Here is a 113,584-nt window from a genome sequence, read left to right on the forward strand (position 1 = left end):
GGAACCAGAGGGCGCGACGGGAAGCTGGAGGGTGTGGCGCGGCAGGCGGTAACACCGAACTCGCACTCCACTGGGCTGTGCCTCGCCTCCGCCCGCCGGCAGCGCCGCACTCGCCCAGTTCACCTGGGCTCCGTAGCCCTGCCCACGTTCCCACTTTGTGGCCCCTCCCCTCCCGTGCATTGGCCCCGCCCCTTCCCCCTAGTTTTGATCCTGGTTACGCCCCTGCCTGAGCACGAGATCCCTCTCCCTTCCTGTAGCTTCCGGCAACTGGTTTTCAGATGCATGCTCGCTCCATTGAGGCTAGTGCCCCATTACCCTCCAGCGTTCCTCAGATGAAAATAGGGACATTTCTCACGCCTCGCAACTGACCCTCCTCAATCCCCCATTTTTGGTGCCCCCCCCCGTTGAGCATTTCCTATCAAAAAGGGCAAGTGCCATTGCCGTTACGCCATTGAGACACAGTAGCCACTACAAGCTGCCCAAGGGAGGAGGCTGGCAGCAAAGGAGAGGCAATGGGATGGCTCCATTGCAGCTGCCACAACTGCCCTCGCTCAGGACAAGTGCCAGCTCATCCTTCTCCTTGTGCTCTGGTGGGGGTAATAAGGACATTCCGGGATCAAATCAGAATCTGGGGTGGCTTTCGTAATTCCAGGATGGTCCCTGGAAAAAAGGGACACTTGGGACGCATTCATGGCCTTATGAGCCTCCATAAATTTCTCTAGTCCTTTAGAGCTTGTCCAAGTTGGTGGCCATCACTACCATCTTCAAACTGTTTGAGATGCTTACATCCAACGGGAGTCAGCTCCGAATCTTGCGGGGTGGGGCATTCCACCCCAACCTTTTTCAAAAAGCAGCTTTCGTATTTCTCAGCTGCATACATTGGAAGCACGTTGAAAGCTCATATACCCAACGGCGGAAACAATGTGCTTTTAAATGTATTTGGTGTATGCAACCCTCATTGTATTCAAGAGTCAGCTGTTCCTTGCCGTACAGTTCGTGGTAACCGCCTGGGAATGTTCTTCTGGACCCTCCTTTCTTGTCATTTGAACCTGTTGGTTTGGCTCCCACCCTCTAGAACAGGCATCCCCAAACTGCGGCCCTCCAGATGTTTGGGCCTATAACTCCCATGATCCCTAGCTAACAGGACCAGTGGTTGGGGAAGATGGGAATTGTAGTCCAAAACATCTGGAGGGCCGAAGTTTGGGGATGCCTGGTATAGAAGAGTATTTGCAGCTGACAGTTTGGGTAGCAACTGCATATATAGTGCCCTGTGTAGGGTTGCCATATATCTGGAAGAACCTGGACATGTTCTCTTTTGGGGAGCCAACCTTTCCCATCTAGGCAGATTTTTACATTTTAAAGAAAATGTTCGAGGGTCTTTTTCTTTCGGCTTGGGAGCGGCTCTGGCTCTGCACGCTGTTGCTGCTGCCAGACCAAGCTGGGGAAAGAGGCTCTCGGGTGCAAAAGCTCCTGAGTCAACCTGGTTTCCTTGAAGAAAGAGCTCACTTCACTGGTGTGATTTATTGCTCACCTGTTCCCAACTCCCGCTCCTGACAGATGGCCATCTCCCAGGGCTTCTTTCGGCTGCGGTTCGTGCATTGCAGGGGTTGGACTAGATGACTCTTGGGGTCCCTTCCAGCTCTACAATTCTATGATTCCAAATATAGGTATGTTTTAAGTGATTTAAAAATAAATAACCGTCAGCCAGCGCTGCTCCCTCAGGGAGGATGTTACGCAGTGGCGTCACAATGGCGCGGCGGGGGGAGCGGGGCGCCCCGTGAGCCATGTCTGGGGGGGTGACAAGAAGGCACCCCACGGGGACTTGTGGGGGTGCGAACCGCCATCACGCTGCCGCAGCCGCATGTGGACAATCCTCCGTTCGCGGCCGCAGCTGCCAGCAGAGTATCCCAGCGCTGACGGCAAACCGCTATGTACAGCGCATGTGCAACGGCGCACGCATGCGTTGCACGTAACGCTGCTGCACATGCGCTGCACATAGCGGTTTTGCACTGCTCCAGCCCCGTACGGACGGCGGTGGGATCCCTCTGTTGCCGCAAGGGTGTCACAGCGCCTTCGTTCGCCCCTGGTGTTACGTGCTCAAGATCTGCTGCTACAGTCCAGCAACTGGGGGAGGCAAGCTTAGAATCATAGAATCATAGAGTCGGAAGAGACCGCAAGGGCCATCCAGTCCAACCCCCTGCCAAGCAGGAAACACCATCAAAGCATTCTTGACAGATGGCTGTCAAGCCTCTGCTTAAAGACCTCCAAAGAAGGAGACTCCACCACACTCCTTGGCAGCAAATTCCACTGTTGAACAGCTCTTACTGTCAGGAAGTTCTTCCTAATGTTTAGGTGGAATCTTCTTTCTTGTAGTTTGAATCCATTGCTCCGTGTCCGTTTGAGGGAGGGCGCTTGCCCCCCCAGCCCCCCACCTGGGGCCAACCATAGCCGCAGCTTCCAAACCAAGGGCAGCCCCGTGCAGAGAGCATTGCAGTAATCCAGTCTCATGGTAGCCGATGCCTGCATAGTATACTGCGGCTAAGCTAAGAGCAGGAACCGCAATATGTTCCTAGCCGTAAAAGAAACTAAAAGTTGTCCCTATCACCGCATTGGCAGGATTGGAAAACCGACACCTGTAGGTTCTCCACCACCACCACCGAAAATGTGCAAAGTGCAGGAGCCTTCCTGGGGGTGGGGGGGTGGGGTGGGGAGATGGTAGTCATTCCTTCCCCTGTTTTCTAAAGGATGCTCTCAGAAAGGATGTGAGGATTTCTCAGCAGCCGTTTAACTCCAAGCCTGACAGCAAGCAGAGGCACAAGCCAGCAGACAACTATTACGGCCAATTCCAGCCTTTTCCTGGCATTCTTTGAAAAAGCGCCTCTGTTGCTTTAAATGAGGAGAGGACCTCATCTTCAGGTGGAGTCAATTCTTGCTGGGTTATAAATTTGCTGGGAGCAGAGAAAGCAGCTGGTTGTTGGTTTTTTGCTGGAATCTTAGCAAGCATATAGGACCATTATGGTAAGCCGATGCATTGTAGTTTCTCGTTTGGATTTGAAACTGTAGCTTGGGTGCTGTGTGTATTGATTTTAATCTGGGCTGTAGATCTTTTCGATAACTTTCAGTTAACTTTTCTGGAAGGGTTATTGATGAATACTTCAGCTCATTTGGACTGGTGTTTTACTCCTTATAAGGTAAAAGCTAGGCTGTAGCAAAAGGGCAGTTTAGAGGGAGGGGGGTCTTTTCCACACACCCCTCCCCTTAGTTTTTCTCTGTTCAGTGGTTTAGCCGATCTTCTTGCAAAGTTGTGGCTCTCATTTCTGACAGCTGAGATCGCTTTTCCCTCTGGATCTTTAGAGGCATAAAATGTGTTCTTCTGCTGTGCAAAAGTCCTGCTCTCATTTTTCCACCTCCCCTTTTCTCCTGCCCTTTGCCCTACATTATTTCACACTTCAGTTATGAGCATGGTTTAGGTAGGAGATTACTGTACTTTTGCAGATTTCTTTCCCCTTATTCCCCCTCCCCTGTATAAGAGGAAACTGCCATATTGCCTTTGTCTACTGTAATCCCAAAGGCTGATATGCTAAAAGAATAGAGCAAGAGTTGTTCCCCCTTCCCAGGAAAAAAAATTACATATATTTGTGAATGTTTCAAAACTATAGACTCTCGGACAACCTCAAAAAAAGTTTAACTGAAACTTCTGGGAAGCTCTTCCAAAGGACTGCTGCTTGCATTTCATTTATTTATGCTAATCTTAATGGATTTTAATTAAGATAGCTACTTGGGGTGTGGGGGGGGGGGGAGTCCAAAAATCTAGAGTGCTTTATCCCGACATGGAGATCCATTGTTGGTCTTTACTCATGAGTAGGCCCAGGTCCATTGACAGGGCAGTTCTGGAAGTCTATATTGCATGAACTGAATTTCTGAGCTATGACTTCACTCCTTCCCTAGCAAAAATTTTGGATTCAAAGACCTATTGTTCTATTGTTATCAAGTTGCCCAGTTGAGTACAGTATTTGCATGGAAGTTTAACTAGGAAAACCTGCCGGTCCAATAGCGTTTAGTCGGATTTCCTGGAGGAGGGGTGGAAGCCCTGTACAATTTTGATCTTGTATGGTCCTGGAGCAGAAATGGATTACGCTTTAAAAAATAATAATATTTTTTTTAGTTGGGGGGTGGTTGGGGTGGGGGTGTATGCTTTAACAGTTGCACGTGGAAGCCAAGAGACGGCTGTCTCAGGCTGAGGATATCTTCTGCAATTCCAGACTGGCTTCCTTGCTCTGTTGTGAAATACCAGCATCGTCGGGTAGCAGGTGGTACCACTTGGCAAACTGTTGAGAGAGAGAGAGAGAAAGGGGAGTGGGGACTTCTCTTCTTTGCTCGCCGCAAGGAATGTCCTCCGAGTGACTCCAGCAAATTGGGACAGAAGAGCCACAATTAGAACTACCATCATACATAGATGGACGGGGACTGTGGCATGTTGCGGAGGGAGGCGTGAAAAGCAGCTGCCGGGATCGGATGAGCAGATGCTGGTGTGGTCATCTCGCCTGTAGGCTTCCCGGGGCTGACCACTGTAGGATACGGGAGGGGAGGGCGAAGGACTGGATGAACTCTCTTCTGATCCTTCGCAGGCTGGCGTTGTGTTCTTGGCACACGACTCACTGTGTATGCATAATCTCGCTGTGTTTGGAAGAACGCGGATCGTAGTCATTTCACTGGGATAAAGCTTTTTTTAAAATAATAATAATAATAATAATAATAATAATAAATTAATTCTGCTTCTGCTTCATTTCTCCGCCCAAAAAGCATGCATGTGTCATGGCCGTGGTATCTCAGATATGTTGAACAGATTTCTCTGGGTTTTACACCTGTTATCGAGGCGCTCTTGTCTCTCGGGCCATTTCTGGGCTCTGAACCAAAGTCTTGCCACAACTCCCTCTTAAAAAAAACAAAAAGGGAAGGCACTATGTGGAGTCATCGAAAGTAACTGCGTGAGTTCAGGACAGCTGAATGGAAGCGGTACTGCTTTTATTGTCAACCAGGCTGATCGGCCTGCTTCCATCAGTTTGGGGAGCTTCCAGGATGTTCCTAACTTGGGGTCGGATTCCATTGCATTCCGGCCAATCCAGGTGGTACAATGATAGTCGATCGAGAGCTCGAACCGTAAACCTGCTTTGCCAAAAAGCCTGGGGTTTTTGCAAGAGGAAAAATGTCAGTAAGATGCACTGGCTTTGATGCAACATCACCTCGCCTCCTTGCAAACAAGCCAGGATGAGTGCACACCAACTAGTCAATGTTATCCAATCTCTGCAAACAAATCGGAATGAATGCTCAATATAACAGGGCATCTGTATGTGAAGTGGCCTTGGTTTGAAAAACACAGAGCTCGTCAGCCAAATGTTTATTATCTGCCCTTCACCCTGAGGCCCCGGGGTGGGTTCCAACAATTTAAAATACATATTTTAACAACGATTTCAAGCAAATGGTTAATGTTGCTAGCTATGAAATGACCTAGATCCTGTGATCCTCTGAGGCCCTTCCAGGACCACCTTAAGCGCCCCTGGCGCCGTGGTGCGCCGGATCTCTCCGGCACCCTCCCGCCCTGTTTCCCAGCACGGCGGGCGGGTGGGTGCAGCGCGGCGGGCGGGCGGGAAGGCACAGCGCGATCTCTCCGGTGCCCTCCCGCCCCATTTCCCAGCGTGGTGGGCGGGTGGGCGCAGCGCGCAGCTGCGCGGTGGACCAGCTGGCCAGCGGGCGGGCACAGCTCGTGGCGCCCTCCTGGCGGGCCGGCGCCGTGGTGCCCTGCGCCACCCAGCCTGCACGTAGGGCCGGCCCTGGGCCCTTCTTTGTGTGGTTCCTCTATGGGGGGTCTGGAGGGTGGCAACATGATAATGGGACTTTTCTACGATGGCTCTCCTTTGTGGAATGCTCTCCCCAGTGAGGCTTGCCTGGCGCCTTCCTTAAATATCTTTAGGCACCAGGCAAAAATGTTTCTCTATAACCAAGCCTTGTGGCTGATTAACATTCTATGGCATCCGTCTGTATTGGGAGACAATGAAGCAGTGCACCTCTGAGGAGTGAGGTCAAGATATAGGAAGGTTGCAACACCTGCTGTGGCTGCGGAGACGGATGTGGGAGAGATTACTGGTTTGTTTTTTGTTTTATTACGCATTTTGTGTCGTTTTGTATTTTTCTGTTGTGACCCACCCAATGATCTTTGGATGAAGGGCAGTATACAGATTTAAGAAATACCCTACTTTTCCATGTATAAGACTATGTTTTTTTCTGTAATAAAACTGCAATAAAAATCTATGCTGCAGGGAATCCGCCCGCCACGCTGTGCCATCTCCCCCCATTTTCTTAAATTTGAGCCCCCCAAAATAGGGATTGCCTTATACATGGGGGTATGTTATAGATGGAAAAGTATGGTAATAATATTTGAAAGTGGTATGTAAACCTGAATTTTGCTCAGCTATGCCTGATTCCACTTGCGTGTGTCTGTCTGTCTGTGTTTCTCCCTCTGGCCATCTTCTCTCCTCCTCCTCCTCTGGATTATGTTGTCTTTTGGACACATTGGACACTTTTTGGACACATTATACCTGAAGGAGCGTCTCTACCTCCATCGTTCTGCCTGGACACTGAGGTCCAGTACCAAGGGCCTTCTGGCGGTTCCCTCGTTGCGAGAAGCCAAGTTGCAGGGAACCAGGCAGAGGGCCTTCTCGGTAGTGGCACCCACCCTGTGGAATGCCCTTCCCACCAGATGTCAAAGAGAAAAACAAATACAGTACCAGACTTTTAGAAGACATCTGAAGGTAGCCCTGTTTAGGGAAGCTTTTAATGTTTAATAGATTATTGTATTTTAATATTCTGTTGGAAGCCACCCAGTGTGGCTGGGGAAACCCAGCCAGATTAGCGGGGTATAAATAAATTAAATAATAATAATAATAATAATAATAATAATCTACAGTATATATATAAATGTAAAAATCGTGAAAGCGTGTGTTCCGCTTTTCTCTGTAACTGCTTGACCGATCGTTCTGAAATTTTGACACAACGATCCAGGCCACTCCCCGAGCGTTGTTAGAAAAAAAAATCCCACGAATTTCACACCTGGGCAGGTAGAAACCTGCTTTTCCACAAAGTAAAACAGCGCCCTCAAGTGGAATTCCTCCCACAGTACACCCCCTCCCTTCCTGTGAAATCTACACCACTCCCACAAACCAAATAATGACATCATCAACCAAGCAACTGAAACCACCAAGGTGGCCATTATCAGACTTCTAGGCCCCTGCCAGGCTGCTAGGCCCCCAACGGGTCCGGGGGGGGGGGGAGAGAGGGCGAGCGCCCAGATCACAGGTTGCAGCATGGCCTTTGTTTTACGTAGGCCCCTGCCAGGCCGCCAGGCCCCCACTAGGCCCGGGGGGGAGAGAGAGGGAGTGCCCGGGTCGCAGAACGCAGCACGGCCTTTGTTTTATGTAGGCCCCTGCCAGGCCGCCAGGCCCCCATTAGGCCTGGGGGGGAGAGGACAAGCGCATGGATCACAGTCCGCAGCACGGCCTTTGTTTTATGTAGGCCCCTGCCAGGCCGCCAGGCCCCCATTAGGCCTGGGGGGGAGAGGACAAGCGCATGGATCACAGTCCGCAGCACGGCCTTTGTTTTATGTAGGCCCCTGCCAGGCCCACACTAGGCCCAGGGGGGGATAACCCGCAGCAACGCACTTGGGGGCACGGCAAGGGGTTCTTACTTTACAATTTAGCACCACTACCCCCCCCAAATCCCCCACCAAATAACCACAAGACAAAAATAAATACCATCCTTCAAAACGTCATGAGATACACCGGTCACGGAGAGGGGGGAACAAACAGAATAGATCATGGAACGGGACACGTGGGGGCAGTCACAGGAATTAGCCACAACAACGCGCCACACCCAGAAACCTCGTCTCCACCACGAGATCCTGTAAAACAGGGGGACTCTGAGGCTCAGGGGGATCTGAAGGGGGGCTATTACCCTCCATTTGACAGACTAATGCACAGCAACGCGTGCAGGGCCAGCTAGTATATATATATATATATATATATATATATATATATATATATATATATGTAGAGGGTGCATGTTTGTTCCAATGAACCTTTCTCCACAACTGCTTACCCGATCGTCCTCCAATTTGCCCACAATATCGGGATTGCATGTGAGAGTGTCTCTATCCACTTACATTGTCCATACACACACCTAGGACAGGTAGAAACCTGGATTTGTATACAGAAAAATGTGGACATCCAACAAACAACATCCAACATACTGTCAAAATCCCGCCCACTCCCCATCCACCCCACCAAACAAAATCAAACATACACCCAAAATCCCGCCCACTGGCAAAATAACTGCCACTCTCCATCCACTCCACCACCCCAGGACACAGCCCACCCCGGAGAACAGACCTCTACCAGGGACCAGGCCACCCCGACAGTAGCCCGCTCCCCAAGGACCCCCTCCTGCCACGGAGGTACCTACCCCAGAGATCCCCCCCATAGGTCTCGGCCTTCACCATCCTACCCGATCCACAATGCATGCCCTCCGCTCATATGTTGCCCGATCCACGATCCCCGCCCTCCGCGGAGATCTCCCCACCAACACGAAACAGCCCAGTGGGGCCTACAGGGGAGTCTGAAGCGGGACTCTGAGGGCCCATTTCACAGACTAAGCCAAAGTGGGGCCTACAGGGGAGTCTGAAGGGGGACTTTGAGAGCCCATTTCACAGACTAAGCCAAAGTGCAGCCTACAGGGGAGTCTGAAGGGGGACTCTGAGGGCCCATTTAGGGCCTACAGGGGAGTCAGAAGGGGGACTCTGAGGGCCCATTTCACAGACTAAACCACAGTGGGGACTACATGGGAGTCAGAAGGGGGACTCTGAGGGCCCATTTAGGGCCTACAGGGGAGTCTGAAGGGGGACTCTGAGGACCCATTTCACAGACTAAACCACAGGGGGGCTACAGGGGGGTCTGAAGGAGGACTCTGAGGGACCGTTTAGGGCCTACAGGGGAGTCAGAAGGGGGACTCTTGAGGGCCCATTTCACATCCTAAACCACAGCAACGTGTTGCAGGGCCAGCTAGTAGTAGTAGTAGTAATAATAATAATAATAATAATAGTAATAATATAGCATTAACAATGGAAGTGTGCACTCATTTTTGCCCAAATGAAGCCTCCTGGTGTATCTTTTGCTCTAGGATACACCTGAATATGATTATTTACAGGTGAAGGAGACCTTAAGGGTCTTGTGTGGAAGGCCGAACGGGGTTATTGTTGATTGTAATTAAACTTGAGCCATTTATAATTAAACTTGAGCCATTTGTGTACACCAGGGTGAGGAACCTGTGCCACCCCCCACCCCCCAAGCTGCTGCTGATGTACAGTGCTCATCACCCCTGTCAAGTGGCCATGGGCTGATGGGAGTTGGCCATGATAACACCATGCATTAGAATCATAGAACTGTAGAGTTGGAAGGGACCACTAGGGTCATCTAGTCCAACCCCCTACGAAGCAGGAATCTTTTGCCCAATGTGGGGCTTGAACCCACAACCCTGAGATTAGGTCAGGACATGGTGGGACCATTCACAGGGATGAGCCGGGGGTGGGGGGAAGAGGGAGCGTGATACGTCATGGGTCGGGACAGGGTGGGGGAAAAAATCACACGGATGAGCCACAGCAACGCGTGGCAGGGCCAGCTAGTGTTATAACAAAATATAACTTTAAACTAAGCAACCTACATCAAATAAAGTAACATTCAACAATCATTAGAATAGTATAGAATGATATTAAATATCAGCATATAAAAATTAAACAGAAATCCACTCTTAACAATTACAATAAATAATTTAAAAACTTCGTTGTTGTTCAGTCGTTTAGTCGTGTCCGACTCTTTGTGACCCCATGGGCCAGAGCACACCAGGCACTCCTGTCTTCCACTGCCTCCCGCAGTTTAGTCAGACTCATGTTGGTAGCTTCGAGAACACTGTCCAACCATCTCGTCCTCTGTTGTCCCCTTCTCCTTGTGCCCTCCATCTTTCCCAACATCAGGGTCTTTTTCAGGGAGTCTTCTCTTCTCATGATGTGGCCAAAGTATTGGAGCCTCAGTTTCACGATCAATAAAACAACAGCAAGCCACATCTTTATAGCCAGTGCAGCATAATGGCTAGAATAGAGCATCGGATTAGGAGTAGGGAGAAGCTGCTTCAAATCCCCACTTGGCCATAAAGCTCACCAAATGACCTTGGGCTAATCATGTCCCCCTGTCAGGCTTTTGTGGGGATAAAATGGGGTGCCCCCCATCTGCGCACTCTTCCCTGAGCTCACTGGGATTTCCCTCTCTATTAAATAAGAGAGAATCGGTGTTGTCTTTCTGCCAAGAATTCGCCCCAAGGTGATGCTTTGCTGGTGAAGCATGTTAAAGCATCTTTCTTACTTTCTTTTTTTAAATAATTTTTATTCATTTTCCATTAACTTCATGTCTGAAAGTACATCATGATCAAATTACATTCATACATAGAGCGATAAAACAAAAAGACAAAAACAAGCCAAAAAAAGACCTAAAAAAGGCCAAAAAAAGAAAAAGAGAATAAAAATAAAAGAAAAGAAAAAAAGAAAAAGAAAAATACTGAACAAGAAAAAAAAACTTCTTAATTCATATCATTATCATAACAATTACAATTTGGACTTCCCCGACTCCCCCCACTCTGGGTTCCTTGTTAATTATCAGTTAGGCAGTTTCCACAATAATAATATAATCCTTTTTAATACTCAAAATTAAATTTTCTATGTTGCAAATGATCTTCATATTTATATATCTATATATTCATTTTCATACTTCCAATTCCCAAACTCAGATCAACTCTATTTCAATTCTTCTACCTTTTATTTCCAGGAAAGAGGATAGATTAATTGATTTAAAATTGAAATATATATATTCCTGGTAAAAAACAATAAGTTAAGGGAAGAAATAAAAGGAAAGTTAAAGCATCTTTCTCTCTGTCCCCTTCTATTCCAGAGGGAGTGCCTGTCAATCCACATTGGCCAAGCTGGAGTTCAAATGGGCAATGCCTGCTGGGAGCTCTACTGCCTGGAGCATGGGATTCAGACTGATGGCACCATCGCCGGGAACCAGGCAGCTCCAAAAATCCTGCCAGAGACGGAGCAGGTGGACGCTTCTTTCGAGACTTTCTTCTGCGAGACTGCGTCAGGGAAGCACGTGCCCAGGGCAGTCTTCATTGACTTGGAACCGACCGTCATAGGTAATATACTCTGCAGAGATCCATTGGGATGAAAATGACCTCTGGGACGTTTTGTTTAAGTCCAGTCGTGGCGGGTATTGCCAACTCCACCTAGGCGCAAGATACAGAGAGCTGCCTTTGTTTCCAATAACAGTGCTTTAAAGCACTGTGTCCACGCACTCCCTGAAGCCTGGCACTCTCCCTGGGAAAACACACTCTTTACCATAGCAAATGGAGCAAACAGCAATCCACAGAAAACCCAAATTGCTGTTTCTTCCACGTCAGCGTTAAAGAGTGGGTTTTCAGGCAGGAGTATTTTCCAGGTCTACCAGTACATGCAGGGGCTAGATCCAGGAACCTTTTGCATGGGAAGTATGTACAGGGCCACGACTAGGCTACTCCCGTCCTTGCCCCTTTTTGCTGGCAAGGCTGCTGTGCCTTTAAAATCTGTATATGGGTGGAAATGTGAGTTGTCCAGCCATTTTTATTTTTGGAGACTTCAAGTACAGTTGTACCTTGGATCCCGAAAGCCTTGCTTTGGCTCCCGTACGCTGCAAACCTGGAAGTGAGTGTTCCACTTTGCGAACGTTCTTTGGAACCTGAATGTCCGATGGGGCTTCTGTGGCTTCCGATTGGCTGCAGGAGCTCCTTGCAGCCAATCGGAAGCCGCGCTTTGGTTTCCGAACATTTTGGAAGTCGAATGGACTTCCGGAACAGATTCTGTTCGACTTCCAAGGTACGACTGTAAACTACTTTCATTGCATTGTGTTCCCTCGCCCCTTGCTGTGATTTGACAACGTCACAGCATGTGAGGAAATAAAGCAATGCTGCAGCTATGGGAGGCTATGTGGGGGTTTTGCATTGGGGGGGGGGGGGAAACCTCCAGAAGGGCTGCTATTGAGGCTCCCAGCTTGTGTGTGTGTACACGAATGCGCTGGGGAGTGGAGTGCCAAACTGGGTCTTTGACCTGGGTGAAGTAAAGTCCTGAAATAAAGGGTTGCAATTCTGGGGGTGGGGGGATTGGTCTAATGTAGAAGCAAACTAAATCGCTTCTTTTGGATTTTCATGAAAGTAGGCAAACTATTTGAAATATACTCGGAGTCCTGTAGTGACGTCATGCTCTTTATTGCAGCTTGTAAAACAGTGAATGAAATGCCCCCCCCCAAACCTCAGGCTTTTATATACATTATTTACACAGTGAGTCCTGTCTGATTGGCTGATTCTGCTTCCCTCCTGGAGCCTGATTGGTCTTTTCCTGCAGGCCAATCAGTTGTTGCATTCTACGATCCTACTTGCCTATTGTTCTAGGATCCAAGCTTAGTAAAAGGAAAAGGTAAAGGTACCCCTGACCGTTAGGTCCAGTCGTGACCGACTCTGGGGTTGCGGCGCTTATCTCGTGTTATTGGCCGAGGGAGCCCCAGCGTACAGCTTCCAGGTCATGTGGCCAGCATGACTAAGCCGCTTGTGGCAAACCAGAGCAGCACACGGAAACGCCGTTTACCTTCCCGCAGGCAGGAGTGGTACCTATTTATCTACTTGCACTTTGACGTGCTTTCGAACTGCTAGGTTGGCAGGATCAGGGACCGAGCAATGGGAGCTCACCCCGTCGCGGGGATTCGAACCGCCGACCTTCTGATCGGCAAGCCCTAGGCTAAGTGGTTTAGACCAAAGTGCCACCCGCGTCCCTCCAAGCTTAGTACATAACACTATTAGAGGCAGGACAGACATTGTGACCTGCAGATGACATTGGACTCCAACTCCCAACAACCCCACCCAACAGGGCCAATGGCAACAGATGATGGGAGTTGTAGTCTGGAGGGGACTCCATATTGGAGCAACAAAGGGCATTTTCCTGTTTATTGTGCTTGCGGACTCCCTCTTATCTCTCTCCCTACAGATGAAATCCGCACAGGGCCTTATCACTCCCTCTTCCATCCTGAACAGCTGATCAGCGGCAAGGAAGATGCGGCCAACAACTATGCCCGAGGCCACTACACCATCGGGAAGGAGATCATTGACACAGTCCTCGGCAGGATTCGCAAAATGGTTAAGTTCCCCTCCCCAACACACACACACACGCCCATGCCACAGGATGGCATAAAAGCTTAATTCACAAATGTTCATAGCCAGGCTAGAGCCAAACACAGGAAACACAGGAGGGAGAAAGATTGTTTTCTGCTGCTCCAGAGAAGCGGACACGGAGCAATGGACTCAAACTACAAGAAAGAAGATTCCACCTAAACATTAGGAAGAACTTCCTGGCAGTAAGAGCTGTTCAACAGTGGAATTTGCTGCCAAGGAGTGTGGTGGAGTCTCCTTCTTTGGAGGTCTTTAAGCAGAGGCTTGACAGCCATCTGTCAAGAATGCTTTGATGGTGTTTCCTGCTTGGCAGGGGGTTGGACTGGATGGCCCTTGTGGTCTCTTCCAACTCTATGATTCTATGAAAGTAAACATGAGATGTGTGATATAACAATCACACATCAGCAACAGAGGAGTGAAATGCTAACATCTTTATCTTCAGCAGTCAGCTCTGGGTCCTGACCCAGACCCTGCTCCACATCTTGTGCCCTGCACCTTCTGACTCTGTGTCCAGGTCACTGCTATGTGTCATGACACACAGTCTTTGCATTTCACCACTCTGGGCTCCTTCCAATGTCCAGAAGATCAGTGATTATGTACCTAGAGGATATCCCACTTCCAGTGTTTCTAACATCTCAAATGGCTTACTTTTAGGAGTATTGGTTAAATGGAGCTCTGACTTAGAAGAGGTCCTCCTTGACTCTTGGGATCACTGAGTTGTTATTGTTTAGTCGTTTAGTCGTGTCCGACTCTTCGTGACCCCACGGACCAGAGCACGCCAGGCACTCCTGTCTTGCACTGCCTCCCGCAGTTTGGTCAAACTCATGTTCGTAGCTGCAAGAACACTGTCCAACCATCTCGTCCTCTGTCGTCCCCTTCTCCTTGTGCCCTCAATCTTTCCCAACATCAGGGTCTTTTCCAGGGAGTCTTCTCTTCTCATGAGGTGGCCAAAGTCTTGGAGCCTCAGCTTCACGATCTGTCCTTCCAGTGAGCACTCAGGGCTGATTTCCTTCAGAATGGATAGGTTTGATCATCTTGCAGTCCATGGGACTCTCAAGAGTCTCCTCCAGCACCATAATTCAAAAGCATTAATTCTTCGGCAATCAGCCTTCTTCATGGTTCAGCTCTCACTTCCATACATCACTACTGGGAAAACCATAGCTTTAACTATACGGACCTTTGTAGGCAAGGTGATGTCTCTGCTTGGTGTTTTCTCTCAAATTCCCTACTGCTTTAAGGTGGGCTACGTTCAGGTGCCACAAACCCAGTCCTTCAAACCACGGTTGGCAACTTGGGAATGTGCTGTGGGTTCCCTCTTCCTCCACTTCCTGGTTTTCTCCCATCACAGTTTGCTGTGATACCCCAATCGGGCAAACCATGGTTAGCACCTAAACCTGGTCCTGCTTATTTCCTCTGGCGATAGGTAGAGCTTTGTGCATATGTACATGATTGCATAGCTGTTGTCTGTAAGGCCTTGAGTGCACAGCTTCAGGAAAAGACGAGCAACGTTCTTACTAATCGTGCTGTTATATTGCCAACAGCCATCGCTAATAACCAAATTTCTCTTGCTGATTCAGGCTGACCAATGCAGTGGCCTCCAAGGTTTCTTGGTCTTCCACAGCTTCGGCGGAGGAACCGGGTCAGGCTTCACTTCGCTTCTGATGGAGCGACTCTCGGTGGAGTACAGCAAGAAGTCAAAACTGGAGTTCTCTGTGTATCCTGCCCCACAGGTCTCCACGGCCGTCGTGGAGCCCTACAACTCCATCCTGACCACCCACACCACCCTGGAGCACTCCGACTGCTCGTTCATGGTGGACAACGAAGCGATCTATGACATCTGCAACCGCAACCTTGACATCGAACGCCCCACCTACACCAACCTCAACAGGTTGATCGGGCAGATCGTCTCATCCGTGACGGCTTCCTTGAGGTTCAACGGCGCCTTGAACGTCGACCTGATAGAATTCCAGACCAATCTGGTACCTTACCCCAGGATCCACTTTCCCTTGACCACCTACGCCCCCATCATCTCCGCCGAGAAGGCCTACCACGAGCAGCTCTCCGTGCCGGAGATCACCAACGCCTGCTTTGAGTTCTCCAACCAGATGGTGAAGTGTGACCCGCGCAGGGGCAAGTACATGGCTTGCTGCCTGCTGTACCGGGGGGACGTGGTGCCAAAGGATGTCAACGCGGCCATCGCGGCCATCAAGACCAGGAGGTCCATCCAGTTTGTGGACTGGTGCCCCACGGGCTTCAAGGTGGGCATCAACTACCAGCCGCCCACGGTGGTGCCCGGGGGGGACCTGGCAAAGGTGCAGCGGGCTGTCTGCATGCTGAGCAACACCACCGCCATCGCTGAAGCCTGGGCCCGGCTGGACCACAAGTTCGACCTGATGTACGCCAAGAGGGCTTTTGTGCACTGGTATGTTGGGGAGGGCATGGAGGAGGGGGAGTTCTCCGAAGCCCGGGAGGACCTGGCTGCCCTGGAGAAGGATTACGAGGAAGTCGGGAGGGATTCTGCGGACGGGGAGGAAGAGGATGCTGAGGAAGAATATTAAACCCAAGGCCAAACCTGCATGTAACTGGGCTAAGATGGGGAGATGAACCAAAACTGTTGACTCTTTTTTTAAAGAAAATAAAAAAACCAACACCCCATAATAAACATTACTGTATCTCTTACAAGACTTGTGTAGTGTAAGGACTCTTTTAACACATTGTACTTTGTTTAGAAGGCACTTCCTTGTAGCTTTTTGAATCTTTACTTCCTATCTTAGAATTATGTGAAATTAACTCTTTTGAGTGTGGATCTTTGGAGGGGGTGGGGGCAGGAGAGGCTAATGTGCTTGGCTGTCCTGTATCACTTCTGTGCACTCAAGAATGTGTATGGGGGTGGGGGTGGGGAGTACCTTTTATTATTAGAAGACGATGCGATCTGGTTCTTTGTACTTTAATAATAAAAAAGTGGAACAACTCTAGTATGGGAGCTTCCTTTCCAATGCAAACAGCGGGCATGAGGACCCTAATCTGGTTTGGGATTGAGGACCCTAATCTGGTATGGGATTGAAGACCCTAATCTGGTATGGGATTGAAGACCCTAATCTGGTTTGGGATTGAGGACCCTAATCTGGTATGGGATTGAGGACCCTAATCTGGTTTGGGATTGAGGACCTTAATCTGGTTTGGGATTGAAGACCCTAATCTGGTTTGGGATTGAGGACCCTAATCGGGGGGGGGGGGGGTAGGGAGTGTTAAAACCCCTTAACCTGCCCCCTCCGCAACACCAGGGTCCAAATTGAGGCTCCTGTGTTTGATATTTTTTTTAAAAAAACCAATTTGTGCTGTTGTGTCTAGTTTGGCCCTTATACTGCTTTTCATTAAAACAGTGTTCCCCAAATTTACAGTAATTGCTTACTCCTTTTGAGAGTTTAGTACCCCTTCTTGAATGATGATGATCTGGGAGTAGTTCTAATAATACTATTTTGTCTCGACTAGTTCAAATACAATATACACCCCCTCCACACACACTATAAATTATGCTATGATAAAGTAAACAAATTCTGCAAATGTACCCATTGAAATCCTTTCGCATGCTTGCAGGGATGTGTGCAGCACACTTTGGAAAACACTGCATTAGTGTACTGCACTTCCCTGCATTTCTGTGCAATCCTAAGGACTAGGAACTTGTAATGAAAGCCAGATTCTGTGTTGGAATGGCACACTTGGCGCATGCCACTCATCGCCCCAAGTGGTGACAAACTGTAAAAGTATCACTCCTGCTTTTCAGACCTACCTTGTGTCTTTTCACGTCACATAAGGAATTCAAGTTGATCTCTCACTCTTGCACCCAGTGCCCTAAGGAGCCATATGTGGAAGAAAGCTGTCTTACTCTGCATCCCCTCCTTAGCTGGGTATTGCCACTCACTGTGAGTTTAGCGTGTCCGAGAACCTTTAGGCTGCCACTGATGCTGAAACTCAGAAATTGTCACTACCCTGCCTCTCTTTCTATTCAAAAGCCATTTCTGGTTTTTTTTTTTTATAAAAAAAAACCCACAAAAATGCACTTGGTGCAGACTGTGCACGAGGTTAACCAAGCAGGTTAACCTGTAAATCCTGTTGTGTTCAATGGGATTTACTGCTTAGTAAGGATGCCTAGAATTTGTTAATTTTTCATTTGCATGGAAACCTTCTAAAAACATTACCTTGGGGCTTGGCTTTTTCTAGCCGTTTCTAGCACTGTTTTCATTTAGATGGCTTGATGGCAGGAACCCTCAATTGCGACAAGAGGAGACAGACCATTGGTCAATTTTCCATGGTGATTCCTGGGATTCTTGGAAAGAGTACTGGATCTCTGCCTGGCCCAGCAAGACATATCTACATGCTTAAAGAAAAGTACTTGCCCTGTATCACTTAACCTAGAATAATTATGCCTTTCAAGCAATGTATTCAGTGTCTCTAGATGGGAGGTGTGCCAAAATCCTTGTTAGCTGCAATTTATCTGGAGAGGGGTCTTAAGAAAAGAGGGAGTAGAGGGCATACAAAGCACTATGACTTTTTATGCTCTATATTATTAAAGGTTACAGGTAGGTAGCCGTGTTGGTCTGAGTCGAAGCAAAATAAAAAAAATCCTTCAGTAGCACCTTAAAGACCAACTACGGTAAGTTTTTATTTTGGTATGAGCTTTCGTGTGCATGCACACTTCGTCGGATACACTGAAACCTGGACATTGTACCTAAGGGTCTTAGAATTAAGAACCCTCTTCAATCAACTTATCCCACAGAATATGCTAGGAAACTTTGCCACACTTTATCCAACTGTTTCAGTGTATCTGACGAAGTGTGCATGCACACGAAAGCTCATACCAAAATAAAAACTTAGTTGGTCTTTAAGGTGCTACTGAAGGAATTTTTTTATTTTGTTTCGACTCAGACCAACACGACTACCTACCTGTAACTAGAACTATGGAAGGCACCACATTGAGCCGCATGAAATGGAAGTCAATCAACCTCACCAAGAAACTTGCACAGGTACAAACTGACATCTTCTTTCTGACTAAATGCAAGAACCTGGACATTTTACCTAAGGGTCTTAGAATTAAGAACCCTCTTCAATCAACTTATCCCACAGAATATGCTAGGAAACTTTGCCACACTTTATCCACATAAGGGTTTGGTGGATTCTGTTTCAGTGTATCTGATGAAGTGTGCATGCACACGAAAGCTCATACCAAAATAAAAACTTAGTTGGTCTTTAAGGTATTATTAAAGGTGTATTTAATAGGGAAAGGTTTCTGGAGGACATTCTTTTGTTCCTAAATCTTGATGTAGGCAGGGAAATAATGGTTTGAGGCCCCGCAACAGGGTGAGCTCCCATTGTTCAGTCCGAGCTCCTGCCAACCTAGCAGTTCGAAAGCATGCAGTGCAAGTAGATAAATAGGTACTGCTCCGGCAGGAATGTAAATGGCATTTCCATGTGCTGCTCTGGTTTTGCCAGAAGCAGCTTAGCCATGCTGGCCACATGACCCGGGAAAACTGTCTGCAGACAAACGCTGGCTCCCTTGGCCTGTAAAGCAAGATGAGCGCCGCAACCCCAGAGTCGTTCACGGCTGGACTTAACTGTCAGGGGTCCCTTTGCCTTTTACAGTAGGGAAAAGGAGTTGGTTACCACCCATCTTATGCTTTTTCCCTGGCCAATTCAGGAATAAAAACCAATGCAGTGCTTACTGTAACGTATGAGACGGATGAAACATTTTACAAGGTGGGGTAAATTCTACTGCTGAACATTTATGGCAAGCTGTACAAATACAGTCATACCTCAGGTTACAGGCACTTCAGGTTGTGTGTTTTCGGGTTGCGCACCGCACCAAACCCAGAAGTACCGGAACAGGTTACTTCCGGGTTTCGGTGTCTGTGCAGAAGTGCTGAATTGCGACCAGCGCGTGCGCAGATGTCGCCCCGCGGGTTGCAAATGCTGCGGGTTGCGAACATGCCTCCCACACGGATCACGTTCACGTTCACAACCCGAACATCTAGGTTTGGTCTTATGCTGTGTACAAAATGAGTTTTTATTCCCATGCATGCATGCATTGGTGGTTTTTAGCAAATAGTTCCTTATATCTTAGTTAAAAGTTTTTGATATGCAACTCGTGTTACAATGCAGTGATGGGCCATGGGAAATCTAGTTTCGGGGGGGGGGATGTAAATCCCAAAGGTTCCAAAGGAATCCCTATGTACACTGGCTTTAGTATAATTCCTCGTGGGACTTATTCTCAAACGCTCACACAGTGGGTGTACTCTGTTGTGCTGTCAATTCTGCAGCTTTTCTAATTGCTAAAATCCACAGGTGTCTTTATTAGGGTCGACCAACCAAAGCATTCCTAAAATGACGAGTAAGTTTGTGAGTTCTTTAAAACTCTGCAGTAGGCTGCCTGTTAGAGAGAGGGAGGGAGGAATAAAGCTGGCATGGTATGAAAGCAGGAGTCACCAACACTTTTAGGGTTGTGAGCACATTTGCAAGCAAACATGGGCACGACACCTAAGCACACACTGCAACCTATTCAATTGCCCTGAAGCATCTAGTCTCCCCCCCCCACACATACATTTTAACATGCCTTGAGCAAAGGACAGGTCCCACCTGTCAATTATGTTATGGCAGAGTGATGTCATGTGGTGGTCCTGTTCACCTGTCAAATTTGGCCCACAGTGAACAAAGAAGGTTCTCTGCCCCTGAACTTAGTAGGTCAGGACCCAGTACTGTGCTGTGGTCTAAGGTCTAAGTCACAGCTGCACTGCTACTGTCATATGTAGTAAAGAGAGAGAGAGAAAGAGAGAGAGAGAGAGAAAAGTGTCCCCAAATGAGCACTTGAGTTAAAAGTGGCTCCCATGTCTGAGAAATCTAAATGCTTATTTTGAGTCTAATTTCAGAAAGAGGTGGGGATCCCTGGGGGCTGCTGAAGAACTTTTGTGGGCAGATGCATACCTGTGGGTACCACATGGCAAACCAGATGGGCGGGGTATAATTAAATATAATATTATTTTTAATTGTTTTTTAAAAAAACAGGACACCAGCAGCCCCACAAGGTCTGTCTCCAGCCGAATTTGAATGTAAAAAAAGAAAAAGGAGCACAGCCTTATGAGCAAAGTTTTAAGTAAAGAGCCACTGGAAGCCAAAGGGTTTAATATTACCTAGTGACTGGAGAGTATGACGTCACCCCCAATTGAAATCCCACCTGCAGCTGCAAAAAGCCACTTCCCTCCTATTAGGGCCGCTGTCGCTTTAAGCTGCGTGCGGCTCGCTCGCTCCCCCTCCCATCAGCTGCGTAAGGGGCGTGGCTACGGATGCGCGAGCTGGGCGTGCCCTATGCAAATGAGACCAGTACTTCCTCCTCTCGACGGTCGGAGTCACCCGTCAGCTGTTTGAGGGAAAAGTATGGGCGTGGCTCCACTCGCCCTGATGGGCGGCCCCGCGAGCCAATGGCGTCCGCAGAGAAGTAGGCCTAGCGGGCGGGACTTCCTCCCCGGGCCGCGAGCGTGTAGGCTGAGGTAAGCGGGAGGAGAGCAGCTTACCCGGCCGCCGCCGCCGCCGCCACTGCCATGATCAAGAAGTTCGACAAGAAGGATGAGGAGTCGGGTAAGAGAGCTTGGCGGAGGGGGGAGTCAGGCGCCGAGCCTCAAGCTAGGCCCCGTTGCTAGGCAGGGAGGGCTGCCCTTTCCACGGGTGGGCCGGAAGCCCCGTAGCGGCGCCGGAGGGCGCTTGCCCCGCCCACTGCCTTGGGACGGTTTAAAAGTGGGGGGTGGGGTGTTCGGGCGCTACCACTTCAGAAAGAGGGAGGGGGGAGATGGTAGTGTGAAGAAGAGGTAGTGTGTACCAAAGGCCTCTTTCGGGGGTGGGCAGCCTGCGCCCCCTCCAGATTTTTCCACTGGCACCCCCCTTCGAGGTGGCACCCATGGTTCCCCCCGTGCCCCATTTTATCCTCACAACAGCCCCGCGAGGTAGGTGAGGGGGCCTGAGGGGAAGGTTGCCATTAGGCTGCGACCCTCGGATGAAGGGCGCCCTGTGGAAAGTTATTGACAACAAAACAAATAATTGTCTCCCAGCCCCGTGTCCAATACACAAGCGGCTATTTCTTCCAATACTGAAATAACAACAAAACAACAATGGGTTTATTGATTCTTATGTGTTTGTTTGTTGTTATTATGTTTATTACAGTGATAACTTACAGTGTCTTTAAAAAAGTATCTGAAGAAGTGTGCATGCACACGAAAGCTCATACCAATGTCAAACTTAGTTGGTCTCTAAGGTGCTACTGGAAGGATTTTTTAAAATTTTGCTTCTACTACGGCAGACCAACATGGCTACCTACCTGTAACTAGTGGTAACTTGGTTCTCAAACTTATCCGTTCTGGAATTCCGTTCCAAAACCAAAGCGTTCCAAAACCAAGGTACGCTTTCCCATAGAAAGTAATGCAAAACGGATTAATCCGACTTTTAAAAACACCCCTTTGTTGTTGTTGTTTAGTCGTTTAGTCGTGTCCAACTCTTCGTGAGCCCATGGACCAGAGCACGCCAGGCACTCCTGCCTTGCACTGCCTCCCGCAGTTTGGTCAGACTCATGTTGGTGGCTTCGAGAACACTGTCCAACCATCTCATCCTCTGTCGTCCCCTTCTCCCGTCGTCCCCTTCTCCCTAAACACCCCTAAAACACCCATTTAACATTAAATTTACTAATGAGGCCATTGATCCATAAAATGAAAGCAAGAATATACTGTACTGTACTATAAAATAAATAAGACGGTATTGTAGGTGATAAAAATAAAAATTATTATTTTCTTACCTGCACTGATAATAATCATTGTTTGGATGGGGGGCTTTTATCCATTTCCACAGTCACACAATCAATCAATCAGCAGCTGAACTGCGTTTCACACAGTGATAAAAACAAATTAACCGAAAAAGTCTCAAAAATAAAAACGCAAAATGAATAGCAAAAACAAAAGTGCCAAACTTAAATCGATTCCAGAAGTCCATTTGACTTACAAAATGTTCGAAAACCAAGGCACAGTTTCTGATTGGTGCAGGTGTCCTGTAAACAATAGCCGACAGCTGCATCGGACATACGGCTTCCGAATAACGTTCGAAAACCGGAACACTTACTTCCGGGTTTTCAGAGTTTGAGAACCAAAGCGTTTGAGAACCAAGGTACCACTGTATATTATATCACAGCGGTTTGCAGACAGCCTTGCCCAAGGGTCAACCCAGCGGGGGCTGCATGAGAGGTTTGCCATTACATTGTGCGTTTTTGTGGTTTTTGTACTGTGAACCCCACATGATGTGTGCTATGTAAATATTTATTTAAATAAAACAAGTAACAGTCTCCCAGGGCTCCAAGCCTAACGCATAAGCAGCTGATTTTAAAATAATAACAAAATAATACTAGTAAATTGTTGTTTGTTGGTTTGTTTAATTTTGCCACCTCAGTGTCCATAAAGATGTATCACAACAGTTAACAAACAGTATTGGAAACGTTAAAACCAAACAGGGAAGCCCCGAGTTCCTCTGAACACAATTTAAAAACGATCTGCAGAATTGTCATAAAGGTATTTTGTGGCTAACATCTGGTGCCCTGCCAACATTGTGTTTTGTTTTTCAGGTAGCGGCTCCAACCCCTTCCAGCATTTGGAAAAGAGTTCTGTCCTCCAGGAGGTATGACTACACCTTTCTATACATCCCTCATTCCAGGATTTCCCAAATTTGGGTCTCCAGCTGTTTTTGGACTACAGTTCCCATCATCCCTGACCACTGGTCCTTCTAGCTAGGCATGATGGGAATTGTAGTCCAAAAACAGCTGGAGATTCAAGTTTGAGAAAACCAGCCCTATAAGATCTCTTTTTTTGAAATCAAGTTTGGAATTTGCAGGCTAGAGTCTGTGGCTGTCTAGGGCTCTGATTCTCTTGGGGGCCACTGTAGGTCCACTGAGTCTCTGCAACCTCTCTTTTTGTGGCTGCCAAAGATGTGGTTGCACCTTCCTTTGGAGTGTCTGGAAGCAGCTGGCATCTCAACCCCTTAAAGAAAGATGGCAGCCTGAGCTGGAATGGGTACATGGGATGGATAAGAGGGGCAGATCTATTCAGCGTGAACTGATTTACATGAATCTCAGGCTTGGACATGTGAAGCACAACAATGGGTATGCCATGGGGTGCTAAATGGTGTCAGAGAGCCTAGCCTTGTCTTATTGCACCTTGGGCATCTCTGTACAATTGGGATGTTGCCTCCCTGCAGAGTTTCTAAAATATCTTGTAACAGGGATAAGTGATGTGTGGTGCAAGAAACCTCCCCTTTCTTGGAGGCTCTAGAACAGGCACCCCCAGACTTCGGCCCTCCAGATATTTTGGACTACAATTCCCATGATCCCCAGGTAAGAGGACCAGTGGTCAGGGATGATGGGAATTGTAGTCCAAAACATCTGGAGGGCCGAAGTTTGGGGGTGCCTGGTCTAAGTGGTGTGCCATATAAAAAACAAAGAAACGATATCCTTGAAATATAAATATAGCCCAGAACCAATAGAACAGCAATATAAATTATAATTGCATTCTATTATTATTGTTGTTGTTGTTGTTGTTATTGTTATTATTATAATATTTATTTGTTTGTACCCCGCCCATCTGACTGGGTTTGCCCAGCCACTCTGGGAGGCTTCCAACAAAAATTTGAAATACATTAAAATGTCACACATTAAAAAACTTCCCTGAACAGGGCTGCCTTCAGATGTCTTCTAAATGTCAGGTAGTTATTTATCTCTTTGACATCTGATGGGAGGGCGTTCCACAGGGTGGGTGCCACTACCGAGAAGGCCCTCTGCCTGGTTCCCTGTAACTTGGCTTCTCGCAGTGGTAGAATACCCCCGGCTTGTGAGCAAACATCATTGGGGAGTCTTATGAAAAACGACCCCTCTTTGTCCTTAAGGTACGCTTCATGTCTGTGCATTGAAACGCCACGGGGGGGGGGGGCTGTGCGCGAATACTGCCTCCCAAGGTCTGAGGTTGGCTGCTGTATACCTTCCGATATTTTGACAGGAGGGATTAAACACGTTGATTTCATGTTAACTACTACATCAGGCATCCCCAAACTTCGGCCCTCCAGATGTTTTGGACTACAATCCCCATCTTCCCCGACCACTGGTCCTGTTAGCTAGGGTTCATGGGAGTTGTAGGCCAAAACATCTGGAGGGCCGCAGTTTGGGGATGCCTGCTCTAGAAACTGCATCCTTAATGCAAAAGGATACACTTGTGTGCAGATACCTTGGGTCTTGGGTTATAACCTTGCATTGGCTGCTGGGCAGTAGAAGCATGCCACAAACTCTGGTGCTTCTTGTCCTTGCATCCAGGGCAGAGGCTTGTGCTTCCTGTGAGCCTGGCTCTGCACCAGCATTGACTCCCATCAGGGACCCGAGTTCATGCCAGCACCTTGCCTAATGAAGCTTTCTGGGTTTATTGTGAATAGAGCTGCCTTCAGATCCAGAAGGAAACAGTGGGCCATATTCAACAAAATCATACCATTAGTACAAGAGTTTCTCTTGGTGCAATTTCCCTTCCCTCTCCTCTTGCTCCAAATCTGCTCCAGAGGATTGGGGGAACCCCCAGAACAGATTCAGGGAAAGTAAAAGAGGGAGAAGTTATTTTGTGCAGCAGCCCGAGGTCTTTGCTGCATATTGGTTCCCCCCCCCCATTTTGTTGAAAAGGAATTTTAAGGAACTTCAGAATGAAAATTCCTAATATCCGTCTTTGTTGACTGCACAATTCCTGTTACTTTTGAATAGGCGCGGATCTTTAACGAGACCCCCATAAATCCAAGAAGATGCCTGCATATACTTACCAAGATCCTTTACTTGCTGAACCAGGTAAGTGCAGCTGCTTTTGTGCAATTGAGTTGCAGCCTTTGGCTAATGAGGAAACATGAGTAGAGGCGGGACTATAAGTTAGTGTTAGGCTACCTGCTTTGCATGCAGAAGATCCTAAGTTCAGTCCTGGGCACCTCCAGGTAGGGTTGAGAGAAACCCCTCCTGAAACCTTGAAGAACCACTGCTAGTCAGTGCAGGCAGTACTGAACTAGATGGGCCAGTGGTCTGCTTTCATATAAGGAAGCTTCTTCCTATGCTGGGGATCGAACCTCCTGTGGCTCAGGGTTAGGGTGATAAAGTGAAAGGAACTGCCACCACCCATGTATTATGGCCCTAAGAACATAAAAAGCCAGCAAATGCTTCAATCTTACTATTGTTCCCTCCTTGGTCTGGTAGATGCCCATGCAAGCATGTTTAGCATCAGCAAATGGGTGGGATAATTTTATTCAAAAAAGAGACACAACAGCATTTTTTTTTAAAAAAACACCTCTTCCGTTAGATTATATTTTAGATAATTAATTTCTTCTAAGTATTTGATACCCACTCTTCTGTCCCAAGGACTCCCTGACGGGCTGTATTTATTTTCAGAGCCCAGAAGGTTATAGTGGATTGGTGCTCCCTCTTTTGTCACGGGAAGAAGACCCAGGCCCAGGGGAGGCATAGCTTAGTGGCAGAGCACCCTGCTTGGAACCTCCAGATAGGGTTGGGAATGTCCCCTGGAGAGCTACTTCCTCTTAGCATGCATAATGTTGAAAATAGATGGACGAGAGTTTGACTCTGGTTAAGACAGCTTCCTCTCTTCCTACGGAGGCAGGAAGCCTACCATTCCCTGAGCTGATCCCAGACATCTCTTGGACACTGTGCAGTGGCTCTTACTCCATTCTCCTTGACTTGTCAATACACTTTTTGTTTATTTAAGGATTATACCGCTTGATCGAATCCCCATGATGGGGTGAGCTCCCGTTGTTCAGTCCCACCAATTCCTGCCCACCTAGCAGTTTGAAAGCACGTCAGAGTGCAAGTAGATAAATAGGTAGGCGGGAAGGTAATCGGCGTTTCCGTGTGCTGCTCTGGTTCGCCAGAAGCGGCTTAGTCATGCTGGCCACATGACCTGGAAGCTGTACGCCAGCTCCCTTGGCCAATAATGTGAGATGAGCGCCGCAACCCCAGAGTCGTCCGCGACTGGACCTAATGTTAGGGGTCCCTTTACCTTTACCCTTTACCTTTACTGCTTGGTATAATAATGATCTCTTAAGCAGTTTACATGAGAACAAGAAAAAATATGAACCAGAACATTAATCATTCCCTTAAAACTAGGTAAAGAGAAAACAGCACTGTATATCACAAATAAATAGGGTTGCCAGACTCAATAGTGGACAGGATTTCTGTGCCTTTAATTGCCCTGCTCTCTTTTGAGTCTGATAACCTTAAAGAGAAACCAGCAGACCCTTTGTTTAATTTCCAAGCAAAGGGTCTGCTGGTTTCCCTTTAAGGTTTCCAGACTCAAAAGAGAGCAGAGCAATTAAAGGCACAGAAGTCCTGTCCACTATTGAGTCTGGCAACCCTACAAATAAAACTGCACAGTTTATAAAACAAACTTGCTAATTAAGAAGAGTTTGGAAAGGCTAATGTGTGTGGGATGGGGAGGCCAAGATGAGCATGGCTGAAAGTGATCTCTGGAGCTAAAAGCAGGTCTTAGTGGAAGACTGGCTTAATTTTTGTCACATATTTATTCTCTTCTCTCTAGGGTGAACATTTTGGAACAACAGAAGCCACAGAGGCCTTCTTTGCAATGACAAGATTGTTTCAGTCAAATGATGTAAGTTTCCAATGTTCCAGGAAAGGGGTTCCCCCTCTTCCTATGTCTCTGGTTGCATGATTGGGGGGGGGAGATTTCTTGTGTGGGATGCAAAGCAGCTTCTGAATTTTGCCCCAAAATGTAAAAGGCAGCAGTACAGATTAGGTGGTAGAAAGTTGTTTCTTTTTTCTTGACAGGGACACAATGTAGATCCGTCTGAACAGTGTTGCATAGTCGCAGTGCCCGCTCCCAGTCACCAGTCTAGCTGCCGCATTCTGCATTAGTAGTAGTTTCCAGGTCACCCTCAAAAGTAGCCCCACATAGAGCGCACTGCAGTAGTCCAAGTGGGAGATAGCCAGGGTGTGCACTACTCTGGCGAGACAGTCTGTGGGCAGGCAGGATCATAGGCGGTGTACCAAATGGAGCTGGTAGACAGCTGCCCTGGACACAGAATTAACCTGCACCTTCCATGGACAGCTGTGAGTCCAAAATGCCCCTCAGGCTGGTCCTTAAGGGGCACAGTTACCCCATTCAGGGCCAGGGAATTCCCCACACCTGCCCACCCCTCTGTCCCCCAGAAATAACAACCACTACTACTACCTAGTATTTATACCCTGCCCATCTGGCTGGGTTTCCCCATCCACTCTGGGCAGCTCCCAACAAAATATTAAAAACACAATAAAACATCAAACATTAAAAACTTCCCTAAACAGGTCTGCCTTCAGATGTCTTCTAAAAGTCGGATAGTTGTTTATTTCCTTGACATCTGAAGGGAGGGTGTTCCATAGGGCGGGTGCCACCACTGAGAAGGCCCTCTGCCTGGTTCCCTGTAACCTCACTTCTCACAGGGAGGGAACCACCAGAAGGCCCTCAGTGTCCAGGCTGAACGATGGGGGTGGAGACTCTCCTTCAGGTCTATGGGCCGAGGACGTTTAGGGCTTTCAAGGTCAGCACCAACACTTTGAATTGTGCTCGGAAACATACTGGGAGGAACAGTACTTCTGTCTTGTCAGGTTTCACCCTCAATCTGTTAGCTGCCATCCATCCTCTAACCACCTCCAGACACTCGCACAGGTCATTCACCACCTTCACTGGTTCTGATTTAAATGAGAGGAAGAGCTGGGTATCATCATACCTTTGATGAGAGTTGATGTTCCCATGGCTAACTTCCTGGGGGGTTACAGTTACTGTTATCTTGCTCTTTCCACAGCAAACGTTAAGGAGAATGTGTTACCTTACCATCAAAGAGATGGCCAACATTTCGGAGGATGTCATCATTGTCACTAGCAGGTATTGATGTTCTTGTTTCAATGAGTAGTAACTCTTGAGTCTTTTCCCAGGCATTTGGTTGGGTGTGGAGGATCTGGCTCCAGTCAGTAAGATTTAAGTCCCTCCTATCATGTTATGGTGTGAACTCTGTTTTGCCACCTCTAACCACCGTTTCACAAATCATGCGAAAGTGGACTTGCCTTTGGCACTGAGTGCCCCTTGTGTTTGCTTCCTGGTGAGTTGGCTGGCTAGTACAATATACACCAAATGCGGTCCTTCCAGACATTGCAGGACTCCAAATTTCACCCAGCATGGCCAGAGATTATGGGAGTTGCACTACAAGAACATCTGGAATGGTCTTGGTCAAATGTAGACTTTATATTTTTACGTGTACAGTTACAGCCGGGGGGGGGGCAGGGCGTGTATCTGTAAGCTGCTGTAGGGGTAGGAAGTGTCTCACATTTAAATTGACCTGCTAGTGCCAGACAAAAGAGTGGTTGCTCCAGTTTGTACCAGTTGAAGCCTCCAGACTGTCTTCAAGGGCTGCCCCAGAATTGAAGCCAAGTCCACCAGTTTTCTACAAAAGTGTTGACAGAAGTTTGCCTTAACTCTTCTAGCCTGACCAAAGACATGACTGGAAAAGAGGATGTGTACAGAGGCCCTGCCATCAGAGCCCTCTGTAGAATCACAGATGTAAGTATCAAATTCTTCAGCCATGAAAGGGGTCTTGCTGTACCCATTTTCAATGCCAGGTGTTCTCTCTCTAACATGCCTAGAATGATTTCCCCTGATCCCTGTCCTCCAAGCCAATCTTTCCCCAGTGACCACATGTGGTCCCTGTAACCATTTGTTTAAGTTTAGTGCTGTCTGTTTTCCAGCAAATGGGTTGGAGTTGAATAATAATGTGATGATTACCATTATCCTGATGGTAACCTGATCATCGGAGCTTTCATTGGCTGTTCCGCTCCCCCTACAGCTGTGTACAGACAGTAGCAGGAGAGAGCAGTTGCTCATGTAGAGCTCTGTCAGTTTTATGAATGGGATATAATAATAATAATAATAATAATAATAATAATAATAATAATAATAATAATAATAATAATAATTCCCCGAGCCAAGAGAGCAAGCGCTGCCGCTGCCACTCCCCGAGCTGAAGCGCGAGGAACACAGTGGGGATGGGACGGGGCTTGAGAAGCCTCGTCCTCTCCCCGCTGTGTGACAGGTGGCGGCGGGAGAAGCGGAGGAAAGATCCTGCACTTTCCCCCCACCCCGCCTGCGCTTCGGCTTCCTTGGCGAAGGCAAGCGGGCAGACAGCCCGCCTGCTTGCCTTCGCCGAGGAAGCGCCGTCTCATGCTACTGGTGCGAGGCGGGGGGGGGAGAAGCGCTCCCCCCCCCGCCTCCCGTCTGTCTTCCCCGGCTGTGCGCGGCGGTGCGGTGGCTCCGGGGGATGGAGCCGAATCGTGGTGTGCGCTGCTTGCCCCCGCCTGTCTTCCCCGAGCCAAGGGGAAGACAGGCAGGGGCAGCTGCTACACCGCCGCGTTTCGGCTCCGTCCACCCGGCAAAGGAAGATCAGCTGTCAGCTTCCCGCGCTGACAGCTGATCTTCCTTTGCCGCTTTCTATGGCCGCACTTCGCAAGACGAAGCGGCGGTCATAGAAAATTTTGTCTTGCGAATGCCTCACGCAACGCAAAACTCTTTTGTCCAGCAAGTTTTCCGTTGTGCGAGACATTCGTAAAGTGAGGCACCTCTGTATCATACTAAGCTTGGCACATTAGCTCGTGTTGCCTACTCAACGTAGTACTACAATTTTGCTTTTTAAGGAATGTTTTTCCTAAATGTTAAAACTTATTTAAACCGGCCGGATGGGTGGGGTATAAATAATAAGTTGTTGTTGTTGCTACCACCGCCTGGTTTTATTTTTAAACAATAAATGGTGAGAAAGGGTTAGGGGGTGTTTCAGGAAGAATGGTGGGAGGCTATGAAAAGAGTGGTGGAAGAAAGTGCAGAGCCAGATTCTTGACCTATTGAACGCTGGAGCTCTTTGCAGACACTGTTTCCATGCATGAGGACTAGAAGCTTTTATTTTAAAATGGAAAGTGAGCTAGTTAGGAATCGATACCAGGTATCAGGTTCTGCCTGAACTTGGAGAGCAGAAGCAATCCCAAGAAGATAACATTCTCTGTGTTGGTATCTCTGGCGTCTCTGTGTGTTGGTACCTCTTGTTCTCTCTCTCTCTGGATTCCCAGGGCACCATGCTGCAGGCCATTGAGAGGTACATGAAGCAAGCCATTGTGGACAAAGTCCCCAGTGTCTCCAGTTCAGCGCTGGTGTCCTCCTTAGTAAGTGAAGGAATCTCTTTGCTGTCATCCGCTTGGATTAATTACATTCAGGGACTGGGCAGACCCGAGCAGCTCAGATTGGCATATCTTGGCCAGGCCACCTTCTGCATCTTTCTTTACTGGCTTGGCCATGTTGCACACTGTCTTTTGCTTTCTGGGTCCTTCCTGCCCTGTCCAATTTTGCAGCAAGGTGCTGTGCTGGGAACCACTGACATTCTCAATGCCTGGCTGGGATTCCTGCCACCACCCTCCTCCCTTGCTCCAGCAGAAATTCCAACTCTCCCTCGCTGCCCCAGCTTTGCAGGATTTTAAAATACGAGAAAAGCAAACCCTGAAAGAAAATGTTGCCGACTAGTTGCTAAACCTCCTTCTCCACAGTTTACATACGAAGCTGCCTTATACTGAGTCAGGCCCTTGGTCCATCTAGCTCAGTTCTTTCTACACTGACTGGCAGCACCTCTCCTTCTCTACTGTTGAGCTACAGCTCTGGCATTCTCTAATACTGGGTTTGCCAGTGTGGTGCCAATAATTGCCCTGAACTGGCTCCATATTATTAATATTAATTTTATTATTTATACCCTGCCCATATGGCCACTCTGGGCGGCTTCCAACATATATAAAAAACATAATTTAAGAACTTTCCTGTACAGGGCTGCCTTCAGCTGTCTTCTAAAAGTTGTGTAGTTCTTTATCTCCTTGACATCTGATGGGAGGGTACCACTGCTGAGAAGGCTCACTGCCTCTCCACCCTCCCCATAAAGGTGAAAACAGAACTTGGAAGAGGGGCGCTTTTCCCCACTTCCTCTTTCAGCTCCATGTGCTTTTTGAAGGTCGGGTGCAGCCCCTGCTTTTGGGACGGCAGCAGGCAAGTGACCTGCTCCAGAAAAGCCCTTCCTAAAGTGTAATTGTTGTCCTTCTGATCTCTTCAGCCACAGTAATATGCTACTGTACTTGGTTTAAACTACCTGCTAAACAGGTTGGTGCCTGCTAAACTTGGTTGGTAGACGTGCCAAGACAGGAGCAGGGCTAGTATTATTGATTCTTGGCCATTATTTCCAGCACATGATGAAGATCAACTATGATGTGGTGAAACGGTGGATCAATGAAGCCCAGGAAGCTGCTTCCAGTGACAACATCATGGTGCAGGTACGATGCTCCCACCTTCCTTGAATACATGCTTTTAGCACTGCAGGTGATTTGAATTGGCTTTGTGCAGTTGTAATACATGATGTGGTTAAATAACAGAAGCACTCTCCACCCCCCACCCCCACCCCCCGCTTCCAGAGGAGGCTTTGCGTTAGTCTGCTGCAGGAAGTACAGTCGTATCTTGGTTTTCAAACGCCTTGGTACTCTAACGTTTTGGCTTCCGAACGCCGCAAACCCAGAAGTCACTGTTGCGGTTTGCGAACTATTTTTTGGAAGTTAAACATCCAACAGGGCTTCCGTGGCTTCTGATTGGTTTCAGGAGCTTCCTGCAGCCAATCAGAAGCCGCGTTTTGGTTTCCGAACATTTTGGAAGTCAAACGGACTTCCACAACAGATTCCAAGGTTTGACTGTATTCCTGTGGCACCTTAAAGATTATAACACATTTTATTATAGCATAAGCTTTTATGGATTGAGCCTATTTTTTTTATTTAAGTACTTCAGAGTAGATTCATTTGAAAAAGCAATCATATTTAGTTATATTTAGCACAACAGTAATCATGGATTTATTTGCCCCCCCCCCAATTATCTCCCCCCTGACCTGCCAGTACCATGCCTTAGGGCTGCTCTACCACCTTCGGAAGAACGACCGCCTCGGTGTTTCCAAGATGCTGAATAAATTCACTAAATCTGGGTTGAAATCCCAGTTTGCATACTGCATGCTGATTCGGATTGCCAGCCGGCTGCTGAAAGAGTCTGAGGAGGGGTAAGCGTGTTTGTTTGTCAGGGCTTTTAGCAGAACAGCCACACTCAATTCCTGCAGCACCATAAAGGTGCAAATAGAGTCCATTTCAGACTTTCTCTCTATGGCTTCAAGGTCCTCAGGAGATATTGAAACTGCTGGATAATGTTGTGCTCAGGGCTGCATGTGAGGGCACGGCAACCTGGGATTGTAGCTGCAATTTCAGAGAGCAGCAGCTGTCAATTCTGACAAATCCTTAAAGGCAGTTTCCTTTCTCTCTGGCAGGCATGACAACCCGCTGTTTGATTTCATTGAAAGCTGCCTGCGGAACAAACACGAGATGGTCATTTACGAGGCTGCCTCCGCCATCATCCATCTCCCAAACTGTACAGCCAGGGAACTGGCACCGGCTGTCTCAGGTGAGCTTCAGGAAGGCGTGACCTTCGCCAAGAGCAGTCCCCCCCCCCCAATCCTGGTGCCCTCCAGATGTTTTGGACTACAACTCCCATCAACCTGGCAGGGGCTGATGGGAGTTGTAGTCCAAAACATTGGAAGATCTGGGGAGGCTGATATGGCAAGTATTTCCAAAGGGCAGAAATGGCTGCTGGCTACCGTGGGAGAATGAATCTTTCAGCTTGCTCTCACCCGCCTAAAGTTTGAAGGAGCCGAGATTATTGTTCCCTCTGTCCTAGCGCTGGCTGCTCTGGCTTGCAGCTCCTGTTCAGGAGTTGCTAGGGTCTGTTCAGGAGTTGCTTGGGTGCACAGAGTGGTAAAAGTTCCTGGGATTGTGCCCTCACACGTGACTTCTCTTTCGTCTCAGTGCTGCAGCTCTTCTGTAGTTCTCCCAAGCCTGTCCTGAGATACGCCGCAGTCAGGACCCTCAACAAGGTAAGCATTTCCAAGGCACCTTGTGCATCCTAGGGGTCCTTATCCAAAACAGGTGGCTTGTCAAACTTTTCCAGTGGGTTTTTACTGTTTTCCTAGTAACCTCTAGGACAGGCCCTAGGTAACTATGCTCCTCATGCAATTTTAGCTACAACCATAAAAGCAAAATACTATGTAAAATCCAGCAGAGTTTCGAAACAGAACGCAGAGGTGCGCGATCAAAACAATTTCTTAAGAATCAAGAGAAGCTGGTCTCAGCAGCGGGTGTCTCATTGGCCACGCCCTATTCACTGGACCCCTGGACTGCTGCTGTACAATTCTTCCATTCAATAAGTTGTTCTGGGTTGCCAATGTCCAACTGCCCTTCCAGGTGGCGATGAAGCACCCGTCAGCAGTAACTGCCTGCAATTTGGACCTGGAAAACCTGATCACGGACTCGAACCGCAGCATTGCCACCCTGGCCATCACCACCCTCCTGAAGACGGGGAGCGAGAGCAGCGTGGACAGGCTCATGAAGCAGATTTCATCATTTGTGTCCGAGATATCGGACGAGTTTAAGGTGAGGCGATATCCCGTCTGCCCTTCAGCCTGTGGAGTTCTTAGGTGGAAGGAGTTCCTAGCTGGCAGGGCGACCTTCATTTCCCTGGAGTTGGGCAGTGGTCCTGGGTTAGGTGAGAGCACGAATCAAAGCTTTTCAGAATCTACAATAAGAGAACACTCATAGTTTGTGAGCCTAGCCAACATTCAGCATTAAACAAAACCAAGGATCGTTTGGGAACCAGAATACAGTGGAACCTCGGAAGCCGAATGCCTGTAAACTCGAACATTTCCGCTCCCGAACAATCGAACACCGGAAGTGATTGTTCTGGTTTTCGAATGATTTTCGGAAGCTGTATGTCTGCCGCGGCTTCTGATTGGCTGCAGGACGCTCCTTGGAAGTTGAACATTTTGGAAGTCAAATGGACTTCCGGAACGGGTTCCGTTCAACTTCCAAGGTAACGACTGTATTGTTTTTGTTTTATGAAATTATTTGTTTCCTGCCCTTCGGCCCTCACAAGGCCAAAGTGGGCCAAAGTGGAATCAAGGCTGTCCATGGCCTGTAGAGATCTTTGCCGGAATGCAGGTACTGATGCCCTTCACTCTTTTGCTTTAACAGGTGGTGGTGGTCCAAGCCATCAGTGCCCTGTGCCAGAAGTATCCGCGGAAACACAGCGTCATGATGACCTTCCTCTCCAACATGCTCCGGGATGATGTAGGTTGTGCTGCCTGCCTTGTGTGGGGCAACCGGCAAAGCATATCAGCATAACACTCATATTTTGGTGAAATACAGTTAGTGTATCCAGTAGCTATTTTCATGCAGGCTAAAAGGTTGCTCTTGATGTGAGGTTGCCCCAGTGTGACATTGACCCAGCATTTCTGTATCATGGAAACTTCTTTTCCCAAAGAGGCCTCCATGGTCAGATTGGAGGAACCTCACATCCTTGAGACCTTCTGCTTTTGGTATAAGCCTAGGACAGGGGATGGTCGTGGTGGAGATTAATAAGTAGGGCTTGTGGCAAGAGCAAACATATTAGCCTTTGAACTATCTGAAGATCAAGGATGTTCGTTTTAGTCCCTGTAAAGTTTCATTTTTTTCTGGTTATCTGTTGCACTAGATTATTTGCTGCACAAGAACAAAGGAATTTAGATACTGTTTCACCACGGACAGCTAACAGTCTGAGAAGCCCCCCCCCCCCCGGTGTGTGTCAATCAAGCACAGTGGAAACTCAGTATTCAGAGTCTGCAAATAGCTGGCAAAGAAAAATATTCTGTGCTAGGATATAGTAAACCTCAGATCTTTCCCATTGGGAGCGCGTTCAATGCAGAAATGATGGGTATTTTTACTTGCGATAAATATGATGGTGGGAACTGGACTTTCAGAGGCCGTTCCAGACCATCCCTCTTCCTAGTCGTTGCCTGTGGCTGGTCACAGTTGGCTCACATACCAGTTTTCCCTGTTCCTGCTTTGGGACTCGTTTCTACGACTTAGAATCGACCAAACAACCCTTGACAAATTTTGATCACCTCGTTGGTTTGGCATATGGACAAAAAATGACAGGAAGTTTTTTTTTAGAAAAAAGCCCACCACAATGAATTTAGTTTTGCCTCCTTACTTCTCGTTCGTTTCCCCCCAATCATTTTTAAAAATCCGAAATATCTATCTGTTAGGGCAAGAATTTCTCTGCTCTTTTTGTTTGATTCTGCCCGAGGACCCTCTTGCCCCCTTGTTTCCATTAAAAAAACAACATTGCGAACTGCAAGTTGCTCTTGCCCTTGCAGATGTGGGGAATCCCTAAGAGGGTGTGCATAAAGTGTGTTCCTCCATTGATTAAGTGCATTTGGGAATAGGATCTAAGCAGGATGGATGGATGTCTGGGGTAAGGCTGGTCTTCCAAGCCCCCTTTGACTTGTGCCTTTCCACCCCCTCTGCAGGGTGGCTTTGAGTACAAGCGAGCCATCGTCGACTGCATCATCAGCATCATCGAGGAAAACCCGGAGAGCAAGGAACCCGGCTTGGCCCACCTCTGCGAGTTCATTGAAGACTGCGAGCATACGGTGCTGGCCACCAAGATCCTCCACCTGCTCGGCAAGGAAGGGCCCAGGACCCCCTCCCCTTCCAAGTACATCCGATTCATTTTCAACAGGGTGGTGCTGGAAAACGAAGCTGTGAGGGCCGGTGAGTTGGCAGACTCCAAACCTGTCTTTGCTACATAGCCAAGAAGGGGAAGGGAGCAGGTCTTCCCGGGGGGAGGCTGCCATGGATGGGGCCTTTGGGTCCATCTGGCTTCATCCCAGAGTTGAATACATGCCCCAGATCCTCTAGCTTAGCGATACTGTTTGTAGGAGGCCCAGGTGCTGCTGTGTAAAGATAAGCTTGGCTTTTTGTTGGGAAGGCTAAGGGAGGAAGAGGCCAAGCTTCAGTCGTGGATTTTAAAGGTGAGGAGCTGTTGCTGCTGTTTATTAGATTTATGTACCATCCTTTATCAAAAGATCTCGGGGCGGTTCACAAGATAAAAACACAATAAATAGTTAAAACAAAAGCAACAAAACAATAGCCTGGCGCCTAAAGATATGTAATGAAAGTGGCAGACGAGCAGTCCTGGGGAGAGCATCCCGCAAACGGGGAGCCACTGCAGAAAAAGGCCCTGTTCTCGTGTTGCCACCCTCCGAACCTCTCGAGGAGGAGGCACATGAAGAAGGGCCCCAGATGATGGACACAGAGTCCAGGTTGGTTTATATGAGGAAAGGCGGTCCTCGAGGTATTAAGTGTGTGAGCCTATGTGGAGAGACCTAAAGCAACCACAGGATAATAGCTTACTGATCCAGGTAAGCATCAGCAAGAATTTGAGGAAGACGAAATCAGCAATGCTTCTGAATACCAGTTGCTGGAAACCACAGGAGGGGAGAATGCTCTTGTCCTCAAATCCTGCTTGTGGGTTTCCCACAGGCATGTGGTTGGTCACTGTGAGAACAGGATGCTGGACTAGATGGGTTGTTGGCCTCATCCAGCAGGCTCTTCTTATGTTCTTATACAAGTGGGAGAAGTCTTTGAGGCAATCTGGTCCCCGTTATCTACAGACTCTTGTTTTCTTTCACAGCTGCCGTCAGTGCATTGGCAAAGTTTGGGGCCCAGAATGAGAACCTCCTTCCCAGTGTCTTGGTGCTCTTGCAGAGGTGAGTTCAAAGCCAGGGAAGAGACTTTCAAGGCATGTTCTTACCTGTCCCTTGAGCGTTAGATTCCATTGTGGCATCTTGGAAACAGCCATATAAGGGGCTGTTTGCCCTCTTTGGCATCTGTGAGGGCTGAGCTCAACTGCGGTAGAAAGCAGGCATCTTAGTTCACCTTTAATTCACTTTTGTTTTTGTTTTTTTTAACAAATCACCTGCCATAAAGATAAATATACCGCTGCTGTAATATTGCAAAACTATATCCAGCTCTAGGTGGAAATTCGAAAAGCTGGTAAGAAAAGGGAGGGGGAACTCTTCCATGTATAGGTGTAGAAAAAGTAGGGGTGGGATTCTTGCAGGAAATATAGTGGGCTTGACCGTGGAGTCCCACCCCATCAGTGTTTTAGCCACACCCACTTAGCAAGCCACTCCCCCGGTCTTCACGCCCTTTCTTCAAAGCTACGAAGTAGAAAAAGGGAGTTGAGCTCTTGACCACCAAAGCTTGCCTTCCCACTCTCTTAGAACCTGTGATGCAGCTGTGATTCCTGAATTGCAAGGGGCTGGACTAGGTGGGCTTTGGGGGCCCTTCCAACTCTACAGTCCTATGGAGCAGGGTTCTCAGGGCTCTGCATGTGGACCTGGGCCCCGGCCCCTCTGTCTTTTGGAAACAAGGACTACCTCGGCATCTGAGAACACACACTTAAAAGCATTCGTTGGAAACTCCCAAAAATCTGATAATTTATTGCTGTGCTTTTTTATTTTTGGTGGGAGGGGACCGCCCTGAAAAACGCTGGTGCCACGTGCCTGGCAGTGGCCGTCCCCCCTTTACCAGCCTTCAAAGGCTTCTTCCTTTCGCTGACTCTCCCCTCCTTTGCCATGCAGGTGCATGATGGACAGTGACGATGAGGTCCGTGACCGAGCAACCTTCTACCTGAATGTGCTGCAACAGAGGCAGCTGGCTCTGAACGCTGCATACATCTTTAACGGTTGGTGCCGGCTGGGAAGGGCGGATCTGCACCTGCGAGTCCTAAAAAAGAGTGGGGGGGGAGCAGGGGCCGTTGGTTAAGAACTGGAGACATTTGCAGGATATCCAGGGAATAGCCACACCTCTTGGGGCTGCTCTTGACAATGGATAAAGCTTTGGTGTTGGGTACGTCTATTGGCCCTTCCCCACCCCAGCAAATCGGGCCTCTGAGCCCCACGTGATCCTTCCTTGAACACCTTTCACCCCTCCCTCTTTGCAGGCTTGACTGTCTCTATTCCCGGCATGGAAAAGGCCCTGCACCAGTACACCCTGGAGCCCACAGAGAAGCCTTTTGACATGAGGTCTGTGCCTCTGGCCACTGCCCCCACCTTTGAGCAGAAAGCAGGTAAGAGGCAAAAACAGGCTTAAGTGGGGAGGACGTCTGCTCCAGATGTGGAACCCCACTGCCATAACTGCGTGCGGTGCCCACCTGGGTGCCAAGTGGCGTGATGGGGACATCCAAGAACAGCACCCTTTAGAAATGCTGTGAGCTTTCCACATCTTGAATGTTTATTGGGCGCACGACCAAAAGTTTGGTATATGTAGATATATATTTAATCTGACCATGGTTAATCTTGCAGAATACAGTGGTACCTTGGTTCTCGAACTCAATCCATTCTGGAAGTCCGTTCAGCTTCCAAAACGTTTGCAAACCAAGCCACGGTTTCTGATTGGCTCCGGAAACAATGCCAACAGCCGAAATGGATGTTCAGCTTCCGAAAAACACTTACGCCTGTGTTTGCGATGTTCTGGAGCTGATTTGTTCATCAACTAAGCCGTTCGGGAACCAAGATACCTCTGTAATGGTCTGTACAGGTTCTGACATTAATGTTCTGTTCTGTTAAGTACTTACAGGTGAAACTCGGAAAATTAGAATATCGTCGAAAAGTGCATTTATTTCTGTAATGCAACTTTTTATTTTTTTATTTTTTTTATTAATTTTTACAATTGCTTTCTTTTGGAAATTCCACAGTAATAAAACAAATAGTTACAATAATACAAAAATAAACAAAACTAAACATTGATATTGTTGTGTTGTTTAGTCGTTTAGTCGTGTCCAACTCTTCGTGACCCCATGGACCATAGCACACCAGGCACTCCTGTCTTCCACTGCCTCCTGCAGTTTGGTCAAACTCATGTTCGTAGCTTTGAGAACACCGATATTACATTTCATTAATTACATTCCATTTATAATTGACCCGCCTAACGACAAATAATTACAATTACAACAAATAAAGGCATGACATATCTTGCTTTGCATGTCATGCATCTATCTCATATATTGGTTTCACCTTTTAAGTTGCATTACTGAAATAAATGCACTTTTCGACAATATTCTAATTTTCCGCGTTTCACCTGTATGTACTGCCTTTCAAGGCCAAGCCATCCCAAAGCAGCTTACAAAAGGTAGTTTTTCGTACAAATGGAGCTTCATGCACACAGACTCTGTTGCAGCTCTTCTCCAGGCAGGATGGAGAGTTGCCTAAGTGCTGCTTCCTCCCCTCTTTATGGCCTCTGAAGTGGCAGATGGAAGCAGGAATGGGTCTGGAGGGCTCTCCACCAGAGCTGTGTCCAGTCACAATGGATACATACAATGTACTGTCTTTTCCATGCTCGTTTGGAGAAAGCTATCCAGTGTTAAAACACTGTGTGTTTTAAGCAATTTTAACCCAATCCCTGCCTGGAGCCTGTGGCAGGCACAGTTTGGAACTTTGTACATGCCATGGGTCTGGAGTGGATTTTTTGCATGTTATGCCTGGAGTCGCCAGAGTGGCTCCTGGACGCCCACATGAGCCTGCAAAAGGCCTTCCCTGCCACGTAGTAAAATAAGCTGCAGTGTGTGTGATGCCCAGGACAACTTTTCTGGTCTGCAGTCATGCCCACATGCTCACACCTCTGCATTATGGATTTGTCTCAGACATCTTGGCTGAAAAATTTTAATGGCTGTTTCTTGTTTCAGAGATTGCCCTGGTGGCCAACAAGCCTGAGAAAATGGCTCCTTCGCGGCAGGACATATTCCAAGGTAATAAAAGACCCCAGAGCCGCGCTCTTAAAACTTGGAGAGCTGCAGAAGGTTGTGTTTTAACTGCATTTGCCATGGCAGTTTGCAAGGGGGCGGGGGGGGGGAGAGAGAACATGTTGTCGCCCTGTAAGCTGAGCCTGTTTCTTCCCCTTTAGAACAACTGGCTGCCATTCCAGAGTTCAAGAATTTGGGCCCTCTCTTCAAGTCATCCGATCCAGTGCAGCTGACCGAGGCCGAGACGGAGTATTTTGTCCGCTGCATCAAGCACGTCTTCTCAGATCACATTGTCTTCCAGGTACAAGAAGCCTCGGTGTTGTTGGCAGAGGGCACAGAGGATGTTAGCTGCAAGTTAAACCCCATCCATGCCACATGCCCTGGAAAGGAATTTTTGGTGCTTCTTTCTAATCTCAACCTTCTGTAGGCCACTGTAGTAAAAGTGCTGAACTCTGATTCAGAAGACCTTCAGGCACTTGCTCAGCTGCGAAGCTCTTTCTGGCAGGCTTTGGGCAGTCATGCGCTCTCAGCGTAATGTACCTCACGGGGTTCTTAGGGGGGATTTTAAAAAATGATGTTACTTTTACGGAGGAAAACACGATTGGGGTTTGCACTGTTGTCTCAGGTGACAAAAGATCCTTGGCTCTGGAATAGTTATCACAGAGGTCGGCAACCTAATCCGAGGATGAGCCGGGTGACGCTTTGTCTGTTGGAGGATGGGCCAGAGTGTGTGTTCCGGGTCGGAGGAGTGGCTGTGCCCATGCACAAACACTTTTTCTGGCTCTCCAACCCGAAAGTGCACCGGAAATAGCGTGTGCACATGCGCACAGGCGCCATCAACTTGGAAGTCGGTCCCTGTGCTGCGCCGGTAAGAATGGGCGGCGGCGGGGGGGGGTGCCATGTGCCTTAGGTTGCCGACCCCTGAGTTATCACTTCATGCCTTTTGACCACTTGTGTCCGCTGTGGAGAAAGGCCACAGCTCTTCTGAATGCATTTTCCCAGCAGGGCTGAGACGGAACCCCTGCCCGAAATCCTCAAAAGCAGCTGTCTGTCAGCCAGTGTATTTACTGATTCATAAAAATATTTATATACCGCTTTATCATAAAAATACATCTCACAGCAGTTTATAACAATATAAAAACGCAGGTGATAAAATCACAAAAAGTTAAACACAAAATGAAATTGAAAGCAAACGTCAATAGACCATTGTGGGTGGGTGGGATGTACTTTAATAGAATCCTAGAATTGTAGAGTTGGAAGGGATCCCAGGGGCCATCTAGTTCGACCCCCTTCCACGCAGGAATCTTAGTTGCCTGTGCAGGCCTGGCGGAACAGGAAAGTTTTCAGCAAGCGTTAAAAACATCTGCCTTTCCGAGATGTTTTGATCCACACTTCCCACAAGCCCTGTGGCCGTGCTTGCTCAGGCTGAAACATCTGGCAGGCATCAGATTGGAGAAGGTTTGCGAAGTGTGCTTTGCTTGAGCCCTGGAGAAAGGGCAGCAGAAGAGAAATCCAGGCCACAAGCAGCTCCTCAGCTTGTTTCTCCCCCCTCTCTCTAGTTCGACTGCACAAACACCCTCAACGACCAATTACTGGAGAAGGTGACTGTGCAGATGGAGCCTTCCGACGCCTACGACGTGCTCCGCTGCATCCCCGCCCCCATCCTCTCCTACAACCAGCCAGGCATGTGCTACACACTTGTCCAGCTGCCCCTGGACGACCCCACAGCAGGTATGCTGCTTTTTCAGTTTACCAAATCCAAACAGAAACTCTTAGGGAAACAAAAGATGTCTCCCGCTTGATATCAATTTCATGATGGATTTTAAAATGGTTCTTATTCTTTGCATGGTTTATTTTTAGTCTCTGGGTAATTTTATGAACGTTGCTTAGAAATGTTAATCACAGAATCGTAGAGTTGGGAGGTCCCCCGAAGGTTATCTACTCCAACACCCTGCAATGCAGGAATCTCAACTAATAATAATAATAATTTATTATTCATACCCCACCCATCTGGCTGGGTTTCCCCAGCCACTCTGGGCGGCTTTCAACAGAATATTAAAATACAATCTATTAAACACTAAAAGCTTCCCTAAACAGGGCTGCCTTCAGATGTCTTCTAAAAGTCTGGTAGTTGTTTTTCTCTTTGACATCTGGTGGGAGGGCATTCCACAGGGCAGGCGCCACCACCGAGAAGGCCCTCTGCCTAGTTCCCTGTAACTTGGCTTCTCGCAGCGAGGGAACCACCAGAAGGCCCTCGGTGCTGGACCTCAGTGTCCGGGCAGAACGATGGGGGTGGAGATGCTCCTTCAGGTCTACTGCACCGAGGCCATTTAGGGCTTTAAAGGTCAGCACCAACACTTTAAATTGTGCTTGGAAACGTACTTGGAAACGGGTTTTCCTCGGAGCAGCTCTCCCTCTTAACAAGGACTCCTTTCTCCCTCGCCCCAGTCGCATGCACTTTTAGCTGCACGATGAAGTTCACTGTGCGAGACTGCGACCCTCACTCTGGAGTGCCGGACGAGGACGGCTACGACGACGAATATGTGGTAAGCGAGCCCAGGGCAAATGTTCTGTGGGCAGGGCTGAGCAGGAGGAACGGGCTCATTTCCACCCTGGAGATTTGCATAAAAACCTGTCTTTGATGCCTCTGACTGTTTTTAAAATAAGAAACACGCACACAATAGTAGTCTGGGCTACCTACTATTCACATTCTGTAAGAAATGATTGTGTGGGGGGGAAACTTATTCAGTAGACTCAAATCCTCAGCTAACTTCACAGACCTAACCAGGCTACTTCCCTCGAAGTCTGAGAGTTATGGAAACTGGCTTCCCTCCTCCCACATGACCCACCCCAATGTTTAAGATCAGCCGCTGTGAGGCCTTGCTTCAAATCATCAGCTGTACCCCCCTGGAACACCTCCTAGTGGGATGTTCCTTTGTCTCCTTTGTTCTGTAAATAAGGAAAGACTTTTTCACATGTGGGAGATGAGCACACTTCATTGTGCTACTCATTTCCCGCTGTTCTTACCTTTCTTAGTGGGAAGAATTTTATACTGATTTTAAAGTGTTTAATTGTGCACTGCTTTCACTCAGCAATGTAGAAAAGGGGTGTATAAATCTCATCATTATTAGTGCTTTTTCTATTAAAAAAATGTTTAGGGGTACTCTCATTTTGATTCAAGAAAATCACAATTTTATAGTTCAAATGAGGAAAAATACAGTAAATGGACAAAAATACAAAGATTCCCAAAATGTTTAGGGGTATGCGTACCCCTGTGTCCCCCCAGAAAAAGCACTGATGATGATAATGATGCCCTTCTTCATATGATCTTAGGCAGTTCGCAAAATAAGATACAAGATAAAAACACAAGTAAAAACCGGTAATTAAAACAGCAGAACAATAACCCCCATTTCCCATTGGCTGTAGAATATTAATCAGCACTGTAGTTTGAAAGCACACTGGGATTTTATCTTTTCTGTCAAAATCCTGGCATTCTGGATAACCTGCACTTGTGGCCATTGAACACATATGGAGGCCAGTATCAAAGAGCTCTCTTTGGGCTCATCCCTGCCAGTCTTGCTCCCACCTTGGCCAGCCATTGCGTGGCTTTCTTGTTTCCAGAGGAAGCAGATTTCATGCCAGTAGTAGGAGAGGAGAGGAGGCACGCATGGGGCAGCCCCTTCTTTGGTGACTTTGGGTTGCTGACACTTTCTTCAGCCTGAAGGCTGCCAGCGGATCATACCGAGGCCAAGTGCTGTATCCATCTTTGCAACAGGCCGATGTGGGTGAGCTTGCTCTCCTTTGCATCTTGAGGGTGTTTCCCGACCCTGAGGACTAACCTCCTTTTCTTTGCCAGCTGGAGGATCTTGAGCTGACTCTGTCCGACCACCTCCAGAAGGTCTTGAAGCCCAACTTTGCAGCTGCCTGGGAGGAAGTTGGGGATGACTATGAGAAAGAAGAGACCTTCGCTCTCAGCACTATCAAAACCCTGGACGGTGAGATACGGCAGCTTTTCCCCAGAGAAGACGTGAGACCTAAGATTGCATGTTAAACCCAATTTTAGGGGGAAAAAAACATTCCCAGGCTCCCAAGTGTCTTCTAAATAAGACAACTTTTTAGCTTTTGCGTACATAGGATTCAAGAAAATGCAAGGCTGTTCTTTTAGCTAAGAGAAGAAGGGTTATTCTAGATCTCCAGTTGTCAGAAGCAACTCTGACTTCCCCACTTAACAAGGTAGCCAGAGGCAAGATGTTTAACTCATGCACCTGCCTTGTATGAAAAAGATCCCTGGTTCAATCCCCTCTCTCTCCAGCTAGGGCTGGATGATACCCTTGTCTGAAGTCCTGGAGAGCTGCTGCCAGCCAGTTTCCCAAACTTGGGTGTCAGCTGTTTTTGGACTACAACTCCCATCATCCCTAGCAAGCAGGACCAGTGGCAAGGGGTGATGGGAATTGTAGTCCAAAAACAGCTGGAGACCCAAGTTTAAGAAATCCTGGTGTAAGACAGTGGTGAGCTAGATGGACAGTTGCCTGACTCTTGTCTAAGACGGCTTCCTAGGATCCTGGGGTGACTAGCTGCTACTTTGAAAGATCCCCTTTGGATCTGACCACGCAGCCGAGACAACGCATGACTAACCCCAGGTCTTCTCAAAACCTCCTCTGAATGCAGAAGCTGTCAGCAACATTGTGAAGTTCCTGGGCATGCAGCCATGCGAGAGATCCGACAAAGTGCCTGAGAACAAGAATTCACACACGCTCTACCTGGCCGGTAAGAATTAGCCGGAGGGGGGGGAGGGCGCGATTCAGTGGTGACTGGGCATCCTGTGGCTGAAATGGTGCCACCCCACGAGAATTAATGGCACTGGAGTTGTCCTGTCCCAAGAACAGCAGCAGGGACCTTCTGTGAAGCACTTCTCTCAGGAACAGCAGTCATTCTCATCCAGCGATAGGCATCACTCAGCATAGAGCTGGAAGTGGCTTTAAAAGCTGCCCCTCCTCTCCGGGATCACTTCTACCCATATGCTTGTCTAGGCTGCTCTTTAAAGGCCTTCAGAACCAACAGCTCAAGGGTTATATAACTAGTTAACAAAGCGCTTCTCTAATAGCTAGGCTAAGTATTTTTGGCTGTGGGTTGTGAGTCAGTTGCCTTGGTGTTTGTAGGCGCAGAACAGATTTTTACCTTAAATGCAGAACCAGGTCTCAGAATCTGGTCGTAGTTACACAGTGCAGCATAAGAGAAACTGCTGTGTTCTCAGCAGCTGTCTAGAAGAACAGTGCAACTTTTAAGAGTTGGCATTCTTTCCCCACACTTCCTTACTCCTTTTTTTAAAAAAGGTCTGAGCTTATGGGCAGGGACTGTAAAAGGAGATAAGGCATCTTTGACCATCTCGATGTAACTGGATTCCCAACCCCCACCAGTCTTGGCCACTGGCCCCACTGGCCTGGGGAGGATGCGAGACCAGCCACATCTGGAAGGCAGGAAGTTCCCCATCCCTGCTCTGAATCCCCTTCATTCCTTGCCTGGACGATTGCAACTTGTTAGTATTTCTGCAGGAAAGGATGTGAGCAGGCCTGGGCCAGTGGGGCTGAGTGCCACCGCAGTAACTCTCCTTGTCTGCCTCCAGGTGTTTACAGAGGCGGCTCGGATGTGCTGGTGAGGTCCAGGCTCGCTCTGGGAGATGGTGTGACTATGCAGGTGACTGTCCGGAGCACAGAGGAAACTCCCGTGGACGTCATCTTGGCTTCTGTCGGTTAAGAGTCATGGCAGCTCATTCTGGGAGTCAACTCACCCTCTCGCCACCTCCTGCCTCAAAGGCACTCCTGGGACCTACAGTCCTGCATGCCTCTTTCGTTTTCTCTCCTCTCGGTCAGCAGTTTCCGTGGCAACTGGGGGGGCCGGCAGCCACCCTGCCTTTTCTTCCACACCACTGGAGCTGGGCATTCAGCCCCCTCGCCCACAAACGCCCCCAGCTCCACCTCTGCATTCCTGTAATAAATTATTCTCTTTCTGTGCTGCCCATAGGGGCAGAAAAGCTGTTAGAAGATCTTTTTTTAAAAAAAGAAAACTTTTCTTGAATGGACTTTTATTAACAGGAAAATAAACATGGGCTATCCTAATACTGATGCATCTTTTCCTCCCAACTTGTGCTGTTTAATAAAATACATTCTGTAGTAACTGTCTGCCAAATACTGTGGTGTTTCATGTGCCCCTTTCACAGAGCAGCAGCAGCAGCTTGCAAGGGATGTAAACCCCGGATTACAAGGGCAGATTTTGCCTTTTGAGAGCTGCTTCAGATCTCAGTGCTACCAGAAAGAAGGGAGTGGCAGGACAACCAGGCTTACTCTTGTCCTGCTACCTTTTGTCCAGTGTGCTCAGAGCAGTATATCAGCTTCACACCAACCCTGTGGTGTAGGGCAGGCCAAGTGCAGATGGCCGTCTGTCATGCCTTTTATCGCTTGCCCGATTTCTAGGTGGGCAAGGAAAAAGCTCCCCTCCCTTTTTGGCAGGACATTGTAGATAACTAGTCTCCCACATGGTTGGTTCTATGCACAGGATGGTAAATTACATGCCTTGATAACTTTGCAGTGCAGGGGGAGCCAGCTTGGCACTCCTGGAGCAGTTGGTACCTTCACCGTCTTCCCCTGGCACCCATGAAGCCTCTGAGCCCCACATCACTGCCCCCTTGGTCTTAGGCTGCTGGCTTCCTTCTCCTTTAAAGTACCCAGAGCTCAAAGATGAAGTTGGAAAGGGCGACATTTCATTAAGCGCTCTGTACTTTCCAAGGTGCAGAGCAATTATGATTATTCAGGATATATTGTCCCTTTAGTCCAGCCCCTTTAGTTTCTTTCTAAAAATACAGAATAACCTCTGCTCACAATGGCTGCGTTGGAGGGTTGCTGATGAGCGGATTGCTTTACACTCAGCCACTCCTACCTTCTGTCCTTTGTATTGGGACGAGATCCAGGTAGCCAGGTATCAGATGATCTGCAAGTGGAGCTTGCCCCCCCTCCGACCTGGGGGGTGGGGGTTACAAGAACAATTACCCTAATTTATCCTTTTTTATGGTCTGCAATTGGTCTCCGCTAGTGTGAGATCTGCCTCCATTATGGCAGAAAGCACCGGAAGTCCTGACTTGCACCCCCAGAGAACCAAAATGTGTGCACGCATTTCCTCTCTTTCAGAGGGAGGAGGTCAAGAAGTGGCCAGTGGCCCATGTTCACTTGCTTCAAAATCCGAACTTACTCCAGGGCCTGAAAAGATTGGCAACCTCTGCTCTAGAGCCTCTGTTTCATAGGCAAACAATGATTTGAAGCTACACTGGCCAAGCTCGGCGCATTGCCCTCTGCCTTAAAGGCCGTATGAATGAAATCTCCCTCTTGGCCCAGGTTCAAGTTGCTAGACTTGCTCTACAAATGAAGTTCTAGAGCTGCCTCCAGCTGTCTGGATTTCCTTTCCACTGGACCTTTTAGAGAAGGTAAATATGTCTGAAGCAGAAATACCAGCTTAAAGCCATCTGTGTTAGAAGAGCTGTTCCTTTCAGCTGCTGTGTTACTGCAACTGCTTCGCAAATCTGTACCATGGAAGAGGATGGGAGCCTAGAAGTTCCTAGCGGACACCAAATATCAGTGGAAGAGTTTGGGCTGCCCCATTAGCAACAGACCAGATCCTTTACGTGCCTCTGGCTACTTTATTTCTGTCCCCTTTTCTGTAAGAGATAACAGCATTATCCTACTGAATTCAACAGGGCTTACTTCAAGGTAAGTGAGGTTAGGATTGCAGCTTTAGTTCTTGTTTTTTGCAACTTCAGAGCACCAAGTATTCCTTTAACAATCCGTTTTCTGCCTGGCGACCCTGCATAGCAAATAAACTTTAAGATGGATTAATTTGGGCATCTTCCTGTGCAATATTTTCCCCCCTTAATGAACTAAAAACAGGATTCGCGGTTACCAAGTGGGCATGAGAGTCAACCAGACAGAGACTGCACATCAAGGATATCCAAGGATATGCAAACGTTTTGTATACCTGAAGGAGCGTCTCCACCCCCATAGTTCTGCCCGGACACTGAGGTCCAGCTCTGAGGGCCTTCTGGCGGTTCCCTCCCTAAGAGAAACGAGGTTACAGGGAACCAGGCAGAGGGCCTTCTCGGTGGTGGCGCCCTCCCATCAGATGTCAAGGAAATGAACAGATATCCTATTTTTAAAAGACATCTGAAGGTAGCTCCGTTTAGGGAAGTTTTTAACGTTTAATGCTGTATTGTTTTTAACCCTCGATTGGGAGCCGCCCAGAGTGGCTGGAGAAACTCAGCCAGATGGGCGGGGTATAAATAATAATACAGTGGTGCCTCGCTAGATGAAAGTAATTCGTTCCACGGGTCTTTTTTTATAGCGAAAAATTCGTCTAGTGAATCCCATAGGAATGCACTGAATTTTTTTCGACTTTTTTTTTGCCCGTAGGAACGCATTAATTGAATTTCAATGCATTCCTATGGGAAACCTCGATTCGCTAGACGAATTTTTCATAAAACGCATTCATCTAGCGAGGCAAGCTCCGCTCGAAAAATCCTTTCGTTAAGCGGAAATTTCGTTAAGCAAGGCATTCGTTAAGCGAGGCACCACTGTAATTAATAATAATAATAATATAGAAATTGGCTGCTGCCGCCACACTTTGAATAGGCAAGGCGAAGACGAAACCCAAGCACATCACCACACCCCTTCTTCAGTCAGCCCACAGGCATTTAATCAATGACTTAACTGAAAAAAGGAAAGCCCTTAACAAAGCACATTCGTTAAACTATGGAACTCCCTCCCACAGGAGGTGGTGATGGTCGCCGACCTAGATGGCTTCAAAAGAGAAGTGGGCAAATTCATGGAGGACAGGGTTATTGACAGCTCCTAGCCAGGATGGCTTTCCTGCACCTTCCCAGTTGGACAGCGATACGCTTCTGAATACCAGTTGCTGGAAATCATGGGAGGGCGTGCTTGCAGGTCTCCCGCAGGTTGGCCGCTGTGAGAAGAGGTTGCTGGACGAGATGGGCCATTGGCCTGATCCATGAGGCCCGTACTGTATCCTAAACATCTCCCAGTGGAGCTTGAACACTGTGCAACCCCTCTCTCGCATGCCAAGGTTGAGCTTATAGGGTGAGTCCCTTGGAGTCCCTCCTCCCCGCTATTAGCGAGAGGTCTTTTCATGTTGGATGTGGGAAGGATCACGGCAGAAGACCGGGGAAAACCCAGAATCCCCTATGTGACTCCCCCCCCTCCCCGGACCATGAACAAAATAGGAGAACCATCACAAGCAGCCATATAAGATCACACCTCAAAGAATACTGGGAACCATCGTGAACAGCTCTGCGATGTGAACAGCTCTGCGAGGGGTGAACTACAGTTCCCAGGGTACTTGGGAGGAAGCCATGTGCTTTAGATGCACGGCGTGGCTGTGACCGTAGGCACGATTAAGTCCACCCTTCCTCTCTGCTCGCCTCCCAGCAAGGAAGTAAAGTAGCCATGCAAGAATCAGGACCTCTCCCTCTTCCAGAACCTGGCAAATGTCCTTGCCATCTGCGAAAGAAGCAAGACAAGGATGCAGAGAAATTATGCACCTGCTTGTATGGCCCGGTCTCGCCCCTCGGTGCCACTTCCTTCTCTCCTTAAGCACGCAGAGGAAGGATCAGCAGCTGAGCGTACAAGGAAATCACTTTTGTCTCTCCATGCCAGCCACTAGAGAGTGACTAGCCAGGAGTCTTATTGCTTCAGTCGCCAAGGGAGAAACCGGTTCCCTGCTCTTCGTACGGAGTGGGGTTTTGGGAGGCCGAAAGACCCCCCCGAGCCCACGATTTAGCCCTCTTGAATGAAAGAATGCCTCTTGAAAGCAGAGAAGCGGCTCTTCCTGCCCGCGGCTCAGAAGGAGTTGATGAAGTTCAAGTAGGCGTTCAGGAAGCCGAGAGGGTCCTCCAGCTGCGGGTAGTGGCTGATGTGGTCGTCTAGCACAGAAACAGTTGACATGGGAAGCACTTGCCTGCGGGGGAAGTAGCAAGAAAGGGCTCTTTAGAACACCCCACAACTGCACCCCACCTAAACATTAGGAAGAACTTCTTGACAGTAAGAGCTGTTTGACAGTGGAATTTGCTGCCAAGGAGTGTGGTGGAGTCTCCTTCTTTGGAGGTCTTTAAGCAGAGGCTTGACAGGCATATGTCAAGAATGCTTTGATGGTGTTTCCTGCTTGGCAGGGGGTTGGACTGGGTGCCCCTTGTGGTCTCTTCCAACTCTATGATTCTATGCTGCAGGGAACAAAGGAAGTGAGCGGAAATAAGGTTTGTGGTGAAACCTCTCTCCTGATCAGTATAAGGTAGCTTCCTAGGATGTCAAACCGGGTTTAAAAAGTGTTTTCTTTTTTGACGAGTTATCAAACATGTATAGAACAAGTACAAATACCTGCAAACGTAAAGAGAAAGTTATTTAAATATACGTTCCCAAAAAAACCCGAGGCCTTCTTGTTAGGGCTGATGGGAAATGAAATTTGGAAAGTAGATCAAAGACTGTTCATGTAAGCCACAGTGGCAGCGAGAGTATTACTAGCCCAGAGATGGAAAACGACAGAATTACCTACAATTGCGGAATGGAGATTGGAGATGTTGGAATATCTAGAGTTGGTGAACCTGACCTGCAGAATCCGGGGTCAGGAGGACACAAAATTCAGAGAAGAATGGAGTAAATTTTTGGACTATGTAAAGGAGAATTATAAGAATTTAAAGATTCTGGCGGGTATAAACTACAATGGTGCCTCGCTAGACGAAATTAATTCGTTCCATGGGTCAATTCGTGTAACGAATTTTTCGTCTAGTGAGTCCCAGTTTCCCATAGGAATGCATTGAAACTTAATCAATGTGTTCCTATAGGCTCTTGGGGACTGGCGGCGGCATGAAACGGGGCTTCGGAGAAGGTCTCCGAAGCCCCGTCCGATGCCGGCTGTGTGTGAGGTGGCGGGGGGAGAAGCTCTCTTCTCCCAGCCACCGCCTTGCCTGCCTCCCCCGACACGGAGCGCAACTTCGGAGGTCTCCAAAGTTGCGCTCCGTGCCGGATGTGCGTGGCGAGGGGTGCCAGCAGGGGAAGAGCTTCTCACGCCGACGCTGCCCGCCTGCTTCCCCAGACACGGAGCGCAACTTCGGACACCTCCGGAGTTGCGCTCCGTGCCGGATGTGCGCGGCGAGAGGCGGCGGCGGGTGAAGAGCTGAAAGGCTCAAACCGATGGAGAAACTGATGAAATAGCCCCCGAGGCATTACATGGTACAACTGCGCCCCCCCCCCCCGAAGCTTACTTGTAGAGCTGAAGGAACTCTGGGTATGGATTCACAGGGTCCAGAGGCCCATAAATCAGATGTACTGCAAGAGAGGAAGAATAGCGTCTTTGTCAACTTCCAGGGTACAGGCCACAAAACTACCCCCACCCCCACCCCACCCCCACTCAAGCAGCAAAGTTCATATTGGCTCTTCCTACTCACGTGGAACAGACGTGGATTTCAGAGCTCCCACCCAGCGGTCCCTGTGGTTTTTCCGTTGGTTGATGAACTGCAAAATGCTGAAGAACAAAATTCATCCATGGAGACCAGTTCCAAGCACTTGGCAGAAAAGGGTGAAGCTCTCTGGTTGAGCACCTCCCCGGTTCGATCCCCAAAGGGATTGCCACGTAGGGCTGGGGGGGGGGGAATCCCTCGTCGAAATCCTAAAGATTTTGTCAGTGCTGCGAATACTGAGCTGAACAGCCTGGCTTGGTGTAAAGCACTTTCCTAAGACAGAGCCATCTCTGTGATGAGCCCCCCAAAGCAGGCAGTTCTGAAGCCGAGTTTTCAGCTGAGGTTCCATAAGGCTAAGTCATAATTAGAGCTGGGCGATATATCATCCCAAACCAGTCCTTGCCCGTGATATTGCAGATCAAGATTTTTGTGTGTGCTTATTCAAAAATCACCATGTGGAGGGAAACCGTGAAGCCAGCCAAAGCTTCTCTCGATTCCTGCGTTCCTTGTACACTCTGCCGGCTCAGCTCTCCCCTTCCTCATGCAGCCGGGGGGGGGGGCAGTAAATCCAAAGAGCAGGCACCGCAATAATCACGTTGCAGGAAAAACCCGTGCAACCATCCTTATGTCAGACATCGTGATATATCGGTGTATCACAATGTTTAGCTTGTGATCTACAGTGGTACCTCGGTTTATGAACACAATTGGTTCCGGAAGTCTGTTCATAAACTGAAGCGTTCATAAACTGAAGCGAACTTTCCCATTGAAAGTAATGGAAAGTGGATTAATCCGTTCCAGATGGGTCCGCGGCATTTGTAAACAGAAAATTCATAAACCGAGGTGTTCATAAACCGAGGTTCCACTGTATTGCAATGTTGAAAACTAGGTAACGTCCAGCCCTGGTCATAATCTCAACTTACACAAGTGAATAAAGGGACACTTTAATTAATTAATTAATTACTACACATTTGGGACCTTGATGCTGCAGCGATGGCGGTGGCAGGGGGGCGCCCGCTGCCTTGACCTCAACTGCCACGTTTTCTCTTCCTCCGAGGCTTCCATCTCCTTTCTCCATGAGCCTGGGCAGCCCCTGAGTTGTAGGTTCTTTGGGGGTGGGGAAGCGGTGCATGGTGGGTCAGGCATGGAAGGCGGAGAAGGAGGTATATAGAAGAATGGCAGATGAAGATGATGGACCTTATGGAACTCGCTGAACCGACGGGGAGACTCCGAGGACAGATAGAGGAAACGGTGGAAGAAGTTCAAAGTTTATTTAGGGAAACATTGTGGTGTATAAAAATTTGAATTTCTATGGGGGGGAAATTTTTCTTACTAGGCATTAGGGATGAACGTAGATGTTAGAAAGGAAGTACAGATGATTTTAATAGAGTTGATTTGATGTAAAGATATGGGATAGCTTTGGGAAATGTTTAAAAGAATGATTAGGAAACTGCTGGGAAGGGAGGCTTCCCGTTGCCTAACTGAGATATCCCTGCCCCCTCCTGCTCCGATAAACAGCGTGAAGCCTCCCTTCACAACTTAGTCTGCTGACCCCTGGTTTAGATGATCGGCTTCCCCCAAGGGGTCTTTCCCAACCAGATATTGAACCCTGCAGGCAAAGCATGCTGAGCTAAGACTTCTCCCTTGAATGCAGAGCTGTGAACAAAAATCCCAGCAAGGAGCAGGGATCTCGGAGCCTCCAGCTTGCTCAGTTTTGGAGTGGGTTAAGTGAGCATCCTGGGTGACTATGGCAGGGGGGTGCCCCATATTTCAGGGGTGGGGGGACTTCTCAGCTGGCATCAGGCTCTTCACCCGAACCTTGAGCTCAACGCTCCGGGTTAATTCAGGTGACGGTAACAATAACCCAGCAAGCTTGCTCCTCTGCAGCCTCCAACACAAAGCAGAAGAACAGTCGCTGAAACAGGATAGCCCAGGTGCCAAACCTCCTGCAAGGCCCTGAAAGGAGGATCGGAGAACGAGAGAAAGCCGAGCCCCTGCCAGGTACACATGAGACTCCGGACGCTTTAATTGCGCCAGGAAAAATGGATCCTATTTTCCTCAACGTGGCAAGGTAAAAAGGGTTCCACCTTCATTGCAAGGGGCAATATTGAGCCCCATCAATATTGTCAGTATCCTTTTCAAGAAGGATACTGACAAGCTGGAACGTGTCCAGAAGAGGGCAACCAAAATGGCCAAAGGCCTGGAAATGATGCCTTATGAGGAACGGTTTAGGGAGCTGGGTATGTTTAGCCTGGAGAAGAGAAGGTTAAGGGGTGATATGATAGCCATGTTCAAATATATAAAAGGATGTCTTATAGAGGAGGGTGAAAGGTTGTTTTCTGCTGCTCCAGAGAAGCGTACATGAGAGCAGTACATGTGAAAAGGATCTAGGAGTCTTGGTAGACCACAAACTTGACATGAGTCAGCAGTGTGATGCAGCAGCTAAAAAAGCCAATGCAATTCTGGGCTGCATCAATAGGAGTATAGCATCTAGATCAAGGGAAGTAATAGTACCACTGTATTCTGCTCTGGTCAGACCTCACCTGGAGTACTGTGTCCAGTTCTGGGCACCACAGTTCAAGGAGGATATTGAAAAGCTGGAATGTGTCCAGAAGAGGGCAACCAAAATGGTCAAAGGCCTGGAAACAATGCCTTATGAGGAACGGCTTAGGGAGCTGGGTATGTTTAGCCTGGAGAAGAGAAGGTTAAGGGGTGATATGATAGCCATGTTGAAATATATGAAAGGATCCCATATAGAGGAGGGAGAAAGGTTGTTTTCTGCTGCTCCAGAGAAGCGGACACGGAGCAATGGATTCAAACTACAAGAAGGAAGATTCCACCTAAACATTAGGAAGAACTTCCTGACAGTAAGAGCTGTTCGGCAGTGGAACTCTCTGATTCTATGATCACCAGCACGGCCAGTGTTAAATTCTCTCGGTCTCCCAAGCGCCTTTGCTAACCAGGTGGCCAAACTTGGCCCTCCAGCTGTTTTAGGACTACAATTCCCGTCATCCCTGACCACTGGTCCTGTTAGCTAGGGATGATGGGAGTTGTAGTCCCAAAACAGCTGGAGGGCCAAGTTTGGCCACCGCTGACCTAAGGAATCAGCCTGCAACTTCCAAAGTCAACTCTCTGGGACTTGAACGTCTGGGTAAACAGGCAGAGAGGAGTGAGCTGTTAGCTGAAAAGGAAGAGCTTTTCCCCCCGAAACCTACAAGCGACATACAGATATATCACAATGTCTGACGCAAGGATGGTTCTGCGGAACATGCTGCCTCATAAAGCAGGAATATCTAACGACAGAGCAGCATAAATGCCTCATCTCTGCAGGCGGACTGAGGGTTTTGAAATGCTCTCAAAAATGTGGACGTGCTCTCTCTCTCTTAATGTAGTTCTAGTTACAGGTAGGTAGCTGTGTTGGTCTGAGTTGAAACAAAATAAAAAAATTCCTTCAGTAGCACCTTAAAGACCAACTAAGTTTTTATTTTGGTATGAGCTTTCGTGTGCATGCACACTTCTTCAGATACACTGAAACAGAAGCAGTCAGACCCTTATGTATATTCAGAGGTTGGGGGGTGATGGGAATGGGTGATGGGCTGATAGGAGTGGTAAACCTATTGATGACTGTTAACGACTGTTAATGACTGCAATTGGTCTAGCGGGGGGGGGGGAGCAAGGGCTGAGGTGCTAAGGAAAGCTTGATCATGTATAATGAGATAAGAATCCTATGTCTTTGTTCATTCCAGGTGGCTCCATGGTTTTAAGCTTGCTAATGAGTTGCAATTCAGCAACTTCTCTTTACAGTCTGTTTCGGAAATTTTTCTGTAATAAAACAACAGCTGCTTTGAGATCTTGTATAGAATGTCCTGGGAGATTGAAGTGTTCTCCTACTGGTTTCTCTGTCTTGTGGTTCCTGATGTCAGATTTGTGTCCATTTATCCTCACTTCTGTTTCAGTGTATCTGAAGAAGTGTGCATGCACACGAAAGCTCATACCAAAATAAAAACTTAGTTGGTCTTTAAGGTGCTTCTCTTAATGTAGAATATGGTAATTTGTTAAAAACTGAAATAAAAAAAATAAGCCAGCCCTATTCCAGAGACCGCAGCTGATTCATGGACTGTAATGTTCACTCCTGGCTTACAGCTTGCCTCACTCCACAGTGGTCTTTAGGAGCAGACCCCCAAAAGCAACCCTGTTTCCACTATCATTCAGGTTTTTTTTCCATGGTGGCCTTACCTGTCAATCACAAGGTTGCCGTCGTTTGTTCGGACTGCTGTCCACATGTCCCAGTATTCAGCATCTGAAGGCTGGGTATATGGGCCGAAAACAGCCGCAAGTCTGGAAGATTCGAAAGAAGAAGGGGGGGGGGACTATCAAGGAAGAGAATCTGCTCAACTTTAGATTGTTAGAGGGAACTCAACGCTCTCCAGAAGGGGGTTTCCAAAACTGTACAGCATCCTTTGAGCAACAAGTACGGACGTTCTCTTTCCCCTCTTCTGGGAGAGAGCAGGATTAAGACCATTTGAGATCTCCTGCTCTCAAAGGGCAAGAATTCAAGGATTCAGAACACCAACTCACCCTCTGGCAAAGAAGAAGTAATTTGATAATCGGGTGATAATGGGTGAGAGCAGGCCGCCATCTTTGAGAATCTTTAAAAGGAAAAGGAAAAATTGATCACTGTTTAATTGGTTTAGGACTACAAATCCAACGGCCCCAGAATCCACTGGCTGCGAATTAGTTCCCGGGCCCAATTCAATAGTGCTGGTTTTGACCTATAAAGCCTTAAACTGAGAGCCAGTGTGGTGTAGTGGTTAAGAGCGGTAGACTCCTAATCTGGGGAACCGGGTTCGCTTCCCCGCGCCTCCACATGCAGCTGAAGTCTCTCAGCCCCACTCACCTCACAGAGTGTTTGTTGTGGGGGAGGAAGGAAAAGGAGAATGTTAGCCGCTTTGAGACTCCTTAGGGTAGTGATAAAGCGGGATATCAAATCCAACCTCTTCTTAAACCAGGCATCCCCAGACTTTGGCCCTCCAGATGTTTTGGACTACAATTCCCATCTTCCCCGACCACTGGTCCTGTTAGCTAGGGATCATGGGAGTTGTAGGCCAAAACATCTGGAGGGCCGCAGTTTGGGGATGCCTGCCTTAAACGGCTCAGGACCACAATACCTCAAGAGCCGCCTCTTCCCATATAAACTGAGACTGACTCTGTGCTCATCATCTGAGGTCCTCCTTCATATGCGTCCTCCGTGTGAGGTCCAGAGGGCGGGAACACGAGAACGGGGCCTTTTCTGTGGTGGCTCCCCACCTGTGGAATTGCTCTCCCCAGGGAGGCTCGCCTGGTGCCCTCACTGCATATCTTTAGGTTCCAAGCAAAAATATCCCTCTCCTCCCAGGCCTTTGGTTAATTAAATGAGTTTAAACAAGCAAACAAAAAAATCCTTCCAGTAGCACCTTAGAGACCAACTAAGTTTGTCATAAGTATGAGCTTAATTAATTTAATTAACTTTAATTAATAATAATAATAATAATAATAATAATACCTCTCTCGCCCTGATCTGGCCACAGTGATCCATGCGACGGTCACCTCCAGGCTTGATTATTGTAACTCGCTCTTCGCGGGGCTGCCCTTGAAGCTGACCCTGAAACTCCAGCGGGTGCAGAATGCCGCGGCGAGGCTCCTTACAGGGTCCCGGCCATGGGATCACATTCATCCAGTGCTTTACCAGCTGCACTGGCTCCCGGTGGAGTACAGGATCAGGTTTAAGGTGCTGGTTTTGACCTTTAAAGCCCTATGCGGCTTGGGACCCTCGTACCTACGGGACCGCCTCTCCTGATATGCCCCGTGGAGGACCTTAAGGTCCACAAACAACAATATTCTGGAGATCCCGAGCCATAAGGTGGCTAGATTGGCCTCAACTAGGGCCAGGGCCTTTTCAGTACTGGCCCCAACTTGGTGGAACGCTCTTTCACAGGAGACCAGGGCCCTGCGGGATTTGTCATCTTTCCGCAGGGTCTGCAAGACAGAGCTGTTCCGCCTGGCCTTTGGGCTGGACTTAGACTGACCCCTGTGTTTTTCCTCCCTCGTGGTTTGGATTTATGGACTACTTAAAATGAGGCTGCATTTAAAATTTTAATATTGTATTTTAATCTGTATTTTAATTAATTGCTTTTTATGTTTTATTGTAATTTTATTGGTGTGAGCCGCCCTGAGCCCGGTTTTGACTGGGGAGGGCGGGGTATAAATAAAAATTTATTAATAATAATAATAATAATAATAATAATGCTTCTGGAATGCTCTTCCCTGGGAGGTTTAACTGTCACCTTCATTATACACCTTTAGGCTCCAGGCAGAAACGTTCATCTTCAACTAGGCCTTTGGCAAATTAAATTATGACCTTTTCAAACTGGGGGGGGGGATTGCTTTTGTTTGTTGGTACGGTATGTATTTTTGTGCTTTTATATTGTGAACCGTCCCGTGATCCTCGGATGAAGGGAAGTACAGAAATGTAATAATAAGTAAATAATGGAACAATTCTATTCATTAAAGAAGCTCGGTGGATTTCTTACCGTTTGGATGAATCTGGGGTGGTGGGTTTCTGGGAAAATACCTGCGGGAAACAGGAGGGGAGAGTTGCTCTCGCGCTCAAATCCTGCGTGCGGGTTTCCCCCTTGGCATCTGGTTGGAGGCCGGACTAGGCCATTGGCTCTTCCTATACAATAATTCTCCATGCCATGAAAACAACTTTTACCCACAAACTTACTGCTGGTCCCATTCAGGATCTCAGCAGAATTTCAAGCCCAAGGCAAGCTCAAGTCCCAAGTTCAATCCACACAGCAGTTTATTATTGTTGAAATATTCTATACAGTGGGAGCTTGGTTCTCAAACGCCTTGGTACTCAAACAACATGGAACACAAACTCTGCAAACAGTAAGTGTTCTGGTTTGCGAACTTCTTTCGGAAGCCGAACGTGCTCAGATTTAAGTGCCACGCTTCCATTTTGAGTGTTACGCTGAGGTCTGTCTGTTTCTGCTATTTATTTTGCGGTTTTGTTTTTGCGGCTTTTTTTGTTTTGTTTTTGTGATTGTGTAGAACTCAGTTCAGCTACTGATGGATTGTGTGACTGCAGTACATTGTTTATTGCTTTCATTTTTATGGATCAATGATCTCGTTAGATAGTAAAAATCATGTTCAGTTGCTGTTTTAGGGGTTGTTTTTAAAAGTCTGGAACGGATTAATCCGTTTTGCATTACTTTCTATGGGAAAGCGCACCTTGGTTTTGGAACGCTTTGGTTTTGGAACGGACTTCCGGAACGGATTAAGTTTGAGAACCAAGGTACCACTGTATTCTTATTGGGCCATAATAATACAGTAATGTGGAGGACGTTCTTTGAAATAAAAGCCTTACCTCCATTTGACAGGCACAGGCTGTTGATGAGGACACTTCCCGTCGCATTGTGCTCATACCTGAGGACAAAGAAGAGGTTAAGGCGGAGCGGAGTCGGGGCAGAGCCACACGTCTTATGGCAGTGTGGTGCAATGGTTAGAGCGCTGGACTAGGGCCTGGGTTCAAACCTCTGCTCACTGGGTGGCCTTGGGCCAGTCACCACCTCTCAGCCTAACCTACCTCACAGGGTTGTTGTGAGGATTAACAGGGCAAAAGGCGAACCACGTACACCGCCTCGAGCTGCTTGGAGAAAAAGGTGGACTGGGGTGCAGTAAGTGACAAGACACTCTCACGCAAGCCCTCAAATGTATTATTTCACAGATGTCTCTGTAGCATAGCTGCCAAGTCTCCCGTTTTTCGTGGGAAACCCCCAGAATTTAATCCGTTTCCCGCTGTTATCCCGAATAGAAAAAAAATCCCGGAAATCCCCCAGATTTCCTACCTGCCAGGGAGGCTCCAATTTCAGGGGCCGCTCTGCCCATGTCTGAGCACCAGAAATTGGGCAGAGTGGTACCGGAAGTCGCTTCTACGCATATCTGGCCGCTGCTGAGCCTGCATTTTTCAGCAGGAGACTTGGCAGCTATGCTCTGTAGGAACAGCTGTAAATACAGTGGTGCCTCGCTAGACGAAATTAATTCGTTCCACGGGTCTTTTCTTATAGCGAAATATTCGTCTAGTGAATCCCATAGGAATGCACTGAATTTTTTTGACCTTTTTTTGCCCATAGGAACGCATTAATTGAATTTCAATGCATTCCTATGGGAAACCGCGATTCGCTAGACGAATTTTTCGTAAAACGCATTTGTCTAGTGAGGCAAGCTCCGCTCGAAAAATCCTTTCGTTAAGCGGAAATTTCGTTAAGCAGGGCATTCGTTAAGCGAGGCACCACTGTAGTGGCCTGACCTCTGCACCTGTGGACAGGCTCCATAGCGCCGACAAGGCCACCCAAAATCACGAGCCTCTTCTTTGCAAACAGCTACATCAGACGGGTGCAGGGAAGACTGCTAAAACTGGGTGAGAGGAACGGTTAATGTTCAGCCATGGAAATTAGTGATTGCTAATTATTAAACATCTTTACGCCACACCTTTCTCCCCAGGCATTCCAAAGCGGCTCGCGGCACTTAAGAACGTCACAAAATACGAAAACAAACTAGTTAGAAACAGTAATTAAAATACACCCAAGCACATTCAGAACCAGCAATTAGAGTTTGCCCAGGTGGCGCTGTGGTTAAACCACAGAGCCTAGGGCTTGCTGATCAGAAGGTCGGCGGTTCGAATCCCTGCGACGGGGTGAGCTCCCGTTGCTCGGTCCCAGCTCCTGCCAACCTAGCAGTTCGAAAGCACGTCAAAATGCAAGTAGATAAATAGGAACCGCTCCAGCGGGAAGGTAAACAGCGTTTCCATGTGCTGCTCTGGTTCTCCAGAAGCGGCTTAGTCATGCTGGCCACATGACCTGGAAGCTATACGCCGGCTCCCTCGGCCAATAACGCGAGATGAGCGCGCAACCCCAGAGTCGGTCACGACTGGACCTAATGGTCAGGGGTGCCTTTACCTTTTACTGACGGCAGCCCAGCGCTCAGAACTACACCTGAGCCCAAGTTTCCTAGGAAGGTCTTTGCCTGTCGCAGATGGAGGGAACCAGTCTATCCTCTCTGGGATAGAAATGAATTTTGAAAGCGGCTCGGGGAGCCTCAAAGGGCAGCGATATAAATCCGAGGAAATAACGAAGCAAGCTGTTAAAGGGCGCCAGTGAAGAGGCAGAAGTGCCGGGGCTTCCACTCACCTGTGGAGCAGCTCCTGCGCAACGGTGTCCCCGTAGTCGTGCGAGAGGAGGTTGACCCGCTGGTTCAGGAGACCCAAGTGGTCCAGAAGACCTTCCACGATGCTGGCTTGCTCAAAGATGGAGTACTGATGCGGCCTCTGTTGGGGAAGTCAAGGGAGAGGCCAGCTGCAGGCAGGCAGGCCGGAACGCATCCAAAACACAACGCTCTGGGGCTTAAGCCCGGTTCCTACAAGCAGATAATGCTTAACCCTCGGGAATAGGGAAGTTGGGGGGGGGGACACAAACACACAACATCATTATTGTGTCACACACCTCATGGGCAAGTCGTTCATTGTCCAGAAGAGGGCAACCAAAATGGTCAAAGGCCTGGAAACGATGCCTTATGAGGAACGGCTTAGGGAGCTGGGTATGTTTAGCCTGGAGAAGAGAAGGCTAAGGGGTGATATGATAGCCATGTTCAAATATATAAAAGGATGTCATATAGAGGAGGGAGAAAGGTTGTTTTCTGCTGCTCCAGAGAAGCGGACACGGAGCAATGGATTCAAACTTCAAGAAAGAAGATTCCACCTAAACATTAGGAAGAATTTCCTGACAGTAAGAGCTGTTCAACAGTGGAATTTGCTGCCAAGGAGTGTGGTGGAGTCTCCTTCTTTGGAGGTCTTTAAGCAGAGGCTTGACAGGCATATGTCAAGAATGCTTTGATTGTGTTTCCTGCTTGGCAGGGGGTTGGACTGGATGGCCCTTGTGGTCTCTTCCAACTCTACGATTCTATGATTCTACCTGTCAGAACCCCTTGCACCGTGATTGCTTACCGGTTTGTCGCTGAAGCCAAATCCCACGAAATCCAGGGCGATCACTCGGTTAAATCTCTGCGTCAGCCCTTCCCAAATCTGCAGCGGGGGGGGGGGATATGTTTCATCTTTATTAAACATCAATTTACATCAATTCACACATAACTCATAACTTTAACTTATTCAATACGGTATGATAGAGACAATACACACTACCCACATTACAACATAAACGCACCTCGGACACTAACTTCCAATTCTTCTCATTGTATTATTTTACGTTTTGTTAATATGTACACAGTTCATTTTTTTTAAACGTTCCCATTTCTTATTAAGAAAATTATGTTATATACTTTTTTTGTATTTCAAGATTCATTCTAAGTCTGCCAGGACTTTACCATTATTACAATATAGTTTTTAAGGTATTCTTTAAACATTATCCAATCTTTATTAACTTTCTGTACTGAATTTCCTCTTAATCTCCCTGTCATCCTTGTGAGTTGTAAATATTCTATTATTTTTGCTTGCCAGTTTTTGTGGGGATGTTATCACTTTTCCAATTCTTTGCTTTTAAAATTCTAGCCGCTGTGGTTGCGTACATAAGAGGTCTAAGATAAGTCTTGATTTCCATGGACATACAGTCATACCTCGGTTTAAGTACACTTTGGTTTGAGTACTTTCAGTTTAAGTACTCCGCGGACCCGTCTGGAACGGATTAATCCACTTTCCATTACTTTCAATGGGAAAGTTCGCTTCAGGTTAAGTACGCTTCAGGTTAAGTACGGACTTCCAGAACCAATTGTGTACTTAAATCGAGGTGCCACTGTAATTCCCAATAGGAAGGCCTCAGGGCTTTTTTGGTTTGTTTTTTTTGTAAATGAGAGTTTGAATATCTATTTAAGTTCATTATATATGCTATCCCAAAATTCTCTTATTCTCTTACACTCCCACTACATGGGCATAAATGTACCTACCCCATTTTTACACCTCCAACAAACCTCTGAACTGTTCTTATACATCTTGGCCAATTTGGCCGGGGTTAGGTAGCATCTGTAGAACATCTTCATCACATTCTCTCTAAGATTGTAACATGCAGTAAATCTGATGTCCTCCTTCCACAGCCTTTCCCCATTCATTCATAAACAGGTGAAACTCGAAAAATTAGAATATCGTCAAAAAGTGCATTTATTTCAGTAACGCAACTTAAAAGGTGAAACCAATATATGAGATAGATGCATGACATGCAAAGCAAGATATGTCAAGCCTTTATTTGTTGTAATTGTAATTATTTGTCGTTAGGTGGGTCAACTATAAATGGAATGTAATTAATGAAATATAATAGCGATGTTTATTTTTGTATTATTGTAACTATTTGTTTTATTACTGTGGAATTTCCAAAAGAAAGCATTTGTAAAAATTAAAATTAAAATAAAAAATAACAAGTTGCATTACTGAAATAAATGCACTTTTCGACGATATTCTAATTTTCCAAGTTTCACCTGTATATTGTGTCCAATATCTTGGAAGCTCCCTTTATGAGCGGCCTCCAAAATGTCAATGCCTCTCACGGGCAGCCTCACCTTGCACCAGTCGTAGCTGGAGGTTGGAAAGCCATGCAGGAGGACCACAATGTCCGAACTGCCAACGGCGCCCGAGGCGTCTGCAGAGAACAGAACATCTGTTAAGGCACTGGCCCACCCCAAAAGCACTTTCTCCCCAGGGAGGTTCTCCTGGGTGCCATCGTTTTCTATCAAGGACTGCCCCAGACTCTGTGATCATCATCTGAGGCCCTCCTTTGTGTGCCTCCTCCATGAGATCCAGAGGGCGGCAACACGAGAACAGGGCCTTTTTCTGCAGTGGCTCCCCATTTGTGGAATGCTCTTCCCAGGGAGACTCGCCCGGCACCTTCACTACGCATCTTTAGGCACCAGGCAAAAACATTCCTCTTCAACCACGCCTTTGGCTGTTCAAACCATCTATGGCTTTTTAAACTTGGGAGGCCAGTTTATAAACCTAATAAATCAGGAACCAGGTAAAAACTATCAAGCCTTAGGCTTTTAATGATCTTGGACCTTTTAGAGGAGGTGGGATTTTTAAACATTTTCTTTTCTTTTCTGGTTTTGATATATATGTGCGTGTGTTTGTGTAAGTCATTTTGGGTTGAGTGTGGCAAAAAAAAAAAAAGCGAGCAATAAATTTAATGATAAAAATAAAATGCCACTTAAGTTTTAACTCTTATTAACCAGCAAAATGCATATTGTTATGGGAAGCAGGAATCATTGCCAAGCACCCTTTCACAACCATTTCCCGGTTCCATCTTTCTATAAATTTCCCTTCTAGTGGATGATGAGGATGTGATCCTTATTACTGATCAATTAACGGTGTCTCCCCTCCCCGCCCCCCGGTTAACGGAGGCAGGGTGCTATGCTTCCAATATTGTGCAATGCAAATCTTAGCACCGATCAATAAACCTGTGGCTAGCTAAATATCTACCTTCCCTGCTTCCCTTTTCATTAGCATAGTCTTAAGGTTTCTCACTGCACGCCGTCCGCTTTTAGAAACGGGTGGTTTTAGGTCAATGAGCTTCCTTAGATTTTTCTGCCGCCTTTTGTGTCTCCCTTTTTTTAGTAATCGCCCAAAGATTATTCACAACCTCGTGGTTATTTCCAAGGCCCTCTTCACTGCAAGCCGCACTGAGTATTTCACAGAAAACTCGGGCAGGCATTTCGGAAGCAAGGAAGCAAAACACGAGAGGAAACCTCTGTAGAAGATGTTCTGGCTCTGGAAGGTGAAATAGCTTCCTGATGACCTCCATGACTGCAGAGCCGGCGATAACTTGGGGGGCGGGATGTGCAGGTAGACAGCAATGAGGGGCACGGTCAACAGGCCCACCTGGAGCCACCACTCTCTCATTCTGGGAAGAAAAAGAGGAGAAACGCAGTGTTTACACGGGGAAAGAGCGAGCAAGCAGTGCAGTCCTATTCCACAGTGCTGGACTTTGCTCCCCACTCCAAGGTTCAGAGTTCGAAAACCGCGCATGCACACATTCATCAAAAGGCTGCCTTCGTGAGCCAGCCAGACCCCTATGAGAAAGGGACCTTCCATTAGCAAAAGTGATGAAAAAATGGAGGAACTCCTACAGAGATTTGTTTAATCACAATGGGACACTGGGCAGGTTTGGGCAAGATAACCCACACCCTTCCCTCTTCCTCATAAAATTATGCATTGACACACAGAACAAGATAATTGTAGAGTTGGAAGGGCCCCCCGAGGGGCATCTAGTCCCACCCCCGCGATGCAGGAATCTCAACTAAATCATCCATGACAGATGACCACCCGACCTCTGCTTAAAAACCTCCCAAGGAAGGAGAGCCCACCACCTCCCGAGGGAGTAATCACAGAGAAAGTGGACAAAGTTTTCCTCCCTCTTAACCAGGCATAGGCAAACTCAGCCCTCCAGATGTTTTGGGACTGCAACTCCCATCATCCCTAGCTAACAGGACCAGGGGTCAGGGGTGATGGGAATTGTAGTCTCAAAACATCTGGAGGGCAGAGTTTGCCTATGCCTGCTTTTAACGCTAGAAATCAATGACATCAAACATAGCTGAATTTTGGAAGATTCAGGGAAGGCAAAAGGAAGCCCCCCCTTAATCAGTTGAATTGTGGAACTCCTTCCTTCTGGGTGCCTTTCAACAGAACATTAAAAACAGAATAAAACTTCAAACATAAAAAACTTCCCTAAAGAGGGCTGCCTTCAGATGTCTTCTAAAAGTCGAAACAAAATAAAAAAATTCCTTCCAGAAGCACCTTAAAGACCAACTAAGTTTTTTATTTTGGTATGAACTTTCGTGTGCATGCACACTTCTTCAGATACACTGAAATAGAAGTGTATCTGAAGAAGTGTTGTAACAGTGTGCATGCACACGAAAGCTCACACCAAAATAAAAAACTTAGTTGGTCTTTAAGGTGCTCCTGGAAGGAATTTTTTTATTTTGTTTCAACTACGTCAGACCAACACGGCTACCTACCTGTTCTAAGAGTCGGATAGTTGTTTATTTCCTTGACATTTGATGGGAAGGCGTTCCACAGGGCGGGCGCCACCACCAAGAAGGCCCTCTGCCTAGGATGGCCACCGACCTAGATGGCTTTAACAGGACTAGACAAACGAATGGAGGAGAGGGCTGTCAATGGCTACTAGCCATAATGGCTCTCTCTCCACAGTTGGAGGCAGAAAAGCTTCCGAATCGCAGTTGCTGGAAACCAACGAAGGAGAGAGGGCTCTGGTGCTTGGATCCTGCTCGCAGTGGGATCTGGCTAGCCACTGTGAGAACAGGATGCTGGACTAGATTGTTAGCATTATGTCACCCGGGGGGCCAGTTGTTAAAACTGTTCGACAGTGGAATTTGCTGCCAAGGAGTGTGGCAACAGGTTCTTCTTATTTTCCTAGGTTCTAAGAGGGCCTGTGTGGGCAAGGAAATGTTAATAAATAATTGCAGAATGAGGGGCGAGGGCAGAACCAGGAACTAATCCCGTGCTGCCCCCAGTGGAGGGAGGATTGCAGGCAGCTCAAGTTGGGACATATTAAAGACCACAATTCCCCTTTTCATAGAATCAAAGAATTGTAGAGTTGGAAGGGAACCCAAGGGTCATCTAGTCCAACCCGCTGCAATGCAGGGAATTTTCGTGGGTATCAGGGGATCCCACAGAGATGCAATCTCATGCCACGGCCTGATCAATCGCTCCAAGGTCTTTTGCACTCAGGACTGAGAAACCTCTTGCTTAGGAGCACAGGAATGTTGCCAATGCCAAACTCTGAGTCTTATCTAATTCAGCGTAATCCGCACAGACTGGGAGCGGCTCTCCAAATATTTCTGCAAAGTTCTGCCTGCGCTCGTCCCAGGCACCTGACAGGGAGAAGCACCCAGCACCGTTGCGCTGCTGAAACAATTCTGGGATAAGAGTAGGCACGCAATCTCAAGAAAATTAATACTGCTTGCTGGGCCATCCACAGGGCAGAAAAACTTTGCAGTGCTTAGTTTAAAAACGTTCTGTTTCGAAAGCTCGGCGCTAACAATGAGCAACAGCACACATGCCCCCTTGAGCTCCTGGCAGGAAAAGGTGGTATATATTAATAAATAATAACAATAACAATAATAATAATAATTCATTGATGCCCCGGCCATCAGGTTGGGTTTCCCCAGCCACTCTGGGTGGTTTCCAGCAAAATATTAAAATATAATAATTCATCAAATATTAAATATTAAAAGCTTCCCTAAACAGGGCTGCCTTCAGATGTCTTCTAAATGCAATAAACAAACAAACAATTCTGCACCCATAAAACACCGTCTCCTGCCTTTCTCCCAAATTTCCACACACACCCCCGCCTGCAAATGCATTCTCCCCCCCCCCAAAAAAGCTCCATTCCTTTCCAAGGCTGCAAAAAAGAGAAGCCCATCAATTGCTCCTCCTGCCCCCCAACCCAAACCCCCTAAGAGAAGGGGGGGTCCCTGCCCCTCCTCCTGGTCCCTAGAGAGGGCGCGCATGCGCTCTCCGCTCACCTGCACTCCAGGCTGCGGGCTGCGGGCAAGCGCGTCCCATGCTGCTCCCGCTGAAAGAAAGGGGCTTCTGGAGCCAGCGGGCGGGGAAAGCGCATGCGCGCCCTGGCGCGCGGCCCGATTGCCACGCCCCCTCTCGAGAACGTCCGGCTATTGGGCAAAACGCCGCCTGGGTTTGAGTGGGTGGGAGGGCTTACCCTTCGGCGCCCCCTGGCGAGGGCAGGTGGAAGTGCGGCCCGCAGGGAGGGGCTGCTTTGCTGCATTGGGTACGCGGCTATGACTAAGTGACCCAAAGTTTTTATTATTTGGGGTTTGGGCTGGGGGGGGGGTGCAATGTTTTTTTGGGTGGTGGGGCATGTATGATGGCTGTTGCAGGAGAATGCAACAGCATATAGCATTCCGTGCCATTGCCACCTTCCGAAAACCTTCCAAATGCGTCGTTTGCAGCCTTTCCTGCTGTTTTCTTTTTTTTAATCTACCGGTATATAATTTGTTTAGAAGCTTTATTCTACTCTTCATCCGAAAAAAGGCTTCCAGAGTGTCCTAGAAATATCATTGGTAAGTCCCCACTCAGGCTCAGCTCATACCAATGACAAACTTAGTTGGTCTCTAAGGTGCTACTGGAAGGATTTTTTTTAATTTTGTTTCATCTATCCAGAGATATTGGTTGGAAGGGGCCACAAGCAGGGCCGGATTTAGGTTTGATGAGGCCCTAAGCTCCTGAAGGTATTGGCACCCTTTATATAGAATCATAGAATCATAGAGTTGGAAGAGACCACAAGGGCCATCCAGTCCAACCCCCTGCCAAGCAGGAAACACCATCAAAGCATTCTTGACAGATGGCTGTCAAGCCTCTGCTTAAAGACCTCCAAAGAAGGAAACTCCACCACATTCCTTGGCAGCAAGTTCCACTGTCGAACAGCTCTTACTGTCAGGAAGTTCTTCCTAATGTTTAGGTGGAATCTTCTTTCTTGTAGTTTGAATCCATTGCTCCATTTCCGCTTCTCTGGAGCAGCAGAAAACAACCTTTCTCCCTCTTCTATATGGCATCCTTTTATATATCTTTTATATATCTGAGCATGGCTATCATATCACCCCTTAGCCTTCTCTTCTCCAGGCTAAACATACCCAGCTCCCTAAGCCGTCCCGCTTCTCTGTCCAGCTGTCCTTTGTCAACAAACTGCTGCTTGTTTTTGTGTTGAATATATGCTATATGGTAATTTATGGACCTAATATGTATCTCAAGCCATTTGCACATAACAAATAGGAGCCTACACAACACAAAACACTGTTGCTGTATGTAGGTTTTATTTTATTTGCTTTTAATCTTATATTTTGGAAATGGCTTACAGTACATATAAAACATATTAAAGCATCAAACATTAAAGAAACCTCCCAGTATTGCTTGTTGCTCTTGCTCTCATTTTTTAAAAGCTATCTATCCATATGCTGCAAATAAAAATATTTTGATACTGTACTGTAGTGCACTATACTCTATGATGAAATCTTTTAAAGTTTGATTGTCCTTGAATCTACCCAACACATTGCCCTCCTCTCCTGTCGAACAAAAGGTATATGTGCATTAGTTTCTCTGCCCCCTTTGCCTCTGCCCAGCAGACCTTAATTAATGCATTAATAAACAAACAAAAAAATCATTTATTAAATAAGGTAATAATAATAGTATGCATTCATTTTATTTGCATGCTGCTTTTCCACATAAGGTAAAAGGTAAAGGGACCCCTGACCATTAGGTCCAGTCGTGACCGACTCTGGGGTTGCGCGCTCATCTCGCTTTACTAGCCGAGGGAGCCGACACACAGCTTCCAGGTCATGTGGCCAGCATGACAAAGCCGCTTCTGGCGAACCAGAGCAGCGCACGGAAACGCCGTTTACCTTCCCGCCGGAGCGGTACCTATTTATCTACTTGCACTTTGACGTGCTTTCGAACTGCTAGGTTGGCAGGAGCTGGGACCGAACAACGGGAGCTCACCCTGTCATGGGGATTCAAACCGCTAACCTTCTGATCAGCAAGCCCTAGGCTCAGTGGTTTTAACCACAGCGCCACGTGGCTTTTCCACATACTGTACACAAAAATCACGCTCAAAGTGGCTTCCATCAAAGAAACAGGTATGCCTTTCAAATAAGTGCTACAAAAGCAATTTCATAATAGGAAGAGCAACAGAACCACTCGCATGTGGCCCCCAGAAGGCTTCCCAGAGGGGAATGCGGCCCTCGAGCTGGGAGGGTAGTTTCCTATGTAGATCAACATCCTGCTCCCGGGAGATGCAACTCAGAACCCCAGCTGGAAGCCCACGGCCGGACACAAAGCACCAGAAGCATCCCCCGCCCGGCCGCCCCCCCAAAATCCCCCGGCACTATTTTACTAAAGGACCCTCTTCTTAATGTAAGAGCCTCCGGCGGAAGGACACCAGCGGTAAGACGCATGACGTCACAATTCAACCTAACGCGGAGGCGTCCGCGTTGCCGCGGTAACCACAGACGCCTCTCTTTTTTACGGTCATAAAAAGGAGGCGGAGTGCGCACGCGCGCGCCCTCCTCGCATACGCGCCGGGACTTTAAACACACGCAAAAAAAAACCCTCACAAAGGATTTTAAGAGGGAGAGCGCGCGGGAGAGCGCTGATTGGCTCTCTGCGCGGCGAGAGGCGGGCCAATCGGGGCGGCGGCGTGTCGGCCGGGGAGGCGCGGATTGGTCGAGGAGGCGCGATGCGGGGGCGGGCGCAAGAGGAGGGGCGGGGCGGTCGGAACGCGACGCTGACAGTTGGGCAGGATGTCGGCGAGGAGGCGCATCGGGGACCCTGAGGTGAGGGCTCGGCCCCTGCGGGGACCCCCCGGGAGACCCCGCGGCCGAGGGACCCCGTCGCCCCTCTGCTTCCCCCCCCCACACACGAGAAGCCAAAACGGGGTGTTGTGTATAGGGGTCGCCCTTCGTTTTGGGGGTCCCCCACCGACGACTCCCCCCTCCTGAAGCCCAGCTAGGGCGCCTTTTCTCCCTGCTTTGTGGGGGCCTCGCTCTCGGCATCGCTCCCTCAAACAGCACCTTATCCCTCCTCCCCATTCTTTTTTTGGGGGGGGGGGGTTGTGATCCTCATTTTAGGCGGGGTCCCCTCTGTATCTCAAGCAACACTGGACGTGCGTAAGAAAAAGAGGAGTAGCCTTTCTCTCTCTCACAAACACACATATTAATGTCACATGCCGACCTTGGATTTTGTAATGGGGGGGGGGGCCTCCCCAAAGAGGCTGCTCTCCCCACACACAGGGGTGTGGGGAGATTTTTCTCGTTCTTTGTTTGTTGGGGGCTCCCAATAAGCCCTGGATTTAAATCCACAGGGAGCTCCTACCACAAACTCTTTCATTGCGGGAGGGGGGGCTATTGTTGTCTTGTTGCCCTTTTTATTATGTCTTTTTGGTTCTGTTTTTATGCTGTGAATCCGCCTTAGAGCTTTGAATGGAGGGCGGTATACGAATGTAATAAATAAGATAAAATAAATGGGGTTTTTTTTGGGGGGGGGGTTGTTTCCCTCAACCCAGGCTTCCCAAAGGGGACTAGAGACATTTGTAGAAGGGGAGGGGTCTTTCTGTAGCCATTGGCCACTCTGGCTCTATGGAACTTCCACAGGCAGGAGCAGTATACCTCCCAGGAGCAGTTGCTAGGAGACAAACTTGTGAGCTTCTCAGAAGCATCCTATTGACCGGGACAGAAAGCAGGGTGCTAGACCTGCTGTATCCAGCAGGGCTGCTATAATATCTTTTCTTCGGTGTCTTGAGTTTCACATTTAGAGCTGCTGCTGCTGCTGCTGCTGCTGCTGCCACCACCCTCCTGACTTTTTAAAAAACATGTTTTGGGGGAAAGGTCTGGCTTTCTCATATTGATGCTTCCACTGATGTGGAAGGCAGGTACCAAATCATAGTACTGTTTAAATTTTCTGCTGTCACCCTGGTGATGCCAACTGAATGTGAGAACCAGTGGGATATAGGAGACTGGATTTGAGTTCCAGCCAGGGATCTGGGGAAGAATTTTCTCTGTCATTTTCTCCGGCTGGAGACATCATACTTGTAACTCACTGTGATTGATGGAGGCTTACTAGGTTGACCATGTTGGTGGGTAGGTAGTCATAACGCATGATTGTTGCATCCTTTTAACTGAACTCTTGCCTTGGCTTTCTTTGGGTATCCCTTTGCCCTGCATGGTCTCTCCACCTCATGTTGGTGATTTAATTGATGGATGTTGAAATTGCTCTATGAATGACATTTTCTGGAAAAGAGCTCTCGTAAGTCTGGGTGGGAAACCTGTGGCTCTCCAGATGTTGCACTACAGCTCCCTCCATCCCTGACCATTGATTGGCCAGACTGGCTGGGGCTGATGGGAGTTGGAGTCCAGTATCATTTGGAGAGCCACAGGTTCTCTGACTCTGCAGTGACTTTGGAGGGTCAGGACCGAGATGGCAGTGGGCTAGTGGCAAAGTCCTGATGAAATATTGTTCTACCCAAACAACTGCTTTCATTAATTATGTTGTCAGACATAACTAAATTAATGATTAGTTGTGACTCTCTGTTCGGAAGGGAGGCTGTAGCTCAGTGGTGGAGCACATGATGCTTTGAATGCAGAACGTCCCTGGTTCAATCTCTAGCATCTTCAGGCAGGCCTGGGGAAAACTCCGTTGTGAATGTATATCAGAATTCTTGCTTCTCTGTGCTGCTGCAGAGTTTTGGGTAGGGACCTGTGGTGATATGATGTGTGGGGTGTGTGTGTGTGTGCACATGAGAGAGTGAGAGAAGCAATGACACAAATACTTTGCCAACCTACCTCATTGTGTGGAGGAGAGAGAGTAGTTTAAAACAATTTATTTGATTCAATAATGTCATTTTAACAGGATCATGTGAATGGACCTTTGAGGCAGTTGTATATAATACGGCATTACGCAACCCCAGAGTCGGACACGACTGGACCTGATGGTCAGGGGCCCCTTTACCTTTTTACCAGTTGGACAAGTGAACAAGGCTGCAAAGCTACTGGGTGCCTCTTTGTAAAGGCACCAATAACTTTTATGCTGGCTCCTAGGAATCTGGGTTTATTTTTTTCAGCCCTACATTTTTGCTGAAAGTTGATAGGAATCAAACTGAAGATAATTGTTTCCAGGGCATGTAATTGCCTGAGCTGAAGCCACAATATCTGTGTGCTGTCTGGCAGTCTACGGTTCTGTGCTGATACCTATTTGCCCTAGCAAGCCGTGAGTACATTTGGAACCAGGAGATCAAATAACCCAGCTACTCTGGTCCTTCCAGTGCTGCTCTGACTGAGTAGTAGTTTGAACACCACCTAGCCAGGATCAGCAGTCTCTGAGCCCCCTATTCAAAGGAACGAAGCCCACTATGATTAGTTAAAGTAGACTTGCTAACTCCCCAATGCCCAGCATGAAGACAAGGCCCTGCTGTTTCTGAGGGCCTGTTAATACCACTACCCTGTGTCAGTCTGGTATTACTGGAAGCAACAGGACAGCCGGGTTGTTAGATCATCTCCTACATTTCCCTGAGGTGCACTGGGAGTCTCAGGGGTCACATTGGTACCGACAGATCACTGTGACCTGTAGTCCTGCATGGTGCATGGACATTGTGGAATTGGCCTACAATAATAAGACTTGCTTTTCCTTTCTCCCAGACTCAAATCTCTGGACCAAGGGGAGGAGAAAGGACCAGCATAATAAACTCCTATAGTAAAGATGGATGGCATATTTAGTAAATACTGTAAATAAAAAGGATTTCCTTGGTTAAACTCAGCGAATGAAGTGGAAGTAGGGGTAATAAATGTGTACCATTGGTACAGGCTGGAGGAAGAAATAAAGTTTTGTGTTGTGATCAAATGTGGTCTTATGCCTTTTGCCATCTTAGTATATTGGCTCTTGGGTTTAGGACTAGTACTGCCCAAATTTTCTTTCTACACTCTTGTTTCAACAATTATGTGCACATCTCATCTGGCATTCCAGTTCTTCACTCCATACTTGGGATACCTGTTGTGTATACTGAAGGTTTCTCTCTTTCCTTTTTTCTTTCAAAAACACAACAGTTTTTGACCAAAAGGATCCCACAGAATCCTAAATACCAGCATGTAAAAACTCGCCTTGACACAGGTAAGTGAACATTTCTCTGCTTGGATAGAAATGTATAAATCAGAGAAAAGTGAGACAGAAACCTTTCCCTTGCTACGTCCAACCAGTGGAGTTTTTTTCCTATATCCTGGAGGTTGTTACCTTTCAAGGATTGTGGGCTGTGATGTCAGATCATGACGTAATAATGGGCTTTTGTGACTTAGATCTCAGAGTAAACTTAATCAAATATGCTGACTTTCAAATAGCTTGTACTATCTTTGTATTAGAGAAGGCTTGTAAAACATAACTATTTGGTCACCTATGATGAATAAGAATTGCCGTGAGGCAATCAGGAGTGGAAGTATTAGAAAAGTTGGTTCTTTATTTCTTTTTAGCCCTACTTATTTAATAGGATTGTTGCAAGAGTCAGATGGCACAGGTGAAAACACGTTTGCCACCCTGAGCTCCTTGGAAGAAGAGCAGGACTAAAATGCAATAAATAAAACAGTGTTTCTCAACCTTTTTTGGGCCAAGGCACACTTGTTCCATGAAAAAAATCACGAGGCACACCACCATTAAAAAAGTTAAAAAATTTAACTCTGTGCCGCCCTATATTGACTATATAATTATGACTGTAAGAAACACTTGCCAATTGCTGTGTTGGTTGCAATCTCCTGTAATAAGGCTTCACAAGCCACTGATTTCTCTGCCAGCACAATCCTTTGCTCAGCAAGTTTCAGGTTGAGCTCATCCAGCCAGCTTCTTTAAGTTTGTCTAAAACCACCCTCCTGTGGTGGTGGCTGTTGAGAGCTGCGCTCGCCCCGCGTCATGACCCGGCCGGCTTCCTTTCTGGCAGGTTAGTGTTATTGGCGGCCGCCAGGCACGTGACAATGCAAATCGCCCTTCTCGTTGCCGCACGTTGCAGCACACCAGCCAGCGTGTGCCGCGGAACAGCGGTTGAGAAACGCTGAAATAAAATATATATTTCAAGCCTCACATTAACTATTTTTGGATGCCTATGATTTTCCAGCCCTACTAATCCACATTAAGGATTATGAGCAAGGATTAACTTGAAATAAACAGGTGAGGTGAGGCCTTGGTAACAGTTAAGATTTCTCCCAACATTTCCCCAACATTTATATTGCTGTGGAATGAATTAATCGTACCTCTCCGGTGGGATAGGATGCATCATTGGGTGTGTGTTCTCTTGTAGGTAGCAGTATGACCAAATACACTGAAAAACTGGAAGAGATCAAAAGAAGTGAGTAACATCACAACCACCACTTAGATTTCTGTAATCCACTCACTCAGGCCCGCAGATCGAGCTTTGTGGGGGGTGGGCAGTGCAGGAGAACTTGTTGTAGTGGGTTTAGCGCTTTGAGGCTCTGCCATGTGACTTGGGATTGTTCCCACCCAGGCAGGTGGCAGGGGTCCTGGAATGAACACGTTGTTGGCATATTTGCAGTTGCTGTCATGTATGATCTGTCTGAGATTCCTACATTGCAGGGGGTTGGACTAGATGACCCTCAGGGTCCCTTCCAACTCTACAATTCTATGATTCGGAGATCTCCCGCAACCCAAATTCAAAGCATCTCTGTTTGGGGAAAGTCACGTTCAGGGATTAATCTTCACCAAAGTGTGCCTATGTCACTGTGTGCATTTTCGGAACACCATTGTGCAGAAATGGGGCCTGGAAGCTTTCCAAAATGAATACTAAGATTCTCAGCTTAATTAATTCTGAGAACTGTCTTTTTAAGCTTTGTATAGCTCAAGTAGCAAGTCACATTACATACTTAGAATACAAAGGGATTTCAGGTGTATTTTTCCAAAAACAAATCTGTTTTGGCTTTTCCTCACTCTGCACTCCTTTTTTTTAGTTGCAATTGCTTTGGTCAACTAGAAATGAAGTTACTTTGTTCCACAACATTCTTTTGTTCAGAGATTGCTTTTGAGTACTGAAATCTTAGCAGTGGTCTCCTTGTATCACCCCTACAAAACTTGTTGTGTTTCTGTCCCTTTCTTCCTCTGCACTCCCTGCTGGGCAAACCCGAGTGCCTCTTTTGTGTCGCTCTTTTTCTCTCTCTTTAAATCCCACTTCAGGAAGCTTAGATGCAGGTACCCTCTCACTGGGCCGGTGGTGAATAGCACCTTGTGTGGTTCAGATAATTTGCTAACCATCTTTGATTTCTCATGGATAGACGACACCAGTTGGACACAGGCTTAAATGCCTGGTACAGTGTTGCCTCTGTCTCTTCTGTAACTTGAGAAAAGCAGCGACGAGGCTAGGAAATCAAAACTGAGAAGCCAGCAGGTGTAGTCCTCATTTGCCTATCTAGTGGACACGGGTGAGAAACAAACCACCTAGTTTTCTTCTCATTGTAAATCTTGTTTTCCTGCTTGCTGAGGAGTTCTAGACTCTTCTGAACAGTTGTACGTTGGTTGTCTCTGAATCTTTGCTTCAAGATGTCTGGAACCTTAAAGGGACCTTCGGAATTAGCTCCAGGTATGTTGTGCTGACGTTGTGGGACAGAGTGGCTCTGTTAATTTTCTCTTCTACCTGATGCCCCGAACTGCTTTGGGGCCACAGCTCCCTGCTGGCTGCCGCTGATGGGAGCTGTAGATTTTCTCCGCTTCCCTTAAGGACAGCAAATCGTCCATCCTTTTTATAATGCCCCTGGACCAGGCCTGGCAGGGAAAATAATAAATAAGTATTTACTTCGTGGCAGGTGGTGCTAAGATTTCATTTAAGGTGTTGGTAGCTAAAAATCAAAGTTCAGTCATGCTCAGTTTAGCAGCATCTTGTATATGTTGACCTGATGGAGTGGTTGTGATGCTTGTTTTGCTTTCTCACGTCATTCAGAGGTGTATGTAGGCTTGTGCTTCACTGTGCTCAGTCCGCTGCTTGTTAGCTCAGTGTGGGCTGGACTGCATGAAGTAACTGGTGCTGCTGATTTGAGGAAGGGCTTTCTTTGGTTAGAAGGAGGTCTTAGGTGACCTTTTGGATCCCACCTCCAACCCTCTGTGAAGGCAGCCGCAGATAATGCAGGGCTGAGGAACCTGTCACCCTCGAGATGATGATGGCGTGCAACTCCCATCAGACCCAGCCAGCATGGCTAGTGATCAGGGGGATACGAAGGGAGTCCAATAAAGTGTATGGCAGGCCACAGATTTCCCCTTGAGAGAGGGAATTGGCCTGGGAATTGGGTGAATGTTTAGTCGGATAGATCTGAGGAGTCTGGGCTCTGTTCCCTGCACAATCCCATTCAAGGTGATTGGGAGTCGGATTAGATTTCGTTCCAAAATAAGGTTACCAGACTTTTTTTAATGAATCCGGGGACCCTTTTCAACTTCCTACTAAATAGATGGATTTTGTCATGGGACTGATTTGTAAATCTGGGGACTGTTCCCGGGAAACAGGGAACCTCTGGTAACCTTATTCTAAGAATGATTCCTAAGTTTTCGTACATGCTTGGAAGAAGAGCGGAATGCAAGTATAATGCATGGAACTAATGCAATGGTACTGCCCAAGTTTTCTCATAGATTACACCCCTTCACTGTTTTCCAGATTACAGATACAAGAAAGATGAGCTCTTCAAGAGATTGAAAGTGACTACTTTTGCCCAGCTGGTATGCTCTGTCCTTAGACTGCATTTTTCCTGAAGTGTCCCACTGTATTCACAGTAGTTTGAATGCTTCTCATAAGCTCCTATTGTCCCTGGTCCCACCCCACCTCTTGTATAGCAGATCAGCTCTACGAGCTCGCCATACTTCTGCAAATGAGACTTCCATCATTTAATATCCTGGACAACCAGCAGGATTCGAGGGTTCTTGGGCCCCTCGGGTGTCAACCCTGATATTAAATTATAATATGTGAAGCAGAAATAAAAATGCCTCAATATGACCCTCGGGGTCCCTTCATGCTCTACAGTTCTGTGATTCCACGAAAACTCACACTAGGGTTGGCCTTCCTCACACTAGGTGATGCTGCTTCCCAAGTCCCAGAACAACCCTTTTGCCAAGCTGCTTTTGATCATGTCCTTGCCTCAATCCACAGGTGACCCAGGTTGCTTCCCTAGCTGATGAAAACTCAGAAGTACCATGTGAGGAAGTTCAAAAGTTTGATGGTAAGGTCCGGGGCTTCTAAGTAATGACTTTGTTTTAAGGTTCTTGGAACTGGTAGAATACTGCTACAAGGAAAGAAGTGAAGGCATCAAGTCCTGCCTTGTAACTTTGTGCCAGTGGTCCATTTTGTCTGGCGCTGGCTACTTGGTTTCCCCCAACCTATGACCTGAGATCTTGTTTTAGTATCAAACCTGGGATGTTCTGCGTATATAAAGCATGTCCTCTGCCGCCGAGCTATGGCCTCTCCCTACAGAGAGGTCTGTTTACTACTTTTCTTCCTTATTTAAAGAACTGTTTGGGTTCTTATGTGACAAAGTAAACACTTGTTAAAAGTTAAAAGATTGTCCCAGAGATAGATGCATGCCGGAAATGGCTGTGGTGGGCATTGTGTCTTGTCATCAGCGAAGTCACAAACACTGTCCAATGCGTGCTGGTTCTGTTCCTAGCTAGCAGGAGGCTTTGGGATTTGGCAAGTACCACTTGAAACCTTACAGACAAATGAATGCAAATATAATCATGTGCTACAAGGGGAGAAGAGCACTTCTACGTCTCTGGAAAGCTTATTGTCCATACAATCTAGAAGCTTTGAAAATGGCCTCTATCTCATTCTCTACAGCATAATCTCAGCCTAACTTATCCCTGCACTTACCCTGACTCCTCAGATTAAACCCTATTATTACCAAATTTCTGTCTTTATTGTTTTTCTCATTTTGTATACTATTGAGAGATTTAAAGGTCTTAAGAGATTCAGAAATGCTTTTAGATAAATATATTTTTCAATGAAATATCTGTCTTCCCCCCCACCCCTGTTTCAGAAGGTGATGCTGCTTCTGCAGATAACAGCCCTGACATGGCGGCAGAGACCAATGGCAAAAGCAGCCCTGGTGACAAACCAGCCAGTCCCATCCTGTTCATAAACAACACCGGAGCCGGGGAGTCGTATCGTTCCACCCTACAGAGGTATCCAAGAATCTGTCTCTGTGCTTGGGCTTCCTTCCTTCCACCTGCCACGATTCCCTTTGCTCCCTGCAAAGATGGGTTTTTTTGGGGGGGGGGGGGAAATAGTGATGCAATTTGATGCAGTCTGCTAATACTAATAGATGAGACTCCAAAAGCAGCACATGGTATTCCAAACCATTGTTTAGCTTGGCTTAAAATGCTAAAGCAGGTCCATTGGGCTCTTGGCATGTTTAATAGCCTTTCCAAAAAGTTGAATGAGACTTGGATCAGTCAAGCTTCCAGGAGAAAGGAGTTGGAAAGCAAACAACTGTGATCATAGAAGCCTCCCTCCTTGTCCTAGCTGGACACCCGTGTCCTTTTCTATCAATGACTGTTAGCCATCAGCTAAATGGAATCTCAAGAAGCAGCATACCTTTATACCAGCTGCTGGGGACAAACAGCAGGAGGAGGGCTACTGCTTTCATGCCCTGCTTGTCAACTTCTCACAGCCATTAGGGAGTGTTTGGTGGGCGAAGTTGGGAAGTCTAGTGGCCAACATTTGGCCCACAGGCCAGAAGTTCCCCACCTCTGGACTAGCTGGGCTTTTGTCCTTAAATTTAACCTCACCTTTTCCCATGAAGTTCAAGGAATCATTCCATGTCTATGGCCTCCCATTTTATAATAATAATAATAATAATAATAATAATAATAATAATAATAATTTATTATTTATACCCCGTCCATCTGGCCGGGTTCCCCCAGCCACTCTGTGCGGCTTCCAACAAAACACCAAAATACAGAAATCCATCAAACATTAAAAGCTTCCCTAAACAGGGCTGCCTTAAGATGCCTTCTAAAGGTCTGGTAATTGTTGTTCTCTTTGACCTCTGGTGGGAGGGCATTCCACAGGGCGGGTGCCACTACCGAGAAGGCCCTCTGCCTGGTTCCCTGTAACTTAGCTTCTCGTAGCAAGGGAACCTCCAGAAGGCCCTCGGCGCTGGACCTCAGTGTCCGGGCAGAACGATGGGGGAGGAGACGCTCCTTCAGATATACTGGACCAAGGCCATTTAGGGCTTTAAAGGTCAACACCAACACTTGAATTGTGCTCGGAAACGTACTTTCTTTGCAACAACCCTGCAAAGTAGGTTAGGGTATCTTCAGATGCTCTTAGTCATTGGCACCAGGAGCAGAACCCTCCCCCTGTGATCTTAAGGGGTTACAGGATTCATCACCTAGGAAACTGGCTGGATTGCTGCTGGATTGCTGTCTGTTCTGAACTCAGAGGGCAGTGTCTGTCTGTCACTAAATTGCTGGCTCCTTTGATCAGCTTCCGCCTGGCACTGATAACCACAGAAACATACTATTTTGACCTGACAGGTGGTCCTTTTTGTGCCTTTATCCTGAAGTTAATGGCTCCTCTTTCTCCCAGTGTCATCAGTGGTGTGGGTGAACTGGACCTGGGGAGAGATGCCCCGAAGAAAACGGAAAACTTTGCAAAAGACTGCCCCTACCCCGACTGCCCCTACCTGCTGCTGGACGTGCGAGAGCGGGATGCGTATGAGCAGTGCCACATAGTGGGAGGTGAGGCAGCCAGAGCGTCACCCCAAGGCTGAACCATAAGCACACACACACCCCTTGTGGAGGTTAATCACCTTTAGAGGAAACCAGAATGGACAAAGCAGCCTACAAACTGCAGAGAACATTGTGGAGGTGTCCAGCTTGCTCTGAAGGCAAGAGCTGATTCTAGTATCCCAATTTACATCTGCTGATGCCTTTTGACTCCCCCTGGCTTGTTAAAAAGACCTCAAAGAACTGCAGGCTGTTTTCCAGCTCAGGAGAAGGCAATGAGTGACTGATTCCCCAATCACCACTGCATGAATTCAGTCTGTAAAGTGGTCACCAAAGTGATAATACACTATTTTATTTATATATTCAATTTGTATACTGCTCTTCATCCACACCTACCTGCTTAGGTGATCATTTTGTGCATCTGACAAAATGGACTCTGGCCCACAAAGCATAACAATAACATTCATTCATTCATTCATTCATTCATTTATATGCTGTCCATCTGACTGGGTTGCCCCAGCCACTCTGGGCAGCTCCCAACAAAAAAATAGTAAAAACATAATACGACAGCTGACACTAAAAACTTACCTGAACAGGGCTGCCTTCGGGTGTCTTTTAAAAATCACCAAAAAAGCTGTGCCACAGGATTCTGAGTCATTTTTGCTGTCCACAAGTAGCAGGCTTCCTCCTCTGGGATTTGTTATCTGCAGACTGAGCCTGCTTAGAAGCAACTCTGTAAGACTTGGGGGGGGGTCCTACCCGCACTTCTTGGTACCAGAGGTGACCACATCAGGAAAGGGCGGGGGTGGGTTTACAAATGCAGTGCAAGCTGCAGGTCTGTCTGCTAGGCTTGGCCTCCTCCCTCAGTAGGAGACGGCATCCTGGAAGAGGTATTTGGCCCATCTGCTTCAGCAGCAGATCTGTACAATTGGCACACATATGTTGGAGTTCCACCCTCCCAGTTTCAGTCCCAGTGAGAGGGAGAAAGGGCTTCTGCTGAGCTTTATAAAGAAAAAGAAATTCACTAGTGTGACCAGCCTTTTCTCTTTCCCTCCCCTTTCCCTGTCTTAGCTAGTGGACCAAGAGGGGGGGGATGGTGCAAGTGTCTTCTCACTCTGGGGTTCTTCACCTGGCACTGCTGCTCTTGCTTGGAAGTGGATAGACTGCTAAGCCTCTGCTCTGGCTTCTTTTGTCCAGCATTTTGTCTTTCTTTTGTCCAGCATCCTACCTTAAGAGCTAGAGAACCATCCTCCCACCTCCAAATGGATGCTCACAATTCCAATATGGTTTTGTGTGTGTGCTTTTTCAGCCGTAGAAAATGAGAACAGACCTATTTAGTATCTCTCTTCTGTTCTAAGCTTGCTTTTCTCTTCCCTTTGCAGCTTACTCCTACCCAATCGCCACGCTATCCAGAACCATGAATCCCTATACGAATAACATTTTGGAATACGTATCCTTCATCCAAAGAAGCCTCTTGGTTTTCTGCCAGTATTTCCGCTTCAAATCCACAGCTTGATCAGGAGCCCTTGACCCTGCAGGAAGCGGAGCTGTTCGGCAGTGGAATTTGCTACCAAGGAGTGTGGTGGAGTCTCCTTCTTTGGAGGTCTTTAAGCAGAGGCTTGACAGGCATATGTCAAGAATGCTTTGATGGTGTTTCCTGCTCGGCAGGGGGTTGGACTGGATGGCCCTTGTGGCCTCTTCCAACTCTACGATTCTATGATTCTATGAAGCTCACAGTCCCCATAACGTTCCCTTTGATGAAAGCTCAGTAGTTCTGTGCTCAGATCCGCTTGATCATCACATTTCTCTGCTTTCCCCGCAGTCTGTCTTCCAGATCCATGTTTCCTTTGCATATGTGGTCTGGAACCCCATGGGGATCAAAGCAGATGGGGGAATCTTCAAGGATCTGAAGGGTGGAGAGAGATGTAGCATTGGGGCTCCAGAATGCCTCTCTGCGGTGTGACGGGCATAAGCCAATGTCCAATATGTGGAGCTTTTGCAGCCCCCACCTCCTCCTACTTACCAGTCTCTGATCCCTCCTCTCTTCCTCTCCACAACATCCGCTGACATGCATCCTCTCACACCATTGAGGAGAAGATGTAATAAACTGTCCCTCTTCTTTCTTCCCAGTCCTAGTCCTTACCCCCAGAGCTAAAAGGAGACACAGACTATCTCTCATTTAAAATGTCCAGGGATGTTGCCTAATTTAGCTCACTTCCAAATACAGAATTTGAGTTCTAATGTTTTTTTTTCCTGTTTTTTTAAAATAGTTTTTATTATTTAAAATCAACAAAGCAGCAAATACACACTTACATATAAAAAGGAATAATAAGGTGGGGAGAATAATAGGGGAGGGGCAAGAGAATCAACGATACAGTAAAGAAGATCAAAAAAAAAAGAAGAAGAAAAAAGAGAGAAAGAAAAAAGAGGGCAAAAGAAACCCTTATTCTTCCAACAAAAGGGACAGGAAGTATCTGTATGTAGATGTGATGAGTGTATTTGTTTTGTATTCTTATTTGTTCTGTAAACCTGTGAGGATAAGTTTTGACGAGTTCTAATGTTTTTTGATGGAGTCGAGAGCCGCCGCAACCAAATGTTGAGGCTGCTGACCTCGGTTTCCCTTGAGAGAAAGTGTTGTCGCTTGTGTCCAAATCTCAAAGCCTAGGTGCTCCTCATCTGCCAACGGAGTGAGCTGTCAGGCATTGCTGCCTTGACATCCCTGAACACTTGAGGGTGGGGGGACTTTGCCACCATCTTGTTCTCTTCCCACTTCTGTTGATTGTACAAGCCTTAGCATCTCTGCTCACCAGAAAAACGCTCATGGAAAGATCATCATTCTGTATGACGACGACGAGAGAGTAGCAAGCCAAGCTGCCACCACCATGTGTGAAAGGGGTTTTGAAAACTTGTTCATGCTCTCTGGAGGTAGGAAGCCCTGGAATTTCCCTGATAATTACCTGCTCGTTTCAGATATCAAATCCATTCTCCCTCCCCTCCCGCCCTCACACACAAGAGGTTACCTTGTAATGTGATCTCCAGAGAACTGAAGACATGCATTGCATATAGTACAGCGATGTGTCCTGGTGGCTATGGTTGCACATGAACGTGCCCAAAGAGCTAAATTTCTGGAAAGATCAAATGAGTTTAATAGGCTCGGCTAATTAGGTCAAAACCACATGCCGAAGATGCCCCAAATTCTGCTTTTGTGACCTGTCTAGTTATGCAAATCATCAAGCACACTTTGCATATATCTGGGTTTCTCTTTTAAAAGAGCTGTGTATAGCACACTAGCCCTGAACACAGAAACCTCATTTTGTCCCTGCTTCCTCTGTGTTTCAATGAACGGGCAGCTGTATTTTTTTTATTCCCTCGCCCACCAGGGCTGAGAGAGAGTAAAATGTGCACTGCCTCCATTTCCAGTGCTAAATATGCAATGGACCATGCCGATATAGTCACAGGCTTCATTCTAAATATAGGTAGGTAGCCGTGTTGGTCTGCCGTAGTCAAAACAAAATAAAAAAAATCCTTCCAGTAGCACCTTAGAGACCAACTAAGTTTGTTATTGGTATGAGCTTTCGTGTGCATGCACACTTCTTCAGATACACTGAAACAGAAGTCACCAGACCCTTATATATAGTGGGAGGGTGGGGAGGGGTATTACTCAGAAGGGTGGTGGGAATGGGTGATTGGCTGATAGGTGTGGTAAACCTGTTGACGACTGTTAACGACTGCAATTAGTCTTACAGGGAAAAGCAAGGGGTGAGGTGGCCAAAAATAGCTTTATCATATATAATGAGATAAGAATCCCATGTCTCTATTCATACCAAGGTCTCCCCATGGTTTTAAGTTTGGTAATAAGTTGCAATTCAGCAACTTCTCTTTCCAGTCTATTTCTGAAATTCTTTTGTAATATGACAGCTACTTTGAGATCTTGTATAGAATGTCCTGGGAGATTGAAGTGTTCTCCTAAGACTGGGAGGAATTTTTTTTATTTTGTTTCGGCTTCATTCTAAATCAGCCTTTAGCACGTTCAGAGTAACATTGGGCCGGACTGTGTTGTCAGACTCTCCTTCTTCCTTGCCTGCCAGGTCTCAGAGTCGTCGCTCAGAAGATCCCCGAAGGCCTGGTAACTGGCACATTTCCTGCCTCTTGCCTATCGGCCAGCCAGCCTGGGACCGCCCGGAAAAGAGCCACTCCCAGGCAGCCCCTCCCCCCGCCCGCTGAGAATAAATGGAGATTTACAGCAGAGGATCTACAAAAGATACAGTACTACCTAGAAGAGGAGCAACTTCCTACAGATTCCGCCAGTAAGACTTAGCTGCCTGTCTCCTATAGCTAGGGTTGTCACCTTTGGTCAGGCAAAATATGGAACAAGTAGGGGGGGGGGAAATGGAGGGCTAAGTTTATTCTCTCTGGTGCAGAAATGACTTCAAGGCAATCCATTATACAGTAATGAGTTGTTTCCAATGCTAGTCATACTCATAGAATACACCAAATGAAATTTACAGACCTAAGTTAGCAATGCATATTAATTTCAATGACTCACTTCCTCCCCACCTGCTGAATTTCTGTCTGTCAGAAGGAATGGTGAATGTAAAACTTCTGAATTACTGCTCTTTTTTTATTTAAAAAAAACCCACTCAAAATAACTTGCAGTCAGTAAAACATACAAGCTAAGAACATCTGTTCAAACAAACCAAACAATACAGCAATTCAATATATATATCATCACAGTTAAGTTATTATTTAGGTTACGGGATCAACATAAGCCCCCAAAAGACAGATTCCTGCCCTGAGAAGCTTACAGCCTTAAGTTTTAACATTGAGTGGAGCAAAGAGGTCCAGAGGTGAAAGAGGGAAAAGAGGACCCAGGGCTGTTTGTGTCCCAAGCTGTGTCTTGTTGGTGGCGGTAGGAAATGGCCTGGGTTGCTTAGCCAAAGGCCAGCTTGGCCCACTCACCCTCCTGTTCTGCTTCCTCTCTTACAGCCCGTCTTAGCCGTGGTTCTTCAGCTCGAGACTCCAAAGCCACCGCCGTGAGGAGCAGCCAGAACCTGCCCACCACCAACACAACGGTGGCTCTCTCCACACGCTCCCTCAGTAGCAGCAGCCTGCAAGCTAGGCCCTGGAGATAGACGGTGTCGTTTCCCACTCAATAAAAGAGAGCCCCTCTTCCTGGGGCCCTTTGATCACTACAGCCAGTCTTTCGCTTTTAGGAAGGTGGTGTGCATGGGACAGAGAGGGGCAGAGGAGCAAATTTGGGCAAGGTATGGAATAGGAGAGGGGGAAACGCCACGGGCCAAGGACCTTGGGAGCAGAAAAGAAGCCCAGGGTGAGAAGGAAACGGGCTAACCTGATCTAAACCTCCCAGCTAAGGCTCTGGTTTGTGTTTGTCAATGCCTCCCCCCCACCCCTAAAGGTAGGGGAGATGGGATTTCCCAGCTGCTGGTATGTGAGAACATGTAAACCAGGGTAATCCAAAAGTGTGACTGGACTTTGAACAGAAATGGAGCAAAATGAGCAAAGTTAGTAGTGAGCAAAGTTAGTTAAGTGCTTGAGTTATAATAACTGGACATTTGTGGTACAGCCAGGTGATGAATGAATGACCTGAGTGTTTAATTTGTGGCCTTCTGCCCAGAGTTCTTCGTGTGCCCCCCCCCCCAAGAAATACTCTTAAGAATCGCAGTTGTACATAAAGGGGAAAGAACGTAACTCCTCTGCTTCCTGGGTTTTTAGAGCCATAAACCTTGGCTGGCTGTTTTTCCTGCTGTGACCATTCCAGGCTATGATTGTGAATAAGTGGGCAGCGCAGAGGGAAAGTTCCCTTCCCTAATGTTGAAGGATAACTTTGGGGACCAGATCATGAAAGATGCTAGATATAAGTTACAAGGGATAGAAAGCAAAGCCATTCCATCACCTAGATTAAATCTCTTATCAATAAAACATCCTGCTTTTTGGGAGAGTAGCGGAAGTTGTGGTGGAGGGGGAATGTGTCTGTCCCACTTCATAATTCCATTGTTTGTTTGCCTCTGAGTGTGATGCTGAGCATCACAATGGAGCAGTGTCATTCCACTCCCAGTAGTTTTGAGGCCGCTCATACCTCAAAAGGGCAGCGTTTCACATACAGATAACTTCTGGCAAATTTGCTTGGCTTGTTGCTTTGGCAGAAAGGGGAGTCCTTTTGACCCCCTTTCTCTCCTCTCCCTCCCTCCCTCCCCCCGTGACATTTCCTTTCTCTTGCTAGGACACCTGAGATGAATGGCACATCGACTAGCAGGCCGGTGGCACCCTGTCTCTTTGCCAGCCATTCTCTTTTACAGTTTGCGCAGTCGGCTGGCTGTGCAGGGGAAAAATGCCTTCACCTCTGCTGTGGTCTGAACAGCCTGGAGTGGCGTCAGTGCCAGATCAGCTCTGCCTTCCACCGGTGGTTCATCTTGCAGGAGGCAGAGAGGTCCTAGTGTTCCCCAACATTATGTAACCCAAGTCACAGGACAAGCTGGTTTCTTGTCGGTGTCAAATAGAAGCTGGAGCAATTATATTTTGGCTTGCAGTCCTCAGCTATGGTGCCAATGGGTCTGTAGCATGGACATCCCCTCTCCAGAGGTCGTGGGCAGCTTACTGCTGCAACTCTGATCCTGCTTAGTGTTGGAGCTTACAGCCTGCTCCTCCTAAGCCCCTTTGTTTTCCTCTCTCTCCTGACCCCAAATTAGGAGCTGGTTCTGCAATGTGAACCAGCTGGGGGTCTGTGGAAGCCATAATCGATGCTATCCCATTTTGGTCCCAGGAAAAGAGAGCTCCCCCTTTTCCTGTTTCCACTGGTTACGGAGGGAAGGTTCCACCGTGGTTAGTGCTGGAACGATTCCCCTGAAAGTATCCATGTGGGGGCCATAAATGTACAATCCACTTTGAGCAAAGATCCAAGATTCCAGCTGCCTCCCATTTAGCAGACCTTTCCTAGGAGAAAATCTGCCCAGATTTCCAGTATGCTCTTTTCCAGGTACAGATCATCCCACAAGCTTTTCCCATGGCCGAAGATGATTCCATTAGATGTCCTAGGAGGCACAGTCTTCCCTGGACTCTCCATCCCGGCCATTTAAAGCACTAAATTGTAAAATTGTCTCTGCCACGTCAGTTGCCATACGGATACGGCTGTGTGTGGTTCCCCATGCAGGCGAGGGCTGCTGTCTCCTTTCTAATTTGACACTTTGGCCTTGTTTCCGTTCTTCAGCTTTTCCCATATGGCACTGTCATAAAATAGCCCTGGAGCAGTCTTCCCCAACCTGGTGCCCTCCAGATGTTTCGGAACCATAGCTGCCATCATCCCTGACCACTGGCCAAGTCAGCTGGGGCTGATGGGAGCAGAAATTCCCCAAACATTTGGAAAACATCAGGATCTCTTTCTTCTCAAGTTGTGACTGCAGCTGTCAACTCTACAAGCTAGTTGTATCCCTGGTGGCATTTTAACCCCTGTCTGCATTCATAATCCCCTGGAAGCAACACTATAACATCTCAGTTTCGCCCTTTATAAAGGATATCAAATCTTAGAAGCAGTGATCTCACTAGGGGTTCCATGTGGCACACACGGATTCCAGTCACACACATTTTTCTGCACCTCCAATTTGAAAAGCTACTCTTCGGGGCTTTTCTTTTTATACAGATTTTTTTAAAGAGCTCTATTTTTATATGAAACGAACTTTGCAGGGTTACAAAAAGTGACCACTAACCCCCGTAGCAGCTAATGAGTTTGGCATATATCAGCCACCTGGCTGTCTCTGGGGCTTTTCCTGCCTTTGCTTGTCCCTTGCCTTAGCTTTATTTAACATTAGCCTGGAATTGCTCCTCCTGTGTAGACTGGGGGATGTTAAGATAGGCATGAGAGCGCTTCACTCCTCGGCTGTTGGACGTCATCTGCAACACCCTTAAGCTATTGTGGACATCTTGCTGAGCAGTTCTCCCATTTGATTTTTGTTCGTTTTGAGCGGTCATCTTGAGCACTTGTAAAACTGATCGTCAAAAGGGCAGCTGCTATTAAATAGGGTGGGGTCCAAGAATTGGGGGTGAGTATTCTGTCTGGCATCTGGGTCAATCTGCAACGTTGGCAAAGCCCTTCAGCTAAGCTTGTTTGCCTTACGAAACCAAGTCACAGAAGTCTTCTGTGCGTCCTCTTCCCCGTATTTCTCCCTACCTCGCCTGGCAGTGATTTCCTGACAATTTGAAATGAGTTGTATTTAAATATCATGTATTTATTATAAATGGCGAGACTGGTGGTTGGTTGATGTTTGCCCTTGGCATATGTGTTGCTCCCTCTTGGTTTGCGGTGATTGTCTCTCTTTTGCACAGTAGACTGGTTGAGCTTTGTAATGTTCTTCCTTTCCATCTGCTTTTTTATTGGCTGGCAGTTCTTAGTCCTTTTTTTAAAAAAAAAATAAGCTGGAGCCTATGGACACTGCCTGTTGCCTAAGGAATTCTGGAAATGGTGCAAAGCATTTCTAGTAAACCTTTGCCAAAGTGCAATGTTCAGGATTCCTTGGGGAAACCCAGGAAGGCAAACTGGTTTGAGACCAAGTGTTTTTACTAGAAATGCAGGTACTACATCTTTTCTCCTTTTTCTTAAACCCAAATACAATTTTGTGCAACTGCATTAAGAGTCTGTTTAGTCAACAAACCACATGATTCCCCATTTCCACTGAGCGTTTGATCAGAACCTCAGTTTCATCCAGCAGATATTCCTTTAGTGTTGGGTGCTTGTGTGTCTTTTTGTTTCCCCAAGACTTGAGCTTTCTGGCCCTGGACTGCCAAATGCCAGCTTGTGTATCAGAAAGGCAATCCCATTCTGAATCCCGCACTTTGAAGAAGAGCCTCTCTTAATCCTTGGCACTGGAAGAAGAGCAGCTCAACATCGCTTTGATCCTCTTACTGGCTTTGCGGATTTTGTATATTTTGCTCATTGGGTTAATTATGTCAAACGGTTTGGCCGTTCCTGCTTTTTATGACGGGTGGATTAGATATTTTTGTGTATAGTTTTGCCTCTTGCTTTGTTTTCAGCTCAATAAAATAAGAACCGTCCACCATATCTACAAGATTCTTGCATGGGTTACCAGTCAAGTCACTGCAGGAGATTAACTGCAGAAATTATTTGAGTTGTAGTTGTGTGCCTCCGGGAGTGAAGTCAAACCACTATGCTAGCAGCACCAAAGTGATCTTCCCTAGGCAGTGTGTAAGGAGCCCCCCGACTTCGCTGATGTGGTCCAAAATGTCTCTTGAGATGCATTTGTGTTTGGTAAAATAGGGATAGGGGTCCTCTTCGAATGACACGAAATGAGTCTACATAAGCTGATAACCAAATGGTGCCTAAGTGTTGAGTGTTTGCAGACAGGAAACATTCCCCCTCCCCAATTTGCAAATTTTCCCAACAGTGACCACACACAGGTGGTCATGTAAAGCAGTGGTCCTCAACCTTGGGCCTCCAGATGTTTTGAGACTACAGTTCCCATCATCCCTGACCACTGGTCCTGCTAGCTAGGGATCATGGGAGTTGTAGGCCAAAAACATCTGGAGGCCCAAGGTTGAGGACCACTGATTTAAAGTACTGTACTCCTGAGCCACTAGCCTGAAGTGAAACATCCTTTGGAGTTATCCAAGGCTGCTCTAAGCGAGGAGCTTTGCTTGCTAGCTAGCACAATAGCAAGGAAACTCTTTCATGGAAAAGTTCAAAAGGACATTCCTTTCTTGGCTATGATTCCTGCATTGTAGAGGGGGGTTGAACTAGATCACCCTCCGGGTCCCTGCCACCTCTACGAGTCTATGATCACTCAAATTCTTTTGATTGAGAAAAGTGAGCGTTCAGGGCATGTGTGTAAATTGGAAGGGATGATTTGTGAGAGTAAGACAATGGAAAAGCTACTTCTGTACTCATTCCAAGCATTTATTATTATTACCAAGGAGGCTCCTGCGTGTTGGTTGCAAAGCTGCCTCCTGAGATGACAGCCTCCTACTTTGGCCCTAATAGGGGTGATCTCGTGTGTGTTCCATGATGACCATCAGGGCCAGCCATGTCTCCTCGGCGGTGGGGATGATTTGGCTGGCAGGGAGCATGAACCCGTAACGGCCTGTGTCTCGCAGCTCAAAGGTGTAAGAGTATTTGATGCCTTGCTCGTAGGTCCAGTCGATGGTTCCACCACTTGCTTGGTCTAGATCAAGGAAATGGGTACACAAAAGAAAACGGCCGCATCACATCTCTTCCATACAACTCTTGCCACTCTTCCCGTCTGGAAAAGTTTAATTTCCGTCCTGTGCATGCTTTGAAACTCAGCGTTACTGCTGAGGTTCTGGTTGAAAGTAAAGGGGTAGACTCTGTTAATCCTCTTTGCTAGGCAGCTTGGCATCCAAGCCGTTCTCAGCAGACATAAGGATTGGACCCAGTTCAACACGTGCTTAGAGGGGGGACTCTGGATTGGTTGCTATCTCATCTAGGAATACATTAGACTTCAGAAATAATAAAAGCATGATGCCTTAAGAAGCATGTGCAACATTCTAAAAAGCAAGTGGGTTTCTAGTCCTCATGGTTATGAAGCAAACCTGGATCATGTATGAGAGACTTTTAAGAGAAGCTCTTCAAAACCAGGGAAGGCCAGGTGTTTCTGGTATCCAGAGGATGGGAATTCCTCTCTTGGCTCTTCGTAATCCATCTCTCCCCAACCAAGTCCCCTCCACATGCTCCTTCTAACCTCTTTTCTCCTAGCAAAATGTCAGCAAATTAAGCGTTACACAGGAATCTCTAGTTTTTCACCCGTATAGAGCACCTGTCAGCCACATATGAATCTTGCAGGTGTAACCTAAATGAATGCTGTTGCTTTTGGCCTTAAAAAAAAAATTGTAGAAAAGACTTATGTCCAGGAAAGCCATATTTTGTGAGTAGACCATGCTGTGTAAATACCAGTTCTGTCCTGATTCCTGCCCATCCATGCTCAGCAACTGCTGCATCTACAACTAGCCCTGCCAGTCTTCAACCAAGTAGCACAGCATATTATGGGTTCGATATTATATCACCTGGATAGCTCAGTTGGTTAGAGCATGGTGCTGCTAACAGCAAGGTTGCAGGTTCGATTCCCATAAGGGACAGCTGCCTATTCCTGCATTGCAGGGGGTTGAGCTAGATGATCCTGAGGGTCCCTTCCAACTCTATGAATCTATGAGTCTATGATGTGCATTGGAGCATCACCAGTACTGCAGCCTCCATAGAAAACTATGCTCTTAGAGAAGGTAGAGTTCAGTTCAAAATAGTTGACTGCCCCCTAGTGGCTTGGAGGACCACATTTGTTTTCTCAGGTTGGTCACTTACAGATGGTGGTGATGATGCTACCATATTTGTATTCGGTTCCATGGAGAGAAGTAAGGGCCTCGACTGCCTTCTGAGCAAGAGCGTCCTGGAAGGGAACCGAGGGCAGAAGGAGAGGAAGAAAAAGTGAGATAAGATAAGATATCTTTATTGTCATAGTCCCCTTGCGGGAACAACGAAATTACTCGGTTGCTACATCCACTCAGATAAAGCATTCCGCATAATCCAAAATTACAAAACGTAATTAAAAACAGTAAATATAATACAAAATAATTAGTAAAATAAGATGACTTCAAAGTCCAGGCTTTCCATTTAAGGCCAAAATCGCTCTAGAGAAGAAACTGTTCCTGAGACGGCTCGTTCTTGCCTGCATTGTTCTATATCTCCGTCCCGATGGCAGGAGCTCAAAGAAATGGTGACCAGGGTGCGTTGGATCTCTTGATATGTCTCGTGCTTTTCTATGGCACCTGGTGGTGTAGATTTGTTCTAAGGTGGAGAGTGAGCAGCCAATAATGCTCTCTGCTGTTTTAATAATTCTGCACAGCCCTGCTCTATCCTGAGAAGTACAACTTCCGTACCACACACACACAAACCATACGTGAGCACACCATACATGAGGTCAAGCTCATGGGATGAGAATTGCTACATAACTTAAAGGTAACCTAAAAGATGCAGGCTTGTGGGGAGAGAATTTGCCCCCTTCTATTTTAATTTCTGCACTTTTCGCTTTTTCCGTACAGAGTTTTCTCCTCTCTGTGCTATGCCAGCTCCTCTTTCCCTACAGGAAATGTTTGGGGTCCCTATCTTTGTATGTCCTCCTGCTTTGGTGGTACTTCGCAAGAAAAAACACCTTATATGCTGTCTCCCAGGTGTCACTCTAGAGATAGCCCCATCACTCTGGGTTTCATTCAGCTGCCGTCAGAAGTGACGGCTTTTTGGTAGTTTAGTTTAGTAGTTTAGAGGTTTTATCTGTGATGGGAGACGGTTCCCTGATAGCTTGGGATTCATTCTCCAGCTTTTGGAACAGGATGTCCATTGGAGAACGTGGGGCAGTGACACACCTCCAGTTGGGTGGTGAGGTGGAGGAGTGATTTGATCTTACAAAGGCTGAGCGTTTTGGGTTGGGGTGTGGAGTGAGCTGAAATGGGGATTCAGCAGGAGCTGCACAAGTTGCCCCCTCTGGGGGTCTACTGCTGGTTCCTTACACACAGACACTGCGTGCGTCCCCAAGGGAGGAGACTGAGCCATGAAGTCCTACCAGCTCCGCCTGATCAGCTGCTTTCTTGCTGGTGTAGCCATAAGGATAAAGGAGAAGCTGAGAGTAGCTGTGGATGGAGATGAAGGCTTTGATGTTGCCGTGACTCTTCACAAAGTCCACGATGGCTTTCACTTCGGGCTCAGAGTTAGGGTAGGGTCCACGGTAGGTCTCGGTGCAAGGATTCCCACTGGATCCAGCCTCTGTAATGCACAAAAAAACCACTGTTTCTTTGGTTGCTGCAGATCAGGAAGAATTCAGATAAGGCTCTTTGGTGATGCAACCCTTCCATAACCCACTGAGTTGGACATTAATAATAATAATAATAATAATAATAATAATAATAATAATAATAATAATTTATTATTTATACCCCGCCCATCTGGCCGGGTCTCCCCAGCCACTCTGGGTGGCTTCCAACAGAAGAATAAAACACAATCTATTAAACATTAAAAGCCTCCCTGAACAGGGCTGCCTTCAGATGTCTTCTAAAAGTCTGGTAGTTGTTTTCCTTTTTGACATCTGTTGGGAGGGCGTTCCACAGGGCAGGCGCCACCACCGAGAAGGTCCTCTGCCTGGTTCCATGCAACTTGGAATTGATAAGGGAAGTTCTTCGCGCTAAAGTTAAATGTTGGTTTGAGACCAATATCATGGCTCACTCATCCCCTCAGTGCTTTTTTTTTCTTTAAAAATGTTTAGGGGTACAGTGGTGCCTCGCTAGACAAATCTAATTCGTTCTGTGAGTCAATTCATTTTGCGAAAAATTCATCTAGCGAATCCCATAGGAATGCATTGAATTTTTTTTTTTGCCCATAGGAACGCATTAATTGAATTTCAATGCATTCCTATGGGAAACCGCAATTCGCTAGACGAATTTTTCACAAAATGAATTCGTCTTGCGAGGCAACCTCCGCTCGAAAAATCTTTTCGTTGAGCAAAAAATTCGTCTTACAAGGCATTCGTCTAGCGAGGCACCACTGTACTCTCATTTTGACTCAAGAAAATCACCATTTTGTAGTTCAAATCGGGAGAAATGAATACAGTAGGCGGACAAAAGTTTAAAGATTCACAAAATGTTTAGGGGTATGTGTACCCCTGTGTACCCCCCAGAAAACAAGCACTGCATCCCCCCAATCACACACACCTCAACGTTTGGTTGAGAATCATAGAACTGCAGAGTTTGAAGGGACCCTGACGGTCAGCTAGTCCAACCCCTTGCAATGCAGGAATCTCAACTGAAACCTCCATGACAGATGGCCACTCAAGCTGGAGAACTCTAGCTCCAATCCAGGAGTCTGGGGCTGGAAGTTTTGCATTTTGCCATAATGAGTTGACAGGAAACTGACTATGGTGAATGTCATGGACTGGTTGGACACAGAAGAATGGTGGGAGGAGCCAGCTGGGGAATCCCCAACGGTGCTCGGGTCCTGCTTGAGGTTTTCCAGCAGGCATCTCGGTGGCTTCCATGAGAACAGGATGCTGGACTAGATGGGCCGTTGGCCTGATCCAACAAACTCTTCCTGTGTTCTTAACTGGAGGCTGGAATTGAAATGATGACCTTTGTGCGCTCTACCTCCAAGTGATAGTCCTCTGCCCTACATCAGCATCCCAAATTGGGCACACGTAATCCTGTGCCCTTTACCTCCAAATCCTGCGTCCCAATTCCTGTTGGGGTCTACTCCAATGCAGGATGACCCGCTGTTCCGGGACCTTGTCTTCCTCCACAAGCGATTCTGCAACAGCCAGGAAAGGCCCATCAACAAAGTTCAGAACTTCCAGAGCCTGCTTCTGAAGCTAAATGCATTACTGGTTGGTGCTAATTAAATCTATCCACTTCATTCCAAACACAGAGGCTTGAAAGCAAAAGAAATACTGTACCTTGGAGTGGGTGAAGGCAAACCCATCTGGGTTTGTGACAATTTCTAGGAAGATGTCAAAGTTGTCCAGGATGGAGGTCAGGGAGGCATCCTTGCCGTAGCCATCAAGGATCTGAACAGGATGAAAGAGAAGGACTTAGAGAGCCTTGGAGTCTGCCATCATAGAGAGAGGTGTGTCTGGCTTCTTCAGACAAAGGCAAAGACGCGCTTCGTTTCCAGCCTTCCATCCATCTTTCCTTTATTTCATTAATAACCCACCATTTTTCCCCTCCAAGGAGCTCAAGGTGGCATAAATGGTTCTCCATCTTATTTAATCCCAAAAACAGCCCTGTGAGGTAGGTTAGGCTGAGAGGCAGCGACTGGCCCAAGGTCACCCAGTGAGCAACATAGCTGAGTGGGGGGGGATTTGAACCCTGGTCTCCCAGGTCCCAGGCCAGTGCTCTAACCACTACACCACATTGGCCTTTGACACCTGACAGGTGCATTTTCAGGACCCACCCTATTCTTGAGACTGGGGCTGTTTTTAATTCTGAATTTTATATTCTCGCGACCCACCCTCGGACCTGCTGGTGAAGAGCAGGTAATAAATGTGGTAATTATAATAACAACAATAATAAATAACATATTTTTCAATTTAGTCTTTGTTTGCTAAATAGTATGGGACCCAGGTGGTGCTGTGTGTTAAACCACAGAGCCTAGGGCTTGCTGATCAGAAGGTCGGTGGTTCGAATCCCTGTGACGGGGTGAGCTCCCATTGCTTGGTCCCAGCTCCTGCCAACCTAGCAGTTCGAAAGCACGTCAAAGTGCAAGTAGATAAATAGGGACCGCTACAGCGAGAAGGTAAACGGCGTTTCTGTGTGCTGCTCTGGTTCGCCAGAAGTGGCTTTGTCATGCTGGCCACATGACCTGGAAGCTGTACGCCAGCTCCCTCGGCCAATAATGCGAGATGAGCGCGCAACCTCAGAGTCGGTCACGACTGGACCTAATGGTCAGGGGTCCCTTTACCTTTACCTTTTTTGCTAAATAGTGAGCATCTACTCTAGACGAGAAATGTGTTTGTTATTGTTAGGAGAAGGAAAGCACAACTGCGGATGAGATTAATTTCTCCAGAAGACCTTTGATTTGATTTATTATTTGGATGCTGCTTTTCCGACAGCTCCATTAAGCTCAAAGGAGCTCAGAATTATAAAAGGGCATTAAAATTAGCAATTAGCGTTCCCATAAAAATAATCCTATCAATAAACACAACAGCGTACAAGTAAATCAACCCAAACTCTCAAAGTAGTTCAATACAAACTCATAATACTATTTTTGTTAAATGTTGCCTACATGTGTCAGTTGCTGTCCTGGAAGGAAGAATGGGATATAAACTGAACGAAAAAATAAATACAACTAATAATTTATCCTGAGAAAGGTCAGAGATCAAACAGGTCTGCAAGCCTTGAATCCTATGATTGGTATAAATACAAACCAACCAGAATGTATTTGCACTTTTGGATAGCCAGCTTCACTCTGGATTCCCATGGGAAGGGACCAAGGCAATGCAAGACATGGACACTGCACTCCTCTCTCAGAATCCTGGTGACAGCTGCTGCTGCCCCCCTCTGAGATTCCACACCAAGTCTATCTCAGCAGCCCTGAGGACTAGAAACTTTTAGCATAAAATAAACAATGACATTCTGAGGATGTTGGGCTCTGTGCCCCTGGTACAAGGACACATTTGGCTGCATACACACCATTAAAAACCCACCCACACCCAAGAATCTTGGGAACTGTAGTTTATGATGGTGCCAGGAATTGTAGCTCTAAGCGGTAGACTACAGTTCCCATGATTCTTTGGGAGGGGTGCGTTCAGTGGTGAATATGCAGCCACGGCCTCTTCATGGATCACGGCCTTGTTGTGGCAAAGGGGCTTGAATAACTCCAAGAAGCTATGAGCTATGCCAGGGCATCCCCAAACTTCGGCCCGCCAGATGTTTTGGACTACAATTCCCATCATCCCTGACCTGTTAGCTAGGGATCATGGGAGTTGTAGCCCAAAACATCTGGAGGGCCGTGGTTTGGGGATGCCTGAGCTATGCCGTGCAGGGCCACCCAAGACAGACAGGTCACAGCTGAGATTTTAGACTAAATGTGATCCACCTGGAGAAGGAACTGCCAATCCAATCCAGTATTTTGCCAAGAAAACTCCATGGACATAAAAAAAAGGAGAAGCTTTGAGAAGAAAGTGAGAGTTTCCAAGGCATGCTCTGGTTCATGGGGTCATGGAGAGTCGAACACGTCTAAGACGACTAAACAACAACAACAAATGCAGCCACGGAGTTGTGAAATCCTTAGAGCATTGGCGCCGGGTATACTGTCTCTGAACATGGACGGTTCATTCTTGGCCAGCGGTTGACCGATGGAGCTCTGAGCCCTTCCTCCTCCTCTGTATGAAATGTGTGCCTCTGAGACTAAATTGCAGCCAATATATACCTTCTTTGCAAAGTAGACTCCACTGGCTTGAGTCACCCATTCGCGGGAGTGGATGCCGGTGTCGATCCAGATCGCTGGCCGGTTGCTTCCCCCTGTGCTGAACTGTGCGGAAAGAGGAGAAAGAGAAATCTCAATTCCTACCTTCTCCTCCACAAGGCTGTCTCCAAGTCTGATGGGCTGCACCTGAACAAGGAGACCTCTGGGAAGTCCACTACCACCCTGCCAGCTGTTGTAGCAATAATAATAATAATAATAATAATAATAATAATAATAATAATAATAATAATAATATATTATTTATACCCTGCCCATCTGGCCGGGTTCCAACAGAAAATAAAACACAGTAATCTATTAAACATTAAAAACCTCCCTGAACAGGGCTGCCTTCAGATGTCTTCTAAAAGTCTGGTAGTTGTTTTCCTCTTTGACATCTGTTGGGAGGGCGTTCCACAGGGCAGGCGCCACCACCGAGAAGGCCCTCTGCCTAGTTCCCTGCAACTTGGCTTCTCGCAATGAGGGAACCGCCAGAAGGCCCTCGGTGCTGGACCTCAGTGTCCGGGCAGAATGATGGAGGTGGAGACGCTCCTTCAGGTATACTGGACCGAGGCCATTTAGGGCTTTAAAGGTCAGCACCAACACTTTGAATTGTGCTCGGAAACGTACTGGGCGTCAATGTAGGTCTTTAAAGACCGGTGTTATGTGCTCTCGGTGGCCGCTCCCAGTCACCAGTCTAGCTGCCGCATTCTGGATTAGTTGTAGTTTCCGAGTCACCTTCAAAGGCAGCCCCACGTAGAGCGCATTGCAGTACTCCAAGCGGGAGATAACTAGAGCATGCACCACTCTGGCTAGACAGTCTGCAGGCAGGTAGGGTCTCAGCCTGCGTACCAGATGGAGCTGATAGACAGCTGCCCTGGACACAGAATTGACCTGTGCCTCCATGGACAGCTGTGAGTCGAAAATGACTCCCAGGCTGCGCACCTGGTCCTTCAGGGGCACAGTTGCCCCATTCAGGACCAGGGAGTCCTCCACACTTGCCCCATGCAGTTGGGGAGCTGGGTCTTGAGGTCTTGGGCATCCTTTTAATGACACACAATGACCGGAAAAGTGACACTGGTATTCAGCTACATGTGTGCCCCTCAGCCGTCCCAATTTGAACAGGGCATCCCAGAATTACAGAAGCCATTCCTGGCTTTTAACTGGGTCCTGGAATGTCCCGTTTTTTGATCAAGCACTCTGGCATGAGTCCGCTGGCTTGTGCCAGAGCACTGGTCCAAAACACACTCGCTTTTTGTTCTTGCACTCTCACACAAATCAGCTGGCTCCCGCGAGAGCTTGGGATGAAAAAATGAGCCTCCTGCTTTTGATCAGAGGGATGGTGTGTGAATTAAGGGAGCCAAGGGCAGGGCCCTTGCAGCCATGGGCCTGCAAGCTCCCTAGGAATGCTGGGTACTGAGAGTGGCATCTTAGCATCCAGGCCCATCAATCTGAGCACTTTGTTAAACCTCACAATTCCCTAAAGCAAGATCCCAGTTCTTTGGAGCCTGGGGGCACATTTGAAAATCTAAGGAAATTTTACGCATGCCACAAAATGCCCATTTCACAGAAGGAGAATTGGTGGTGCTTGAAACACACACCACACACTCTTGAAACAACGGGGGGGGGGACAATGACAAAAATAACACCCCAAAAAACCAACCTCCCAAAAAACAATTTCTCAAAACATAAAAAATTAGGAGGGATAATGGTCCCATTGAATGCCAGAAGGAAGTATTTGAAGAAGTCAGGGTGCCCACAGGTGCCATGTTGGAGATCCAACATTTAACGGCCAAAATATTAACACATTATATCCGTATGTGTTAGAGATGTGGGAGTTCTACCTCCTGCATGGCGTGGGAAGGTCAGGAGTTGAAATTTATGTTTGCTTCTCCAAATGCCCCAGAAGTGAGTTACCTTCAAGATGTTGATCGGGCGGCCCTCGTAACTCTTCCCAATCTGGATTTTACTGGCCAGTTTGGGGTTTTCACCCACCAGGAGGTCCATGAAATCGTAGATCTAGTGGAGAGAGAGAGAGAGGGCTGGAGTGAAGTGTGCCTGTGTGTGTCTCAGTACGAGTCTGTTCTGAAATTCTGCCTCAAGAAAGCAACCGTCAAGACTCCAGAAATCCCTGAAATGAGGGCTTTATTTTCCCTTGTGTTCTACGCGGCAATGTTAGTCAATTTAATTGTGGGGTGGGCTAACTCACCTGACTTGCACATACCCTGTGCCATGGAGTGGAGAGACCATTACTAACCCCCCCCCCAAAATGATGACAGCTGCCATCTCTTCTTATTTATTACATTTATATACCACTTTTATCTTTCCCTCTGGACTGTCCTCCGCAGCTTGAAAAGCATCCCCCTTGTTTGATGACATTTTGATATCACTTGCAAAAATGTTCGCCTATCCACTACCATTGCCCTCTCTTGCTTGCTCTCTCAGTTGACTTTGCCCAAGGTGATGTCACGACGTAACCTCCCCTGATTGGCTATTTACACATCCTATTCACTGTGTGGTCTCTGATTGGCTTGGACTGGTGAAGTGATAAGCCCAGGAAGCAATGCCCTCGCTCTTAAGTGGCTTGGTTAACCCTCAGTGTTGTCCCCACATTGGCAAACCTGTTTGACTATAGCATAGTCATGACATCATCCCATCTCATCCAATGAGATTACAAGTTCAGGAAGCAATAAACAGGAGAGGTGAAGTGTACCTAAAGCAGCAACAAAAAGTGATAGGTATTTCTGCTATCAAAGCATTAGCTGGAAATATTTTTACCCTCTCCTAAAACTCCTGTTTTTGCTCACCATACAAAAGAACCACATTGAAATGGGATATTTGCAGTTACAACAAGTATGCATTTATTTCACTCACCTCATCCAGACTGTGGTAAGAAGCATAGTTAAATGTCTCAATCGACCGGGGCATAAAATGTTGGCGGGACATGGAAAGCTTCTCCTCATCCACCAATGACTGGAAGGGACAATGGGAAGAGTCAGGGAGGAGTGGGGGTTGTTGGAGAAAAGTACACTCCCTTTTATTGAGTTTGTAGCTAATGCACATGTTACTTTAAACCACATGAGCCCATGGTTTGTCTAGCAACCTAGCCAGCACTTACTTGTGAAATCTCTAAGTTAACTCTGCCCCTAAAAGCTGAGTCTAAAAGCTGAGCCATTTTGTGGTACTCTCTTATAACCTTTAAATACGTAGTTCCTGCTCCTGCATGAATAAAGCCTTTGAACTCTTCCAGTGGAAACGGGTGTTTGTACACAGCATATATCCGAGGTGTCAATGATTTGGACAGCCTACACATAATACTTTTAAAGTATTATGTAAAGAAACACATTTTTCCCCTCAAAAAATTCTGGGCACCATAGTTTGTTAAGCGTTGCTGGGAATTATAACTCCGTGATAGATAAACTACCGTGCTCAGGATTAATTGTAGTGTGTACACAGCCGGGGTTAAATAGGTTTGTCTCCTGTATGATAGTGGCAGTGAGAAGGTAGACTCAGTCAGGGAAAGGTGCCTGTGAGGGGAGGCTTGCCTGAGGTCCCTCAAGAACATGCAGCCGGCCCTGATATCAGGTCTCAGGGCTGACAACACACAGGTTTATACAGCAGGGTCGACCCTACCATTAGATGGTGGTAGAAGTGAGGTCTTGAAGGATAGAACTGGGCCAGGCCTGCTTTGAAGGCCACACACACCTGCACCTGTTTCCCTTGTCATCTGTGCAGGTCACTGACCTGAAGGTCCTCGATCATGATGGAATAACGGATGCCGTTGGATTCCAGGAACACCTTGACTCCTTGGAGGCTGTCGAATGGGATGCGCACGTCTATGGGGAACTCAGAGTGAACTGGGTGGCGCCAGAAATCCAGCTGGAGAAGAAAGGCATTAATTTAATATATGTGTATGGCGTAGAATTATAGAATCATAGAATCATAGAGTTGGAAGAGACCACAAGGGCCGTCCAGTCCAACCCCCTGCCAAGCAGGAAACACCATCAAAGCATTCCTGACATATGCCTGTCAAGCCTCCGCTTAAAGACCTCCAAAGAAGGAGACTCCACCACACTCCTTGGTAGCAAATTCCACTGCCAAACAGCTCTTACTGTCAGGAAGTTCTTCCTAATGTTTAGGTGGAATCTTCTTTCTTGTACCTGTAGTTTGAATCCATTGCGTATGTTTTGTGATCTCTCCTGTGGTGCAATAATGTAAGAATTGCCTTGCTGGCTGTGGAACCTAGGGAGCTGCCTTATATTGAGTCAGACCATTGGTCCATCTAGCTCAGTATTGTCTACACTGACTGGCAGCAGCTGCCCAGGGTTTCAGACGGAACATTCCTAGCCCTTCCTGGAGATTCTGGGGATTGAACCAGGAACCTTTTGCATGCAATCAGAGGTTCTGCTCACTGAGTTACAGTCCTTATCTACCCCCCCCCCAAAAAAAATTCCGACTATGAAAAGTTAAAGTATGGCTTAAATTCGTGGCCTTACAAAAATTGGCTTTTACGCTATCGCTGTTGAAACAGGCATACGGTAAAAAGGAACCAAAAAAATGTTTTATTGCCGATTTGCGAGCTTGAGATTGTTCATTTGCCATTTGCGGGTGCGAGTGCCTGTGGAATTGTAGCAATTGAATAGCGATTTGCGATTTTAGCGATTGTACAGTAACTTTTGCGGGCTTGCAAGATCAAAAGCTTAAATTGGCTCAGAGTTGCAATTCTGCTAACCGCAGCGATTTTCAGCCTGTAACCCAATTTTAAGGGAACGGCTTATATTTGGGTATTGTTTCTCCACACCCCCCCCCCTTGAATTCCAAAGGTGCGGCTTATTTGTGGGTGCGGCTTATATTCGGCCCAATACGGTATCTATCTGCCTATCCTTCCCTCCATTCTGCTGCCATTCACTGTAAGGTCCCAGGGTGGATGTCAGGAGCAAGGGTCAGGCAATAAATCACACGGCATCAGTGAAGTCAAGTCTTTATTCATGGACACAAGATAGACTCAGGAGGGAAGGCCTAGTGAGCACAGCAATTCATCCCAGTAGATCTTGCTCCATGGGGCAGTTGTGGGGACTGAAGGTCCCCTCCTTCCCACAGCTGCCTAAGTCTCCTCCTCCTCAGGGTTGTTCCCAAGTGTCAGGAGTATGGGCAGGAGTCAGGCTCTGGGGCCTGTAGTGCTTTGCAGGACTGGGGCCTGCCTCAGCTTGTGCTGGAGAAGCAAGGAGTGGCCACTCAGGTGAGGCCTCAGCTTGTGCTGGAGAGGCAAGGAGTGGCCACTCAGGTGAGGCCACTTGATACCTCACTGCACCTGGTGGCAGGAGCTGGGAGGGATAAAAGCTCAGCATTTCCCTTCAGCTCTTTGCCACAGCAACGCTATCCCTGCCTGGTTGCATCTGGCCTCTTGCTCCTTGGACCCTTGCCTTGCCGACGCCTTGCTCCTTGGACCTTTGCCGATGCCTTGATCCTCGACCCTTGGACCTCTGCCTTGCCGATGCCTTGATCCTCGACCCTTGGACCTTTGCCTTGCCAACGCTTTGCTCCTTGACTCCCAGACCTTCGCCTCTGCCTTGCTCCTTGACCCTGCAACTGCCTGCTGCTGGACCCTCAACCCTGCACCTGTTCCTGCTTCTACACCACCATCTTGCCTCTGGTCCTGACGTCCTCAGCCAGGGCTTCAACCGTCCGCCGACCAGACCGTGACACCAAGCAATTTGAGACTATGCCAGCATACCTGCCTTTGCTCCTCTTACTTCATCCCTCTCCTGGTTCTGGGAGACCAGAGGCAGGGGAGCTAGTCTCCCTGTCTTCTCCCTGTCTTCTTCACCAGCCTGACTCATCTCTGCCTCTCAGCCCTCCTCCTCTCCAGCCTCTGATTCTGCCTCTGATTCTGGACTGCTCTCTGACACAGCCTCTCCCAGCTCACTAAGCCCTGTTGCCTCTTCTGCTTCCGACACCTCCTCCCCCCAGTCTTCTCCCTCTTCTCCCCCTGACCACTCATGTCATCCCGCCAACATTCCCCGGGCTCTGAGCCTTCTTCCCTTGGGGTTCCCCAGCTGGTGGCTCCCACCGCTCCCCTTCATCCAACCAGTCCGTGGCAAGGGGTTACATCAAACAGAGATAAACAACCCCACCTGCAGCTCTGCTCCTCGGCATTACCTGAAGATGCTCGAGAGCTTCCAGCTCCTTCACCTTCTCCACTTGGAACTCATCTGCAGCAAATATCCTCAGCACCTGGTGACTGCAGAGACAAGTTCTGTGAGCCTTTGCCACCGTCAAATAGCACCCTTGACAATGGGCTTTCAGGAAGGACAAACGTGGTTGTCATTCTGTGGCTGGCTAGCTGGATTTCCCCCACAGGCTTCTGTGCTTGCTGGTTGTCTAAGCAGGCAGCATTGGTAGAATGGGCAGGGCCGGTGCTAGGGTTTCTTGCGCCCTAGGCGAGATCACCTTCTGGCGCCCCACCCCCCCAATCATATTTCAAACCCAGATGTATTTCACATCCAACCTGTTCCTTGTCAGGGCCGGCCCTACGGCCAGGCTGGGTGGCACAGGGCACCACGGCGCCAGCCCGCCAGGGGGGCGGCGCAAGCTGCGCCCTCCCGCTGGCCGGCCAGTCCGCCGGTCCGCCGTGCAGCTGCACCCACAGCAACCGCGCTGTGCCCGCCCGCCCGCCCGCCACGCAGCAGCGCCTGTGGCAGCCGCGCCGTGCGCTGCGCCCGCCCGCCCACCGCGCTGGGAAACAGGGCGAGGGGCGCTTAAGACGGCCCTGTTCCTTGTAACCATGATCTCTGCTACATGTTCCAAAGCAGTGGCAGTCCTGCTACCACAGAATAATAGTGCAGGGTGGGGAAGGAAGGAAGGAAGGAAGGAAGGAAGGAAGGAAGGAAGGAAGGAAGGAAGGAAGGAAGGAAGGAAGGAAGGAGAGAGGGGGGAGGGAGAGGAAAGGAAGAGACAGAGAAGGGAGGGAGGGAGGGAGGAGGGGGTGAGAGGGAAAGGGAGCGGGGGAGGGAGGGAACTTTTATTTTTGAAATATAAAGTGATTTATAAATCTCAGTTGCTTTTTGAAGAGATGATTTGGTTTGTCAGTAGCTGATTAAAACACATTAACTTGATTTTGCTGTAATGTATGCCTCTCCCACAGCTTTACAAAGCAAGCAATACTTGAAACTGTGATTTGGCTGAAAACCCACCTATCAGTTTGGATTCACAAATGTCTTTCATTAATTTACTGGAGAAATAATTAAACAAGAAATTAGGATTAAATTTGAATTCTAGACCTTTTACAGTCAATGGTTTTAAGCAGGACCAAGTCAGATAATTGACCACTTCCACTAAGCATTTCGTATAAACATACGCGCAACTACTTAATCTTTGTTTTAAAGCAACATGAATGATACTACATGATAATATGGGACAGGTGAATGTATGTCCCCCAGGTCCTCCCCAATGACCAATATACTTGCTTTAGTTCGTAAAGCCTGGGGGGGGGGCGGATGTGGCCCAATCGCCTTCTCAATCCGGCCCGCAAATTGTCCAGGAATCAGTGTGTTTTTACATGAGTAGAATGTGTCCTTTTCTTTAAAATGCATCTCTGGGTTATTTGTGGGGCAGAGGAATTTGTTCTTTTTTCTTTCTTTCTTTTCAAAATATATGTCAGAGGTTCCCCCTTACAATATAGCTTGGCCCCCCACAAGGTCTGAGGGACAGTGGACCCCCTGCTGAAAAAGTTCGCTGACCCCTGCTTTAGTTGATGATCTAAATTACAGCTAGTTACAGGTAGGTAGCCGTGTTGGTCTGACGCAGTCAAAACAAAATAAAAAAATCCTTCCAGTAGCACCTTAGAGACCAACTAAGTTTGTCACAGGTATGAGCTTTCGTGTGCATGCACACTTCTTCAAATACACTTCTTCAAATTACAGCTGTAATACTTGTGTTCCGTCACTAGGTGCCGCTGTAGTGCTGCTTTCTTCAGCAGATGCAAAAAGAATTTCACCTCAAGCTATGAAACAGATATCAAAGAACTGCCTCCAATACAGCTGCTCTTTCAGTTGTTACTTACAAAAGGGTGCAGGCAGGGCCAGATTAAGACCCTTAGCACTTTAAAGATTATAATATAATATAATATAATAATTATTATATATTATATTTTAGTGTCCCCATATGTATCTAATTCAAAATATACAGTAAACAATAATGAACCATAAAATAAAATTAAAATTTTCAAAATGAAGCAAAACCTACAATAAGATGGAAAATAATGTTTACTTTTTTATACTTCCACTTTATTCACATTTGAAAATTTTCCTCCTCCTTTTTGTAACTGCAAAGTCTTTGATCAGATCCTCAAAGCTAAAATTATGTAACACGTCTGCTTCTATACTTAGCAGAGACAAGGCATCCAGCCTGCTTTGTTGCATAGTTGTTCTGTTGGGATTTTTAATATACATCAGCTGAGAAAATGAACACTCGTCTGAGCAATTTGTGGCCATTAATGTTAAAATCTGGCAATGGAAAAATTACGTGGTGGTCCCTTTCGCCTGATGCCCTCTCCTTCCGTGAATCGGCATAATCCTTGTTTAATGCCTTCTAGGCTGGTGGCCATCACTGCCTCCTGTGGGAGGGAGTTCCACAGTTTCACTGCACACTGCATAAAGAACTTTTTTTGCCTATCCTGAATCTTCCAAAATCCAGCTTTGCTGGGTGTCCTTGAGTTCTAGCCTTACGGCAGAGCAAGAAAGACTTTTATCTGCCCCGAGTCACCCAACATCCTGAATCTCCCAAGGGTGCTGGCGAACGGTGCAGCAATAAAATTGCACATTTGCAAAGCTAAGCAGGATCTGGTCCAGTTTCCAATTGGATGGGGAATCATGTGTTGAGAGCCCTGCATTGCAGGGGGTTGGACTAGATGACCCATTGGGGTCCCTTCCAACTCTACCATTCTGTGATTCTTTGCTTCTGATGTTCTTTGCCTCCAGATGTTGGTGGACTACAAATTCCCTCATCTCTGGCTGTAGACTATGCTGGCTGCTGACAGCTGGAGCCTCAGTTTCCCCATCTGTGTTATAACCAAATGTGGCAGAGGCTGAACCCCACCCACCCCGAGTTACAGCCCTCTCTCTTTGAGATCCTGGGGATTAAAAACAAGTCATGCTTCGACCAAACTGATGGATTATGCCGAAATGGGAAATTAACTGGAAAGCTCAGAAATCAAGAAGGCAAGAACTTTAGGAAAGAATGAGAAAGGTTTGTCATTGATTTACGAGACCACTGTAAGCAGGTTAAAACATCAGCAGGATTTTAACCACACTTGTAAAGCAACAGAAAGAATGGGTAAGTTAGAAGGACTAAATTTGGATAAGTATTGATGTGCAGTTGCAAATATTATTATCAGGACCCATGGAAGGGGGGGGGGGAGTCAGGAGATTCAGAATAATCTCAACATTTGGATTTGGAATTGTTTTTTGTTACATGTTTATACTTTTTAAAAATCAACTAAAAATTATATATTAAAAAAATGAAATGAAATGTGGGAAACAAAACCTATAAAATAAAACGCAGAACCAGCTGCAGGTTGGTTCAAATAAAACAACAACAACAACACACACAAAAACAACTCATGTTTTTCCATTTCCCTGGATTATTCCATCTGTCTGTCTGTCTGTCTGTCTCTGCTACCTGGAGATGGAAAGTGGGAGGTAGGTAAATCACGATGCGGATTGAGTCTACGTACCCCACAAAGGTCTCGGTGCCGAGCGCAACAGCCAGAAGGGCACCAAACAACAGGAGACTCCTCATTTTGGCCAAGACGGGATAGCCACTAGGAACTGGGGTGGCTCCCCAGGGCGTCTTATATACCATCCACAGTGTAAACGTTGGCTTGAGCGTGGCTGATATGGCCGCAGGGACCAGCCTCCGCCAGCCGCCCTCCTTCCCACAGCTCTGTCGGGAAAAGGGCTGACACTTCCAACCCCTTTCCCTGATTGATGCTTTGGGGAACGCAGCACCTGCCTCGATAAGCGAGGAGGACCCACAAAGTTTCCTTTCGTCTCTGCCAAGCTTCCATGCAATGTGAAGGGGTTGTTGAATCATCCCCACCACAGAGCTCAAACAGAGCAGAGGGCTTCAGACCCCATTGATATCCATTGGCTGTGACCCAAATTACCCCCCCCCCCAGACACACACCTGTAGTTGAAAGTGCTCCCAGGTGTGTGTAGGGTGCTTTTTGGGCACATAAATTTTCCACAGTGCCCAGTTCCCAATTTAACCTTGATTTACCTCTTTTGGGGGAAACGGATAATTAAAAAAAACTCTAGAATCAAAGAATCGTAGAGTGGGAAGGCACCTCAGAGGTCCTCTAGTCCAACCCCCTGTTCCAAATGCCCCGATTGTGATGTGACTCCTTTGCAACATTTAACCCTTTTCCATGGGACTCTCAAGAGTCTCCTCCAGCACCATAATTCAAAAGCATCAATTCTTCGGCGATCAGCCTTCTTTATGGTCCAGCTCTCACTTCCATACATCACTACTGGGAAGCTATGGTTTTCCCAGTAGTGATGTATGGAAGTGAGAGCTGGACCATAAAGAAGGCTGATCGCCGAAGAATTGATGCTTTTGAATTATGGTGCTGGAGGAGACGCTTGAGAGTCCCATGGACTGCAAGAAGATCAAACCTATCCATTCTGAAGGAAATCAACCCTGAGTGGGTTGAAGGACAGATCGTGAAGCTAAGGCTCCAATACTTTGGCCACCTCATGAGAAGAGAAGACTCCCTGGAAAAGACCCTGATGTTGGGAAAGATGGAGGGCACTAGGAGAAGGGGACAACAGAGGCCGAGATGGTTGGACAGTGTTCTCGAAGCTACCAACATGAGTCTGACCAAACTGCGGGAGGCAGTGCAAGACAGGAGTGCCTGGTGTGCTATGGTCCATGGGGTCACGAAGAGTCAGACACGACTAAACGACTAAACAACAACAACAACAACCCTTTTCCAAAAGCACTCCAAGGGGAAACACTTCCAGCTGAGAGGTTCCACCCTCGAGGCAAGGTTCAGCCTTGGAGTTTCTCGGTTTAGCAAACAGATGCCCATGTGAGCCGAGGGCCACATCGCACGGCAATGGCAGCTTGAGCGTCCACACACCAGGCCAAAATCCACATGGCCCCTCATCACAAACGCTGCTTCCAGTAGCAACCAGTAAATATATTTCCCCTGACCATCAGCTTTAGGATTCCACATTGTTTGTGAAGTATTCATGGGTGGGTGAGATACTTGGGATGTGTTATAGGTATTCTAAGGTCTTATATATATAGAATAAATGTTCATAAATGTACAAGGCAAAGACGTACATGAGTATATAAACCACGTGTCTGAAATAGTACAGGAGAACAATCCTGAAGCCATTTTGACTCTCCCATATTGGCCTCAAATATTTCTCTGCAAGGGGGAAGGAAATGGGAAAAGCTTTCCAATGGTCTTTGCACTGTAGGGGCTTACACCTCCCTGTAAATACAGTCTGGCTAGTATCTGTTGAGCTGAGCACACTCTCAATGTGCGTAACAGATTCAGGAACTAGAATCATAGAATCATCGAGTTGGAAGAGACCACAAGGGCCATCCAGTCCAACCCCCTGCCAAGCAGGAAACACCATCAAAGCATTCTTGACATATGCCTGTCAAGCCTCTGCTTAAAGACCTCCAAAGAAGGAGACTCTACCACACTCCATGGCAGCAAATTCCACTGCCGAACAGCTCTTACTGTCAGGAAGTTCTTCCTAATGTTTAGGTGGAATCGTCTTTCTTGTAGTTTGAATCCATTGCTCCGTGTCCGCTTCTCTGGAGCAGCAGAAAACAACCTTTCTCCCTCCTCCATATGACATCCTTTTATATATTTGAACATGGCTATCATATCACCCCTTAACCTTCTCTTCTCCAGGCTAAACATACCCAGCTCCCTAAGCTGTTCCTCATAAGGCATCGTTTCCAGGCCTTTGACCATTTTGGTTGCCCTCCTCTGGACACGTTCCAGCTTGTCAGTATCCTTCTTGAACTGTGGTGCCCAGAACTGGACACAGTACTCCAGGTGAGGTCTGACCAGAGCAGAATACAGTGGTACTATTACTTCCCTTGATCTAGATGCTATACTCCTATTGATGCAGCCCAGAATTGCATTGGCTTTTTTAAGTATTTACCATCTCCAAGGAATGGCCAGGCTACCCAGAAAAGGCAATCAGATAATAATAAGGCTTTATCAGTTATCCTAGGGACCCAGGTGGCGCTGTGGTTAAACCACTGAGCCTAGGGCTTGCTGATCAGAAGGTCGGCGGTTCGAATCCCTGCGACCGGGTGAGCTCCCGTTGCTTGGTCCCAGCTCCTGCCAACCTAGCAGTTTGAAAGCGCGTCAAAATGCAAGTAGATAAATAGGAACCGCTACAGCGGGAAGGTAAACGGCGTTTCCGTGTGCTGCTCTGGTTTGCCAGAAGCGGCTTTGTCATGCTGGCCACATGACCTGGAAGATATACGCCGGCTCCCTTGGCCAATAATGCGAGATGAGCGCACAACCCCAGAGTCGGTCACGACTGGACCTAATGGTCAGGGGTCCCTTTACCTTTTTATCAGTTATCCTGGCAGACAGAAGAGAAGCAACATACACAAATTTCTGCTGGGGACCACCTCTTTCTGTGATGTGTGCATGATGTTTTGGGGGGTGGTCTTGAGCTACAGGAGAGGCAATTTCAAAAGCCTATGTAAGATTTTGCACACCAATGTTCTGGGTTCCTCTCCTCCCTCCCTGCGTGGGGTGAGCGGGGGACCCTGTTGCAACAGTTTAATAAAGATCATGCTTACTAGCTGCTTTGCTTCTCAATACTCTCTGGTTGGCCTCTGTTATTTTCTCCTGTTGATAGAGAACCTACGTAAGGACTCTATACGGGCTCTTGCATACCCCATAAGGGGAAAAGGAGCAGGTTGTTGTTTTTTCTTATAACAGGTTGGCATCTTATTTACTTATTTGGAGTTTTTATGCACTGCTCTTTTCGTGTACCAAAAAACAGCAGCAAAGGGGTTTCTGTAAAACAGACGCCAATCACAATGAAATGGACAAAAGGTGCTATTCAAACCAGGACTTGCCAGCCTGGTGCTGCCCACTTTCTTTTGGACTTCAGTTCCGCTGACAGCTAGGGTTGCCAAGTTCAGACCCTCCAAGTGCCCCTATTTCCCAGGGACAGTTCCCGAATTTACAGAAGCCGTTTTTGATTTGATGCCGGAATGTCCCGCTTTTCCTTAGGACGCCCCTGTTTTTATTGGAGAAATGCTGGAGGGGATGGAGTTCATATACCCCAGCCCTCTGTTTTATTGTGTTTTTATACATGTTGGACACTGCTAGGAGGGCTGGGGCAAACCAGTCAGATGGGTGAGGTATAAATAATAGACATAGAAATATTATTTGCATTTCTCTCCACTGTGGGATATAGACAAAGAATCATAAGTTGGAAGGGACCAATAATAATAATAATAATAATAATAATAATAATAATAATAATAATACATTATTACTATTAAGATTACCATATTATATTTATTTTATAGTTATAATAAAAAATAATAGTTATTATCATATCATATATCATTGGGACGCGGGTGGTGTTGTGGTCTAAACCACAGAGCCTAGAGCTTGCCGATCAGAAGGTCGGTGGTTCGAATCCCTCCGATGGGGTGAGCTCCCGTTGTTCGGTCCCAGCTCCTGCCCACCTAGCAGTTCGAAAGCACGTCAAAGTGCAAGTAGATAAATAGGTACCGCTCCGGCAGACAGACGCCGGCTCCCTTGGCCTATAGAGCGAGATGAGCATGCAACCCCAGAGTCGCCCACGACTGGACCTAACGGTCAGGGGTACCTTTACCTCTTTATCATATCATATCATAATTATTATATTGTAATATAATATAATATGATATTATAAAATTACATATAATATGTTGCTGTTGTTGAATAGGACGTACTTATTTTCATTACATAAATGTTGGTTGGGTATATTCCATCATCTTCATAAGCCAGTCCTTCTTTCATTGGGATTTTAATAGTCTCTCGGGTCAAAGTGAATATGACATTTTTTCCTGTTCCAGTGAGTAACTTGGCAGCTGTTGCAACCAGGGAAGGTCACAGAGAGATTAGCCACTAACACTATTTTTGCCACTGTGCCAGAAGAAATGTTAACCTTCGGGATTAGATCATATATACCACCTTGGACTCCTTTGAGAAAAAGTTAGAAAAATACAAATAAATGTCCTGGTTCTTGGGAATTTGAGTAGCCTGCCTTGGACCCTCTCTTAAAGACAATCATTTTGCAGTTGACACTTTTCCCGGCACTGTATCTCCGTCCTAGAAAAAGCTACAGCTTTTTAATGTTGACGATCCAAGTTGCTAGTCCACAAGGATCTGAGGCTCACCAGAAGGCTGTGGTGTGTGGCCAACCTTCAGTCTTGGTTGTCAGGTACCCCTGTATGAGCTTATAGCTGTAATAAATTTGATCTGATCAGGTACCCCAGGGGACCACGGACTCCGTACGCTGATACAGAGGCCTGCAGAGCTCAGAGCCAGGATGAACGGCAGCCCCCCATGCTCTAGAGACAAAGGTGATTGCAACCCTTTGCCACAAGCCTGTGTGGTGAACGCGCAAAAGCTGGAGCACAAGAGTTTCCAGAGTTCAGCCCCATTCCATGGAATCGATTGCCTTCCTGCCTTGTTTGCATGCTTCCTAATGTGGATTCTGGCTAGTCGCTCCTGGAAGCAGAGTCATGCACAAGAAGTGAACTTTTGGTCCGCCCAGCGGTGAGGGATTTGTGGCCTTCTCGAGGCTCCTGGACTACAATTCCCATAATCCTGCAACATCTGTATTAGCCCTGCCATGAGGCAGAGTGACAGACTCCTTTAGGGGGCAGAGACTAGCAGCTTGGGTTGCCACCTGTCTGGCATAATACAGTGGTATCTTGGTTCCCGAACGGCTTGGCTCCCAAACAAATCGGCTCCTGAACGCCGCAAACCCGGAAGTGAGTGTGCCGGTTTGTGAATGTTTTTCGGAAGCCAAAAAGTCCAGCGTGGCTTCTGCAGCTTCCGATTGAGTGAAGGAAGTTCCTGCAGCCAATTGGAAGCTGCACCTTGGTTTTCGAACGGTTTCGGGAGTCGAACGGACTCCCGGAACGGATTAAGTTTGAGAACCAAGGTACCACTGTACAGGGTTGTCCCTTATTTGAGTGTAAAATGCTGTGACCTGTATTGATGCAATACAGGACGCAGTTCGTCCCGTATCTCCCCTATTCCCCCCCCCTCTCTAGTGCCAGATTAAACTCTATGGAGCCCCCTAGGCAGTCGAAATAGGGGGGGCACCCCTCTCAAATTTTCTCCTAATACTTTTACCAACCAACCATTTTAATACACCAATTTTATTACACAAAACACTGGACTAAGAAAGCTTGGTTGTCATGTTCTTTCAAGATCAAATCAATATTAAATCAATATTGTTTTGATCCGTTGTAGCGGGGCCCCTAAAAGGCATGGGGCTCAATACGCCGGTGCCTACTCTGACTTTTTGGTAATCGGGAAAACTCCTCTCTCTCTTTCTCTACCCCCCTCAATTCTTTCCTTTTTCTCTCCTCGCTGCCTCTTTTCATCCTGCTCTGAAGGAGCAGCAAAGCAGGGCAAGGCTTTTGTGTCAGTGCAGCCCAGAAGCCCCTATTCTGAATATTGTTAGCTGCATGATATTTGGGAGTGGGGGGAGAGAGAAGCAGCTCCCCACAAGGGGTCCCACATCTTTGCACTGGACCAAAAGCTTCAGACACTGGAGCAGGCATAGGCAAACTCGGCCCTCCATATTTTTTTGGGACTACAACTCCCATCATCCCTGACCACTGGTCCTGTTAGCTACGGATGATGGGAGTTGTAGTCCCAAAAAATATGGAAGGCCGAGTTTGCCTATGCCAGCACTGGATGAATGTGAGACACCTCAAAATTTACACTGCTTTTGAAAGGTAAGATAGAAGACCCTAAAATCTGGCATGGCTCCATGCTTTGTGGGGCCCTGGGAACAAATTGTGGAGCAATGGTTTGTTTTCTGTGTGTTCTTCTGCTTTGAGTGCATTATAATTCTATTTGTTGCTTTATTATTAAATATGCCGTGTCCTTCAGTAATAAACAGTGAAAGAGTGGGGGTGGAGAGAGTGTGTGCTTAGTTTATTTTTCGGTTCCTATTTTGCTCGTGTTGTTAATATTGTTTTATAGATTATAAACGGACTGATTTGTGAATCATATAATAGGACTTTTGCTATAATTGTGAACTTTAGCTTATTTTTTAGTTGTTGTTTCGCCAACAATGTTTTACAGATTGTAATTGTTGATTTGTTGATGATTTGTTAATTATTCTCTACGCTGCATTTGTGATGATCCATTATGTTCTATCGTGTTGTTGTTGTTGTTGTTGTTGTTATTTATTGTTTGCAAGCCGCTTTGAGATTCAGTTGAACGAAAAGCAGCATAGAAATATAATAACCAATCAAATCAAATCTTGAATTCGAGTCCAAATGCAGTGCCCCTAATATTGCATTCACTGCATTAATTTACAATTCCCTTAACAGCT

At 47.2% G+C, this 113,584-nt stretch overlaps 5 protein-coding genes across 10 annotated transcripts; 3 read left to right on the top strand and 2 right to left on the bottom strand.

The window, feature by feature from the left end:
* Positions 1-2,985: 2,985 nt before the first annotated feature.
* TUBAL3 (tubulin alpha like 3) lies at positions 2,986-16,322 on the top strand. Of its 3 annotated transcripts, XM_088676470.1 has the most exons (5): positions 2,986-3,018; positions 6,603-6,809; positions 11,046-11,289; positions 13,166-13,314; positions 14,925-16,322. In XM_088676470.1, the coding sequence occupies exons 1-5, from the start codon at positions 3,016-3,018 to the stop codon at positions 15,903-15,905; spliced, it is 1,584 nt and encodes a 527-aa protein (XP_088532596.1). In that variant the 5' UTR covers positions 2,986-3,015; the 3' UTR covers positions 15,906-16,322. The 3 variants fall into 3 exon arrangements, with proteins under 3 accessions (XP_088532596.1, XP_088532597.1, XP_034984005.1); XM_088676471.1 differs by lacking the exon at positions 6,603-6,809 and having other exon boundaries at positions 2,986-3,191; XM_035128114.3 differs by lacking the exon at positions 6,603-6,809.
* Positions 16,323-20,867: 4,545 nt separating this feature from the next.
* Positions 20,868-46,340, top strand: COPG2 (coat protein complex I subunit gamma 2). Its single transcript, XM_035127363.3, has 24 exons — positions 20,868-20,973; positions 22,994-23,046; positions 25,160-25,240; positions 26,988-27,059; positions 28,249-28,328; positions 28,925-29,000; positions 30,554-30,646; positions 31,706-31,792; positions 32,399-32,556; positions 32,818-32,951; positions 33,353-33,420; positions 33,788-33,976; positions 34,574-34,669; positions 35,890-36,133; positions 37,056-37,131; positions 38,008-38,111; positions 38,370-38,495; positions 40,110-40,172; positions 40,328-40,467; positions 41,726-41,897; positions 42,615-42,712; positions 44,023-44,161; positions 44,835-44,933; positions 45,790-46,340. The coding sequence occupies exons 1-24, from the start codon at positions 20,937-20,939 to the stop codon at positions 45,918-45,920; spliced, it is 2,616 nt and encodes an 871-aa protein (XP_034983254.3). The 5' UTR covers positions 20,868-20,936; the 3' UTR covers positions 45,921-46,340.
* A 2,540-nt stretch (positions 46,341-48,880) lies between these two features.
* On the bottom strand, positions 48,881-67,312 carry MEST (mesoderm specific transcript). 4 transcript variants are annotated; one of them, XM_060279240.2, is made up of 13 exons: positions 67,252-67,312; positions 65,722-65,849; positions 64,453-64,607; positions 63,274-63,353; positions 61,715-61,792; positions 60,903-61,039; positions 59,081-59,139; positions 58,242-58,282; positions 56,251-56,321; positions 55,909-56,010; positions 51,664-51,740; positions 51,481-51,544; positions 48,881-50,180 (listed from the first exon to the last, which is right to left on the bottom strand). In XM_060279240.2, the coding sequence occupies exons 3-13, from the start codon at positions 64,604-64,606 to the stop codon at positions 50,063-50,065; spliced, it is 981 nt and encodes a 326-aa protein (XP_060135223.2). In that variant the 5' UTR covers position 64,607; positions 65,722-65,849; positions 67,252-67,312; the 3' UTR covers positions 48,881-50,062. The 4 variants fall into 4 exon arrangements, with proteins under 4 accessions (XP_060135223.2, XP_034983255.3, XP_088532600.1 ...); XM_035127364.3 differs by lacking the exon at positions 65,722-65,849; XM_088676474.1 differs by lacking the exon at positions 51,481-51,544.
* Positions 67,313-70,021: 2,709 nt separating this feature from the next.
* Positions 70,022-89,054, top strand: CEP41 (centrosomal protein 41). Its single transcript, XM_035127817.3, has 11 exons — positions 70,022-70,071; positions 73,333-73,396; positions 74,568-74,615; positions 76,920-76,981; positions 77,409-77,478; positions 78,292-78,436; positions 79,845-79,996; positions 81,367-81,434; positions 82,795-82,909; positions 84,073-84,291; positions 84,971-89,054. The coding sequence occupies exons 1-11, from the start codon at positions 70,039-70,041 to the stop codon at positions 85,114-85,116; spliced, it is 1,122 nt and encodes a 373-aa protein (XP_034983708.1). The 5' UTR covers positions 70,022-70,038; the 3' UTR covers positions 85,117-89,054.
* Positions 89,055-89,885: 831 nt separating this feature from the next.
* Positions 89,886-106,829, bottom strand: LOC118091153 (carboxypeptidase A1-like). Its single transcript, XM_035127816.3, has 11 exons — positions 106,693-106,829; positions 103,119-103,200; positions 100,704-100,838; positions 99,834-99,932; positions 98,877-98,978; positions 96,927-97,028; positions 94,453-94,563; positions 94,217-94,307; positions 92,578-92,777; positions 91,323-91,407; positions 89,886-90,171 (listed from the first exon to the last, which is right to left on the bottom strand). Exons 1-11 carry the CDS (start codon positions 106,818-106,820, stop codon positions 89,984-89,986), a joined length of 1,323 nt encoding a protein of 440 aa, XP_034983707.2. The 5' UTR covers positions 106,821-106,829; the 3' UTR covers positions 89,886-89,983.
* Positions 106,830-113,584: the final 6,755 nt, after the last annotated feature.

Source organism: Zootoca vivipara, chromosome 9, assembly GCF_965207765.1.
Source record: "Zootoca vivipara chromosome 9, rZooViv2.hap1.1, whole genome shotgun sequence".
Taxonomy (NCBI): Eukaryota; Metazoa; Chordata; class Lepidosauria; order Squamata; family Lacertidae; genus Zootoca; species Zootoca vivipara.

Bases quoted from the DNA above. Each gene is read 5' to 3' on its own strand.
- CEP41 (XM_035127817.3), top strand. From the start codon at position 70,039: ATGTCGGCGAGGAGGCGCATCGGGGACCCTGAG. The intron at 82,910-84,072 runs GTAGGAAGCCCT...CTTGCCTGCCAG, and splicing joins CTTGTTCATGCTCTCTGGAG to GTCTCAGAGTCGTCGCTCAG. The intron at 84,292-84,970 runs GTAAGACTTAGC...CCTCTCTTACAG, and splicing joins ACTTCCTACAGATTCCGCCA to CCCGTCTTAGCCGTGGTTCT.
- COPG2 (XM_035127363.3), top strand. From the start codon at position 20,937: ATGATCAAGAAGTTCGACAAGAAGGATGAGGAGTCGG. The intron at 38,496-40,109 runs GTAAGAGGCAAA...TTCTTGTTTCAG, and splicing joins CACCTTTGAGCAGAAAGCAG to AGATTGCCCTGGTGGCCAAC. The intron at 44,162-44,834 runs GTGAGATACGGC...CTCTGAATGCAG, and splicing joins CACTATCAAAACCCTGGACG to AAGCTGTCAGCAACATTGTG.
- LOC118091153 (XM_035127816.3), bottom strand. From the start codon at position 106,820: ATGGTATATAAGACGCCCTGGGGAGCCACCCCAGTTCCTAGTGGCTAT. The intron at 99,933-100,703 runs GTCAGTGACCTG...TGTCCCTTCCAG, and splicing joins TCATGATCGAGGACCTTCAG to TCATTGGTGGATGAGGAGAA. The intron at 94,308-94,452 runs GTACAGTATTTC...TGGCTGTTGCAG, and splicing joins TTGCCTTCACCCACTCCAAG to AATCGCTTGTGGAGGAAGAC.
- MEST (XM_035127364.3), bottom strand. From the start codon at position 64,606: ATGAGAGAGTGGTGGCTCCAGGTGGGCCTGTTGACCGTGCCCCTCATT. The intron at 63,354-64,452 runs GTTTCCTCTCGT...TGTTCTCTGCAG, and splicing joins CCAGAACATCTTCTACAGAG to ACGCCTCGGGCGCCGTTGGC. The intron at 56,011-56,250 runs GTGAGTTGGTGT...CGAATCTTCCAG, and splicing joins TACTTCTTCTTTGCCAGAGG to ACTTGCGGCTGTTTTCGGCC.
- TUBAL3 (XM_088676470.1), top strand. The intron at 6,810-11,045 runs GTAGCCCTGTTT...CTTCTATTCCAG, and splicing joins CTTTTAGAAGACATCTGAAG to AGGGAGTGCCTGTCAATCCA. The intron at 11,290-13,165 runs GTAATATACTCT...CTCTCCCTACAG, and splicing joins CTTGGAACCGACCGTCATAG to ATGAAATCCGCACAGGGCCT.